Below are 125,000 nucleotides of genomic sequence, written 5' to 3'. Positions count from 1 at the left end.
CCAATTTGAATGTCGTGTTTGGAGAAGTTCGTCAGCCCCGATTAGAAAACGTCAGCCCCGATTAGTGGATGTCAGTTTCAACTGTCACAGCATGACCTTAAGCATGTTCAGGACATATTATCAAAAATGTAAAGTATCATGCCATTGAATGTTAATGTGGATTCTACATTAACATATGACTGCATACTAAATTTGATCATCAGTGGATATTGTTCAGTTTTCTTTTAAAGGACATGTCACACCAAAATCATAACAATTTAGATTTAGGCTGTTAGTGGCCATCCGATGATCCACCGGGATTACTTTGTGCACTTCCGTGACCAGTTTCGCGCGCACACAGACACACACTCCAGCTCCTCAAAGCAAAAAAAAAGAAAAAAAGGGCTTGCAACAAAACACAAAAGGGGTAAAATCCTGAACATACCAGACTCACCGTGTTATATTGTTTTCCAGATGTAAACTCCACACGAACAAAGAAGTGTGTGCGCAAAGCTGGCTCCAGCTTCGCCTGTCTCACGATCATGGCACCTTAAATAACGTCCATTAAATCCTGAAAAAAATGTATTCTGACATTTTCCAATGTAACAAATCCATCTCTGTGTCCAGGCAGTCTGTTAAAAACAGTGACCGATGTCCCCATGTGGGGACATGTGACACCAGCATCCACACAAATAGTGTGTCACCACACTTTAGGCTATACAAAATCCGACACTCTGAAAAAGCTAAGAGTTTCGGGGTGAAACGAGTCATCTCTTGTCTGTAAATCCGAGCCATCACTTTTGAACAGCAGCTCAGAAGATTCATTTTCGGAGGGAACAGGTTCTTTAACCTCTGTCTGTCAGTCATTTGGATGTTTCTGTTTTGATAATAAGGACGTCACACACTGAAAAATGCCAAGAATTGCCGAGTGAGACATTTTACGGAAATGCACCTGCTAATGCTCAGCGTGAAAGGAATAAAATACATCAGAGATCACTAATTATTAGCACGTGTGCAGAGACACTTAGTCATGTACTTTTATGTTGTCTTACTAACTGGGACATTAAAAAAACATGAGACATGTCCTTTAAAGACTTGAACATAAAAATTTGTAAATACACAAGGTACTACACAACTGAACAAACCTGTATGTATAATCATGTTGGTATGTATTTTTGAATCAAACAGCACCCTACAGCATTATTAATAGTTAAAAAGAAGCATAATTTAGCGTTAGGGGCCGATTACAACTCCACTATGCTTGTACCTTTTGGTCCAAATTAATTGTCATCTTTGCCTTTGCAAGAGTTATCTAGAAGTATTCTGATACCAGAAACTATATTTTTGTGTACCATTTCATTAAATTTTTTTAGATGTCTTTTTTCTACATAAATATATTCAAATAAAATATATTTTATTTAATGTATTTATGATTTGCACATACAGCTTTTTTTAAGGTCAAAATTCAAATCTGAGGGGGTGACCTGAGGACCCTAAGGTGAGTTGGCATGTAATGACCCACATATATCTATTTATTATATTTATTTGGATTTAGAGGCCTGCGATGAGAAGCAGTGGGCACAGGAACTAATCAATCAGCTAACAGCTAACCTTTTCTAATCAGCTAACAGCTAATTAGCAAAGCTAACCTTTTCTTTAACAGATTAGCTTTTCAGATAACTTTGAAAACCACTAGTGGACCAATCATAGCTTCTACTAAATCTAGTTCCATTAACTAGTTAGTTAAAAAAAGAAAAAAAAAAAGTTTAACAGCTTAATAGTTTAAAGCATAACTACCGTGTTGCCCATGGGGATCCACTGGCTCTAGATTGGGTAGTGTTAGCTGACATTTTTCAAGGGTGGTAAATTATGCACAATTATTCAACAGTTAACTCATAACTCAACAGTTTTTAGAAAAACTGAACCCTTTTATTTCTTGTTAATTATGTAATTTTGATGTTAAATGAATGTTTTAATGTATTTATAAATTGTTTAGGTTCTTGTTATAATATATACATTATTATCATTATTATTATTTTCAGAATTATTATTTTATTGTTACTTCTATTCTGTTGTTTGATTTTTAAATGGACCCCAATGGAAATAAGTGTTTTCACTTTCTTGTATCATCTATGTATGTTTAATGTATTTACAATTATATTATGTAGTTACACTGAACTTGCTAAATTAAATCACGCATGCTTTTAATATATAGATGATTTACTGCCCCCTGCTAGAATGGCATGTCATTCCATTTTGGCAGCGTTCATTTTTGACTGAAAATACATAAGTATACCAAACGGCAAACAGCAGCTCTCCCCAGTTTGTCCATGATTGAAGTTGTATACAGGCAGACAGGCAGGCAGAGCTTTTAGTCTTTTCTGCATTCTGTTGCAAGCAGGTGGTTTTATTTTTACACACCCACAAACAGACGGTGGTGGAAGTCATCAAACACACTACCCTTTTCACTCATGGTAACGGCAGCATGACACGTAACTAAACTGACTAAACCAATTGAACTACAAAAACACAATAAATCAATAACACTATCAACACTGTAAAACTAACAAGAACCACAATAACAACATTTAAAACCCCAAACTTCCACAGTGCATTGCAGCACAATGCCCATTGTTCACTGTTGTTATATAATATTGCTAATTTCTCAAAAAATAATAGTCCTATCAACTTTCCGTTTTTGCAGCATTCATCCTTGACCCAAAATACATAAGTATACCAAACGGCTGGCTCTCAACAGTTTCTCAATGATTGGAGCCATACACACACACATGCACACAGTGGCCACTTGGCTATTATAATACAGAACAGGCTAATTCAATAAGTGAAACAGACACATCGCGCAAAGGTGATAAGCATCATCGCGAGAAGATGGAGTAGCAGGAGGTTAAGTCTGAGTAAATGCATTAATTAGATTGCTAAAATTACTTTGCATGCGTATTTCTTACTTTTTTTTTATTTGATACTTTCTGTAATGTGAATAAAGTGCGTGCTGAATGGGAACTACTGTTTAATTTTGTTTATTCACTTAATTATTTATCATTATCTGACCATGACATGCTAAAAACCTTTTTGGGAACCTCCGTGTTGTTTCCTCATGTTAAAATTACACTTCTTTAGGCATTCAGGGTTTTAATGCCAAAATACCAGCCCGAGGCTATATTCATGTGACTAAAAATAGCCGAAGTTTCAATTAAATGCTTTAGCGGTTTGTCCATTTAGTGTTATCAACTTATTACTGTTCACATTGTACTTAGCTAATTAGCAGTTATCACAGCTAAATTTTATGTTAGCTGTGCCCCAGCACTGCTTTTGAAAATGTTCAGGCCAAAATTTGTATTAATTCACTAGACACTCATGGAAAAGCCCATTACACATAAATAACTGACTGTAAATAAAGTTTTACTGGGGTAGTGAATGTGACCAACCCCTGAACATGTTCACTTTTAGCATACAGTTTTTGGGGCCTTTTTTAAGGGGTCAAACTGCAAAAAAAGTTTTACATTGTACATTGAAATACATGTTGGTGTATCATATTGTGAAATCCCACAATGGTTGTCTATAAAATATATACCTGTGACAAGCCTGCAGGCCACATTTGGCCCACTTTCTCTTAGTTCTTAGCCGCCATGGCAACTGACAGAGTCTCCGCAAATTAATCAATTACTGTTAAAGCAGATTAAAGAGGGGTGCTTTTATTATTTTGAAATTTCAGTTTAGAGTTAAAATAATAATCTTCTCTAAAATTTAATACCCAAATTGTGTGTAATTCTCTCCACTGCTCCCAAGTGAATCAGGGTCATGACAGCGGCTCCACATATTGACACAAGTTTTATGCTAGCTGTACCGTCGACCCTGACACAACTCCAAACTCCAACCCAATTCAGTGCCATTTATTTCTGCAGTGTCAAATCACAACATAAGCCGCCCCAACCTAGTCTAATCTTACCCACCCACTGAGCACACACATTGGCAACAGTGTTAAGGAAATAAGCCACGTTAGCGCAGATATTTGTTTTTTAAAAATGTTTCAAAAGGACAAACACGGTTGAGTCCACAACAGCTAGCAGCCACCTGTTACTTAACTCTCAGAGTCACCACACTCCTAATTATCCATAATTTCATGGTTTAAAATAGGTTAAACCTGAATTATATAAAAATTGTCCTTTGTACAGTTGCCATGGGCAAGGCAGCTAGTTGTAGATCCCAAAACCATTTTGTAAATACCAGGCTGGTGCCCTCAACTGCTGCTGGGGAAGTATACCAATGGTACACATACATTTCAGCTGAGAGGTGGAGATGGATTGGTTGTCTGTCTGGGTACTTGCGATCCAGGAGTGGTGTAGTGGATGCTCCTAGACCTGACTTGCTTACTGCAAGTCAGGTCTAGGCAAAGTCCCTTCAGCTTCTACCTTTTGTCAGTCAAGGTTGCCACAACAGATCCAAGATGGATCTGCATATTGATTTAGTACATGCTTTACGCCACATACCCTACCTGATGCAAATCCATATTACATAGAGAATGGGCAGGGGTAGCCTTGAAACAGAAACATTCTGTTCTGGAAACAAGTGCACTATTTCTGCTGTAAAGTTAGACATTTTGACATGGGTTTCTATGGGGAATAATTCACTTTTGAAACCAGTCTCAACATTCAAGGAACTGCAGGCACTTCCACATTGGCTTCATTTTTAGCAGTGGAAGTTAAGAGCTTGAAAATTGTTGGTTATATCCATTATTGTGACTGGTCAGAATTGCAAACTTTTGCAACACTTAGTTTGGCTATCCACAGGGAAAGAATTGGCCACTAATAAAGAAGAGAGTGTTGTGTGGGCCGCTGAAGAGGAGGTACTGCTGGCCCACCACCATCAGATGGCGCCCTGCTTGAAGTGCGGGCTTCAAGCACAAGAGGGCGTCATAGCAACCGGGAGTGACAGCTGTCACTCGTCATCAGCACCAGCTGTCACTCATCCACATCACATCACCACCACCATAAAGGCTGGACTGCAACTCCACCTCCCCGCCAAGAAATCAGCTACCTTAGAGGTAATTTCTCTGCTGACTTAAAACTGAATAACAGTCTGAACTCTTTTGCAGCCGTTTTCCTGTGGTGTTGCCTTATCTGTGGGATTGACGTTTGGTGTGATCAGCGACGGCTTCGCTTCACACCCCAACCAGATAAGTGGTTAGACAGGAGCTGCACGAGTGTGTGATTGGAGGTGGAGGTGCTCCCTCCCAAAAGAACACAGACTGTGGGATTACTGAGTGTGCGTACTCACACTCACCTGTGCTGTTTTTGTTCTCTGCCAGCAGTGCCAGGTCTGACAGCTGGAGACGGTGGCCACCTGGGGACTCAGGACTTGGCGGCTCCGGTGTTCTTCAGATCCGTTGGCGGTGAGGGCCGTGTGGGATCCGGCTCGGTTCTGGACGGACGTCTCCTATCCTCGAGCCTGCCCACACGTCACCCAATGTGTAATTGACTGTAGTTCCAAACTTGTTATTGTCTGTATTCCGTTGTGCACAATTTACAACATTAAATTGTTACTGTTTGGCTTATCCATTGCCCGTTCATTTACACCCCCTGTTGTGGGTCCATGTTCCTACACTTTCACAATAGAGAAGGGACATGGTCAGCTCATTTAAAGGTGTACTGCCTCTGGGTGTTTTAAGATTCATGTCATAAAAATAATTTTCTTTGGCAACACTGTTATTTTATTCTTTAGCCGTTAAATGAGGGATTCATACTATGATATTGCCAATATGATCAAAATTCACACTATCTGGAATTTTTATTTTTTAATTTCTTGCCCTGAAGGGGAGACATTTCAGTGATCAGATGCATGGCCATGAAGTACATGTGGTAGCGACTTCCCCCAACTTGCCCAAGGGATGCTGGGAAGCAAACAGTGACAGCCAGTCAAAGTAAAGAAAGGCAGGGTGATGTCACCTGGCTGCTTGCTCAAACAAAAATAAACCAAGATTGTAAAAGGTATCGAGAAATAAACACATCTAAATCTAAAAATGCTGTTTTTGAAACCAGACAACACTTCCAAAGTGATTTACAAGACATCTTCTGGATGTTAGCATTCACAGGGCATGCACGTGCATCACAAATGCACGTCTAGTAAAAAACGTCATCTCAAAACCTCACACAGGCACACACGCTCATCCTCCTGCAGATGCCGTGAGAAGGAAAAGAATAATATTCACTATGGAATTCCCTACTGGTAAATATGTTCAGAAAAAAAGTTGTAATTTTGTAACAGCTTTCCAAAATAAACCTAATTATAATGCTTGGATATCGGTAAAAACTAAATTGTGTCAGTTTTGTGAATTTTGAACAGCTGTACAGTTTTAATTGTCTGTACTGCATTCTCCCTATTGAGATATCCCATAATCCTCTGCGCACCAGAGAGCTGCTGCAGTCCAAACAACATAGGGAAACCACATCACGACAACTGCAAATGAACATTATACTACCAAAATGTACATTTTTATGCCTTTCATAACATTTATAAGAGACTGCTGCATGAGACCCTGAAAACTTGCTAAAACAAATATTCCAAATATCCTGTGTCTGCTACGTTTAACCTCTGTGGAACTTCATCAACAGAAACCGAATTTCAGACATCTTATATATATTATTCTGGAACAAACAGGACAAACAGTGTTGTAAAGGACAATAAGCAGGGCGTTAAAGTGCAAACTTCACTTTCCCCCAGAATGACACGAAGAGGAAGCGATCGCAGCTCACAGCAATTCCCATTGAAAATAACGGAGAAACAACCTAAGCTTCTTGCATGTTTACATAAAACAAACACAATAACAACATCTAAAAACCCTCATTTAAAAACTGATGAGAGTTTTGGGCACAATATACAAAGCATTTTACCTTGCGATGTTAATGTGTTGTCAGTGTGCAGCGGTTAAATTGCAGCCTTATCAGACCGTTTCAATGCATTTCTCAGTGTTAATGACATCTAGCAGATTTGCAAACCCGCTGAAATTTTGCGAGAATTTGCTGGATTTGAAACATCATTAGGGCTAATATAGGTATCTGGAGCATTTGGCATAAACTTCTGACACTCCTTGACTTAACATTATGTTTTGAAAAATGTGTCTAACAAATGTGCTAAGGGCTATCCGGTCCCTGTACGACCGCAGCAGGAGCTTGGTTCGCATTGCCAGTAGTAAGTCAAACCTGTTTCCAGTGCACGTTGGCCTCCAACAGGGCTGCCCTTTGTCACTGGTTCTGTTCATTATCTTTATGGACAGAATTTCTAGGCGCAGTCAGGGTGTAGAGGGGGTTCGGTTTGGGAACCACAGAATCTCGTTTCTGCTATTTGCGGACGATATGGTTCTGTTGGCTTCATCAAATCAGGACCTTCAGCGTGCACTGGAGCGGTTTGCAGCCGAGTGTGAAGCATCCGGGATGAAAATCAGCACCTCCAAATCCGAGGCCATGGTTCTCGACTAAAAAAAGGTACTTTGCCCTCTTCAGGTCGGTGGAGTGTCCTTGCCTCAAGTGGAGGAGTTTAAGTATCTCGGGGTCTTGTTCACGAACAAGGGACGGATGGAGCGTGAAATCGACAGACGGATCGGTGCAGCATCTGCAGTGATGCGGTCGCTGTATCGGACCATCGTGATGAAGATAGAGCTGAACAGCGGGGCAAAGCTCTCGATTTACCGATCGATTCCAACCCTCACCTATGGTCATGAGATTTGGCTCATGACTGAAAGAACGAGATCGCGAGTACAAGCGGCCGAGATGAGTTTCCTCCGCAGGGTGGCTGGGCTCGGTCACTCTGGAGGAGCTCAGAGTCGAGCCACTGCTCCTCCACGTCGAAAGGAGCCAGCTGAGGTGGCTCAGGCATCTTTTCCAGATGCCCCCTGGACGCTTTGCTGGAGAGATGTTCCGGGCACGTCCCATTGGGAGGAGACGTCGGGGAAGACCCAGGGCACGCTGGAGAGGCTACATCTCTTGGTTGGCTTGGGATTGGCCTGGGATTGGGAATGCCTTGGGGTTCCCCCGGAGGAGCTGGGGGAGGTGTGTGTGTGGATTGGGAGGTCTGGGCTTTGCTTGAGCTGCTGCCCCCGTGACCCGACTCCGGATAAAGCGGAAGAAAATGGATGAATGGATGGATGGATGGATGGATGGATGGATGGTGTCTAACATGACCCCTTTAAGGGGAATTCTCAGGACCCTGTGGTGATCGGCACTTTGTGATTCCACTTGGAGAATGCTGACTAACCTGTAATGATAATTGCATTGATCTCTCTCTCTCTCTCTCTCTCTCTCTCTCTCTCTCTCTCTCTCTCTCTCTCTCTCTCTCTCTCTCCTCTGGGAAAGCATACCGCTAATGGCACAGTTACAGTTGCATAATTGAAACTTTGCAGCGGCGCTGTGCAGAGGCGGTGCTTGACAGCAGCAGCGTTCAGTCTGTGCGCTGCACTGCTTCACCGCTGACACTCCGCCGACCTGAAGCTCAAACTTAACGGACACTTTGCGCCCGAAAGTAGGACCTTTTTTTTTGTTTGTTTTTTTTTTGGACGGTTTTCGGCTCGCACCTCAACGAATCCAGTGAAGGAGTGTCGACAGAAAGGTAACGATCGTCAGCGAGAAACGGGCTTGAAGTTTGGACGCAGCTCGGCAGCACATTGTGGGTGTTTTTAGCAGACATCTGTCTCGTCAGTGTCACATTTTATTTCTTTATTTGTATTTTTTTTGTCTTTGGACGAGCGAACGCTTGAAGTGTGATTTCTGCGGGCGGTTGCGTGTTAATAACACGTTCATTCACTCATTTGCATTTTAGTACACAAATGTCCGCCTCTTTAAATCGGTCATAACCCTCTCACGATCAGTTAACTTGCGTGAAATTTGTTTGGTGATTTCAGTCTTCTGTGGTGGAAATGCAATTTTAGTAATTTGACAGTCAGCTTCGGTGTGCTTTACTGAAACTTTCAAAATATGTTGCAATTAAAGGGTATCACCAGTAGGGGAGACCGGGGTGGGTTGTCACAAAATCGATTCGTTTAAAGGAACACTTCACTTTTTTTTGTAACCTGAGTCACATATTAAAATATTGACGGTAATTAAGCCTCTGCATGATAAACTCACATCTCACAGTTGTGAGAGTAATCCCATTTAAGGAAAAAACCTGCTATGAAAGAAATGTGTGGCAATAAAAGGGCTCCTGCGGGGGGCTCTCAATGAACTAAAACAGCATTTTCCAAACCTTAAAATTGCATAGTGTAGTTATTAAGATATTGTTTGTGTGTATTACTATTTATTTCTATAAGGACTTTTTACTGCAATTTATAAAGTAACCAGACCTGAGTTCTAATGAGATATAATTGTGAAAAAAATACTATAATTGGTGAAAATATTTTGCTATGTTGTTATGTTGTTCTAGTGGAGTATGTTCTTCTTTGTACTTCTTTGTACTGGTCTAGTATTGTACTGCTTCAGTGGTTGAGTCAGGTACTACAGCTTGCAGCCTTGTATTTTTCTCCCTAATGGTAGTTTTCAAAATTATTGATGTTGTTTTCAGCCCTGGATTCAGTGTTAAACTATTTGGTTGTTTTTTGTTTTGTTTTGTTTTGTTTTAAATCGACATATATTAAACAAACGAAAAAGTATTTTTTCCACCTTTAATATCTTTTTGTTTTTCACTTTTCTAGTGATGGTGTAGCTTTAAACCTTTATTCATAATGAAAGTGTAAAAGGAGAGCTGGATATGGTAATTTTTTTTATGTTTAACAGTGCGATAGCATGTGGTTGAACCTTGTTTCCTGTACTTGGAAAATGGTTCTTGATTCCAAATATTGAAGGATTATTTCAAAGAGCGGTTGGTATTTTTGACTATATTTCTACTATATTTCTTCCATAAAATATGAAAATTACAAAATTGTTCACTATCTTGTTCTTTGTAATAATTACATTTGTCCAAACTGACCAAACCAGGCCAACCAATCCAACCCAGTCACCTAGTAAACATTGCCAAATCAATTTAACTAGCCAAACCAGGCCATTTAACCCTGTCCAACCACCCAACAACCCTGCAAAACCAATCAAACCAACTAGATTAACCAACCAAACCAGGCCATTCAGTCCAGTTTAACCATCCAACCAATCCTGCAAAACCACCTCAACCAACCCCACAAAAGCCAACAAACCAGGCCATCCAACCCTGTCCAACCACCAAACCAACCGTGGAAAATCAGCTAAACCAACCAAACCAGGCCATCCAACCCAGTCCAACCACCCAACAATCCTGTAAAGCTAATCAAACCAACTACACAAACCAACCAACCAGGCCATTCAAACCTGTCCAACCACCCAACCAATCCTGCAAAGCTAATCAAACCAACTAGACAAACCAACCAACCAGGCCATTCAAACCTGTCCAACCACCCAACCGATCTTGCAAAGCTAATCAAACCAACTAGACAAACCAACCAACCAACCAGGCCATTCAAACCTGTCCAACCACCCAACCAATCCTGCAAAGCTAATCAAACCAACTAGACAAACCAACCAACCAGGCCATTCAAACCTGTCCAACCACCCAACCAATCTTGCAAAGCTAATCAAACCAACTAGACAAACCAACCAAACCAGGCCATCCAACCCAGTCCAACCACCCAACCAACCTTACAAAGCCAATCAAACCAACTAGACCAGTGGTGTCCAAACTATTCCAGAAAGGGCCGAGAGAGTGCAGGTTTTCCTTGCAGCCACTGACTTCAGCAGGTGATTTCACTGATTAACATCCCTTTGAGCAGGCGAGATGAGTTCATCAGAGAAATCACCTGCTGGAGTCAGTGGCTGCAAAGAAAACCTGCACCCTCTTGGCCCTTTCTAAAATAGTTTGGACACCACTGAACTAGACAAACCAACCAAACCAGGTCATCCAACACAGTCTGACCACCCAACCAACCCTGCAAAATCAGTCAAACCAACCCTGTAAAACCCACCAAACCAGGCCATCTGATTCATCCCAGTCAAGCAGCCAGCATCGACCAACCAAAAGAAAAGTGTGAAACATTCTCATCCTTGGCAGTTGTAATTACTTGAATTTCCCCTCTTACATTAGCTCTTGTTTTTCATTTCTTCTTTTATACAATGAGAGAAAAAAATACTGAAAAAACATTAACATATATATAAATATTAACTATATGATTAAGTTAACATAAGTGCACAATCTGGTTTTAGCACATGATTTACTTTTATTAAATTGAGATTAATTAGAGAAAGACAGTGACATCAGTTTTTTATTTATTTTTGTCTTATTTAGCCACATAAAAATTTCAACAATTGTTGAAACTGACTCCGGATAAAGCGGAAGAAAATGGATGGATGGATGGATGGATGGGTTGTTGAACAATTCAAATACTGCAAAACAGGTAACAACTAGCCCCTGGCTTCCCTACATTAAGCCCCACAGGTTTATTATGTTATTGCCCCCATTGAAGTGGAGTTTATCTGAGCAATGCAGAATATATCTGTCACAGGAGCTATCAGAGGACAAAGTGAAATGTCAGTAATAATAATAAAAAGTTCTTTTCACCGTGTTTTTCCTCTGCACAGCGTGAAGCAGATGACGGCGGCCGTTGGCGGATGCTGTCATTGCTGGATCGTTGTTGTTGAGTCAAAACTACTCTTTCATTTGACTGCATATGATGAGTGTGAGTTACAGCCCTCATGTAAACTGGCACAACAAAACTTACAGGGACGCTCTGATACTTTGCCGAGTGTGTGCTTTTTTTTTTTTTTTTTTGCCCTTCATTTGAAATCTCCTTATCAGAACCTCTTTAAGTCCAGGGGAGCAGAAGATAACACATTCCTGTCCAAGATATAAACCAACAAAGCTGAGAAACCTCAGTGAGCTTTTCAGGCACCGTTGATCAACACTGCAGTCAGTCAGGGCGATTAGTTCATCCTTAACGGTACATTTTCTGATCTGTGGCTTAAAGTAAAAAACAAACTGAGCTGTTAGTAAATGCGGAGCTACAACTAATGATTATTTTATTATTATTTAATAATCTTTCTATGATTAATCAATGAATTGCTTAGCCTGTAAGGTGTTTGAAAACAAGTCAAGTCAAGTCAGGGAGCGAGCGTGTGTCGCCGCATCCACCACACAGTGGAACTGTCTTGGATCCTGGATGGTAAACACCCAGACAGATAACAGGTCCAGCCCCACCTCTTAAAAATAACCATCTGTCTGCTGCAGCCTGGTGAAACATGGGCAAACTCTGGGTCTTCTCCAGCCGCTGGGGTCCTCAACGCCAAGGCACCTGGATGCTGGATCACACATGGGTAACATGGTAACATGGAGCGTTTCTGAAACAAACAGGAGCAGCACCATAATTAGCCTCAGCTGCTGCGTCCTCGTTGTGGTGAAGACCCACCAGGCTCATGGAGATACATATGCAGCGAGTTTCAGCTGCAGTGTACATTCCACGCGGGTCAGAACACAACAATAGTTATCCCCCGGTCTTTCAGGGCTGCTCAGAAGGACCTAACCCAGAGTAGGGACTTATCTCAATCCTCCCCAAATAAATGACCTTTCAGGGCTGGTTCTTGTTGGTGCAGACACATGTAAAGGTGTCGGACCCCCTGAAATGCCCCATGAGTTCCTGTGGTTGAAACGTGCTTCAAGTGTCGCAACCATACAGTAAGAGAGGAAACACAAAGGACCCTAAAGACTTGGACCTTCACTCTCCCACAGAGATATTGACATCACCCAAGACTTCTGTCCAGTAAAATGGCTCTTCAAAGGCGTCCCCTCAAACCCAAAGGCCGATGACCCAGAGACATGAATATTACTGCCAAGATACATGAAACGAATGGAATATTGTCTAAAAACAGTACAATGACATTTTTTGTGTGTGTCCCAAAGCCAACAATAGTATCTTAAAATGGCAGGTTTTTATTCTGCCAAAAACTGTGAAACCAAATAATTTGTAGCACTTAAAATTGAATGACGTGAGGAGTATAATATCTAAATATATTATTATTATCAGTTGTTATTTCCTCTTTAAGTTCTGGATGTCATGAGCTATGAATGGCTTTTGTTTGTAGACAGTCAATCAATCAATCAATTTTTTTATATAGCGCCAAATCACAACAAACAGTTGCCCCAAGGCGCTTTATATTGTAAGGCAAGGCCATACAATAATTATGTAAAACCCCAATGGTCAAAACGACCCCCTGTGAGCAAGCACTTGGCTACAGTGGGAAGGAAAAACTCCCTTTTAACAGGAAGAAACCTCCAGCAGAACCAGGCTCAGGGAGGGGCAGTCTTCTGCTGGGACTGGTTGGGGCTGAGGGAGAGAACCAGGAAAAAGACATGCTGTGGAGGGGAGCAGAGATCAATCACTAATGATTAAATGCAGAGTGGTGCATACAGAGCAAAAAGAGAAAGAAACAGTGCATCATGGGAACCCCCCAGCAGTCTAAGTCTATAGCAGCATAACTAAGGGATGGTTCAGGGTCACCTGATCCAGCCCTAACTATAAGCTTTAGCAAAAAGGAAAGTTTTAAGCCTAATCTTAAAAGTAGAGAGGGTGTCTGTCTCCCTGATCTGAATTGGGAGCTGGTTCCACAGGAGAGGAGCCTGAAAGCTGAAGGCTCTGCCTCCCATTCTACTCTTACAAACCCTAGGAACTACAAGTAAGCCTGCAGTCTGAGAGCGAAGCGCTCTATTGGGGTGATATGGTACTACGAGGTCCCTAAGATAAGATGGGACCTGATTATTCAAAACCTTATAAGTAAGAAGAAGAATTTTAAATTCTATTCTAGAATTAACAGGAAGCCAATGAAGAGAGGCCAATATGGGTGAGATATGCTCTCTCCTTCTAGTCCCCGTCAGTACTCTAGCTGCAGCATTTTGAATTAACTGAAGGCTTTTTAGGGAACTTTTAGGACAACCTGATAATAATGAATTACAATAGTCCAGCCTAGAGGAAATAAATGCATGAATTAGTTTTTCAGCATCACTCTAAGACAAGACCTTTCTGATTTTAGAGATATTACGTAAATGCAAAAAAGCAGTCCTACATATTTGTTTAATATGCGCTTTGAATGACATATCCTGATCAAAAATGACTCCAAGATTTCTCACAGTATTACTAGAGGTCAGGGTAATGCCATCCAGAGTAAGGATCTGGTTAGACACCATGTTTCTAAGATTTGTGGGGCCAAGTACAATAACTTCAGTTTTATCTGAGTTTAAAAGCAGGAAATTAGAGGTCATCCATGTCTTTATGTCTGTAAAACAATCCTGCAGTTTAGCTAATTGGTGTGTGTCCTCTGGCTTCATGGATAGATAAAGCTGGGTATCATCTGCGTAACAATGAAAATTTAAGCAATACCGTCTAATAATACTGCCTAAGGGAAGCATGTATAAAGTGAATAAAATTGGTCCTAGCACAGAACCTTGTGGAACTCCATAATTAACTTTAGTCTGTGAAGAAGATTCCCCATTTACATGAACAAATTGTAATCTATTAGACAAATATGATTCAAACCACCGCAGCGCAGTGCCTTTAATACCTATGACATGCTCTAATCTCTGTAATAAAATTTTATGGTCAACAGTATCAAAAGCAGCACTGAGGTCTAACAGAACAAGCACAGAGATGAGTCCACTGTCCGAGGCCATAAGAAGATCATTTGTAACCTTCACTAATGCTGTTTCTGTACTATGATGAATTCTAAAACCTGACTGAAACTCTTCAAATAGATACAATAATTACATTCCTCTGCAGATGATCAGTTAGCTGTTTTACAACTACCCTTTCAAGAATTTTTGAGAGAAAAGGAAGGTTGGAGATTGGCCTATAATTAGCTAAGATAGCTGGGTCAAGTGATGGCTTTTTAAGTAATGGTTTAATTACTGCCACCTTAAAAGCCTGTGGTACATAGCCAACTAACAAAGATAGATTGATCATATTTAAGATCGAAGCATTAAATAATGGTAGGGCTTCCTTGAGCAGCCTGGTAGGAATGGGGTCTAATAAACATGTTGATGGTTTGGATGAAGTAACTAATGAAAATAACTCAGACAGAACAATCGGAGAGAAAGAGTCTAACCAAATACCGGCATCACTGAAAGCAGCCAAAGATAACGATACGTCTTTGGGATGGTTATGAGTAATTTTTTCTCTAATAGTTAAAATTTTGTTAGCAAAGAAAGTCATGAAGTCATTACTAGTTAAAGTTAATGGAATACTCAGCTCAATAGAGCTCTGACTCTTTGTCAGCCTGGCTACAGTGCTGAAAAGAAACCTGGGGTTGTTCTTATTTTCTTCAATTAGTGATGAGTAGAAAGATGTCCTAGCTTTACGGAGGGCTTTTTTATAGAGCAACAGACTCTTTTTCCAGGCTAAGTGAAGATCTTCTAAGTTAGTGAGATGCCATTTCCTCTCCAACTTACGGGTTATCTGCTTTAAGCTACGAGTTTGTGAGTTATACCACGGAGTCAGGCACTTCTGATTTAAAGCTCTCTTTTTTAGAGGAGCTACAGCATCCAAAGTTGTCTTCAATGAGGATGTAAAACTATTGACGAGATACTCTATCTCACTTACAGAGTTTAGGTAGCTACTCTGCACTGTGTTGGTATATGGCATTAGAGAACATAAAGAAGGAATCATATCCTTAAACCTAGTTACAGCGCTTTCTGAAAGACTTCTAGTGTAATGAAACTTATTCCCCACTGCTGGGTAGTCCATCAGAGTAAATGTAAATGTTATTAAGAAATGATCAGACAGAAGGGAGTTTTCAGGGAATACTGTTAAGTCTTCTATTTCCATACCATAAGTCAGAACAAGATCTAAGATATGATTAAAGTGGTGGGTGGACTCATTTACTTTTTGAGCAAAGCCAATAGAGTCAAATAATAGATTAAATGCAGTGTTGAGGCTGTCATTCTCAGCATCTGTGTGGATGTTAAAATCACCCACTATAATTATCTTATCTGAGCTAAGCACTAAGTCAGACAAAAGGTCTGAAAATTCACAGAGAAACTCACAGTAACGACCAGGTGGACGATAGATAATAACAAATAAAACTGGTTTTTGGGACTTCCAATTTGGATGGACAAGACTAAGAGTCAAGCTTTCAAATGAATTAAAGCTCTGTCTGGGTTTTTGATTAATTAATAAGCTGGAATGGAAGATTGCTGCTAATCCTCCGCCTCGGCCCGTGCTACGAGCATTCTGGCAGTTAGTGTGACTCGGGGGTGTTGACTCATTTAAACTAACATATTCATCCTGCTGTAACCAGGTTTCTGTAAGGCAGAATAAATCAATATGTTGATCAATTATTATATCATTTACTAACAGGGACTTAGAAGAGAGAGACCTAATGTTTAATAGACCACATTTAACTGTTTTAGTCTGTGGTGCAGTTGAAGGTGCTATATTATTTTTTCTTTTTGAATTTTTATGCTTAAATAGATTTTTGCTGGTTATTGGCAGTCTGGGAGCAGGCACCGTCTCTACGGGGATGGGGCAATGAGGGGATGGCAGGGGGAGAGAAGCTGCAGAGAGGTGTGTAAGACAGTGACTTCTTTAAAGAAATTCTCTCTTCCATATTTCCTTTACTTCCTTCTTATTATCACCAATAAAATCTCTGGTAATAATGATCTCTTTGATGTCTTTGACTTTTTTTTTCTCTTAATGTGGATAAATTATCTTTATTTACTTGATTCAGTTACATCAACAGATGTAACTTTTGTTTTTGTTCCCCTGCATGCAGCTGAAGTTTCAGATTCATCTACAGACCATTTACCCCTTTTGTCATGTTCTTATTTATTTGCCTGAAGAAATGTCATTATAGTAGATTTAGAAGGCTCCTCCTGGCTGCTTAACAGCCCCAAGATCGTGCTGAATACTGCATGATAGCGGTTATGATCATCATTTCAAATGTGACATTTCGTTTTGGTTCATTTTTCGGTTTGGATCTGTAGGCGAACAAGGTGACACTTCAGGATCTGTGCAGAAAGGTGCAGCATAAAAACAGCAGAATGACAGTGTGCAGGCAGGCTTGTGTCTGACCAGGTTTGAGGGCTTCTTTTTCCATCAAACACAGAATGGTGTTTTTTACAAAGCTGCCTCCACAGAAAACCCATTACACAAGTCACATTGAAGTCTGCACCCTGAGTGATGGCCAGTACTCATTTTCAATCCCAGCAAAGCCTCGCCTACATTTTCCAGCAATCTCTGATTCATACTGTGGTGAATGCCTTTGGGGTTTTTTTTTTTCCAATTGTTTTGCATTTTGTGGATTTAATGAATTCACATTTGTTGTTTTCTCCAGTGTGTTACTGCTAATGGGGGCGGCAGGAGCTTGCATACCACTCAGTTCATTAATTGTAGAAAAGCAGACAAAACCCTCCTGTCTGGGACCATGCTGTTACGTGTGACCCTGATTTTTGCATTATAACACAGCATTATTGCACCCAGGGAGAGAGATTAGCATGATGTGATCATTTCTGCATGTGTCCATTTGTGTGTCAATAGAAAGAGAAAAAAAAACCCCCTCAAAAACCAACACTGTGATTGAGTAGGAATAATTATAATAAGATAAGACATGAGTTGTGGTCTTACTTTGAGTCCAAGAATTTCTAAAGCATTCTTTGTTGTAGAGAGATTGCCATTTTGGACATCTGGTGATATACATAATCAGGAATTAAAACAATGTGCTCTAATTTGCATTCAAATATTCCAGGTCCATGTGGATATGCTGGGGGGAAATATGTTCCCATTTGGGATAATCTCTGAAGAAGGTGGGAAGGCTGTTTATTGACCCAATCCATATTATTCTAACATTATAATCATATTTACAGGATATTGTGGTTTGAGTATGCAGCTCTATCTTGGAGCTGCTGTGGCAACCCCGAATGAAAACAAGGGAGCACCCGAAGAGCCTTATTTTAAACATGGTTTGAGCCTAAGATATACATGTTGCATAGACAGTAGGGCTGCAGTAAACTATGAAACCGAAAACAAATGTTTTACATTTACTGTGGGCTGTGTACAGTTAAAATGGTTGAAGTTGTGTGATATTATTCCATTTTTATGCAAGTCTTTTGTTATTTGCAGAGAAGGTAGGTCACTCTGTGGAATGAGGAGTTGGTCTACCAATAAGTAGGGCTGGGTTCAATTCCCAGTCATGCTACTAAGAATAGTTGTTCCAGCCTTTAGTGGGCAATTAAACTGCGTTGGACTGTTATTCTGTCCAAGGGGAGTTGTAGACTTGCATCCACTTGTTGACATGGAATCCCGAATTGTTATGCGCCGACGCGGGTTGAGGAGCGGACCTGCGTCTGACTGAACCCAGCGCTAAATAACCAGAAAGCGGTTCCAATAACAAAACAATTTATTTCCCCCTTTTGTGCAATACTCGGTGTACAAACATAAAACGCGTCTGTCTGGCAGAGTGAAGGACAGCGCACTCTCCAGCGCCCAAAGGGATCGAAGCCCGGCGCCTCTGGACCCATGTTCACCGCCAAACACCCCCCAGGTGGACACGACAAACCGACTCTGTGAAGGATAGAAAAGGTGAGGTAAGTCAGCAGCTACAACTAATATCCTTCAAAGGCACACACTATCAGCAACACATTCAGGTCTGACTTTAAGCTTTATGTAAATGAGCAGCTTCTCACAACAGGTGGAGGATCATCTGTCCGCACTCCACGGCCGTGAGAAGCAAACTGCACAACTCTCATCAATATTCACATATACTGCGTAACAAAATACCAAATTACTGTTAACAATTATTCAGACAATCAAATCACCTCTGATGTGTGCTGACAGCATGTGTCCCTCACCCGTCCTCCTTCACAGGCACGATGTGTCAAACCCAGGCGCGGTCCTCAGCGTCTCACAAACGAACATCACAAGGTCGAGTTCCCGGCAACTCTGCTTGAATCACACATGGCTTAAATGCAGAACGCCATCTCATTATCTGCTTCAGCTGAAAGTCTTTAAGGTTGCACGTGAGCATCATCCACAGGTGCTGCATATCACGTTGATGAGGGTGAAGGACTCTTCTGCCAGCACCTTCTCCACAGACAATAAATCAGTTTGCATACCACCTGGAGAGCAAAGAAAAGAAAAGAACACCAAAATGTCCAGCCAAACCCCCCCAACACACAACACCGAATGAGCAGTGGCGCCAGTGGGCCTTTGGGTTACTTGTAATAAAATTGTCTACAACTCCCCCTGGGAGGGATGCCAGTCCATCACATGTTATTTCCCCAGCAAACCTGAATGTACTGGGGAATGCAGAGTACATGTCTTGGTTTTAACAAAGAGATAAAATATCACTTTGAGTTCAAATCAACTCTGAAATGTTTGATCATGGAATATTGTACAATTTGGAATTTTCTGTGTGTTACTGACCTTATTTTGTATATATGGGTTACTCACAGTAGGTCGAGTGAGTTGTCCACCAAATAGGTCCAACAAATAGGTCCAACAAAGGGTCAGGGCATTGGATTGTGGTTACTCTTGTCTGGGTTTTTGAGGTATTCTTCAGGAAGATGCTAAACCACCCAATTGCTATTTCCTGGTTTTGATACCAAAACGGGCATCTTCAAGTCAGCCACCAGACTAATGGATACTCTGATTGCAGCACTTGATAAGCTGAGTGAGGAATCAGAGTGTCTGGGTTTGCGATTGTCCTGGATCAAGACTAAAATCCAGACTTTTAATGAGTTCCTGAGCTCAGTCATCAGAGATGTGTCTGGGTTCTTGACCTTTGAGATCAAGAAGCACCTGGTAAGAGCTTCTGGAGTCATGAGGTCACTCGACAGAGATGTTTGGCAATGTTGATATTTTTTTGCAGGAGGATGAAGGTCCAAGGCTTTAGGGTCCTGGTGCTTCCTGTCTTGCTGTATGGTTGTGAGACCAGGACACAAACAAGTGACCTAAGACAATGATTGGATGTTTTTGTAAAATCTTGAGCCATGTTCTGCTTTACATGTTAAAATGTGCTGTACCTCAGTAGTGTTTACCTGTAATACGGAGTTAATGCGAGACTGAACAAGCGGAAAAACGGCAAATATACCGGGAACGTAGAAGCTACAGGCTGTATCTCAAGTGGCACGTAAATGTGTTGTCTGGTATTTCCACTAAGTGAAAGATTACTGCTGCTCTCTATGACCTCTGGCTCTGCCAGAGTAATGACCCCATTAGCAAAGAGTCCTTTTATAGTAAGGGAGTATTCCCTTGTTCCTGAGATGAGTCAGTCGCATCTGCATGTAGAATGCAGTTTTGGCTGTTGGCAAGGCCGAAACAGACTGCTGGTGTGGGAGGAGTTGGCGCTGCAGGGAAAGACTCACGGCCACTAACTGGGCTCCCCCCTTCCCTGAACTGGCTGCCTCCTCCTCCTCCTCTTCCTCCCACTCCTCCTACCTGTTAGTCACCCATGGCAGCACTCTGACGAGAGCAGCTGATGGAGGGAAACACTTTCAATAGCAACCAAACATGCCTGTCCTCCCCGATCTGCTACCCTGATGCAACCTCTCAACACTGTTTAAGGAACAAAACAAATGGCTAACGTCACACATGGGACCGTTAAAAAAAAGAAAAAGAAAGAAATAAAGAAAAAAAAAACAACCCTATGCAGGCAGTGTTTTCCAACCACAGGATGACGGAGTAGACGGCTTGCACCCTGCAAGCGTTTGCAAAACAGCAGTTTCCTTGACACAAGGCGTGGGTGATGTGACAGCTTGCGCAAACATTAGGCAGCGTGGAAAAAGGTCATCCCCAAGTACACCTTGTAATAATTCTTGTAGAGAGAGTGTTTTATGGCTGTTGACAGTTTTACACAGCGGCGTTAAGGGGACGCTGTTAAAATGTGGCCTGCTGTGGTACCGAGTGAACCGGACGCCTTCATCCTCAAATCATTCAACGTGTGAGATTTTAGAAGCACTTTGTTTTTTTTTTTGTTTTGTTTTTTTCAGTTGAGCGATCAGAAGTGAAAGTGCCATCAAGGTTTTTAAAAAAAAACAAGTGGTTTCCAGTTTTACAGAGCAGTTGTTGCTGTTTTTGACAAGCGGTTGATGCGTTATTTATTTATTTTTTTAATTTTAATAGGGTTTGAGCATTTTATGATACGATTTTATAAATGAAAATTTTTAAAGATATGATCAGATTCATAAGTATTTGGAAATTTTGCTTCTGTACACCAACACAACAGAGTTGAATTTAAACAGTCAAGATATAACTGTTGTGTGAATGTTAAGCGTTTTTATACACAGTCCCTCCATTGTCAGAGTCCATAATTACATGGACATACTAAATACATACAAAACAGCACTTTTACAGCCAGTTTTCTTGAGACCAGTGAGACCAAATCACTGAATATGACTTGGACTTCATTTAAGAAATATAACCCTGATGGTACTACATGGTAAATCTGTCTGGATTAGGTAGTTCTCAGACTGAGTGACTGTGTAGGAAGGAGACAAGCGAGGGAAGCCACCAAGACACCCGTGACAACCCTGAAGGAGTTATGGGCTGCTGTGGCTGTGATTGGAAAAACTATGCAGAGTGCAACTTTTGTCTTAAAAATAAGCCATGAAATTTCAACTACCACCTAGATTTGATCTGTTTTTGTTGTAGGGAAATCCTTCTCTTTCTATTCCACCATGAGGTTGGAATTGGTGGTGCAGAAGGCAAAAGTAAATCTATGCTGGTGTTCAACGTGCGACACAAGCTGAGTTATTGTTGTCCTAAGCCCTGAGCTTCAACAGCTCATTTATCCGAAGCTGCTTACTTAAAATGAGCAATCTGAAAAGCATTGTTTTTTCTGCTGTTACACAGTAAAACTAACACTAACGATGTTAAATTAACACTGCCAGTGTACATATGGCCCTACTGTGGCCAGAGTGGGACCATATGTTCACTGTCAGTGTTAATTTAACACTGGTGATTGTAATGTGTATCTGTGACTTATGAGCAAGCAAAAGAAAAAATCCAAGTCAAATGGAGCAGGACCTTTCATATATATATATATATATATATATATATATATATATGAAAGGATTAAACAGCGAGAAGCTGTGCATTATACGGTTTGAATGCACAACGCGGAGTCTAAAGCACTGTGTTACTCCGCGAAGTGCATTCAAACCGTATAATCCAACCCCCCGTGACCCTCAATTGGACGAAGCGGTTGAAGGTGTGTGTGTGTGTGCTCATAGCTGAAGTTTTTATGCTTTTGTTTGCATATTATGATGTTTATTATGCTAAATATTTGAGATAATATTTTGTTCAGAAATAATTTTACCTCCAACAGTCTGACAGGTTGCTGTAACGTGAAAATTCCACTGAAATGTGGTTACATGACTTTCAAAGGCAGGATGAATTTGTACCATGTAAATGTTTCTGTTCAGCAGAATAAACAGCTGGCTTTTAAAGCGTGCACGTCTGACTAACATCACCTTCCTGACAGCTCGGCCAGAAGCCGCCGGTCACATGGTCCATATGAGACTAAACAAGCCTATTCGCCCTATTGAGATATCCCATAATCCCTTGCATGCCAGAAAGGCGCTGCAATCAAAACAACATGGAGAAACCACATGACAACAATTGCAAATTAACTTTATACTACCAAAATGTCAATTTTTATGCCTTTCATCACATTTATAAGAGAATGCATGCATGAGACCCCTGAACACTTGCTAAAACAAATACCGTAATTTCCAGACTATAAGCCGCTAGTTTTTTCACATGCTTTGAACACTGCGGCTTTTACAATGATGTGGCTAATTTATGGATTTTACAGGCTTTTTAATCAGTCAAAATATGTCAACTGATGCTGTCAATTGATTTCCTGAAAGCTGCGCTTGTCGTGCGCTGTAAATTCACACACAGTGGGCCTCATGTATCAACGTTGCGTACGGCAATATTTGAGCGTATATGGGGTGTACGCCAAAATGGCTGCACTACTTTGCATTTATCAATGTGGTCGTTGGCGTACGGTGTGCTGAAAATATACACCAAGTCGAGAGGTGGTGTAAATTATACACCAAAATGAACCAGCGCTGGAATCCACATAAAAATGAAAATGATCAACATGATAAACAGTGCCATTATACAAATCAATGCATATGTTACATAAATAACACTTTCTTGATTATACTACATAATAATTAATACAAATCCCGCTTTTGCGGGATTGTTGGTCTGTGGAGCACGATCTGTGGCCATAGCGCTGACCGCAAAGAAAGCGCTGCTTGACTTTTTTTCCAGACTTCGAGCCTGGAGCCAGAGCAGCGCTGAGTTTAACTTTATGTGGTGTGATCGTTTTAGACAATGAAATTGATAATTACAACTGTAGTGTTGTCATTCCCTTCACCCGTGCTGCAATCAGGTTTTGTTTTCTCCATTCGTTTGTTAACATAAAATAAATAAAGAAATAAATGTAAAAAATAAAGAAATCTGAAAAATAAGGCGTGTCTTATTAATTGAGCTAGCAAATATCCACATGTCAAGAATTATTGACATGTGAAAAGAGAATAACACTTTTTTGATTATACTACAAATCAATTAATACGACGGCCACTTTTGACGCACTATTGGCACGCGTCGTGATTGGTGAAGTTCGTTTTCTTTGCCGTCTTCCTGGCTTCCATGTCATGAAATGAGGGTGTGTCTGAAGCGGAGTCTGAATATTTATGGGCGTGTTCATTATAATTACGATTGTTTTCACCCGCCGCATTTATCAGTGTCACGTCAGGCGTACGCCGGAAATGGACGGGTGCGCACTGCTTGATACATGTCACGGCAACTTTGGTGCACTTCAAATTTACACCAGAAATTTATGCCACAAGCGCGCAACGTTGATACATGAGGCCCAGTGTGAATATAAGGTCTTACCTGTTCATTTTAGTGAAGAAAAGTCTCTCTCCGGCACATTGCACCAGATTTGCACCGTCAGATCAGCGGAGCGTTCTTCCCCCATTCTTCCACACTGGTTCTCTGTCCTTATGCAAGAAGTCGAAAAAGTCACAGCGCCTCATTAACGTCTCATTTACCACAGACTCCATCCGATCCTGACTGCACGCGATGAAAGTTAGAAAAAGAAAAGTTAAAATTACTCAGTTCTCCATGTTGAGCAGAGACACTGTGCGTGCGTTGGGTGACGTGCGCATCAATATTTGCATGTAACGCTTCAGAGGAAAAAAGCATTTATGGTACGTATTTAATTAAAAGTTAAAAAATCTTTCTGTCTAACATGTTTCTGTTTAAATATCTCATGCTACAGCATGGACACCCGCAGGTTATAGACAAGTGCAGCCTATTTATGCACAATTTCTTTTTTCTTTTTAAAATTGGTGGGTGCGGCTAATATTCAGATGCCCTCTATAGTCCGGAAATTATGGTATTCCAAATAATCCTTGTCTGCTACCTTCAACCTGCGTGGAACTTCGTAACGCAAACCGAATTTCACACACACACACACACACACACACACACACACACACACACACACACACACACACACACACACACACACACACACACACACACACACACACATATATATATATATATATATATATATATATTACTCTGGAACAAACAGCACAAATAGTGTTGTAAAGGACAAGAATCAGGGAGTTAAGAGAAAATACTTCACTTTCCCCCAAAATGACATGAACAGGATGAGATTGTGGCTCACGGCAATTTCCACCGTAAATAACAGTGAAATCACTTGAGATTTTCACGTTTACATAATACAAACATAATAACAATGTCTAAAAGACTAGATAATATATTCATGAGAGTTCTATGTTTGGAAGGTGTCGTTCTCCAACAACCGCTGTAGGACCTGATGTACATGCTGGACATGGGTCTCAGGGTCCGGGGAAAAGATGAGTATATCGTCCAGATATACGAAGACGAACCGATGCAGGAAGTCCCGCAAGACGTCATTTACCAAAGCTTGGAACATCGCGGGGGCGTTGGTGAGGCCGAACGGCATGACCAGGTACTCAAAGTGACCTAACGGGTGTTAAATGCCGTCTTCCATTCGTCTCCCTTCCGGATCCGAACCAGGTGGTACGCGTTTCTAAGATCCAATTTTGTGAAAATTTGGGCTCCATGCAGGGGCGTGAACACTGAATCCAACAGGGGTAACGGGTATCGGTTGCGAACCGTGATCTCGTTCAGCCCTCTGTAATCAATGCATGGACGGAGTCCGCCGTCCTTTTTGCCCACAAAAAAGAAACCTGCACCCATCGGGGAGGTGGAGTTCCGGATCAGCCCGGCAGCTAAAGAGTCCCGGATGTAGGTCTCCATTGATTCGCGTTCCGGACGTGAGAGGTTGTACAACCTACTGGAGGGGTACTCAGCGCCCGGGACCAAATCGATGGCACAATCGTACGGTCGGTGTGGGGGAAGAGTGAGCGCCAGATCTTTGCTGAAGACGTCAGCAAGATCGTGGTACTCCTTTGGCACCACCGATAGATTGGGGGGGACTTTAACCTCCTCATTAGCCGTCACGCTGGGAGGAACCGAGGATCCTAAACACTCCTGGTGGCAGGTTTTGCTCCACTGCGTCACAACCCCGGACGGCCAATCTATCCGGGGATTGTGCTTCACCATCAATGGAAATCCCAAAATCACTCGGGAGGTAGAAGGTGTTACATGGAACACTATCTCCTCCCTGTGATTTCCAGACACAACCAAGGTCACTGGCTGTGTCTGATGTGTGATTAATGGAAGCAGGGTGCCATCTAGTGCTCGCACCTGCAATGGTGCCGGCAGAGCCACCAGGGGGAGCCCTACTTCCTTTGCCCATCTGCTATCCAGCAGATTCCCTTCCGACCCCGTGTCTACCAGCGCTGGGGCGTGAAGGGTTAGATCCCCACAAAGGATTGCCACTGGGATTCGTGCAGATTTGCGGGATTTCCCCGCGTGCGTGTTATGGCCCACCCTTAGCCCAGTTTCTAAGGACGGGCGTTGTAGTTTGACCGTTTTGGGGCAGTCCTTCTGCATATGCTCACAAGAGCCACAGACAAAACACTCCCCGCGGGCCAGCCTCCTTTGTCTGACGTTTGTTTTTACTTTGGCCCTGCTCGTGTCCATAGCCTCCTCAGCAGGGGGAGCTGTAGCCACACGGAGCTCTCTGGCAGTGAAGCGTGGGGACGACGTCACCCTTTCAGAACCGGAAGGGGGAGGGATGGCTTGTGCCCGGTCACGCCCCCGGCCTGCTCCCGACGATGCTCATTCAAACGGTTGTCTAAGCGTATAACCAAATCGACAAGCCCGTCAAAATCCCGCGGTTCCTCCTTAGCCAGCAGGTGCTCCTTCAGGACCGGAGACAGTCCATTTACGAAGGTGGCGCGGAGCGCAACGTTATTCCAGCCGGACCTCGCTGCCGCGATGCGGAAGTCGACTGCATACTCGGCTGCGCTGCGACGCCCCTGTCTCATTGACAGCAGCACGCTCAAAGCGGTCTCGCCTCTGTTGGGATGGTCAAAAACTTGTTTGAACTCCCGTACAAACCCAGCATAAGACGTTAGGAGCCGTGAATTCTGCTCCCAAAGCGCCGTAGCCCAGGCGTGTGCCTCTCCTCGAAGCAGATTAATAACATAAGCCACCCGGCTGGCGTCTGACTCGTACATGACAGGACGCTGTGAAAAGACGAGCGAACACTGCATGAGGAAGTCTGCGCACGTCTCAACACAGCCTCCGTACGGTTCCGGAGGGCTTATGTATGCTTCAGGGCACGGTGGGGGGGGGTCGTTGAACGACCAGTGGAACGTCTGTTACAGGCCCAGGACCAGCAAGAGGAGTGGCTGCAGCAGCGCTCTGATCGCACGCTTCCACCCTGGCAGTGAGAGCCTCCACCCTCCGGTTAAGGAGAACATTCTGCTCGGTCACTAAATCCAGCCGAGCCGTGAAGGCGGTTAAGATCTGCTGCAGCTCACTCAACACGCCTCCCGCTGACGCCTGCGCTCCTGGCGCTTCCATTGGCCGTTCAAGCTCGGGTTGACACCCCTCGGAATCCATGACGAATGGCCGAGAAATCCTGTTGGGAAGGTGTCGTAGGACGGACCCACAACAGGGGGCGCTAAAGAACGAACAATGAATAAGCCAAAAAGTAACAATTTAATGTTGTGACAACACACAACTAAACACACAAAATCAGTAAAGTCAATTAACACCAGGTGACGTGTGGGCAGGCTCGAAGATAGAAGACCCCCGACGAGAGAGGAGCCGCGTCCCACATGGCTTCCACCACCAACGGTCTGAAGAACACCGGAGCCGCCAAGTCCCGAATCCCCAGGTGGCCTCTGTCTTCGGCTGTCGACCCTGGTACTGCTGGCAGAAAACAAAGACAAGATGAATGAGTGTGAATCCGCACACTCAGTAATCCACAGTCTGCACTCAGTTAGGAGGGAGCACCTCCACCTCCAATCACACACTCGTGCAGCTCCTGTTTAACCACTTATCTTGGTTTGGGGTGTGAGGCGAAACCGTCGGTGATCACACCAAACGCCAGTCCCACAGATAAGGCAGAACACCACAGGATAATGGCTGCAAAAGAAGTTCAGATTATCACTCAACGATTTGAGTCAGCAGAGAATATTACCTCTTCGGTAGTTGATTTCTCGGCGAGGAGGTGGAGTTGCAGTCCGGCCTTTATGGTGATGGTGATGATGAGGAATGAGTGACAGCTGTCACTTCTTCTGGGTCTGGCGCCCTCTCGTGCTTGAAGCCCGCACTCCAAGCAGGGCGCCCTCTGGTGGTGTGGGCCAGCAGTACCTCCTCTTCAGCGGCCCACATAACATTCTAGGCACAATACGAGGTCTGTCAATAAAGTATAGGTCCTTTTTATTTTTTTCAAAAACTATATGGATTTCATTCATATGTTTTTACGTCAGACATGCTTGAACCCTCGTGCGCATGCGTGAGTTTTTCCACGCCTGTCGGTGACGTCATTCGCCTGTGAGCACTCCTTGTGGGAGGAGTCGTCCAGTCCCTCGTCGGAATTCCTTTGTCTGAGAAGTTGCTGAGAGACTTGCGCTTTGTTTGATCAAAATTTTTTCTAAACCTGTGAGACACATCGAAGTGGACACGGTTCGAAAAATTAAGCTGGTTTTCAGTGAAAATTTTAACGGCTGATGAGAGATTTTGAGGTGATACTGTCGCTTTAAGGACTTCCCACGGTGCGAGACGTCGTGCAGCGGTCCCAGGCGCCGTCGTCAGCCTGTTTCAAGCTGAAAACCTCCACATTTCAGGCTTTATTGATCCAGGACGTCGTGAGAGAACAGAGAAGTTTCAGAAGAAGTCGGTTTCAGCATTTTATCCGGATATTCCACTGTTCAAGGAGATTTTTTTAAATGAAAGACGTGCGGGCGGATTGCAGCGTCGGCTCGCAGCCACCGCGACGCTCCGCCACAGGAAAAACACCTCCGTTGGAAGCCTTAAGGACAAGTTGGAACATGTCCAGCTGTTAAACAATTTCTCATATACTCACTCCACTGAAAGCCATCAAAAGCCTCCTGGATTTTACAAATGGTTATCAACACGGAGGTGTTTTTCCTGTGCCGCCGCACCGCGCCGGCTGCGTCCCGACGCGCGGACCTGTTTTCAGCTTGAAACAGGCTAACGACGGCGCCTGAGAGCATTGTGCGACGTCTCGCACCGTGGGAAGTCCTTAAAGTGACAGTATCACCTCAAAAATCTCTCATCAGCCGTTAAAATTTTCACTGAAAACCATCTTAATTTTTCGAACCGTGTCCACTTCGATGTGTCTCACAAGTTTAGAAAAAATTTTGATCAAACAAAGCGCCAGTCTCTCAGTAACTTCTCAGACAAAGGAATTCCGACGAGGGGCTGGACGACTCCTCCCACAAGGAGTGCTCACAGGCGAATGACGTCACCGACAGGCGTGGAAAACCTCACGCATGCGCACGAGGGTTCAAGCATGTCTGACGTAAAAACATATGAATGAAATCCATATAGTTTTGAAAAAATAAAAAGGACCTATACTTTATTGACAGCCCTCGTATATAGAGTTTTACCTTGCGATGTTGATGCTATTGTCTGTGTGCAGCGGATAAATTTCAGCATTATCAGAGTGTCCTGTAGCAGTTCTCCATGTTGTTGACATCTCGCAGTGATGTCACCTCTCTGAGATTTTGCGAGATTTGCACGAGAATTGGAACCTCAATAGGACAAATGCCATTTCTGAACTTTCATGAAATATTTGCTTTTCTAGGTTGATTTTGTTGGAGCCAGTGGCTATAAACCATTTTGTAGCTCTTCAAGTGTTTTTGTAACATTGGATTAATTTCTGAAACATTTCATATTTTTTGCATGCCATGTTTTCTTTTGGGTTTTGAGCGTTTATGAACGGTCAATAATTTTCTGAAACAGTTGCTTCATTTCATGTTTCATATGTATTGAAAAAGTGAATCATTATCTGTGGTTGTTTTTATGTAGTGCTTTTAATTTTTTTTAGTGCATGTGTTTTATGTAGTGTGTTTAATGTTTAAAGAATGTCTCTCTGAACTAATTGTTTAAGTTTCTGTTTTGAGCATTTGTAAGATGGAATAATTACACAAAACTATTGGTTCATTTAGTTTCAAGCACTTAAAAACAGTCATGATCTCACTCTTTTGGATCATATAGAGCTTTGAGCATTTCAAAGTAGTGATTTACTTTGTGAAGCAGTTGTATTCCAACCAATACATATGAATGTGGAAACGTCTGGAAATGGACTTGGACTATGTTGAAATGATGCTCCTGCACTAGATCTCCAAGAGTGTGCAAAGCCATTCCACAATTTCAAAAGAACTGCAGAAGCTGCCAGACCTGAGTCCTAAACCATTTATTTAAAACCTCTTACTACCCAGTATATCACATTGATGGGATATTTCACTTTTTCTCTGTGAGATACTGACAAGCCAAAATGAGGCGGGTGGTAAGGTTAAGAGAAAGTGATTTGCAAGGTTGGGAGGCAGCTGAGGTATCAGCTTAGAGCCTTGATGCTCATCTTTTGGAAGCTGCAGCCAATGTCAGCTGTACAAAAACTTGTGATTTCATCCACTTTTGCATATTGCGTGGGACAGATTTTTTTCCCTTGTATTTTGTATTGTATATTTCCAAACAGTGATTCGAGTGAGTCACACCTTAGTGGTAGAAAATGTGAATCATCCTTTGAAACAGTTGTTCATTCGGTGTTACATTTTGACCACTATCTTCCACCCAGTGCAGAGCAGTGTGAGTGTCATTGGTAGTGTCCAACTTAGGGAGGTGTTATTTTTCACACACAGCAGCACTGACCCTGTTTAAATTGCAGGACCTGTATCCACGAAGCACCTCAACGCTAAAAGTAGCTCATAGTGATGTTATTCTAAGAAAAATCTTACAATTCCTCAAATTCTTAGACATTTCTTAAAATTTTCCCTTGGTAAGATAAATGTTGTTCACAAAGCACCTTAGGCCTTAAGAGAGCTCCTAAGGTGCCAAACTGTTAAGAGTAGGGAGGAGGACTTTTAAGAAGGCTAAGGCTGGGCAGACACTGTACGATATTTTCATTTGTTGTACTCGGCTCCAGCTCAAACTGTACGACAAAACTGCAGGGTGTAAAAGTTCAGAGCGCACGATTTATGTTCTCACACTATACGGCCCGATGCGCTGATGCGATATGACTGCTCACATTGTGCGTTCAAAAACCACACGTCGGACCCGTGTTTCCAGAAGCAAAATGTAAACAGAAGCTTTTTTTTTCTTTTTTTTCAAACTTTATTTACATTTCTTATTTTTACAAAAACGCTTGATGGGAGACATCAAAGTTTAAAAAAACAATACAAGACTTTACATGAGTTGAAGAATGAGGGGGAATCAAGAAACAGAAGTTGCTCTCCCAAAGAGATGATCACTGTTTATGCTCTTTCCAATTCCGCATCGGTGTTTGCACATGCACAGTGCGAGAGGTTGGATGCTTGTAGCGCTTCAGCAGCGTGATGGGAGGTGGTCATGAGAGGTTAAATGCAGCTCGTTACTCCATCTATACTTCACGATGCAGGACGCATGATTAAGCTGAAACTCGGCACGATCCAAAAAATTCTAACACGAGTGAAAAATTGTCTCAAAAAGGGCCAAAACTCGCACAGTGTAAGCCCAGCTTAAGAGTGTCTTAAGCAGAGAAGATGGTGGAAAAAAACAGAGAGGAAGGAGGGATATTGCCCTATGTTGAATGGCAGTGACTCAGTAACAAGCTACCGGCTTGATTGCGCAGGGTTTAATGTTTGTGCTTGACCTCATCAGGAATGAGTTTACTTTCCCATCCAGCGCGTAGTAACGCAATAAGACCTGCGCTGAAGGTCATCAGACATTGCGATACCTGGCTACAGGAAAAATATAAACCACATGTAAAAACATATATATATATATATATATATTTGTACATGGAGATATTCATTGCACTGTCATGTAGGATTTTATTCTTCTATTTATACCTTTTGTTTTTTTTACTTTATCTGTTTGCACTGACAAAGGAGAAGCTCCTTCCAATGTCATTGTACAGTTCTGTAATGACAGCACAGGGCATTCTGTTCTATTCTAAACTCTATAACATTCATACAATTATTAATATCAAAGTAAGCGATGTCAGCAGCCATAGCCTAAACACCTGTGTGAGAAGAACGTCATGTGTGCAGCACGTACCAGCGCGTCTCACACTCACCGCTTGTGCTTGAACCAGGCTCAGGGAGGGGCAGTCTTCTGCTGGGACTGGTTGGGGCTGAGGGGAGAGAATCAGGAAAAAGACATGCTGTGGAGGGGAGCAGAGATCAATCACTAATGATTAAATGCAGAGTGGTGCATACAGAGCAAAAAGAGAAAGAAACACTCAGTGCATCATGGGAACCCCCCAGCAGTCTAAGTCTATAGCAGCATAACTAAGGGATGGTTCAAGGTCACCTGATCCAGCCCTAACTATAAGCTTTAGCAAAAAGGAAAGTTTTAAGCCTAATCTTAAAAGTAGAGAGGGTGTCTGTCTCCCTGATCTGAATTGGGAGCTGGTTCCAGAGGAGAGGAGCCTGAAAGCTGAAGGCTCTGCCTCCCATTCTACTCTTACAAACCCTAGGACCAGGCTTGTCCGGGTGACGGCGGTAGAAATCGGCCAGGAGGGCCGGGTCCAGGATGAAGCTCCTCTTTACCCAGGAGCGTTCTTCGGGTCCATACCCCTCCCAGTCCACCAAATACTGAAACCCCCAGCCCATTCGACGGACATCCAGGAGCCGGCGCACTGTCCAAGCCAGCTCCCCGTCGATGATCCGGGCAGGAGGCAGTGCCGGACCGGGAGCACAGAGGGGTGAGGTGTGGTCTAATCCGGGAGACATGAAAAACAGGGTGGATCCGCAGCGAAGCTGGGAGTTGGAGCTTCACTGCGGCCGGACTGAGGACTTTGATGATCTTGAAGGGTCCAATGAATCTGTCCATAAGTTTGGGTGAGTCCACCTGCAGGGGAATGTCCTTAGTAGATAACCACACCTCCTGCCCGGGCTGGTATGCAGGGGTCAGGGACCGCCGGCGGTCTGCATGGGTCTTAGCCCTTGTCCGGGCCTTTAACAAGGCAGAACGGGCGTCGGGTGCGCTGATGTCATACAGCGGAGGGTCTGTTCCAACACTTGGTTGGACCGTTCTGCCTGTCCGTTCGTCTGTGGGTGGTACCCGGACGAGAGGCTCACGGTGGCCCCCAGTTCCCTGCAGAAACTCCTCCAGACTTGAGAGGAAAACTGGGGACCACGATCCGAGACTATCTCAGCTGGTATCCCATGCAGATGAACGACATGGTGGACCAGGAGGTCAGCAGTCTCCTGGGCCGTTGGGAGCTTCGGGAGGGCCACGAAGTGGGCCACCTTGAAGAACCGGTCCACTATCGTCAGGATGGTAGTCATGCCCTGGGACGACGGGAGGCCCGTGACGAAATCCAGGCAGATATGGGACCAGGGGCGATGAGGCACCGGGAGCGGCTGGAGAAGTCCTTGGGTCCTCTTATGGTCTGCCTTACCCTGGCACAGGTGGTGCAGGCCTGGATATACTCCTGGACGTCGGCTTCCATAGACGCCCACCAGAAGCGCTGCCGGACAACTGCCACGGTCCTTCGCACCCCTGGATGACAGGAGAGCTTGGATCCATGACAGAAATCCTAGACTGCAGCTCTGGCCTCTGGTGGGACGTACAGACGATTTTTTGGTCCAGTTCCGGGGTCCGAGTTCCGTGCCAGGGCCTCCCGGACGGTCTTCTCCACGTCCCAGGTGAGGGGTGGCCACGATAGTGGACTCCGGAATGATGGGCTCCGGTGGATCCGACAGCTCAGTTTTGACTTCGTCTTCGTGTACCCGGGACAAGGCATCTGATCTTTGGTTCTTGGTCCCAGGGTGATAGGTGATCCAGAAGTCAAAACGCCCGAAGAACAGTGACCAGCGGGCTTGCCTGGGGTTCAGCCGCTTGGCGGTCCTGATATACTCCAGGTTCCGATGGTCAGTGAAAACCGGTGAACGGCACAGACGCTCCCTCCAACAGGTGTCTCCACTCCTCAAGAGCCTCTTTCCACCGCAAGGAGTTCTCGGTTGCCGGCGTCATAGTTCCGTTCAGCCGGGGTCAACCTGCGAGAAAAGTAGGCACACGGGTGAAGAACCTTATCGGTCTCTCCGCTCTGGGATAGCACGGCTCCTATCCCTGAGTCAGAGGCATCCAGTTCAACCACAAACTGGCGGCCAGGGTCGGGCTGCACCAGAACTGGTGCAGTCGAGAACCGTCATTTCAACTCCCTGAACGCTGCTTCGCACCGATCCGACCAGGTGAAGGGGACTTTTGGAGAGGTCAGGGCTGTCAGGGGGCTAACTACCTGACTGTAGCCCTTAATGAACCTCCTGTAGAAATTTGCAAAACCGAGGAACTGTTGCAGCTTCCTACGGCTTGTTGGTTGGGGTCAATCTCTCACCGCCGCAACCTTGGCCGGATCAGGGGCGACGGAGTTGGAGGAGATGATAAACCCCAGGAAGGACAAAGAGGTGCGGTGAAACTCACACTTCTCGCCCTTCACAAACAGCCGGTTCTCCAACAACCGCTGCAGGACCTGACGTACATGCTGGACATGAGTCTCAGGATCCGGAGAAAAGATGAGTATATCGTCCAGATATACGAAGACGAATCGGTGCAGGAAGTCCCGCAAGACGTCATTAACCAAAGCTTGGAACGTCGCGGGGGCGTTAGTGAGGCCGAACAGCATGACCAGGTACTCAAAATGACCTAACGGGGTGTTAAATGCCATCTTCCACTCGTCTCCCTTCCGGATCCGAACCAGGTGGTACGCATTTCTAAGATCCAACTTGGTGAAGATTTTGGCTCCATGCAGGGGCGTGAACACTGAATCTAACAGGGGCAACGGATATCGATTGCGAACCGTAATCTCATTCAGCCCCCTGTAATCAATGCATGGACGGAGTCCGCCGTCTTTCTTGCCCACAAAAAAGAAACCTGCACCCATCGGGGAGGTGGAGTTCCGGATCAGCCCGGCAGCTAATGAGTCCCGGATGTAGGTCTCCATTGATTCGCGCTCAGGACGTGAGAGGTTGTACAGCCTGCTGGACGGAAACTCAACGCCCGGAATCAAATCAATGGCACAATCGTACGGATGGTGCGGGGGAAGGGTGAGCGCCAGATCCTTGCTGAAGACGTCAGCAAGGTCGTGGTACTCAACCGGCACTGCCGTCAGATTGGGAGGGACTTTGACCTCCTCCTTAGCCTGTAAACCGGGAGTATCCGAGGATCCTAAACACACCCGATGGCAGGTTTCACTCCACTGAACCACCACCCCAGACGGCCAATCAATCCGGGGATTGTGTTTCAACATCCAAGGGAAGCCCAAAATCACGGGGGAGGTAGAAGGCGTCACATAAAACTCGATCTCCTCCTGATGATTTCCAGACACCACCAGAGTTACAGGTTGTGTCTTGTGCGTGATTAAAGGGAGAAGGGTGCCATCTAGTGCCCGCACCTGTAATGGCGAAGGGAGCGCCACCAGAGGGAGCCCTATCTCCCTAGCCCATCTGCTGTCTAGCAGATTCCCACCTGACCCCGTGTCCACCGGTGCTGGGGCTTGAAGGGTTAAATCTCCGCTCAGGATTGTAACTGGGAGTCGTGTGGAAATATGTGTATGTCCCACGTGAATGTCTTGGCCCACCCTAAGCCCAGTTTCTAGGGGCGGGCGTTGGTGTTTAACCGCTTGGGGCAGTCTCTCTGCAGATGCTCACTCGAGCCGCAGACAAAGCACTCCCCGCGGGCCAGCCTCCTCTGTCTGTTAGGTGGTCTAAATGTGGCCCTGCTCGTGTCCATAGCTTCGTCAGCAGGGGGAGCTGTAGCCACACGGAGCGTTGAGGCTGTGGAGCGTGGGGAGGGCGGAACCTTTTCGGACCCGGAAGGGAGAGGGACGGCGCGTGCCCGGCCACGTCCTTCGTCTCGCTCCCGACGGCGTTCCTCTAAGCGATTGTCTAACCGTATAACGAGATCAATAAGCCCATCTAAATCCCGCGGTTCTTCCTTGGCTACCAGGTGCTCCTTCAGGACCGACGACAGTCCGTTTATGAAGGCGGCGCCGAGCGCAACGTTATTCCAGCCGGACCTCGCAGCCGCGATGCGGAAGTCGACTGCATATTCGGCTGTGCTCTGGCGCCCCTGTCTCATTGACAGCAGCACAGTTGAAGCAGTCTCTCCTCTATTAGGGTGATCAAAAACCGTTTTGCTCCCAAAGCGCGTGACTCACCACAAAGCAAGTTAATGACATAAGCCACCTTACTGGCACCCTGCTCTTCCATTGGTTGTCCAACAGATGGTTGACGCCCCTCGGGATCCATGACGTGGCCGAGATATCCTGTTGGGAAAGTGTACTGACACCGACCCACAACAGGGGGCGTAAATGATCGGACAATGAAAGAGTCGAATATGAACACTTTACTGTTGTGAAAGAGCACAACAAAAACACAGAGGATTACAGAATTTGAGCAAACAGTCAATCCACAAAGGTGACGTGTGGGCAGGCTCGAGGATAGAAGACGTCTGTCCCGAGAAGAACCGGAACCACACGATTTCCTCCGCCACCGAACCTGGAGAATACTGGAGCCGCCAAGTTCCGAGTCCCCAGGTGGCCACCGTCTCCGAGTGTCAGATCTGTTACTGCTGGCGAGGAGCAAAAACAGTCAGATGTGGGTGCATGCACACCCAGTAACAACAATGGTGGGAATTCCACCTCCACCTCTAACACACACTCGTGCAGCTCCTGTCTAACCACTTATCTGGTTGGGGTGTGAAGCGAAGCCGTCGCTGATCACACCAAACGCCAATCTCTCAGATAAGGAACACCACAGGAAAGCGGCTGCAAAAAGAGTTCAGACTAAGACACAGTTTAGTGTTACGGCTGAGAATATTACCTTCACAGGTAGATGATATCTCGGCAACGAGGTGGAGATGACGTCCGGTTTTTATGGAGTGGAATGATGAAGTGTAGATGGATGACAGCTGTCATGAGATAATGAGTGACAGCTGTCACCCCCGGCTGTGTCCGTGGCGGCAGCGCCCTCTTGTGCCTGAAGCCCGCACTTCAGGCAGGGCGCCCTCTGGTGGTGGGCCAGCAGTACCTCCTCTTCTGGCGGCCCACACAACACTTAGTCTGTGAAGAAGATTCCGCATTTACATGAACAAATTGTAATCTATTAGATAAATATGATTCAAACCACTGCAGCGCAGTGCCTTTAATACCTATGGCATGCTCTAATCTCTGTAATAAAATTTTATGGTCAACAGTATCAAAAGCAGCACTGAGGTCCAACAGAACAAGCACAGAGATGAGTCCACTGTCTGAGGCCATAAGAAGATCATTTGTAGCCTTCACTAATGCTGTTTCTGTACTATGATGAATTCTAAAACCTGACTGAACTCTTCAAATAGATACAATAAGCTAATCAATATAACTACCGTGTTGCCTGTGGGGATCCACAGGCTCTAGATTGTGTTTATTGAAATAGGTAGCTGAGATTTTTCAAGGGTGGTAATAAGTTATGCAAAGTTTCTATCATGAGTTGGAATGGAGTGTGAGTCCAGAATGTTTTTAGCACCTTAGACCTCAACAGTTTTTAGAAGAACTCAACCCTTTTTTCCTGTTAATTAGTTATATTTTTATGCTAATTTACTAATTATTTAGGTTCTTGTTATCACTTACACACTATTAATATTATTATTTTTATTATTATTATCGGTATTATTAATATTGTTGTTTTATATTATTATTACATCTATTTTGCCATTTAATTTTAAATGGACCACAATGGAAATAAGTGTTTTTACTTTCTTGTGTCATATTATGTACTTACATTGAACAAAACAGAACCCGTTTGCACCTTGCTCCTTATTTTCCACGTAGATTGCACACTCTGTGGAGTGGAGTTGGACATGCTCTCAATACATTTACACTGTGGACCATCAGTCATCAAGATAGGGCCCTTAGAAACATTTTTTTTTCTCTGTCTTTCAAGCGTTTAAAATGAGTGATCATTTCAAAGATTGAATCATTGTGTTACACAGCTGCTCATTTAGTATGAAAATGAACAAAGCAATGAATCATGACCTCAGGGCCTTGGGGCGTACTGTGTTTCATGCATTTCTAGCATTTGGAAAATGAATCATAAAGTAGAATTTGTTCATTTGATTCGAAGTTTCAAAAAGCTTTTTTTCTGCCACTGTGTGTGGATTAATTTGAGAGGATTTTAAACCCAAAATCCAACCCCGACAGCTACGCCTGTGGTTGGTACCAGTCTGGTTCAAAAGACACACAGCTTTGTTTCTCCATAATCCATCCCAGCAGCTGTGAGTGCAGTCTCCTCCTGTACTCAGTGTTTTGTCTGGTTCTGATTTCCACTCTGCCGTGTGCATGCAAATCATTATCTAATCAGGAAGTGAGGAATCTGATTACTCACATATGCTTGAGATCTCGTTGAAGCAGACAATAATGATGATTGTCGGTTGATGAGGAGACAGAATAGATGTGATGCTCGTGACAGAGTGTAGAAAACAGAAAAACAAAAAAAACACCCCCCTGTGCTTACCTAAAATAGCAGGGTTTTTTTTAATGTGGATAGCTCAGTAGTTTATTTTTAACATTGTTTATAACGCTGTTTGAAGATTTAGTCACAAGTATATTTTTAGAATGAAGACTTTTGGAGTATGACGCGGGGTCAGATGTCTTTTCAATGACTGTGTCGTGTCTGTGGCCGACTGTGAGCGTGATGACAGAACACATCCTGAAGAATCTGATATCCAGAGCAGTAGTATTTCAAAAATAAAACTTGTATGGTCATGTTGAGCTGGAAGACTTCTACTCTATACGAGGTCTGTTAGAAAAGTATCCGACCTTTTTATTTTTTGCAAAAACCATATGGATTTGAATCACTTGTGATTGCATCAGCCAAGCTTGAACCTTCGTGCGCATGCGTGAGTTTTTTCACGCCTGTCGGTTGCGTCATTCGCCTGTGAGCAGGCTTTGTGTGAGCAGTGGTCCACCCCTCTCGTCAGATTTTTATTGCGAATAAAATGTATGAACAATTTGGAGCTTTGCTGCATCAAATTTTTCCAGAAACTGTGAGAGACCTCCAGGTGGACACCATTCGGAAAATTCAGATGGCTTTCAGGGACGATTTTATGGGGATTATACAGATTATATATATTATATTATACAGGAGTGCTCCAGCCGGTTTAAAGACCGCCCACAGCGTCTGAGAGCGCGGCACACTCCGAGCACAGATCAACAGGCTGACACCCCGCTGAAACAACCAGATCATTTCCAAAGTGAAGCTTTCTTGATCCGGGACGTCGTCTGACTTCCACAAAAATGGCAAGGCGTGGACATCAGCACTTTTGTTACAGGAGTTTTTGTCATGGAAAGAGAAGCGGAGGGATGCGCCACGGAGCCGCTCATGGCGCGGGACAAAACCACCTCCGTGTTGGTCTCACAGGACGGCTTTCAGGTGGCTTTCAGACGGCTCTCGGTGGCTTTTCAGTCGTGTGACTATCCGAGAAATTGTGCATGGGCTGGACATGCCACAACATGTCCTGTGAGGCTTCATCACGGCGTTGCTTTACGCCATGCGGCTCCACCGCGACGCGCGGAATTCCTCCGCTTCTCTTTCCATGACAAAAACTCCTGTAACAGTGAAATGTGCCGTTCATTTCCACACTGGACGCTGTGTTGATCCGGGACGTCGTCTGACTTCCACAGGAATTGCAGAAGACGTGGACATCTGCACTGTTTTGGCACATTGAGACAGACGTGCGGAGGAATTCCGCGCATCACGGTGGAGCTGCATAGCACAAAGCAACGCTGTGATGAAGCCTCACAGGACATGTTCTGGCATGTCCAGCTCATGCACAATTTCTCGGATAGTCACACGACTGAAAAGCCACCGAAAGCCGTCTGAAAGCCATCTGAAAGCCGTCCTGTGAGACCAACATGGAGGTGGTTTTGTCCCGCGCCATGAGCGGCACGGTGGCGCATCCCTCCGCTTCTCTTTCCATGAAAAAAACTCCTGTAACAGTGTAATGTGCCGAAAAAGTCTTGATGTCCACGTCTTCTGCCATTTCTGTGGAAGTCAGACGACGTCCAGGACCAACAAAGCCTTCACGTTGGAAATTATCTGGTTGTTTCAGCGGGGCGTCAGCCTGTCGATCGGAGTGCGCCGCACTCTCAGACGCTGTAGGCGGTCTTTAAACCGGCTGGAGCACTCCTTAATCTGTGTAATCCCCATAAAATCATCCCTGAAAGCCATCTGAATTTTCCGAATGGTGTCCACCTGGAGGTCTCTCACAGTTTCTGGAAATATTTGATGCAGCAAAGCTCCAAATCGTTCAGACATTTTATTCGCAATAAAAATCCGACGAGAGGGGTGGACCACTGCTCACACAAAGCCTGCTCACAGGGGAATGATGCAACCGACAGGCGTGAAAAAACTCACGCATGCGCACGAAGGTTCAAGCTTGGCTGATGTAATCACATGTGATTCAAATCCATATGGTTTTAGCAAAAAATAAGAAGGTCGGATAGTTTTCTAGCAGACCACGTATACATAAAGGGCTACGTCTGTCTGTCTTTTCTGTCTGTCCGGGATAAACTCCCAAACTATAATATGTAGCCCTAAAAACTATATATATTATGAATCCCCATGACATGGGGAACAAACTGGTACCATTTTGTAAAAAATTGAACTGAAAATTACCCCAAAATAGCCGGCTGTGGGTATGACCAGGCAGATTCAAATTTCCAGCCCTGTATATGTGTTGGCCATCTCTGTTTATTTAATCCCTTCCTTCAGCTATTTTATGTTCTCAACTGTTAAGCACCTGACTGTCCTGTACAATCCAGTTTGCCTTCCTCTCTGAATACATTCATTTTATGTTTGTAAAATTGCAATGTAAAAACAATGAAATACACCACTACCTCAATTTTGATTCATTGATATTTACATTTACTGTTACCTACCTTTTGTGTGTAATTTTGTTATAAATTTGATTGCAAAACAAAGTCTGCATGAAGGACTTCAAATATGTTTGGCTTTTAACCACGTATTTCCACTTCGTTTGGGGAGTCCACCTCTTATAGTTCTGCTGGACAAACTTTAGCCCATTAACTATTATATTTATCAGACATCAGCATTACAGAAACAAATGTTGGGCAGTTGTTTTGATTAAAATGATTGGCATTTGGCTTATGTCTAAAACAGGTTAACTCAGGCAGCGCCGGGTACCCCAGCTAGTTTTTAAATAACGGATGATCAGTTCATCATGTTGTTCATCAGTATTAGAGGTACTGTACTGTAAGAGGTAGTCATAAACAAATAGAAAGTATTTTTACAAGCATCAAATATCTAAGATGCTGTTCCTTAACTTAGCATTACTACACGTTCTCGCTCCCAGTTCGTCACATTTTTATGCTTGGTCAGTGAACCTTTCCGTGATGATGTGATGAGTTATGGACCCCCCGTTGGGTTATTTAGTGACAGGTGGGGAGGCGTATTTATTGACTGCGTCATTTCTCTCTGACAGCGCATGGAACAATCTGCTTCAATCCGCGTCATCAGGGAACCTTCAACTAAGTTATGGTTATGGTTAAGGTTATGATTAACCATGATCGAATAGATGAATCTGAATTTGATTATGTTAGGGATAGCGATTCCCCATCAGTCGATCAAAATCAGCCATTTGCGTCAAAATGTGGCCACTTGGATGTGAGACTGCTTTGATAATTTAGTATAAAAAAATCTGTCGTCAGTTATTCTGGTTGCTGTTTTTTTCTGAACTCTTTGTGAATGTTTGTTCATTTTAATTTCAAGGACCATGTAAAAAATACATTAACCTCAGTACAGAGAGGAGATGCGTTGTACCAGATTTAGTCACTGTGACATCACAAAGGCCGTGGGGTCAACTTCACAGTAGACACAGAGGATTTTATTGTGTTCTCCAGATAACCTGCAGTTTCTGTGTGTGTGTGTGTGTGTGTGTGTGTGTGTGTGTGTGTGTGTGTGTGTGTGTGTGTGTGTGTGTGTGTGTGTGTGTGTGTGTGTGTGTGTGTGTGTGTGTGTGTGTCTTTTATGGCTCACTGATTAATTTTCTACAGCTTAAAAGCCATAAAAGCCGATCGGGGGAATCCTCACCAGATGCTCCCTGGTTGTAGGTTATGTTTTAAATTTTTTTTAACACTTATGTAAAGAGGTCATATTTTAAACTTGTTTAGCTAATATTCAGTGCATCCAGAAAGTATTTGCAATGCTTCACTTTTTCCACATTTTGTTATGTTACAACCTTATTCCAAAATGGATGAAATTCATTTTTTCCCTCAAACTTCTACACACAATACCCCATAATTACAATGTGATTTTTTATAGATTTTTGTAAGTTTATTAAAGATTTAAAAAACTAAGAAATCACACATACATAAGTATTCACACCCTTTGCCATGAAGCTCAAAATTGAGCCGAGGCATTTCCTGTTTCCACTGATCATACTTGAGATGTTTCTCCAGCTTTGAAGGTCCCAGTGAGCACAGTGGCCTCCATCATCCATAAATGGAAGAAGTTCGGATCCACCAGGACTCTTCCTAGAGTTGGCCGCCTGTCTAAACTGAGCGATCAGGGGAAAAGGCCCTTAGTCAGGGAGGTGACCAAGAGCCTGATGGTCACTCTGTCAGAGCTCCAGCATTCGTCTGTGGAGAGGGGAGAACCTTTCAGAAGGACAAATATTCTCTACAGCAATACACCAATCAGGCCTGTATGGTAGAGTGGCCAGATAGAAGTCACTCCTTAGTAAAAGGTACATGGCAGCCCACCTGGAGTTTGACAAAAGGCACCTGAAGGACTCAGTCCATGAGAAACAAATTTCTCTGGTCTGATGAGACAAAGATTGAACTCTTTGGTGTGAATGCCAGGCATCATGTTTGGAGGAAACCAGGCACCATCCCTACAGTGAAGCATGGTTGTGGCAGCATCATGCTGTGGAGATGTTTTTCAGCAGCAGGAACTGGGAGACTAGTCAGGATTGAGGGAAAGATGAATGCAGCAATGTACAGAGACATCCTGGATGAAAACCTGCTCCAGAGCGCTCTTGACCTCAGACTGGGGTGACGGTTCATCTTTCAGCAGGACAGTGACCCAAAGGACACAGTCAAGATATCAACGAAGTGGCTTCCGAATCCGATTGAACATCTCTGGAGAGATCTGAAAATGTCTGTGCACCGACACTCTCCATCCAACCTGATGAAGCTTGAGAGGTGCTGCAAAGAGGAATGGACAAAACTGCCCAAAGATAGGTGCACCAAGCTTGTGGCATCACATTCAAGAAGTCTTGAGGCTGTAATTGCTGCCAAAGGTGCTTCAGCAAAGTATTAAGTAAAGACAGTGAATACGTGTCTACATGTGATTTCTTTTCTTTTTTTATTGTTAATAAATTTGCAAAAAAAACAAAAAAAAAAACAATGTTTTTTATGTTGTCCTTATGGGGTTTTGTGAGTAAAATTTTGTGGGGAAAAATGAATTTACTCCATTTTAGAATAAGGCTGTAACATAAAATGTGGAAAAAGTGAAGCGCTTTGAATACTTTCCGGATGCACTGTAGATGATAGGGTCCTAACGTTTGTAGCCAGTAATGCAGCATCAACCCTGAAGTGGTACGTCAGACACAAGTACTCTTCATGGATAATGCAAGCTGCAGTGCAGCGCCACTCACACACACAAACACACACACACACACACACACACACACACACACACACACACACACACACACACACACACACACATACACACACACACACACACACACACACACACACACACACACACACACACACACACACACACACACACACACACACACACACACACATTCAGTGCAAGTCTGGTAGCCTACTTGGCTGGGCCTAAACCCAAAACGTCAATAGGTATTTAAATAAGGCATTGTTTCAAAAATGAATTCCAAGTTTAATGATGAACACATCTCAGCCAACTGCACAGACGCTGTGTGCACAGTTACACAGACGCAAAGTGTCAGACACAAGCACCCCATGGACAATGCAAGCAGCAGTGCAACGCTTAGTCATGTAAAGTCCTAATTCTAAATATATCCGCAACATGAAAACAGGTTGGCTCGGCGGCCAAATTATGAATTCATAATTCATTTTATTGTGTAAAATATTTGTATACATGATTGCATATAATGACACATCATAACAAATCATAACATTCAATCAAAACAGCTATTAACAATTAAAATCTGGTGGCATTCATTATACTATAATACAGATCATAATTTGCTTTAAAAATATCTGTACTTGAGGATAAGACCACTTCAGGTGGCAAACTATTCCAGATCTTTACTGCTCGGTTACTAAAGAATTCTTTCCTCGCATTTAATCTAGATCTACGAGCGTATTAACTTCCAAGCACAATTCATGACGTCTAAGGCCAGTATACCTTCTCAATTCAAAAAATACAGTGGGGTCAACATTCTCAAAGCCATGCAAAATTTTGTATATTTCAATCAAATCACCTCGAGTTTGTCTGTCTTCAAGACTTGTGAGACCAAGTTGCAAGAGCCTATCCTCATAAGACAAATTTTTAAATTCTGGAACCAGCTTAGTGGCCCGTCTCTGTACTTTCTCTAAAATATTTTTGTCTTTCTGCAAATATGGTGACCATGCCTGCACACAATATTCAAGGTGAGGACAAACAAACGTTTTGTATAAAAAAAGAAAGGAGTCTTTGTCAATAAACAAAAAACAAAATTGAAATTGATAAACAATGGAAACCATGGCTCTGCGGCCAAATTAAAAAACATCAGAACGGACACCAACATGATTCATAGCAGATGCAATATAATATTAACAATTAGGCCTATTTAGAAGAAAAAAGTAATTAATGGTCTCACACTTACATTTGATGAATCCTTTTAATGCTACAGCAGGAGACGACGGTTTTTTTTTGTTGAACTCTCTTATCACGTCATCATAGTCCAACGATTCAGTCAGTTTTCTTTCAAGGGAGAGTGGATTCAGTCTGTGAGTCAACATGGATGTTCCGGTGGACGTTTTTATCCATTTAACAGTAGAAAACAGCCGTTCGACAGTGCATGTTGTTATTGGCATTGTGATGAGGGCCCGCAGAAGACTATTTATTTGAGGAAAAATGTGGTCCCTCGTTTATCGCGGGAGTTACGTTCTAAAAATAACCCGCAATAAGCGAAATCCGTGAAGTAGTCAGCGCTATTTTTTGCAATTATTATAGATGTTTTAAGGCTGTAAAAACCCCTCACTACACACTTTATACACTTTTCTCAAACAGGCATTAACATTTTCTCACTTTTCTCTCATAAACAGACACACACAGAACACAATGCTCGTGCTCTCCCTTCGCTCACTGCCTCCCGAGGTACGGATGCGGGACCCGCAAAGAATCCAAGTCCTCTCTCGGTGGCCACGGAGCTCTGCGGCCACGGTCAACATCCGCATCAAAACAGTGAGTGTAGTCTCTGGACCTGTTGCCAGATTTGGCGCAATTCCGCACAGCAGACAGGAGGGCGGTGTGATTGGCCCGCTGCGGCGTTTACTGAGCCTGCAGAAAGCGCATCGGAGGCAGTGAGAGCAATCACGGTGATGCCGACCGGTGCCACGACTGGCCCGCCTGATAAGGACGCAGAACACAATGTGCCGTTAAAAAAAAGCATGCAAAATTGCACTAAAACAAATCAGCGAAACTGCAAGGCCGCGAAAGGTGAACCGCGTTATAGCGAGGGACCACTGTACTCTGAAAATGAATGAATAAAAATCACAGAAGATGAACCTGATTTTTTTTGACAAAATTTATTAATTGTCGCTCAGTGTAATGCAATACCATATCATAGGAATACAATGAGGCAACAACAGGTGACTGTCGAGTGTCGACTCAGCCTTCTCATTGGATGGGGCGGGCCTGGCTGACAAGTGGGCGGGCCCAGGCCCATCCAGGCTCACCCCTGGCTACGCGTAAGGCGAGTAGGGTTTGGTGATGCCTACTTAATTGGGGAATTGTAAAATATTGTAAAGGACGGGGACATTGGAGGGGGTTACTTTGTATAAAATTTATTTGACACTCTTGAAAAAGGCTTACTGTTACTACTTTACCAAAAAAGCAAAGTAACTGTGCTCATTTTCCTAAGCAGCTCTCATCTTACCATGTTCAGAGCAGTCAAATCCACCTCACCATTCTGAAAAAGTCAGGAAAAGTGAGTTTTTGTGGAGTCTGATCTCTTGGTGCATTTCCAGCTAACTCCAGGCAGGCAAACTGTTATTGATATCTCTGATTATTTTTTCTGTACTCAATAAAAAATATTTTACTCTCAAGTTGTGTGGTATTGTGGCCACGGGGCCAATCTGAGTTGTGCAACACATCCCCATGGGGCACTATGCCAGAGCGCTGGACTTGTTTCAGCTTGTGCACAGCTGTCATCCACTCAGCACACTCATGGCACATCTCAGCCATTTCACATACAAAACAAGTGAATGTGTGGGTGTGCCGCATAAAAACTGGCCCACGTGTCTCTGAGCAAACAAAGGTTAAGATATGAAATGATGTTACATACGTCACAGAATTCCAAACCAAATGTTTATTGGCATAAATATAGCAGATAGCACAGTAGTTTCTACATGCACAGACATACTGTAGAATTGTGGAACTTTCAATGTATTTAACTGTCAAAGCTGATTAAAAACTGGCTTATCACAATATGAATAATCTTTGAAATGTCAGGAAATAAAAGAATCTTGCTGCAGCATCAGTTAGCCAAAGGCAATATTTTCAAATGTCTTGTTTGGTCTCATCAATCATCCCAAACCTAACGATCTCTGAATCTAAACAATTAAGAAAAGCCCAAAAATCCTCACCTTTGACTCAAGCAATCAAAATACTTTTGGATTAGGTTATGCAAATCAATCTACAACATGAATTGAATGTTTTCCTTCATCCCTCACTTTCCTGATGAGTCTGGTCTGGACCACCTGATCAGCTACATAAACAAGACTGCTAGGCAACGCTGATGCCCTTTGGAGGGAATTAAACAAGGACAGTATGACCCTTTCCGAGACCAATAAGAGCAAACGGTTCCAAGTAATATGTAAAGAGTGTTTTTTTTTTTTTTAAAGATGATTTCATTTCTCTTTCTCAGTACTTTGTCCTTTTAGTGCTCTGATTTTCTGTTTCCTGAAAGCTGCACTGGCTGACCTGTAATGTGTGATAACACCTATGGATGAGTGTGAAAAACACATCTCCAGTCAGCTTCTATTCACTCAATCTGGAGGGAAAGAGTCTGCACAGTTCCTTCACTTTTATATTTGTAGTTCGTCAATCGTGATACAGTGCCTGGGTAAAACGTAACATTTAAAAGGGTCGTGTCAAGTTCAGTACGTGTACATCGCTCATTTTGAAATCTGACTCCTTGCAACAGTTGGTAACAATCACACTGTTATTTGAGTAATTAACTGAGTACTTTTACCAATGAACACTAGACAAGCCTCTTCACTGTCCATTTTTAAAACCATTCTTAAAACCCATTTTTGCTCCCTGGCTTTTAATTCTACATCAGACTCTGTTTTTGTTTTAGTGTTTTATGGTTTGCTTTTGTTTATTTTTTTATTGTTTCTAATTGTTTTTAAAAACAATGAAGAAATTGTTCTTATTTATTTTATTGCTTTTAATTGTTTTTTGTTTTATGTACAGCACTTTGTTTACAACTACGGTTGTTTTAAAGTGCTATATAAATAAAGTTGAGTTGAGTACTAAGGATGTCACAATCCAATCACAGCAATCAGTATTAGGCCCGATCAAGGCATTTGATAGGTATTGGATTACTTCAGTATGAGTCTCACTAAACAGTCTGCATTCTATTTCACTCTGTGCAGACCAAGCTAATGTCCTCCACTCTATCAGTGTTTGTTGTTGTAACCTGGATTGTGCCCCTTACTGGACTCAAACTCACATTACTGGCATGGGAGGCAGGTATTCTACCCATGAGGTTAAAACCCAAAGCCCCTAGTGTGTGTTGATCGAACATCATTTGGCCACCGTTCATCGGCAGTGGTGCAGTGCACGTTTTAAAAGCATATTTACACTCTGGTTCACTTCAAATAGGCATCAAGTATATTTCTGAGGTATATCATGTGGTAGGCTTCTTAAAGGCCAGTGTGTTTTCCTCATGGATACACAAGTTTTCTTCATCATTTTGTATGTGTTTTTCTCAATAACAGGCGCTGCACAGGCCTGCAGCCAGAAGGGCAAGTGTGAGTAAATGTCCCCCCTTTTAAAGACATTTTTTCATATAACAACAACACTAGTAGTAACAATAGTAGTAGTAATAGCAATAGTAACACTAATACATACATGAATTTATTTTTAATAACTAAAGCACGGACACCAGTCTTAATTAATCATTCAGTCCGACCATTCATTCAATATAACTCTATGTTCTAGTTGTCCTGTTACATTGCTATATTAAGTGGAATGGATAAGAGCTACGTAAAAAGTCTATTTGCTGACTTGCTTATTTTTGCAAAAAGAAAAACAAAAAACAAACGAAAAAAAAAACTAAATTTAGGATCAGGACAAAATAAATACAAAAAAATACACTTGATTTATGCTTTATTTACACCGTTTAAATCAACAGTGTTTCCTTTAAAGGTGATAATTTTAAGCTGCATTTAACTTGCAATGCCAACGCTGAATTTCCAATGTCCAAGTAGGACAAATCTAAAGAACACATCCTGAAGTTGGAATTCCGACTGGTAAACTTTGACACAGTTTCTGAGCCCTGAGTTGGACATAATGGCGGTGTCCCAATTCAGGGGCTGCACGCTTCGAAAGCTGTAATCATCGGCCATTTTTGTCATAAGTGACTAGGCTGCACTATTTTAAAGGGTGTTTGTGAAGTGGCCCACGTTTACAGTTTTCTTCCACCCACAAACAAAGCATCAGGTGATTCTTCACAGCAAACAATCTCATGAGTCATTGTGAAGTTTTTGTTTCCCAAGACAAAAGAAATGGCAAATTAAAGAAAAGACAAAATGAGACTTTTGGGCTCCATATTTACAATGGCAAATAAGTAATATTTATAAGTAAAGTACAATTAAATGCTGAAAAATGTTTGCTAAACTACAGGTTACGCACACTATGCTAGCTTGGCGTGTGCAGCTGTGAAGGTTGCCGGGCGAGGAAGCAATTAGCAAAATGCTCCATAGCCTGACCACTGGCTCTGAATTGGGCCAGATACTGGCCTCTCTCTCCTATCTTGAGATTGGTTGGTGGCTGTGATGCTGACGTCAGCCCGTGCATCAGCCTCATGTTGATGTGGCGTGAGCGCTGCTCTCCTATTGGTCATTTAGGAGAGGGAATTCCAGCGCTGCCCGACTATTGGTTGTTAAGGAGTGGGAAATCTCACTCCAAAATGGAGGCCAGTATCCGGCCCAATTCATAGCCGGGCCGGTTGTGGGGCTAAATGCTCTATGGACTCGGCCGTCTCATTTCAGGATGGTTTGTTCCACTGTATTTGAAGGGTTGAGGCCTGAAGAGTTTTATGGGACACAGCACTGAGAAGGCTGCAGACCCTGAGTTGCACCACAGCCATTGTCAATCTCAACATGGCTCTTTACAGTGATAACACAGTAATAAATAAATAAATGTAGATATAGAAGTATTATTGATTAAGTATTATATTATTTATATATTTCACTCACTCATCACTCATCTTCAACCACTTTTCCGGGTTCGGGTCGCGGGGGCAACAGCTCCAGCAGACTTCCCTTTCCCATGCCACATTGACCACCTCTGACTGGGGGATCCCAAGGTGTTCCCAGGCCAGTGTGGAGATATAATCTCTCCACCTAGTCCTGGGTCTTCCCCAGTCTTCTCCTCCCAGATGGACGTGTCTGGAACACCTCCCTTGGGAGGTGCCCTGGAGGCATCCTTACCAGATGCCCGAACCACCTCAGCTGGCTCCTTTCAATGCGAAGGAGCAGCAACTCTACTCCGAGCCTCCCTATCTCACCCTATCTCTAAGGGAGACACCAGCCATCCTCCTGAGGAAGTCCATTTCAGCTGCTTGCATCTGCGATCTAGTTCTTTCTGTCATGACCCAACACTCATGACCATAGGTGAGAGTAGGAACAAAGACTGACCAGTAGATCGAGAGCTTCGCCTATTGGGTCATCTCCCTTTTCGTCACAACAGTACGGTAGAATGATTGCAATACCGCCCCTGCTGCGCCAATTCTCTGGCCAGTCTCATGCTTCATCGTCCCCTCACTCATGAACAAGACCCCGAGGTACTTGAACTCCTTCACGTGGAGCAAGGCCATATTCCCTACCATGGCCTCAGATTTAGAGGTGCTGATCTTCATCCCAGCTGCTTCACACTCCGCTGCGAACCGATCCAGTGAGTGTTGAAGGTCACAGGCAGATGAAGCCAACAGGACCACATCATCTGCAAAAAGCAGTGATGAGACCCTGAGCTCTCCAAACTGGATGTATATATTTCAAGTATTCCCAGTATGGCTAAAAGTATCTAATCTATCTAATGTAAGTAGCTAGCCTACCTAACCACTTATTGAACAAGCTTGGTACTAGCTGCTGTTCTTATAATACTACATGACAGTGACATTTGTGGCATAATATGTTGACACAAATGGAGTTTGATGAAACATTGAATAAAGTTAATGTTTGTAACATTTCAGTACAGCTCAAACAAAACATCAGCTTTTACTGAGGAATCTGTGTTTATGCTAGTTTGAATGAATGATAATGCCGCGTTCACACCGCACGCCACGCGATGCCACAAATCCGCATCCCTCGCCTGGAGATGGATGAGCCACCATCGCCCAGTGTGTCGCTCTGCTTGAGCTGCGTTCACACCGGACAACACGCGATGCCACAAATTCATCATTTGCTGCAGGAGCTGCATCTGTATGACGGCCGCTTTCAGCTGTACTTCTGCCTCTCCAGGACCCAGTTTGAGGACCTCCTGTCCCGTTCGCGCACGCAGATGTGAACAAAGACAAAAAAACTGGCTGCCGCTACAGTTCCTCGCTCTCTCTCCCCTAAAACTCTGTCATCATTGTGTTATAAACCAGTCACCATTTGTTTTATTATACATCTGTGTAGTTAATAAAATTATCTTCACGGGCGATTCGTTCATGTGCGCACATGTAAACAAAGAAAAAAAGACTGGCTGCTGCTGAAGTTCCTCGCTCTCTCTCCCCTCAAACTCTGTCATAATTGTGTTATAAACCAGTCACCATTTGTTTTATTATACATCTGTGTAGCTAATAAATAAAATATTCTTCACAGGCAATTCGTTCGGTGCTGCTGCTTGCTCTCCCCTCAAACTATGTCATAATTGTGAAATAAAGGACAAAAGGGACATAAGTCCTGCTTACAGGCTGGCTGCCAGAGACAGGACATGTCCACATCAAGTATAAACTCCAAACATCTTCACGTCACTACATATTCAGTCCCTGATTGGTCATTGCGACGCGACAAGACAAATTTTTCAAGTTGGGGAGGAGGGCGATGCGCCGCTATATCGCACCACAAACGCGGCAATCGCTTCATTCGTGTCCATCATGTCGCATTGCATGGCTTGAACTATTGTGGCGCCACAACGCATCCTTCCATAGGGATTACATGGCAACCTGTCGCCGCCGTCGCTCGCGTGGCGTGCGGTGTGAACGTGGCATATCCCTTCAATCACAAAGGCAAGCATAGGCATAAAGTAGTGAGAAAAACATCCACCAGTAATGCCATACTCAGAAATTATGGAATTTGTTGGATACATGTGCAGACTAAGATGACTCTCCTACTTTGGGCCATGTTGGTATTTTGACATAATACGTAATTTGCAGCTGTTCTTTTCCATATTAGTTTAAATCTCAATGTTGGCACAGTGGGACATGACTGGGCTTGTTCAGGCAGGCACATGTAAAACAGGCCTTTTGTTTGCATGTGATTTATTAAGCCTTACTGCTAATCACATGGTCCTGGTGGCCACTGCTGCTGCTGCTGTTTTTCACTCTGGTGTACGGTTACATTTTAACCTGCACTCTTCTTGTCAGTCAGTTGTTTGATAACTTAGGTTGCTGGAAACCTAAGGAACCAGTGAAATGAAACTGAAAAACTTTGATGATGGCTTGTAACACATAATATGGTGGGGCAATCTAGATAAAGAGGTGGGACTATGATATTGTGAGTTATCTTATTGGTGATGGTCAGGTGGTTAACACGGTGAGCTTGTGACTAAAGGATCCTTGGTTCAGTTCCCCGTCAGACTGGAAAATCACTCAGGGCACTTGGGCAAGCACTCTGACATCGATGGGTGAATGTGAGGAATCACTGTAAAGTGCTTTGAACATAAAAGCTTTATGTAAATGTGATCCATTACATTTATTATGAAACTGTTTATCTTGGAACCTGGAAAAATATGCACACCAGCGAGTGCATTGTTTTCCTACCTTCCAAGCAGAGGCTGAGGTTTCTATTAGTTTTCCATGCAGTTTGAAAACCCATTATAGCAGTCTCTTGAAATTTGATTCATGTGCTCCAGTACAATGAACATCAAATACATTTCCTGCAGAGTTTGGAGCTCACATTAAGTGCAGATTGATTAAAAAGGTTTGAGCTGCATCGACCCATAAAGTAACAGACAAAAACAATACTGTTTACAAATTACAATTCTTGATTTTCTGCACTGGTACCGGTAACTGCAATTGTAGATGAGTCAGTGAGTCCATCACTCATATAAACAGCAACTCAAAATCAGTAGAATCTTGTGTGTCACCGTATTTGGACACATAATATGGACAAATACTTTCGCATCTATTGACCTTTGATGCAGCAGTCCCATCAAATAACTTTGTTTGCCTATGTCTGTGTCCCATAGATGTGACTGCCAACTGCCGACTGGTTAGTAGATGCTGCATAGATTACAGAAAGTTAAGAACAGCTGTGGCTGAAGTAATTTGTCTGCTACCATCAGCTAACAAGCTAGAAACATGATGCAATGATGAAATATGTAACAAAATTTACAACATAATGGGAACGTAAACTAGATTTCAACAATGGACAGAATGTGAGGTTGTGGAAGAGCAGCTTTTGTCACCATCTAGTGGGCAATGTGAGCATTTTAGGGCTTCTGATACATTTCCTACTTGTAAAGCCTAAAATTCAGCAACAAAGGCATTCATAAAAGTAAAAAATGCATAGTTTTTTTGTTTGTTTGTTTTTTAACATGCTGAGCTTTGACCTTCCAGTATTAATGTATAAAAATTCTGAGAATTTTATGGTTCTTGAGTTTTAAGATAAGAAAATTTGCTGGAAGGACGTACGGAACAATGGAATTTATTCTGACAACCTGCAGTTGTGAATTATCAATAGTTACTTTTTTGACACAATAAAGTACTACCTGTTTTTTTTTTTTTTCTTCACTGTTTCCGCACATTTCCATTAAATTTTGCAGGTGATGTGGATCCGAATCTGGATTCTGGATCAGATTTCACTTTATATACGCTTTGAAGGATTATGTCAAAACTACTTCACAGATTCTCACCAAATTTGCACCACAGATAGATGTTAGGCCATGGAAGACTCCACTGAATTTTGGAGGTGATCCAGATCCGAATCTGGATTCTGGGTCAAGATTCACTGTATATAGGCTTTACAGGGTTACGTCAAAACGACTTCAGAGATTCTCACCAAATTGTTACCATGTATACATATTAGGTCCTGGAAGACGTCATTAAATTTTGGTGGTGATCCAGATCTGAATCCGGATTTTGGATCAAGATTTCTCTTTATATATGTTTTGAAGGATTAAGTCAAAGCTACTTCATGGATTTTGACAAAATTTTCAACACAGATGCATATTAGGCCATGGAAGACTCCATTAAATTTTGGAAGTAATCCGGATCCGAATCCCAATAATGGATCAAGAGTTCACTTTATATACGCTTTGACAGATTACGTCAAAACTACTTCATGGATTCGCACCAAATTTGCACTACAGATAGATGATAGGGCATGGAAGGCTCCACTGAATTTTGGAGGTGATCTGGATCTGGATTGGCGAACTCAGAAATCTGTGATTGCTCTTGTTATTATTATTATTTTATTTTAAATAACATTTTATCAAAAATGCATCTACTAAAGCATGGTCAAACAGGATGTTAGGATAGCAGTTTTCTCTCCTCCAGTAACTAGTTCTCGCTCGCTTCAGTGATTAATGAGCTCTTTTCCTGTTGTTAAAGAGCCTCCTTCCATTACATTTTACTGCATTTGCTTCTAACTCAATGCACTTATGACAATTTCACTAAAACGTGACTTCTGTGTCATGTTATTTTTATACTGGTAGAGCAGTTTTATATTTGCTTTGTGTTTTTGTAGCTCACTTTTAAGTCATCTTTATTTAACCCTCGATAACATTTAACGTTTGTTTTGAGGGGAAACCCCTTTAAAGGTCACAGGATTTTGTTTCATTTTGTTGTAACTTCTGCAGAAAGGTTACCACGGGTGATTGTTTCAATCATCGTCTTCTTCACTGTACTCTTATGCGCTATAATAAGCTCAGCTAGAGTGGCACGCATTAGAGTGCATGTGTGTACACACAGCAGGTAGTTTTCCAGACCGATCTGGGTCCAGACCAGATATGGGATCAGTCATGTTGCTCAGGATCTTGCCTGTTAATACTTTGCTGTGGCTCATATCTGTCAGTTCATGGAGGTCTCTGGGGACTACAGTGTAGGATTTCTTGACCTCTTCTAAATGAGTTGTCACTGTTGTGTGTTGGGGGGTTTGGCTGGACATTTGGGTGCTGTTTTCTTTTCTTTGCTCTCCAGGTGGTATGCAAACTGGTTTTTTCTGTGGAGAAGGTGCTGGCGGAAGAGTCCTTCACCCTCATCAGAACTATTGGCTGCACCTGTGGAGGATGTTCACGTGCAGGCCTAACAACTTGCAGCACCTGTGGATGATGCTCACATGCAGACTTAAAGACTTTCAGCTGAAGCAGATAATGAGATGGCGTTCTGCATTTAAGCCATGAGTGATTTGAGCAGAATTGCCGGGAACTCGACCTTGTGACGTTCGGTTGTGAGACGCTGAGGACCGCGCCAGGTTTTGACACATCGTGCCTGTGAAGGAGGACGGGTGAGGGACACATGCTGTCAGCACACATCAGAAGTGATTATCGTCTGAATAATCGTTAATAGTAATTTGGCGTTTTGTTACGCAGTATATTTGAACATTGATGAGAATTGTGCAGTTTGCTTCTCACTGCCATGGCGTACGGATTGATGATCCTCCACTTGTTGTGAGAAGCTGCTCATTTACATAAGGCTTAAATTCAGACCTGAATGTGTTGCTGATAGTGTGTGCCTCTGAAGGATATTTGTTGTAGCTCTGTTGACTTACCTCACCTTTTCCGTCCTTCACAGAGTCAGTTTGTCGTATCCACCTGGGGGGTGTTCGGCGGTGAATCTGAGTCCAGAAGTGCCGGGCTTTGATCCATTTGGGCGCTGGAGAGCGCGCCGTCCTTCACCTTGCCAAGACAGCTGACTATTTATGTTGTACACGAATTATTGCACATAAGGGGGAATAAATTTGTTTCTTGGAACCGCTTTCTGGTTATTTAGCACTGGGCCATTGTCAGATGCTGGTTCGGTTCTCTGACCCGCGTCAGCACATAACAGTCACTCCTTCAGTAGCTTTGTTTACAGTCTGTTGTACTTGTTGGTGGTTTTGGAGATTGTTTGTGCTTGTCCTTCCCCTTGTCTTGTATTTCACAGGTTGTACTGTGCCATAGGAAGCGATCCCTATATTTCCCAATCACTTGGTACATATTTTCATTGAAACTCTGACAGCTGCAGCGGAACCAGAACTTGTTGCGGTTTTCACTGTTGACCAGTTAATGGCTTGTTTGGGTGCAGTAGTCACAGTTGTTGGGTTTGCCCTCTGACTTGTATGCACCTTTGTTTTCACCGTGGTCAGACTCGGAATCGGATTCATTATCTTCTAAGCTACTGCTGACATGTCCAGTCTGAGAGACGATATCTCGGCCTGTTGAGCATCTGGTGAGGGATTTGTCTGAGTCATTTCCCCGCTGCCGCCATCTTTGTTTACACTGGAAGTGAATGGGTTTCCGCTTGGATGCCGTTGTAATTTCTTCTTCATCACATCTGTTGCCAATGTTAATTTAGTTGTGACAGCAGAGTCTTTCCGGACTTACCTTTGCCTTTAGAATGCTTATAACCATTCTAGTTACTGGCCTAGTAAAACTATAGTTTGGTCGTGTTTTATGAATAGGTTATATGTCGTAAAACGCGGCAGCCACTTGAGGACGCCACTTTTTTCTGAAGACTCAACTCAACTCGGCCTTTATTTCTAAAGCATGTTTAAAACGACAGCAGTCGACCAAAGTGCTGTACATAATTTAAAAAATGGGCACCAAGCTACCCCCAATCGTAACTAAATGAATTAAAAATAACAACGAAATTACAACAGGCAATAAAACAGATAAAAGGCAAAGTAAAATAAAGTGTAAAAAGTAGTAAGAAATAATTTAATTTGATTTAATTTTATTTTATTTACATAGCACCAAATCACAACAAAGCTGCCTCAGGTAGACAGTCTGACCGGCAGCTAATGCTAACTTAGCTTAAAGTCCAGAGTTGAATAAAAGAGTGCAAATAGTGATCAAATAATTACATTGGTGGGCAGACGTCAGAGAAAGATGAAGAACACAAAGAAAGGCGAAGGAGCAAGTGAGAGACTGATGGCTGAAGCACCGTTATCACGGAGAACTTTGTGGTGCCGCTTGCGCCTCCTTTACTGAGTCTGTGAACACAACACAGCTAAAGCTAAACGGCGAAACATTTCAGGCACCAGGAGTGAAACATTTCAGGCACCGGGAATGAAACATTACAGGCACCGGGAGTGAAACATTACAGGCACCGGGAGTGAAACATTTCAGGCACCGGGAGTGAAACATTTCAGGCACCGGGAGTGAAACATTACAGGCACCGGGAGTGAAACATTTCAGGCACCGGGAGTGAACCATTACAGGCACCGGGAGTGAAACATTTCAGGCACCGGGAGTGAACCATTACAGGCACCGGGAGTGAAACATTTCAGGCACCGGGAGTGTAACTTTTCAGGCACCGGGAGTGAAACATTTCAGGCACCGGGAGTGTAACTTTTCAGGCACTGGGAGTGAAACATTTCAGGCACCGGGAGTGAAACATTACAGGCACCGGGGGTGAAACATTACAGGCACCGGGAGTGAAACATTACAGGCACCGGGAGTGAAACATTTCAGGCACCGGGAGTGAAACATTACAGGCACCGGGAGTGAAACATTTCAGGCACCGGGAGTGAACCATTACAGGCACCGGGAGTGAAACATTTCATGCACCGGGAGTGAAACATTACAGGTACCGGGAGTGAAACATTTCAGGCACTGGGAGTGAAACATTACAGGTACCGGGAGTGAAACATTTCAGGCACCGGGAGTGTAACTTTTCAGGCACCGGGAGTGAAACATTTCAGGCACCGGGAGTGTAACTTTTCAGGCACTGGGAGTGAAACATTTCAGGCACCGGGAGTGAAACATTACAGGCACCGGGGGTGAAACATTACAGGCACCGGGAGTGAAACATTACAGGCACCGGGAGTGAAACATTTCAGGCACCGGGAGTGAAACATTACAGGCACCGGGAGTGAAACGTTTCAAGCACCGGGAGTGAAACATTACAGGCACCGGGAGTGAAACATTTCAGGCACCGGGAGTGAACCATTACAGGCACCGGGAGTGAAACATTTCATGCACCGGGAGTGAAACATTACAGGTACCGGGAGTGAAACATTTCAGGCACTGGGAGTGAAACATTACAGGTACCGGGAGTGAAACATTTCAGGCACCGGGAGTGAAACGTTTCAAGCACCGGGAGTGAAACATTACAGGCACCGGGAGTGAAACATTTCAGGCACCGGGAGTGAAACATTACAGGCACCGGGAGTGAAACATTTCAGGCACCGGGAGTGAACCATTACAGGCACCGGGAGTGAAACATTTCATGCACCAGGAGTGAAACATTTCAGGCACCGGGAGTGAAACATTACAGGCACCGGGAGTGAAACATTACAGGCACCGGGAGTGAAACATTTCAGGCACCGGGAGTGAACCATTACAGGTACCGGGAGTGAAACATTTCAGGCACCTGGGGAGTGAAACATTTCAGGCACCAGGAGTGCCCAAACCATTGAGATGGTTTGAAGATGCTGAGGATGGGTTTACCAGGCAGAATTCAGTTCAGAATTCAGAATTCACTTGCCATTTTATCCTGGATATACTACACTCAACAAAAATATGAACGCAACACTTTTGGTTTTGCTCCCATTTTGTATGAGATTAACTCAACGATCTAAAACTTTTTCCACATACACAATATCACCATTTCCCTCAAATACTGTGCACAAACCAGTCTAAATCTGTGATAGTGAGCACTTCTCCTTTGTTGAGATAATCCATCCCACCTCACAGGTGTGCCATACCAAGATGCTGATTAGACACCATGATTAGTGCACAGGTGTGCCTTAGACTGCCCACAATAAAAGGCCACTCTGAAAGGTGCAGTTTTATCACACAGCACAATGCCACAGATGTCGCAAGATTTGAGGGAGCGTGCAATTGGCATGCTGACAGCAGGAATGTCAACCAGAACTGTTGCTCGTGTATTGAATGTTCATTTCTCTACCATAAGCCGTCTCCAAAGGCGTTTCAGAGAATTTGGCAGTACATCCAACCAGCCTCACAACCGCAGACCATGTGTAACCACACCAGCCCAGGATCTCCACATCCAGCATGTTCACCTCCAAGATCATCTGAGACCAGCCACTCGGACAGCTGCTGGAACAATCGGTTTGCATAACCAAAGAATTTCTGCACAAACTGTCAGAAACTGTCTCAGGGAAGCTCATCTGCATGCTCGTCGTCCTCATCGGGGTCTCGACCTGACTCCAGTTCGTCGTCGTAACCAATTTGAGTGGGCAAATGCTCACATTCGCTGCCGTTTGGCACGTTGGAGAGGTGTTCTCTTCACGGATGATGCGAAGGAGATGTGTTGCACTGCATGAGGCAAATGGTGGTCACACCAGATACTGACTGGTATCCCCCCCCAATAAAACAAAACTGCACCTTTCAGAGTGGCCTTTTATTGTGGGCAGTCTAAGGCACACCTGTGCACTAATCATGGTGTCTAATCAGCATCTTGGTATGGCACACCTGTGAGGTGGGATGGATTATCTCAACAAAGGAGAAGTGCTCACTATCACAGATTTAGACTGGTTTGTGCACAGTATTTGAGGGAAATGGTGATATTGTGTATGTGGAAAAAGTTTTAGATCGTTGAGTTAATCTCATACAAAATGGGAGCAAAACCAAAAGTGTTGCGTTTATATTTTTGTTGAGTATAATTAAGGTGTTAATTTGCAAACATTCTAATGTGTCAAAAATTTTGAAATTTTTTTCTTTTAATTTTATATCATGAAAAAAATGAATGACCAAAAATAATCAGTGTCTAGGTGTGCTCAAATTTTTGCATTTGTTTTTGCTTTGATAATCTGTTATCTAATATCATGTCAGTATTCATTCATCCATTTCATTTTCTAAACCTGCTTTTTCCACTTAAGGGTCACAAGGGGGCTGAAGCCTATTCTAGCGGTTACTGCTCAAGAGGCACCCTGACCACAACAGGACCAATGCATAAAGACAAACAAACTTATTCACTCTCTCATGCACACGTAAGATCAATTTAGAGTTAACAATTCACCTGACCTGTATGTCTTTGGAGGTGGGAGGAAGCCAGAACAAACAGAACGTAGTACTACATTCTCTTTGGCTGGAGCACCCAGAGGGAATGTAATCTTACAGACAGGTGCATGAGTCTAATTTGCTTGACAGAAACCAAACCAAAATACATCCTACATTAACTTTTTTGTTTTTTCCAATCCATTCTGTGCCAGTGATGATCTGGAAAAAGATTTTGCATGCAGACAATCCCTGGACTCAGGGTGTCATGTTTACTGTTAACCTGACATTATTTGTTCAGGTTTTGTTTCAAGCCTACAGTGGTCAGAGGTTTACATGTACTCATCATGGGCAAGAATGTCATAGTAATTGTGGGGTTTTAACAATGTCTTGAACTGTTCTTTTAAGGGAGAAATGATTGCGCAGTATGCCTGGTTCTCCCAGCGTCGTTCTCCATCATTTGCATTCTGAGAAACCAACTTTTCTCAACATTGTACCCAGTGATTCAAAACTTCATATATCCGAGGAATGTTGGTTTCTCAGAATGCAAAAGATAGAGAACCCTAACCCTACTTTTTCTGGGTCAGGTTCAAAACTTCTCAATCGTCCCTCATACATCATACATCATTAATGACTTTAAAGAACAAGAATTGAGTGCACAAGTTTTAATTTATTTTGGATGTTCTGTAATCTACACAAGGTCAAAATTATACATATAGCCTCAAATATATACATACACCCTAGTAATATTTGGTGAAATGGGTGTCAAAATCCAACCCCTCATCCGTGTCATGACAACTGGGTAACAGATCAAGTAGGGGATTGCTTGTTGGAGTGAAATATGGTGGACCTTGTGTGCGCCATGGCTGCTACAGTAACCATGAAGGTCCAACAGGAACCCTGGTCAAGAGATGGCTAACGGGACTCTGGTGAAACAAGAAGTTCTGAATGGTTGATCAGACAGAGAAGGAAATGGCTTGTAACCCAAAGGCTGTGAAGTTGGATGAAGGCTGCAGCAGGTCCTCAGACCCCTGGGATTTCTCAGCCATCAGACCAAGCTAAGGAGCTGTCAAGGGCCGTATGTTTGTCAGTGTGCAACGACATTCCCACGTTAAACTGATTTTCTCCACATCCACTATCCTGTCCGGGAATTGATGAAGAGACGATTTTCCTCACCATTTGGGATTGCCACGATTTGGTTTAATGTCAATTTCAGTTTTTCAGTTTCAGTTTCTTTTCAAATATATAGCACCAAATCACAACAAAATTGCTTCAAAGCGCTTCACACAAGTAAGGTCTGACCTTAACAAATGTCCCTTAGCAAGGTGCACCTTGAACAGACAGGTTTGGTAGCTATCAACAACCTTCTGGGATAATTCTTGCTTGATATTTGACCACTTGTCTTTGCAGAATTGGAGAGTTCATTTGAATGGGCTTGCTTTTAAGCATAATACACAAATTTTCAATGGGGTTGACATCAAGGATTTGGGAAGGCCATTCCAGATTCCTGCTTTATCCAACCCAGAACCAGTTTTAGCATGTGTTTGGGATCACTGTCCTGTTGGAACACCCAGTTGTGGCCAAGGTTCAACCATGACATTCATGGCCATGATGAGTGTATGTAAACATCTGACCACAACTGTACATATGCGTAACTGGTTATGTGACTGACATAATGAGAGTGAAATAATGAGGTGAAGCTGCACCTCAGAGTGCTGGATATTCATTTATTTATTTATTTATTTTGCATTCAGCATCCTTTTTATCAACATGAACCGCAGTGAAGCGATGGTTTGCCAAACACGTCTTTATATCACCACATTCACCAAAGGAGAAAATCCATTGTCACGTGTGAAGAGTGTCGACTGTGGCTCTTCTGCAGGTTTTTCGGATTCTCTTGCAATTATTGCCTCGGTTCTGCTGCCTGTTCTCCCCGTCTGTAGCTGTGTGGATGTACCTATGTTCTGCAGTGTGAGATGGAAGATGTTTTTTTTTCCTTGCAGCCACATTTTTTTTCTATTTATTTATTTTTAAATACAACAGAAGGTTAAACTGCAGCCCCACCTTCTCTTTTCTCTTGCACCTACATCTTGCTGTTTGTCTCGTCTGTGCACAGGCAGGCATTTAGCACAGAAGAGCAGAAGCAGGCACCATGTCCACCCCCACAAACCAAGAAGTGAAGGAACTGAACCCTGTTGACTTTATCCAGCTACAGCAGTACATTGAATGTGAGTACGAGCAGCTTTCTCAATGCACCCCCCACCACCACCACCACCACATCCACTTCCACCCACACGCACTCATTTTGATGTGCTGATGGTTTCTTGTGTCTACAACAGGCAGCAGTGTCACGTTTTGTGTTTTGTTTTGTTTTTGCAAATAAAGTCTGCACATAATCAGGTTTCATCTCCGGGATGGGTTCAGTTGATGCATACGAGTGCAACTACAAATAATGTGTGCAAGCTGTGCCCGTGTGCAGCCGCGTACCCCTGTGTGACCCCTGCTCCTTTTGCTTCCAGACTGCAGCCTGAAGGTGAAAGATGTGCTGAGAGAATTTGATGCAGATGGCAGTCTAGCCGAGCACAGGCACGGAGAGGTGAGGGGACGAGGACAGGTCTACTCCTCTCTCACATCCAAGTGGCACGCATCTGAACTGAATTATATCTGAGTACAGCAATTTAATGACAAATGAGTATGTATTCAATAGTTATTCGTTGTCTCAGGCTGAATAATTGCATCCAAACACATGGATCATGCTGACCGAGCTGTCTCTGAGAAATATCGTCAGTGCATCCGACCAAATGTAAATTAGCTCCTTAATTTTCGCTGTCTGTGCTTTTGCACAGTAAGCTGAAAAGAGCTTTCTACAGTGTAGCCAATAAAGGCATCTAATAAGGAAAGTGGGCACCAAACCCACTCATTTTTGAGGAGAAATTTGTGCAGCTGTATGTAATTAGTAAGAAAAATCAGTTCTTATAATCAGAGAAAACTGACAAAAATGATGCCTTCTACCACAAAGTGTCACTTTTTAAAGTTTGATTAATATAAAGGGGAAATTGAGCATATTTCTTTTAATGTCTGTGAGCAGAAAACCGATGCAGTTCCCTTCCTCACATTTGTAGGCTTTTTGGGACCAAGGGGGGAGGGGGGTCTAGCTACCATGTTGTGACATTATTTATTTGTAGGGCAGCTCTATTGGGTATCAACCAAAAAATGGAATAAAGTGAACAAAAAATGGGTTTGTGGTTCACTGTTATCAGGGGACTTCTGCTTGTCAGCCTGCAGCGTCTCATCATGTGCAGAGAGACTGAAATGTCACACGTTTCTTTTTACCACCGCCAAAGAAGTTACATTTCTGTCTGCACCCGTTTGCACCCCTCGTTCACTAAAAAAAAAAAAAAAAAAACCCACCATACAGTCAGATCCAAAAGTATTTGAACAATTCAAGTCTTTGTAGTGTCGACTTTCCGCTTTAATTCACAGGGTGGAACAAAAATGTAACATTAAGCATTTAGGAATTAAAGCCATTTTTCACATATTGCAGCCAGTGAGCTAGGAGTCAGTCAGTCAGTCAGTCATGCAGCATTTAATGAAAGTTACACCAGTTTGATTGTCACCAGCATGACTCCAAGAAACATTTTGGTTTTGGAGTCAAAAGGTCAAGGTCACTGGGGTATACGTACTTTGTAAAACTCTTGTGAGTGTCAATTTATTTCAATTCAATTTATAACACACCAATTCACGACAGCATCGCCTCAAGGCACCACACACAGAATAGTTCAAGGACAATGTAAAATAAAATTAAAAGATCAAAAGGACAAAAGTTCAAGAAAGCACAATAAAATGTAAAAAAAAATTAAAAGAATGAAAAAAGATGCCGACACAACATTCTAACCATAGGACTGAGTCCAAAGATGTGCCTTTAGTCTGTTCTTAAAAGTCTCCACAGAATCGGAATGTCTTATTGAGACCGGGAGACCATTCCACAAAACAGGGGCACAGTATGAGAAGGCTCTCTGACATGCAGACTTTTTCTTCACCCTTGGAATACAGAGCAGTCATGCATCCTGTGAAGGCAAAGCCCGGGCCTGTACATAGGGTTTAATTAAATCAGCCAGATAGGCCGGTGCCAGTCCATGAACAATTTTATAGGCTAAAGCGGAACCTTGAAATCTGATCTCACAGAGACAGGTAGCCAATGAGGAGATACCAGAATAGGTGTAATATGGTCAAACTTTCTGCTTCATGTCAAACGTCAGGTGGCAGCATTCTGAACCATTTGAAGACCCCTAATGCTGGACTGCGGTAACCCTGAAAGTAGGACATTACAATAATCCAATCTGGAAGAAACAAAAGCATGGATCAGGGTCTCAGCATCAGCCATAGACAGGATGGAACAAATCCTCGCTATATTTTGCAGATGGCAAAAGGCACTTCTCATAATATCCCTAATATGGAGGCCAAAGGACAACGCAGGTGTGAAAATCACCCCAAAGTAAATCACACGTGACCTAGATTTTCTCCTTTGGTGAGTATGGTGATAACTTCTTTTTTAACTGCCTGAATGTCACCAAAGGTGGTTGGTGTATTAGTTATACTGACCCCAAGAAGCATATTGATCTTGGGGTCAAAGATCAAGGTTATTGTGCTCATATAAATTTTATGAGCACAATAACTTCTTTCCTCATTGCTGGATTATCATCAAACCTGGTGTGCAGCTGTGTGTGCGTGTTAGGCATGGTGACCCCAAGACACCTATTGATTTTGGGGTCAAAAGGTTAAAGAACTGTTGTTTGGAAAAGCCTTCTGCAGAAGAGCATCATGTCAATGGTGCAATGCCCAGGGCGTTGTGAATTAGTGTACATTATATAACACCTAAATAGATCCTTGTCATTTGATTGGTAGTTTGTATGTCACATTACATGGATCATTTGGACCCATTGTGTTCCATTTTCCGTGCAATTTTGGTGCTATTTAGCATGCATTTTTGGTACTGTACATTTTGTGCTATTGCATGCCGCGACCACGCTCACACTAGCAGCGACGGCGCTGAGCTTTAAAACAAACAGTGGCCCAACACAGTGCCCTGACTGGCTGGGTAATGGATGGGAAGCCTGGATGTGCCAAGGGGGCTCAAGAGCAAGTCAGGGGGGAGGGGGCGGGGTGCTATTGCACACAGAGAATTTTGAAATGTTCAAAAAATCTTGAGGCACAGAAGGCTCTATCAGATGGCACCTGGGTTAGGCAGGGCACCTCGTTCTCGCTACCAAACTTTGTTGGACACTGTAGGACTGGGAAGGGTGTACGTCCCTTTTCTCTTGTTTATACAACCCCTGGCAATAATTATGGAATCACCGGCCTCAGAGGATGTTCATTCAGTTGTTTAATTTTGTAGAAAAAAAGCAGATCACAGACATGACACAAAACTAAAGTCATTTCAAATGGCAACTTTCTGGCTTTAAGAAACACTATAAGAAATCAGGAAAAATAATTGTGGCAGTCAGTAACAGTTACTTTTTTAGACCAAGCAGAGGGAAAAAATATGGACTCACTCAATTCTGAGGAATAAATTATGGAATCACCCTGTAAATTTTCATCCCCAAAACTAACACCTGCTTCAAATCAGATCTGCTCGTTAGTCTGCATCTAAAAAGGAGTGATCACACCTTGGAGAGCTGTTGCACCAAGTGGACTGACATGAATCATGGCTCCAACACGAGAGATGTCAATTGAAACAAAGGAGAGGATTATCAAACTCTTAAAAGAGGGTAAATCATCACGCAATGTTGCAAAAGATGTTGGTTGTTCACAGTCAGCTGTCTCTAAACTCTGGACCAAATACAAGCAACATGAGAAGGTTGTTAAAGGCAAACATATTGGTAGACCAAGGAAGACATCAAAGCATCAAGACAGAAATCTTAAAGCAATTTGTCTCAAAAATCGAAAATACACAACAAAACAAATGAGGAACGAATGGGAGGAAACTGGAGTCAACGTCTGTGACCGAACTGTAAGAAACTACCTAAAGGAAATGGGATTTACATACAGAAAAGCTAAACGAAAGCCATCATAACACCTAAACAGAAAAAAACAAGGTTACAATGGGCTAAGGAAAAGCAATCGTGGACTGTGGATGACTGGATGAAAGTCATATTCAGTGATGAATCTCAAATCTATATTGGGCAAGGTGATGATGCTGGAACTTTTGTTTGGTGCCGTTGCAATGAGATTTATAAAGATGACTACCTGAAGAGAACATGTAAATTTCCACAGTCACTGATGATATGGGGCTGCATGTCAGGTAAAGGCACTGGGGAGATGGCTGTCATTACATCATCAATAAATGCACAAGTTTATGTTAATATTTTGGACACTTTTCTTATCCCATCAATTGAAAGGATGTTTGGGGATGTTGAAATCATTTTTTAAGATGATAATGCATCTTGCCATAGAGCAAAAACTGTGAAAACATTCCTTGCAAAAAGACACATAGGGTCAATGTCATGGCCTGAATATAGTCCGGATCTTAATCCAATTGAAAATCTTTGGTGGAAGTTGAAGAAAATGGTCCATAACAAGGCTCCAACCTGCAAAGCTGATCTGGCAACAGCAATCAGAGAAAGTTGGAGCCAGATTGATGAAGAGTACTGTTTGTCACTCATTAAGTCCATGCCTCAGAGACTGCAAGCTGTTATAAAAGCCAGAGGTGGTGCAACAAAATACTAGTGATGTGTTGGAGCGTTCTTTTGTTTTTCATGATTCCATAATTTTTTCCTCAGAATTGAGTGATTCCATATTTTTTTTCCCTCCGCTTGGTCTAAAAAAGTAACCGTTACTGACTGCCACATTTTTTTTCCTGATTTCTTATAGTGTTTCTTAAAGCCAGAAAGTTGCCATTTGAAATGACTTTAGTTTTGTGTCATGTCTGTGATCTGCTTTTTTCTACAAAATTAAACAACTGAATGAACATCCTCCGAGGCCAGTGATTCCATAATTTTTGCCAGGGGTTGTAGAACAAATAATGAATTTTTATCATTTGTTAAATGAAAAGAAAGATGGAATGTTCCATCTTTCACCTCATAAAATATTGTTACCATTGCACACACAAACATCCATGAGTTGTATACTGCGCTTGTTATGCATACTCCCTCTGTTGGGTGTAGAGAGTCTGACTCTCTTCACCTAAAGCAGTCAAAGGGAATAATGTGATTATTAACAATCAGATGACAAAGTAAAACCTCTTAAATCATTCTAACATCAGTTTTAAGCAGAAACTAGGTGACAATCTGTGAATTGCTACTGACGGTCCAAAATGATGTATGTGCAGCAGCACGTCACACTAAAGGGGCATTTACACGAGCATGCCTTTGCTTCACGACACATCACGACCTGTGTCGTGCTGGAGAGTAAACTCATCTTTAACGAGTGCAGACAGGATGCGAGAGGGGCGCCGGTGTGTGGTATTGCGCACAGAGAATTTTGAAATGTTCAAAAAATCTTTCACGCATAAATGTCGTGCTAAGTGGCGTGATCTAATCTGCAACATGACGTGCAGCTCCTCAAGTGGAGTAAAGAAGAATTGAACAGAGCGAGTGGTGACATCAGCGGATCACATCAGAGCGCAGCTTGTCTGAATGATTATAACAAGAAGTAAAATCTGTTATAAACATAAAAATAAATTCTTTAACAGCTGCACACAAGAAGGAAAAACACACAACTCTTTTATCAAGCCATGACAATGTAAACAAGTCAAATAATTACCTTTTTAGACAGCTCAAAATGCTTTCTGGAGCTTGTTAGCGCATGCACGCACAAACGGCTCTGGCTGCAGCCTCCTCTTTGATTCAGGAAGTGATTAGAGCTGTTTTCAGTGGCCAATTTTTGGAAAAAAAATGATTAATCCCCCATGAAATAATTATTTTATATACGCAGCATCCAGCGCAGAGCGCGTAGCAGCCGATAGAACAAAGAACGGCATCCAGCTGTGAGCACAGCGGATGGGATCGTCACAACGACGTTCATGCTATTGCATGAGTCACAGGCATGCTTGTGTCAGTGCACCTTTAAAGGCCCATTTACATGAGCATGTCTTTGCTTCACGCAACAGCACGAACGTCGTCGTGACGATCCCACCCGCTGTGTTCACAGCTGGATGCCGTTCTTTGTTCCACCAGCTGCCACATGCTCTGTGCTGGATGCTGCGTATAAAAAATAATTATTTCGTGGTGGATTAATCATTTTTTTCTGAAAATTGGCTGTTGAAAACAGTTCTAATGGCATCCTGAATCACAGAGGAGGCTGCAGCCAGAGCCGTTCGTGTGCGTGCACATGCACGCACGCCTACGTGCAGGAATTATTTTGAGCATCTAAACAGGTAATTATTTGTCATGTTTAGATTGTCATGGCTTGATAAAACAGTTGTGTGTTCTTTCCTTTTTGTGTGCAGCTGTTAAAGTATGTTTATAACAGATTTAACTTCTTGTTATAATCGTTCAGTCGAGCTGCGCTCCGATGCGATCCGCTGACGTCACCACTCTCTCTGTTCACTTCTTCTTTACTCCACTTGACGAGCTGCACGTCGTGTTGGAGATTAGATCGCGCCACATAGCACAATATTTGTGCATGAAAGATTTTTTTTGAACATTTCAAAATTCTATGTGCGCAATAGCACACACTGGCGTCCCTCTCGCGTCCTGTCTGCACCCGTTAAAGATGAGTTTACTCTCCAGCACGACACAGGTCGTGCTATTGCATGAATCAAAGGCATGCTCGTGTCAGTGGATCTTAAGAATTGCTGCTGTGGCTCTCGGATTGGTCCAAAAGCTTCAGCTATCTGTCGCTGAGATAGGTGATGACTGGAGTGCAGTGTTAAGCAGAAATGAGGTGATAATCGGTGAATTGCTGCTGACGCTCCGAATTGATGCATGCGCAGTGAAGGCAGGGCGGACGGATTTTTAGGGAGGACCGTTTGGTCGACAACACTGGAATCTGGTCTGTTGGGGTTTTAAAAGACCTGCTGAGTCTCTGTGGAAGTGTGTGCTCTGTTGAATGCATCTCCAGTTAAAGACTGTTAAAGACTGCAAATTAATTTAATAATGAGCAACTTTATTGTGGGAAATGGTCGGATTAGTAGAGAAAGGCAGCATTACACTTTGGGTTGGACACAACTTAAAGGTACAGAGTCAGTATTGAGCTCTGCAGTAATTTTTTTAAACATTGCAAAATGGGGAGATTTGCACATCGTTTTTGCATGTTGTCACCTTCATATTGCTATATTTTGATGGCAGTGGGTTGATTGATGGGTTAAAATCTCCTTTTCAGTCTCAGAAAGCGTTGACCTTTTGAAACCCCTTTAATCCCGGCTGGCTGCACTTGTACAAGTACACGGCTCTCAAGCTAAAAACAGGAGCATGTTTCTCTGTTCCTAAGAAAGCATCTCTTGAGAGACTTTCACACAGTGGCAACAACATCATGTTCCCTTTTTTTCAGAACAGGGACATTTTTAAAAAAATACATTGCACATTCTTAAGTCTCACAACTCCCCTTGTCCAACGGTGACTTTTCTCATTTGTTGTCTCTGCAGTGCATCAATGAAGAAGGCTTTCGTCTGTTTCTGAAGACTTATTTAGAAGTGGAGGACTTCCCTGTGGATCTCTGCCAGCGGCTCTTCCGCTCCTTCCAAAACTCTGAACCTACACAGGAAGGCTGTGCCAGTGAGATTATGTACCATGCATTGAGTTGGTGCTGCTGCACACTTTGCAGCAGGCCCTTATCAGTTTACACTAGGGTCATTAATCATCACATGCCTGTGCAATAGTGGTTGTGCAAATACGATAACTGGAGTGTTCACAGCTCCCTCCTCTTTTGCAGAAGAGGTCTTTCTAAAGGATGTGTCTTGTTACTTCTCTCTGCTGGAGGACGGCCAACCCAGAGACAAGCTGGAGTGTGAGCTCTGTGTCATCATTGTGCAATTTTCTTTTAAATTTAAAGTAATATCAGCAATGACGGTTTAATACTTTCATTTCCCCTCTTTTTAGTTGCGTTCAAGCTCTATGACAGAGATGGTAACGGCGTTCTCGACAGCTCTGTAAGGCTTTTGGGGAATTCTTGAATGGCAAATAGAAAATGATGTCATAGAGCCAAATGATTCCATCCAAGGTTGAATGCTGGCTTGATAAATCTGAAGTAGTGTTTTCGTCCAACAGGAGGTGGATAGGATCATTGCTCAAATGATGCATGCTGCAGAATACCTCGGTTGGGACGTGTCAGAGCTCAGACCAGTAAGTCTCACAATGCTTTGTCAACTTCCTGGAAACATAAGAGAACTTGTTGAGGCAGCTATGATGACATCACAGGTATGCTTTGTGGTCGCACTTATTTCTCATTTGCATCTCTATATCCAAAACCCATTAAATATTCAGGCTTCTTGAAATGAAAGAATAATGTGTGCCGATTGGTAATAACCACAAAATGTTCTTAAGGTTCTGAAGGACATGATGACAGCAATTGATGCCGACAGCAGCGGCACAGTTTCTCTGGATGAGTGGGTGGAAGGAGGCATGAACAACATTCCCCTGTTGGTCTTGCTCGGTCTTAAGGTACATGTTTCTTTAATTGGGCAAAGCCTTGGTTCAGTCCCAGACTCCTGCAGGGTAAATGTGGGTGGTTAAGGTCAAAGAGCAGCAGTTACTCTGCCTGCATTTTATTCTTTGAGGTGCTACAGGTGGATTGTGTAGGTATTGTTGCCAGCGGGATTAGGGTTTGAACCCTGGTATGAGCACCTTGTCTACAAAAAATTATTGTAATGGACTGCTGAAAAAGTTTGAACCTTACTTCCTCTCATCTGCATATCAAAGTGTCCCAATATGTAGGGTGGTACCTTGCATGGAAGCTAGATGAATGTGAAGCATAACTGTACATCTTAGTAGAAACTTGGAGTCTATTTTAATAAAGCTGAGTTCAAGTGGGTTTCATTTTTGTCTGTTGCCCCCGATGGGTTGCCTCATCGAGCAACGCTTCAAGGTATTGCTTTTATATCAGATATATATGCTCTTTAGACCAAAATCTTGAATGAATTTCCACATGCATGCACTGTGACCCTTGTGACCCAGTTAAGAATAGGTCACAGTCAAAACCTTGTCACCACGACTCCATGAGTCGATCAACACTTCAAGGTATCGCTTTCATATTGGATACTCGTGCTTTGTGCATGGAATATTGGATGACTTGGCATGTGAATGCTCAGTCACCATTTGTTGTCCCTGAGGCCCATTGGTGCTGGTGCTTATCTCTGGATTCTGTATCATGAAGCAGATGAGTGTCCCCTGGACTGGACACTAGTAAGACGTAGGTTACTTCCCCAGCAAAGACGTGATATTAACTTTCTCCACCCTAATGTTGGATTTCCCACACAATTTAGCACTCATTATATAGGATCTTAATAAATCAGGCTGTGAGTGTCTTGTCAAGACCAAAGACAGGTAGCAGGATTCAAACCCAGGTGTACATATCATCAGGTTAGCTCCTTACCCACTGAGCTACGTGTTTTAAATGGTTAAAAATTATTCGGGTCCAGCATCTTGAATTGGAGATAATTAGACGTTTTTCTGCTACATCATATTTATTGATTCCATTTTCAGAGTTTTTTTTTTTTTCAGGTTTTTTCTCCTGTGTATTTACTGCCACTGATATGTAATTAAGACACTCAAGGATGAGTTTGGCCAAGTGGAGCTCATTTTGTGAGCTTGATTACATATCTGTACTTAAAGTAGGCCACAGTCAAAACCATAACTCATACTCATGAGACACTTCAATTTTGTGTGCACAGAAGGACGTCATCTGTTTTATTCTGTGTTTCATGGCAAATAACACCAGTTTTACTAACCGTTGTGAGATTGTGGCCTTTTGTAAGCATCTCCTGTCTCCTTTGCATCCTTTTTTGCTGACTCATTCTTCCAGGGCGTGGCCGTGTCTGTCATCTGCGCTCACGCGAGCTCTGCAGAGTGCTCTGCTGTTTTGCATTTTACACTGCACCACCTATGCCCCATATTAACATTTACACAGTCTTCTTATTCACCTTAGGTGAATAAGAAGACTGCGGGTCACAGAGCTTTCTCTCATCGTGCCCCTGTTCTGTGGAATGATCTCTCTGCGTCAATAAAACAGTCAGATTCTGTGGAGATTTTCAAGTCCAGACTTAAGATGCATTTATTTTCCCTTTCATATGGCTAGCATACTGGTACAGTTTTGTTTTACACTTTTTACTCTTTTAATTCATTTATTAGTAATTGGAGCGTGCCGCGGCCTCAACATTACCTAAATTCTGGGTCTTTTAGTGAAGTTTAGGGCTAGTGGCCGGCGATCACCTTAGTATTTCTCTGTTTTTCTTGTTGTTTAATGCTGGTAAATTATACAGTATTTTTTTGTCTTTCTGATGCCTGATTCTGTTTTGTTCTGTCTGTTTAAGGTGCAGCTCCATCCAGAGATGGGAGTTGTATTCGTGTTGGCGATCCTCCTGTCCTGTGCTCCAATAGCATTTCTTGTATATTCGTCCGTGAATTGTTCTGTGAATTGTTTCTGTAATTTACGTCTGTAGCATGGCCCAATTGACCCCTTTGAGTCTGGTCTGCTTGAGGTTTCTTCCTCAGAGGGAGTTTTTCCTTAACACTGTTGCTCTGGGGGTTGGTAAGGTTAGACCTTACCTGTGTGAAGTGCTTTGAGGCAACTCTGTTGTGATTTCGTGCTATATAAATGAAAATAAATTGAAATTGAAATGGAACTTTCTCTCATGTACCAAAATAACAACTTAGAATAGGAATGGGGGGGGTGAATGGTAAAAGAAAAATAATTTTTGGGTAATGGGCATGGTTTCATTTATTGCCAGGAAATGTAAAAGCTGTTTGTCTGTCAGTTCGCAACGGTGGTCCAAAACCATGAACAGAACTGCTTTCAGTAGCCTCGGTAACAATGCGAGGGACTTCCCCCTCGGGCTATTTCCAGCCTCCAATAGACATCTGAAGCCTCGGGTGAAGAAATCAGTCTCACAGTTGCTATGTGCTGCTCTGGGAGTGATCCCACTGTGCCTCGTGCAGTACATGATAGGCTGGTGCATGATGAGAGAGGGGAAAAAAAAAAAGCATTTCAGTCTGTAATCTGGATGAGAGCCTGGGCCAGGCTGGTTTATAAACAGATTGGAAACACTTTATAATCTTGTGATGAGGACTTGAAATTACAGTCAGTGTTGAATTAAATATCCACAGTGTTACAGAGTGTGTCGAAAGACACCAGAATGTCTCATCAGAAATCTCATTAAGGTGAGGTTAGTCATGTATGATCGTGATAACTAACTGTGAAATGTAAGCGGCAGCCCCAAGATGTTTATGAAAGTGATAAAATGCATTTGTGAGGATCTTAACAACCTCCAGCTTTCATTAATGAAGATTGTTCACCATTATCCTTTTTTTTTTTAGTTCTTTAAATCTCCATTTTCTTCATCAACCAGATGACGCAGAAGGATGGGCAGCACCTTTGGAGGATGAAACATTTCAACAAGCCTGTTTACTGCAATGTGTGTCAGAGCATGCTGCTGGGTTTGAGGAAGCAAGGCCTGTGCTGCACCTGTGAGTGTCCGCATGCACCAGTAGACGGCGCTGCTGCAGTGCATTAAAAAGCATTAAAAATTCGACAGGGTTCAGAATGGTAGTTTTTTTGTATAGTTTCTGTATACTTTTACTTATTTGGCTTATGTGTGCTCATGTGCAGGCTGCAAATACACAGTCCATGGACGCTGTGCCAACAGGAACCCCACCCCCTGCACCAAGACTTATGTTAAGTCAAAGAAAGAAACAGGGGTACGCCGGTGACTATGTGACAACTAATACAATGGTGTATATGTTTGCTGTAATTACACTTTAATCTCTGTATGTCCTGTGATGTCTTTCAGGTCCCAGCACATGACTGGGTGAGTGGCAACTGTGACTCTCGGTGTGACAAATGCCAGAAGAAGATCAAGAGCTACCAAGGTTTAAATGGGAAGCACTGTGTTTGGTGCCACACTATGGTACGGCTCCATCTCATTTTGATATCAGAATTTTTTATTGGTTAGGTCAGGTGGATGGCAATCACCCGGACAGACAACCGGTCCATCCTCACCTGTCAAAATTAGTCATCTGTCTGTTGCAGCCAGGTGAAATGTGACCGTCTGTTTGGCCTTCTCCACCCACTGGGGTCCACTGGATTGTCAGCAGAGAAACATGCCACATGACCCATATGCTGTAACGGACATTCTTTTGCCAATGCAAGGGGTACCCTTTGCCTTGGTCTCCCTAACTTTTCATTTGACAAGAAAGTTGTTAACCCCAAAACGTGAATCAGCTGCAAATCGTGAATTGTCCACAAACCGTTAATTGCAAAACGTGAATATTGAAAAAATATCTCACAAAACGTTAACACGGGTCTCACAAAATGTGAACGCAGCTCTCGCAAAACATGAATATAGTGGGTGTGACTACAGCCGGTGAGGTGGGGAGGAGATCCAAGCAGTTCTTGCTTCTGGTGTCAAGCGCCCGGTCCCGCTGAGTGTGTCCCGCTCCGGGGACGGTGTCAGGTGAGGAGTTTGACTGGGACAGTCCACCTGTCAAACTCACAGAGGACAGAAACCTCCCCCTCCAATAAACGGCTCAATAAGTCTTAGAGAAACATTGTAGAAAAACAAATAACACTAGTGTCAAACCTCAGGAACGTAGACAAGGAGCTACAACCTTATTTTTATCCATATGAGCCGTTCTCTGAGCTGGAAAAATAACATAGATCTGAACAAAGAGACGGCAGAGAAATGGAAGTTTAGGGACCGTCTACAAAGTGCAAAACCAAAAAGAGACACCAGAAAAATATTAAATAAATTCAGGTGTGGTGTCACCAAAATCAATGGTCTCCTGCTGGTGATACTACAACACTCAGTCTGGAAAAATGTGCAAAAATTGAATTTTAGTGAATTTTATTGCTCATTTTATTAATTATTTTAATGATAAAAAAAAAAACAAATCACTAAAATAATTTTTTTTCCAAACTGAGTGCTGTAGTATATATATATACAACCCCTGGCAAAAATTATGGAATCACCGGCCTCGGAGGATGTTCTTTCATTTGTTTAATTTTGTAGAAAAAAAGCAGATCAGACATGACACAAACTAAAGTCATTTCAAATGGTAACTTTCTGGCTTTAAGAAACACTATAAGAAATCAGGAAAAAAAATTGTGGCAGTCAGTAACGGTTACTTTTTTAGACCAAGCAGAGGAAAAAAATATGGACTCACTCAATTCTGAGGAATAAATTATGGAATCACCCTGTAAATTTTCATCCCCAAAACTAACACCTGCATCAAATCAGATCTGCTCGTTAGTCTGCATCTAAAAAGGAGTGATCACACCTTGGAGAGCTGTTGCACCAAGTGGACTGACATGAATCATGGCTCCAACACGAGAGATGTCAATTGAAACAAAGGAGAGGATTATCAAACTCTTAAAAGAGGATAAATCATCACACAATGTTGCAAAAGATGTTGGTTGTTCACAGTCAGCTGTGTCTAAACTCTGGACCAAATACAAACAACATGAGAAGGTTGTTAAAGGCAAACATACTGGTAGACCAAGGAAGACATCAAAGCGTCAAGACAGAAAACTTAAAGCAATATGTCTCAGAAATCAAAAATGCACAACAAAACAAATGAGGAACGAATGGGAGGAAACTGGAGTCAACGTCTGTGACCGAACTGTAAGAAACCGCCTAAAGGAAATAGGATTTACATACAGAAAAGCTAAACGAAAGCCATCATTAACACCTAAACAGAAAAAACAAGGTTACAATGGGCTAAGGAAAAGCAATCGTGGACTGTGGATGACTGGCTGAAAGTCATATTCAGTGATGAATCTCGAATCTGCATTGGGCAAGGAGATGATGCTGGAACTTTTGTTTGGTGCCGTTCCAATGAGATTTATAAAGATGACTGCCTGAAGAGAACATGTAAATTTCCACAGTCATTGATGGTATTGGGCTGCATGTCAGGTAAAGGCACTGGGGAGATGGCTGTCATTACATCATCAATAAATGCGCAAGTTTACGTTGATATTTTGGACACTTTTCTTATCCCATCAATTGAAAGGATGTTTGGGGATGATGAAATCATTTTTCAAGATGATAATGCATCTTGCCATAGAGCAAAAACTGTGAAAACATTCCTTGCAAAAAGACACATAGGGTCAATGTCATGGCCTGCAAATAGTCCAGATCTTAATCCAATTGAAAATCTTTGGTGGAAGTTGAAGAAAATGGTCCATGACAAGGCTCCAACCTGCAAAGAGAAAGTTGGAGCCAGATTGATGAAGAGTACTGTTTGTCACTCATTAAGTCCATGCCTCAGAGACTGCAAGCTGTTATAAAAGCCAGAGGTGGTGCAACAAAATACTAGTGATGTGTTGGAGCGTTCTTTTGTTTTTCATGATTCCATAATTTTTTCCTCAGAATTGAGTGATTCCATATTTTCATTCATTCATGCTGAGATTTCGAATTCACACTCACATCTTTTGTTTCTTAGGCCGTATGACAGAAGTGCAAAAAATAAACAACACAGAATATTTTTGGAGTCATCTGTGACCTGAGTTTTATTTCACCTGTCACTGTTTCTGTTTCGAAGCGTCATGATGAGTGTGCAGACCAAGAGCCGATAGAATGTACCTGTGGTCCACTCAGAGACCATATCCTGCCTCCGTGGGCAATATACCCTGTAATAAAGGTACTCAGTGTTCATGTTTCAAACTTTACATTATTCTTAGCCTCAAAAGGTAAGAGAAGCTTTTGTGTTCTCTCAGGTTCACTCATTCTGTGATTCTGTTGTGTCTGCAAAGGAGAGGCCAAACAACATGAAGAACGGCTGCTCAGGCTCAGCAGACAGCGAGCTCAATACTACTCCTGATGGACAAGTACTTCAGGTATTGTTAAACCTTGCACCAGTTTGAATAAGTAGAATTTAGCATATTAATAGTGAAAATATCTGTTACTCTTAGCTTGGCCTCTCAGTTGGCTGAATTTGGTCACATTAAATGCTTATTTTGTTGGTCAACAGATCAGCCCTGTACCAAACACTCATCCTCTTCTAGTCTTTGTCAACCCTAAAAGTGGTGGCAAACAGGGAGAAAGGTGAGTGCAAAGAGAAATGCATCTCATACACACATAGCTGAACAAACACATCCACCGTTTTTATCTTGTTTTTATATGTTTCAGAGTCCTGCGTAAATTTCAGTATTTACTGAATCCACGACAGGTGTACAACCTATCGAATGGTGGACCTGGACCAGGGTGAGTCATTAGTACCACATAGCACATACCACATCCATCTGTATATGCTTCAGAAACTGTCAATCGTTATCTTTTTGTTTTTTCATTTAAAGGAGCGCTGTTGTATAAAACTTATCCATTTGCTAAAGATGTTGAGGTGTCCTGTAAAACATCCCCGAGATCTCACAGAGCCCCTCTAGAAACTCTCCTGCTACTCCTTGGTTTTGACTTTGTTAAACTTTGTAACAGCCTATGCATGTACCCTACCCTCTAAAATCCAGTAAATGAATAGCGAAATCCATGAATGAATGAGTCCACCCCCACTTTGTTAACACAGTAATACAAAACATTAAATGATGTCATCTTGTAGGTCACCATATTAAAAGCGCAAAAAAAGAGGGACAAACCATTATCTGCTGAACTTTGAACAACACCCAGGCCAATCAAAAAACCAGCCTTGTTTGCCTATGTAACATTCCATAGACGTGTCTGCCACCTGCTGGACGGTTAGTGGCTGCGGAACTGATGATGGATTAGTTGCAGCTGTGCTCATCAGTCAGAGACAGACAGACCATTTTCACACAGGAATGTACTAAATTAGAGAAGTTAACTACTATTTTCTGATTGTTTTACAGTTATTATAGTTGAAAACCCAAATAATGCAGTCATACCTCAACACAGCCAGCAGAAAGGATTTTATATGAATTTAGTTGTGCAGTAAAAAGAGACTTCTGTTTATAATACAGGAAAATGGACTATTTTTCAAGTTGCTTGAACAAATTCATGGGCCGCACATCTCTGACGTGTTCCCTTGTTGCTTTGCTTATTTGTCTTGCAAAACCTGGCAACACTGCTGGGCGCTCAGTGTATGGGTTCTGTGAGAGAAAGAGAGAATTTCAGCTCGGAAATTTACCACATTTTTTGATTGTTGTCTAATGGTTGTAACTTTAATGTTTGTTTTAGACACGTGTTGACCCACATAGTTTGCCGTAAAGGTGCATATTATTGTGCACAGACAGAATCAGACTCAGCTCTTTTGGCATTTATGCACCAGCTTGGCTCCCATCTGTCCCACAACAGCACTCTTGATGACTAAATCTTAACAGTTTTTTTTTTTTATTAAATGCAATACATTAGCTACAATCACATCAAACTGAAGTGTGAACATAATCTGATCTTTAATCATGCATTAAATAGAATCAGTGTTTTACCAAATCATTGCTAATAAAGAGGGATATGTTGATAAATGCAGACACTTGAAGATTAATTTAGAGGGCTTTGTCTGAACACGTTGTGTTCAATATCTTTCTTTCAGACTGAGCTTTTTCAGAAACCTGAAGGATTACAGGATCTTGGTCTGCGGGGGAGACGGCACAGTTGGCTGGATTTTAGATGCAATTGGTGAGACTGTTGGATAAAGCACTAAAAAAAAAAAAAAAAAAAAGGAATACATTAACATCTGCACCTTGAACATGATAGAAATAACTGAGGCCAGCATGCATTTTTTTCTTTTTTCTTACCATCAGACAAGGCTAACTTATTGGTGCGTCCGCCCGTTGCCGTCTTGCCTCTGGGCACTGGAAATGACCTTGCCCGATGTCTCAGATGGGGTGGAGGTCAGAAGTGAAGGAATGCTGCAGCTTTTGCTTGTTATGAAAAATACTGAAACAGATTGCTGCATATATGTTGATGCTCTCTGTGCACATGCACATGTGCAGGAAATACAGCCAACACCCGTTTTCCAGTTGGGTTCTGATCTTGTTGCATGTTGCAGGATATGACGGCGAGGATCTGAGCCGTATTCTTAAAGACATTGAAGGCAGCTCCCAGGTGCTGATGGACCGCTGGAGTGTGAAGGTTATCACACATGAGAACGAGGAGAAGGGCGACCCGGTGCCATATGAAATCATCAATAACTACTTCTCCATTGGAGTTGTGAGTTTGTCTTCCATATGTTACGTAAGAAGAAGGTTTTGATGTTTTTATTTATTTCTTTTTTGTGTGTTTGTTGCATTAATAGGATGCATCCATTGCCCACCGGTTTCACACAATGAGGGAGAAACATCCACAGAAATTCAACAGCAGGTAGAACCACAATTTTCTTTTTTTGTAATCAAGGGGGTGTTAAACCTCTCCGGTTCTTACTGTAATGCTGTCCCCCACAAAGTAGGAGAAACCGGGGCACGGTGAATCACGGGGCACAGTGAATCAGTAGCTATATCTGCAAAACTACATATACACGGTGGGCCAATTATCTGCAAAACTACATGTACATGGTGGGCCAATTATCTGCAAAACTACTACATGTACAGGGTGGGCCAGTTATCTGCAAAACTACATATACACGGTGGGCCAATTATCTGCAAAACTACATATACAGGGTGGGCCAATTATCTGCAAAACTACATATACACGGTGGGCCAATTATCTGCAAAACTACATATACACGGTGGGCCAATTATCTGCAAAACTACATATACACGGTGGGCCAATTATCTGCAAAACTACATATACAGGGTGGGCCAATTATCTGCAAAACTACATATACACGGTGGGCCAATTATCTGCAAAACTACATATACACGGTGGGCCAATTATCTGCAAAACCACATATACACGGTGGGCCAATTATCTGCAAAACTACATATACACGGTGGGCCAATTATCTGCAAAACTACATGTACACGGTGGGCCAATTATCTGCAAAACTACATATACATGGTGGGCCATCCATCCATTCATCCATTTTCTTCCGCTTTATCCAAAGTCGGATCGCAGGGGCAGCAGCTCAAGCAAAGCCGCCCAGACCTCCCGATCCACACACACCTCCCCCAGCTCCTCCGGGGGAACCCCAAGGCATTCCCAAGCCAGCCGAGAGATGTAATCCTTCCAGCGTGTCCTGGGTCTTCCCCGGGGCCTCCTCCCAATGGGACGTGCCCGGAACACCTCTCCAGCGAGGTGTCCAGGGGGCATCCGGAAAAGATGCCCGAGCCATCTCAACTGACTCCTTTCGATGTGGAGGAGCAGCGGCTCGACTCCGAGCTCCTCCCAAGTGACCGAGTTCCTCACCCTATCTCTAAGGGAGCGCCTTGCCACCCTGCGGAGGAAACTCATCTCGGCCGCTTGTACCCACGATCTCGTTCTTTCGGTCATGAGCCAAATCTCATGACCATAGGTGAGGATCGGAACGTAGATCGATCGGTAAATCGAGAGCTTTGCCCCCCTACTCAGCTCTCTCTTCACCACGACGGTCCGATACAGCGACCGCATCACTGCAGACGCTGCACCGATCCGTCTATCGATCTCACGCTCCATCCATCCCTCACTCGTGAACCAGACCCATGAGATACTTAAACTCCTCCACTTGAGGCAAGGACACTCCACCGACCTGAAGAGGGCAAAGCACCTTTTTCCGGTCGAGAACCATGGCCTCGGATTTGGAGGTGCTGATTTTCATCCCGGACGCCTCACACTCGGCTGCAAACCGCCCCAGTGCACGCTGAAGGTCCTGATTTGACAAAGCCAACAGAACCACATCGTCCGCAAACAGCAGAGACGAGATTTTGTGGTTCCCAAACCAGACCCCCTCTACACCCTGGCTGCACCTAGAAATTCTGTCCATAAAAATAATGAACAGAACCGGTGAAAAAGGGCAGCCCTGGCGGAGGCCAGCGTGCACTGGAAACAGGTTTGACTTACTACCGGCAATGCGAACCAAGCTCCTGCTGCGGTCGTACAGGGACCGGATAGCCCTTAGCAAAGGACCCCGGACCCCGTACTCCCGGAGCGCTCCCCACAGGGTGCCCCGAGGGACACAGTCGAACGCCTTCTCCAAATCCACAAAACACATGTGGACTGGTTGGGCGAACTCCCATGAACCCTCGAGCACCCGATGGAGCGTGTAGAGCTGGTCCAGTGTGCTGCGACCAGGACGAAAACCTCCTGCTGCTCCTCCTGAATCCGAGGTTTGACCATCGGTCGAATTCTCCTCTCCAGTACTCTGGAATAGACCTTACCGGGGAGGCTGAGGAGTGTGATCCCCCTATAGTTGGAACACACCCTCCGGTCCCCCTTCTTAAACAGAGGGACCACCACCCCGGTCTGCCAATCCAGAGGCACTGTCCCCGATCGCCACGCGATGTTGCAGAGGAGTGTCAGCCAAGACAGTCCCACAACATCCAGAGACTTAAGGTACTCAGGACGGACTTCATCCACCCCAGGAGCCTTGCCACCGAGGAGCTTTCTAACCACCTCTGTGATTTCTGCCTGGGTAATGGTTGAGTCCGCCTCTGGGTCCCCAGTCTCTGCTTCCTCTTCGGAAGACGTGACGATGGGATTGAGGAGATCCTCAAAGTACTCCTTCCACCGCTCAACAACATCCCCAGTCAGGGTCAACAGCTCCCCACCCGCACCATAAACAGTGCCGGTGGAGAGCTGTTTCCGCCTCCTGAGGCGTCGGACGGTTTGCCAGAATCTCTTCGAGGCCGACCGACAGTCCTCCTCCATAGCCTCCCCGAACTCCTCCCAGACCCGAGTTTTTGCCTCTGCGACCGCACAGGCTGTGGCACGCTTGGCCTGCCGGTACCTGTCAGCTGCCTCTGGGGTCCCACCTACCAACAAAGATAAGTAGGACTCCTTCTTCAGCTTGACGGCATCCCTTACTTCCGGTGTCCACCACCGGGTTCGGGGATTGCCGCCGCGACAGGCACCAGAGGGAGGCACACTGTGGGCCAATTATCTGCAAAACTACATGTACACGGTGGGCCAGTTATCTGCAAAACTACATGTACACGGTGGGCCAATTATCTGAAAAACTACATGTACACGGTGGGCCAATTATCTGCAAAACTACATATACACGATGGGCCAATTATCTGAAAAACTACATGTACACGGTGGGCCAATTATCTGCAAAACTACATGTACACGGTGGGCCAATTATCTGAAAAACTACATATACAGGGTGGGCCAGTTATCTGCAAAACTACATGTACACGGTGGGCCAATTATCTGAAAAACTACATGTACACAGTGGGCCAATTATCTGCAAAACTACATATACGCTGTGGGCCAATAAAATGTTACCACTTTTTGATCGTACACAGGTTTTTGAAATGAGAACTTACTCAACAATTTTATTTACAGACTTGTAACAGAAGCATCAAATTAACATTTGATACCAAAGGTTTCCCACATTGTCTCTTGTTTTCTGCACAGTTCAGTAATTGATGACATGTTCAATCCATGCTTCTTCTTCTTCTCTTCTTTGGATTACAGCTGCAACACGCACATTGAAGTTTGTGATGACATTGCCACACATCTCAAGAGGGATGAAAAAGAAATTCGGAGAATCCCTCTTGAGATGTGTGGCAATGTCATCACAAACTTCAATGTGCGTGTTGCAGCTGTAATCCAAAGAAGAGGAGCGTGAATTGAACATGTCATCAATTATTGAACTGTGCAGAAAACAAGAGACAATGTGGGAAACCTTTGGTATCAAATGTTAATTTGATGCTTCTGTTGTGTGTTGGGGGGTTTGGCTGGACATTTTGGTGCTGTTTTCTTTTCTTTGCTCTCCAGGTGGTATGCAAACTGTTTTTTTCTGTGGAGAAGGTGCTGGCAGAAGAGTCCTTCACCCTCATCAGAACTATTGGCTGCACCTGTGGAGGATGTTCACGTGCAGGCCTAACAACTTGCAGCACCTGTGGATGATGCTCACGTGCAGACTTAAAGACTCTCAGCTGAAGCAGATAATGAGATGGCGTTCTGCATTTAAGCCATGAGTGATTTGAGCAGAATTGCCGGGAACTCGACCTTGTGACGTTCGGTTGTGAGACGCTGAGGACCGCGCCAGGGTTTGACACATTGTGCCTGTGAAGGAGGACGGGTGAGGGACACATGCTGTCAGCACACATCAGAGGTGATTATCGTCTGAATAATCGTTAATAGTAATTTGGCGTTTTGTTACGAAGTATATTTGAACATTGATGAGAACTGTGCAGTTTGCTTCTCACTGCCGTGGCATACGGATTGATGATCCTCCACCTGTTGTGAGAAGCTGCTCATGTACATAAAGCTTAAATTCAGACCTGAATGTGTTGCTGATAGTGTGTGCCTCTGAAGGATATTTGTTGTAGCTCTGTTGACTTACCTCACCTTTTCCGTCCTTCACAGAGTCAGTTTGTCGTATCCACCTGGGGGGGTGTTTGGCGGTGAATCTGAGTCCAGAAGTGCCGGGCTTTGATCCATTTGGGCGCTGGAGAGCGCGCCGTCCTTCACCTTGCCAAGACAGCTGAATATTTATGTTATACACGAATTATTGCACATGAGGGGGAATAAATTTGTTTCTTGGAACCGCTTTCTGGTTATTTAGCGCTGGGCCATTGTCAGATGCTGGTTCAGTTCTCTGACCCGCGTCGGCACATAACAGCTTCTGTTACAAGTCTGTAAATAAAATTGTTGAATAAGTTCTCATTTCAAAAACTTGTGTACAATCAAAAGTGGTAACATTTTATTGGCCCACCCTGTATATTTGCAGCAGATATGTCATATTTTTATGCATAAACACATCCCCCTTATAAATTAGTGTTTTATTTTTTGGATACATTAAGGGTAAAACTAAGTATCAAGTGAAGTCAGTTTTTTCCTATCAAAAGTAAATTTTGTGGATGCCAGTGTCTTTGTATTTATTTCTCACAACAGAGGAAAGGTGGCCCAAAAATTGTTATTAGTTAGAAGACTACAACCGTCCAACTGATGAGCATGTGTTATGTCTTCCCCAGACTATCAGCTGTTTGATAACATGACTCGTGTGTCACATGCACAGTGAATCAGTCTAGAAAGTGATTTACTAAGCCCCAGTATCACGTGGATGACAAATATTACTTGTTGAAGCTTATACACTTATGTTTTCATGAATTATTTCTATAATTTGTGTATATATTCATGTTTGAACATAAATTATGACAGTTGTATTTATAGTAGTTTCTAAAGGACTCATATCACTAAATAAGACAATCACACATTACATAGCTGGTTTGCTAGATTATAGTTTGTATATGCATCAGCATATATTTAATAATTTTGAAGAAATCTTTATAAACGTGTTTTTTCATTATATTCTAAGTTGATTCACTGTGCCTTCGACACTGATTCAATGTGCCCCAGACATGGGGCACAGTGAATCAAAACTTTTAAAAATAGATTTTAAACACCTGTAAATTACACTTGGGGAGACATAAATAACACAGTCTTGTAACAGTAACTTGCTGTATTAAATCCACAATAGAATGACCTCAACCTATGCACAATGTGTTTATGCTGCCACAAAACAACATTTCTGATGCACTGTGCCCGGCTTCCCCTACACTAATCCAATTAACTGACACATTCCATGAAGGCAACAAGCGGGAGGGCAAGTCAGAGTGTTAATTATTTGTATTTCTTAATATTTCTCTTCATTTAAAACTTTCTGTACGGTGAAGAAACTGTATGTTGAATGTAAACTACTGTTTTGTTTCATTTGTTCATTGAAATATTTATCATCTGATGTTGGCATGCAAAACGTTTTTGGCAGCGTCTGTGTTTCAGCTCCAACATATTCAAATTTCAACTCTGTAGGTTTGGTTTTCAAGATGTTAGAGCCCAAAACCAAACCCAAAAATAAATTCATATACTAAAAGTTAGCGCTTAGCAATAGCTTTAGCTAGATTTTTTTAGTGGTTTAATAGTCTTGCGTTATCACAGCTAACATTGTGTGTGTGTGTGTGTGTGTATTCTGTGTAAATAATGAAGTGTTAATAATGTTTTGTGTGTCCAGAATGAAGAACAAGCTGTGGTATTTTGAATTTGCCACTTCAGAAACCATCTCTGCTTCCTGCAAGAAACTGAATGAAAGTCTAACAATCGAGGTGAGGCTCGCGTCAGCACTAATTACAAATAAAGTGTTGGAGTGCCCGTTTCCTGTGGTGGCAGAGCTGTTTCCACAGGCGGCAGTACACAAAAGCTGCCACCAACAGTAATTTTCATTATTGATTAATCTGTGGATTATGGTACTTTGATGATTAATCTGTTAATGACAGACTGTCAGAAAACAGGAAGAATACTTGTTGTGTTCCCACAGATCCCAAAATGCAATCACCTGCTTTCTTGTTTTGCCTCAGAACCTACTTTGTTATTGTATATAAACAAACGAAAGTTGGATGTTTTTCCTTGATTAATAATTATAATTATGACTGAATTTTCACAGTAATTGATGGTTATATTGATGTTTATTGCATTATCGATAAACACTGATGTAGTGTTCCACCTCTTGAACTTCCTCCAGTGCTGTGGCACGCCTCTGGATTTAAGCGGACTGTCTCTAGAGGGGATCGCCCTCCTAAACATTCCCAGTATGCACGGTGGCTCCAACCTGTGGGGTGACACCAAAAAAGGGGATGTTCGGGGGCTTGTGGGTCAAGAAGAGCCTGAAGTGATCGTTGACCCAGAAATCCTGAAGGTCACCTCCCAAGGTATTTTGTTCTCGACCTCAGTTACACAGGATTACACAATGGGCCATGATGCCCCCCATCACCAAAAACAAACAAGCAAATAAATAAATAATTATGTGTACATTCTGCCTGATGGTCCCATCTGCTGTGTGTGATTTTTGTGGCCATTCCACCACATCCCAGGAGTCACTGTTTGTACAGTCTTAATATTGTGTCACATGTTTAGCAATATAAAACTTTTCATAGGCATTAATGGAACAATGTCGTAAACTGACATGTTACCATGGTGGGGGGCAAAATAAATTTGCCACAGTATTCAGATGTCAGTAATCACTGACCCCAGAGAGCTTTCATTTGATCAGTTGAACACAAGCAACAGTGGCCACCAGGTACGTGGGATTAACAACAAGGTTTCATGAATCACATGCCTGCTGGAACAAGCCCAGACATGTCCATGTCCCACTGTGCCAGCATTCCTTTATAGACTAATATATAAAAGAATAACTGCAAATTATTACGCCAACTTGGCCCAAAATAGGATGTTCACTGTTCCTCACCTGCATCTATCAGAACCCAAAATTATAAAACTGACTATGGAGTCATTTTTACAGTTACAGAAATTTTGCAAACCCACTGACTGACAGTGACACAATAACAACATTGTTCCATTGCAGAGATGAATTTAGTCGAATTTAAAGCATCATAGTTGAATATCTGCTTGGGCAGCAGCTTGTAACAAAACAGGTCATGCGCAGTTACAAAGATTTGCCTGGTTCAAGAAAATTGTTTGCATTTGTCAAACAGATATAGGTTTGTCCTGATTTTTCTATTTAAAAAATATTAATCATGTTATGATCTGTGATTGATCAGTTCTAATAATTTATAAGAATGTGGGATTAATTCCAAGAATCAGATTAGTAATGGACCTTTAATAATAATAATAATAATAACTTTATTTATATGCTGTATAGTGCCACAATTTGGATTATAATTTTGTTGTGGAACACAAAAATCAATTAAGCAAACAAACCTGCAAAAAGAACAAATTAAAACATTCACCTAAATAACAATGTCAGCATGTATAAAACCTGAAATTAAATTAAATAGAAACAATTATAATTAATTGCATATAACAGGAAAAAAGTGAGTTTTAAGTTTAGACTTAAAATATTCAGTAGAATCAGACAAATGTCAAATGCTTTTATAAACACATCAGACTTAATCAAATGGATTTGAACAAAATGTGGGATGTGATGGTGCAATAAATTTTCAAGTTGATGCACAATGCTGTATATTTCAGCAATTTTAATTCTGTTTAGGGTTAATGTAGAAGTTATGTTTTGGGTTTTTCTCAGTGTGCCACGTGTTTGTGGTTTCCAATCAGATCTCAGTGACCGTCGGATGGAGGTGGTCGGGCTTGAAGGTGCCATAGAGATGGGTCAGATATACACCGGCCTGAAGAGTGCTGTGAGGCTTGCGAAAACATCTCAGATCACCATCAGGTGAGGAACATCTGCACACATGGTCACACTCATCAACCTCTCTGTTGTGGTAATCACAGTGCTCATGTTGCACTGTGATCCCAAGTACTTTCTTTCCATGGTAATTGCACACTGGCTTTACTTTTTCATCGTAGCTCTTCCAGTCGTTACCTGATGCATTTTGTTTCCCACCTTCTCCTTTCTTCCACTGCTCTGCTCAGGACAAGGAAAGCCTTACCAATGCAAATAGACGGCGAGCCGTGGATGCAGCCACCCTGCACGGTAAACACTGCAGACTGCAAATTACACAGTAAACCTTCTTAAACGGCTGCATTTCAGTGTCATTATGATGTTATTTTGCATGTTGTGTTTTTCCTTTCAGATTCACATTACGCACAAGAATCAGGCCAGTATGTTGATGGCACCTCAGGCCAAGTCTTCTGGCTTTTTCAACTACAAATAAAGCAGCTGCTCGTCAGCAGCAGTTACAGGCACTTGTTTAATGTATATATACGATCTAAGACTGACACTTATATATATGATATAAATATAAAATCAGATTGAATGGGTGTTGTAGAATAATCACATCATAACAGATTTAGCAGCAGGTTTGCAACTGTGTAACTGAAGCATGGCAGTGTGTGAACACAAACTGTAAATATATATTAAAGCCTTAAGACAATATGTTTGCATTGTGGCAAAAAGTTACTTTGACCAAATTTAATCAGTGTTTCTGGATGGATGTTTTGGCCTAGGACATTTCAGCGTAGTGCTCATACACGCTCATAAATATTTGTGTTCTATCAGAGTTACACATTAAAATACACTAAAAATCCAAGCAACATTTCTTTTACATTATACATGTAAGTTAAACTACATTTGCATTACTAATAAAACAAAGATTAAGAGTAAAGGCACCCTGACACTTGCACGACTTTGATGCACACACTTGCACGCAGGAGAGTAAACTCGTCATTAACGGGTGTAGACTGAATGTGAGAGGGGCGCCGGCGCGTGCAATTGTGTGAAGAGAATTTTGAAATGTTCAAAAAATCTTTCACGCATAAATGTGCAACAAACATGAAGTGGTAGTGAACGTTGCGCGATCTACTCCCCAACACTACGTGCAGAGAAGTCGAGTAGAGAAGTTAACAGTGTGAGTGGTTGCGTCAGCGCACAGTATCACAGCATCACAGTACAGCTCGTCTGAACGATTATAACGGTTTAAATCTATCACAGACATACTTTTACATCTGCACCAGAAGGAAAGAACATACAACTGTTTTACCAAGCCATGACAATGTAAACATGACAAAGAATTACCTTTTTAGACAGCTCCAAATGCATTCTCCTCCTCGTTCAGCGCGCGGGAAAAGCTGCAGCTGGAGCAGTCCTCTGTGATTCAGGAAGCGATTCGAGCCGTTTCAACAGCCAACTCGAAGAAAAAATGATTAATCTCCTTCTAAATAATTATTTTACAGATGCAGCGTCCAGCGCACAGCGCGTGGCAGCCAGTGAAACAAAGCACAGCCTCCAGCTGGGTGGGATCATCATAATGCAAGTGCATAGATCAAAGTCGTCCAAGTGTCAGGGCACCTTAAGGGTAATTGTTAGGGCAATTGGGTCGGGCAAGGGCTGCGGTTAAGGTGCACTGACACAAGCATGCCTGAGACTCATGCAAAGCACGAACTGTGTCGTAACGATCCCACCCGCTGTGTTCACAGTTGGACACTGTTCTTTGTTCTACCGACTGCCATGTGCTCTGCGCTGGACGCTGCGGATATAAAAGAATTATTTCATGGTGGATTAATCATTTTTTTCTGCAAATTGGCCGTTGAAAATGGCTCTAATCACTTCGTGAATCACAGAGGAGGCTGCAGCCGGAGCTGTTCGCACGCATGCGCGCCCCTAACAAGCTGCAGAAAGCATTTTGAGCCTCTGAAAAGGTAATTATTTGTCTTGTTTACATTGTCATAGCTTGATAAAACAGTTGTGTGTTTTTTCCTTCTTGTGTGCAGCTGTTAAAGTATGTTTATTACAGATTTAACTTCTTGTTATAATCGTTCAGATGAGCTTCGCTCTGATACGATCCGCTGACGTCACCACTCCCTCTGGTCACTTCTTGTTTACTCCACTTGACGAGCTGCACGGCATGTTAGAGATCAGATCGCGCCACATAGCATGACATTTGTGCGTGAAAGATTTTTTGAACATTTCAAAATTCTCTGTGCGCAATAGCATGCACCGGCGCCCCTCTGCCGTCCTGTCTGCATCCGTTAAAGATTAGTTTACTCTCCAGCACGACACATCACGACACATGTCGTGATGTGTCGTGAAGCAAAGGCATGCCTGTATAAATGCCCCTTTAGGATAAGGGTTTGGCTTAAGGTGTGAAACGTCATTTTGAGCTGAAATGTCCACGTTATTGTTTTTTTTTTTTGTTTGTTTGTTTTTGGCTGAAAGGTGCTATGCCGGAACATCCTAGGCTGGAATGTCCTAGTCTGATACTTCAATGGCTGAAATGTCTTACACGTTTCTCTTAAATCTGCACTTCTGGTTGTGTGTCAGTGCTTCATTTGATTTCATGGAATTGCTGCTCTAAATAACAGCGACTATCACGCTAAAAGAAGTATATTCCGTTTTATGTGCCTTTAAAAAGTTCTGTTTGGCCGTGGCTTAGGTAGAAGACGAGCGGAGCACTGTGTAGATACGCACTTTGAATATATAGGCTGTGTACTTTTGCTTGTTTTGTGGCTGTAAAGTTTAAGAAATGCTGTGAAATTTAAAACTGCAGATACACAGTATAGTTTGTTAATTACAGAGATGAGTTTACAGTTCAGTTTGTGGTTGGAATTAATTTACTTTTTTCCATACATTTCAGAGTATACTTGAAAAAGTTTTGGGAACAGTAATACCACAGTCATTGCCAAAAGGGCTGCGTGTTGATCGTCTGCAGCAGTCGGCCTAATTAGCTGTTCCTGTGTGTGAGTGCAGATCTTTTCCTGCGCTCGTTTGCTGTAGAAAGCTCAGATATGTTGTTGACGTCTAACTTAATTGTGATGAGTTGGTTGATATGTTTGGTTTAAATTTTAAGAATATGTAGTTCTTATTTAATTACTTTATCAGCCATATATTTTCAATATAACTGCAGGATGTTGTGCTAATGCTTAAAACAACAGATATTATTGAGATTTTAATAAATTTTCTGGACTTCAGTGTTTATGCTCATTTTTTGTCTTTATATGGAAACAAAATCCAAGTCATGCTTTACTGATTGTGTGCTATCCATCACCAGGGGGCGCTATTCAATTGTTAGTGCACAGATATGACATTAAATTGGTTTTAGACTTCCAAGTTCCAGGTTTTAGACTTCACTATTTTTTTATACGATTGTTGGCCAAGATTTTATCTGTAATTCTGAAAATTAATTATTTGCCCTCATTTGTAAGATCTTACATGTTTGATCTACAATAAATGGAAGACATAGTGTAGATCAGTGGTGGGCAACTTGTTCCATAACGAGCCAAGAGGGTGCAGGTTTTCTTTGCAGCCACTGACTCCACCAGATGATTTCACTGATTAATATCACTTTGAGCAGATGGAATCAGTTAATCAGTGAAATCACCTGGTGGAGTCAGTGGCTGCAAAGAAAACCTGCACCCTCTTGACTCGTTATGGAACAAGTTGCCCACCCCTGATCTAGAGGATAAAGTGTTGGGCTTTAGACCAGAGGATCCTCGGTTCAAATCCCAGCCTGACCTAAAAGTCACTAAGGGCCCTTGGGCAAGGTCCTTAATCCCCTAGTTGCTGCCGGTGTGTAGTGAGTACCTTGTATGGCAGCATCCTCACATCGGGGTGAATGTGAGGCATTATTGTAAAGTGCTTTGAGCGTCTGATGCAGATGGAAAAGTGCCCTATAAATGCAGTCCATTTACTATTTACCAAACATGTCCTAAACTTCAAATTTATAGAATCCATTTAAATCAAGTGTTTATTTAAAAATAACTAATATATGGGCTGATGAACTCATACAGTTACATATCATTACCTCCGCCAAGGAGGTTATGTTTTCGGTCCCGTTTGTTTGTTTGTTTGTCTGTCTGTCTGTCAGCAGGATAACGTTCTGAACGGATTTTGATGACATTTTGTGGAGTGGTTGGAAATGACAAGAGGAACAAGTGATTAAATTTTAGTGGTGATCCGGATCACAATCTGGATCCCAATGCTAACGCGTTAGCATGTCTATGGCATTTTCAGTGTTAAAAGTTAGCATTAAGCAGTTGCAGCTGTCATCACGTTTGGGTGCATTTGTTTTCAAATTGTAATATTTCTTAAATTTATTTTTGTTTATATATTAATAATCTAATGATTATTATATACAATTTTAGAGATCGAGACAAAAAGAAATTTTTTGTCTGTCTGTCTGCAGGATAACTCAAAAAGTTTTGAATGGATTTTGATGAAATTTTGTGGAGTGGTTGGAAATGACAAGAGGAACAAGTGATTAAATTTTCAGGAATTTTTTAAAGGATTCTTCACCATTGCGGGATAGGGGGAATTTTGACATTCTAGTTTCTAACTCCACAAAAACAAGGCAGAAAGGCTTGAAAAAAATTAGGGTGTAACATAGTCAAATGTTCTATCAAACAACAAAGTTTGGTGATGATCGGATCCGGATTCGGATCTGGTGATCCAGAATATGCAAAAATATAGGGAAAATAGAAAATGTGTCAGTGTGAGGTGACAAATGAAGCTAGAGATGCACAACTAACACCAAATTGTAGCTGAATCTGTACTGATTCAGTAAGGTGTCATCAGATTTGATGTAGCTTCAAATGTTATGGAGCTAGATCCAGAAGAAAACCGCCATTACTGAAAAATCGTTTTTATACAATAACTTTTGAACTAATAAAGACATAAAAGTGATTCCAAGTTGTAGTGGCATGTTTTCATGGTCAAGGATGTCAAATATAAAGGAAAGAAAAGTGTATCATAGTTTTGGTTGTAACACTGAATTGTTGAATAGATCACTGTGCCAAAGAGGGAATCTCTTTAGGGTCAGTGACCCTATGGCCTTGTTTAGAGAAGTGTTTCATAAATGTTAAAAAATTCATATATTTGTTTTTTGTCTATAAGCACATGCAATATCAATATCAGTGCTCAGATGACAGTAGCTTCTGGGAAAGGTGCAAGTTGCAATAAACTGTGATGCCAAGCGCTAAGGATACATGCTATCCAGTCACAGCAGATGATACTTTTTTTTACTACTGAGCAAACATCATTGTTAGACTTTTTTAGGTTCAATGATTCCACGGCGTGTAGATGTTATGGCGTCAGTGACCCCATGGCCTTGGCGGAGGTTTGCACTCTCTGAGTGCTTCTAGTTTTATCTATGAATTAATATTGTGCCCCTTGAGTAATTTCCACAACACAGTAGTCAAGGCCAGTTAAGGACCCCTGACACTTGCACGACTTTGATCCGCGTGCTTGCACACACGTCGTCATGACAATCCCACCTGGACACCGTGCTTTGTTCCACTGGCTGCCACGCGCTGTACGCTGTATACTGTACGCTGTTCGCTGTGCACTGCGTATATGAAATAATTATTTTGTAGCAGATTAATCATTTTCACTGTGACTTGGTTCTTGAAAATGGCTCTAATCACTTCCTGAATCACAGAGAAGCGCTCCAGCAGCAGCTGTATTCGCGCACTTGCTGAACGAGCTAGAGAATGTATTTGGAGCCATCTAAAAAGGTAATTATTTGTCATGTTTACATTGTCATGGCTTGGTAAAACAGTTGCATGTTCTTTCCTTCTTGTGAGGAGCTGTAAAAGTACGTTTGTGACAGATTTAATATCTCATTATAATCCTTCAGACAAGCTGCGCTCTGATGCGGTGCACTGACGCAACGACTCGCACTGTTCACTTCTTACTCGACTTGACGAGCTGTACATAGTGTTGGCGAGTCAGTCGCGCAATGTTACAAGACATTTATGCGTGAAAGATGTTTTGAACATTTCAAAATTCTCTTTTTGCAATTGCACGCCCCGGTGCCCCTCTCACGTTCAGTCTGCACCCGTTAATGACTCTCCTGCACGACACAGTGCGTGCAAGTACGTGCATCAAAGTCATGCAAGTGTCAGGGGGCCTTTAGTATTACTCATTTCCATTTTCAGTTAACACATCGGACCCACCCCCCATCATTAGTTAATAATTTATTCTATAAAATAACAGAAAATAAAATGCCTTTCAAAATTCCCATAACTAAGTTTTCTTTTCTCCCAGGACTTGCTTCGAAACAAATACAAAATAAGATCTAAATAATATATAACAATAATAAAATTTTAAAAAAATGATAATCTGTTTTTATACTGCCAAAAAAAATGCACATAACCACAAGCGCAATGGTTTTACCAACTGTGCACAGAAATATTGAATAGTATTAATATGAAGTGATTTACTGCAAATGAAATGTAGATGAAGTTGAAGAGGTCTAGATAGATAGATAGATAGATGGGCAGCACAGTGGATTAGTGGTTTGCACTGTTGCCAAACAGAAAGAAGGTCATGGGATCAGTTCCCACCTTGGTTCTTTCTGTGTGGAGTTTGCACATTCTCCCTGTGTTTGTGTGGGTTTCCTCCAGTTTCCTCCCACACCTAAAGACATGCAGGTTAGGTGGATTGGAAAGTTAGAATTTTCCAGGTCTCCCTTGTGAAAGTGAGTTTGATCTCAATGGGACTAGTGTGGTTAAATTGAAATTAGATAGATATCCTGTTTTCAACGATAGATAAAGCAAAAGATTTTAATTTGTCAGTGTTGCTTGGCTGACAAATGATTAACTGTTAATGTTCGTTGTTCATCAGGCAGTCGGCAAACTTGATATTTAATGCTATAAAATGATGATATATCTTGTGCCATTTCTCTATCTTTCTTCTGTACTACTTAATTTCCTAAAATTAAACCAACTTTTGCTGGAACATCATGACAGACAGACGTAACAAAAAATGAAATGATAAAAGTGCAGACAGAAGTAACAAAAACTGCTGACTGTAAACAATAAATGCTCATTCTTTATTGTGATGAATAGTAGACTGTTTTTATCACTCCACTTTTCATTTCACATCAGTTTTTGCTGTTCCGTTTTTTAAGTTCATATCCATTTTTGTCATTCATCAATTAGTTTTCATTACTTCCACCCTTGACACTTTCTTGAAAAAGAAATAGCAATTTTTAGCTGACTAATCCTGGGGGGGGGGGGGCTTATTATTTTTACTAGCTCACCTGGACCGAAGGTAGCTGTGGTAGCTGCTGAATCAATGAAGCTGAATTTTGGTGTGCTTGTCGTCCCCATGAGGACATCAAAGTTTTGAAAGACAAACGTCCGAGGCGCCACTGAACGCAGCGTCACAGGACGCGTTCACGTGTGCTCCGGGAGTCCCGCCCTCCGACTGTTTTCGAAGTTGGACTTGTGTCCACGCTGCGCAGCGGCTCCACTCAGCATCTGTCTGTCTGCTCCGCTGCTGCCGCGCTCAGGAGGGCTGAAGAGAGTTTAATTTGCTGAAAGGTCTTCAGCATGACGTTCAGGAGGCTGAAGAAGGTGAACTCCAGCGGGCCCGACGGCGGGGCCACACGTCCGCACAACGACATTTACTTCCCTTCGTCCAAGTCAGACAGCTGCGGCTCCGTGGACTTCCCCACGCGCGCCTCGGAGGTTTACAGCTACAGGGCTCTGGCTTATTCCGGAGGAACTCTGCCCAGAAACTTTAAAAAGGTAAATTAAAGCAGCACTCAGACACTCTACAAACCAGCTCTCATTAGAGTTACTATCAGTAGAACCTCTTCAGCCTCTTTGTTTTTAAATGATGCTCAGACAGATTTCTAAGAATTAAATTCAGATCAAAAAAATACTGTAATGCAGCTTTAGAAAACTAACATTTTTTAAATATATGAGACACATTTTTGGTGTCACCTGCTGTTACAGTCTTTGATTTTTAAATTTAAAGTGCATTTTGACTGGATTTTTATACAGTCCTTTATTTAAAAAAAATAAAATAAAAATCAGTAAGTCGAAATTTGAAGTAATGATTAATAAATGATTAATAAATAAATAAAGTATGAATGTATAAATCTAGAACTGGTCTTGAATTTGCCCAATTTCATTAGTTTGAAGGGCCAAGACTGGATGTTGGGCCCCGGGGCAAAACTGACACGTGACTACGTTACATTACAATGAAATTACATTACAATGAAATTACATTACAATGTGGATCCATTTTGTGTGTGTGTGTGGGGGGGGGGGGCTGAAATGTTTTTGATATAATGAGATATATTTTTTATTTTATACAGTGCACACTGGTCCAGTAAATTACAAATGAATCAGCCTGTGTTGTTCTTGTAACAAATAATGAGTCATAATTAAATGATGCACTTCATAGTAGCTACATTTATAAATTATTGAATTAAACATGCAAATTACCAAATGAAAAGGCTTCAGACTGTAACACTCTCGGGGGAGCACCAAACTGAGCAGCCCTGTTCTAGACTCTTGAATCCAGAATCTACCGTAGGGAGCCCTACGGGTGCCATCACGTAGCCACGCTTATGACTCTACAGTGGATTCTTTTTGTTCAAATTCATCTGTAGGTTTTTTCCGTTGTCCACAGGCAGATGAGCCATACATCTACTTGAATTGGATAGTTCAGTAATTTGGATGAATTTTATAATTCAAATGTATGAATCCTCTTCTTTGGTTCTCACAGTGCATTTTAGACAAACTCTGTGGATTCTTGTTCTGAAAAAGTTTAGAGAGTTGTACCTAAGAGGCTTTTCAGCCACGACCACACAGCTGCTAAAGCTGTTTTTTGCACCACTCGCCAGTGCTGAACGTGTCCTGCATTTTGGGTGGTTTTAATCTTTGGAGTTGGGCTGGTCAGAGTTTGGGTCCTCATGCAGAATAGACATGTGTGGGTCTAAAGATTTCTGCAGAGGGTGCCACAGCAGTTTGAGTGAAGGCTACAACAGTGCATTGTGTGCACGGACGGGGGATCCTGCTGCAGCCACCCCCCATTTGGTTTCTCTGGGTATTTGGAAATAAATGCAGTCATTGAGAGGTGTGCGGGATAATTCTCTAAGTGTTAGGACATAAAGAAAGCAACATTTTATGGCCATGAGAGCGTCACACAAAGCCCCCTTTGACTGCAGCGACACCGGCAACAAGTCCAAGCAGAGATTTGTCAATGTGGTTATTGTGGCGCCAACTTGGACTCTTAGTTTACAACAAGGAGGTCTGCATGATCTATAAACTCAGGTGGGTCGATTCATAGTGAAGTCACCCCACTGCGAAATTGCCCCAGGTGAAGTCACCCCACTCCAGGTGAAGTCACCCCATATTATTTCAATTATTCCAATATATTTCAATTCTGATATATTCATGTAATAAATTATTTATACACACCAGTGGCATAATACACTGTTCTCACTCAGGTTTTGCTCGTGAGATGATGTTTTAAGGTTGGGGAATGTAATTGTCAGGTAATAAGCTCATTGATGGGCTAAGCAGGGAGCACTGTCCAGTTCTATACATCACACTGGCAAGTCCCTAATGTTAAACTAGTCATTCTTAATTATTAAAAAAAGCTCATGTTCTGCCCGACACGAGTGTGTTGTGGACATCGCGCCCAAGGATTGACACCGGGTCATGTGGAACAGAGCTCACGTTGGTGGTGTGACAGCCAGATCGCCACTGTGTGTTCTGATCTGACGGTCCATTTCAACCTGGGATCAGCCTGTCAGTGTACGCGCCGTGCACGTGCTCACTCGCTGCAGCCTGTCACCACAGCAATATATGTTTTTATTTATGTCCACATGAGGACAGCAAGCATACACACGTCAGCGCGTCATAGTGGGCAGTTAGTTCATGTCTGTCCAAACACAGTACATGTTGTCCAGCCGTGACGTCCAGATCCACAGATCTCCACGGCTGCTTCTGTCATCGGCCACACCCCCTGTCAGTTCAGCGCACACACCAACGTGTCATTTTGTCAGTGTGTTTGCAAAGCCACAGTCTTGGGGGCACTTAGACAAATTTCACATCCAACTTGAAAGTGATTGTCTGCAGACTGTTTTCATGATGATAGTATGAATGGCCACACATTTTCTAAGTGCCATGCGAGCGGTGTTAAATGTTCGTGTATGTCACTTGGAATTTGGCCAACACCTGCCGCGAGAGAGGGTTCAATGGGCTCGTACAGCGCACACTTTGTCTTTCAACCGCTGGTGTGCGCAAATAGTTATAGTAACAAGTGTACGAGGCGTTGGAAGCAGCTACAATTTTACACATTTTGCATACGATTTCTGCTTCAGGGGCACTTTATGCGCAAATCGACCAAATTCGCACTATGTGTGAAGGGACCCTTAAACTAGTCATTCTTAATTATTTAAAAATAAAGAAATAAATAAGCATGGACAGCTGGAGTGGGGGGACTTCACTGAAAAAAGTGGGGTGACTTCACCTGGGGCGAGTTCGCAGTGGGGTGACTTCACTCACTACTAGTGGGTCAGAGTCCACCGAGCCCTGAGCTGATCTGCAGCAGTGTTGTGTCTGTATGAAGTCATCATTGCAGACAGACACGCATTTCTGGTTCTAACACTTAGGTTGTGTTATGATTTAGCAGTTTAAAAATACAAACACACTGCAGCGCGCACGTGTGCGGCTGACAGACTCGATGGATGGGTTGGTGAGTAAATGTGCAGGAAATGTGGAGGATGGTGGGGAAATCCTCACGAGTACTGTGGTCCTTGTTACACACTCATTGTCGTTTTCATTTTGCAGGGTGTTGGGCTCCAGAAGTGGAAACCTCTAACTCAGTCACCAGAACCACAAAGGTACAATCTAATTATTACTCATTTACCTAATGCTTTTACCGCGACACTTAAGACATTTCGAGGAAACCAAACTAGGGATGACGTTAAACCAGTTCGTCATGCCAGATATGACACAGACACTAAAATCCGCAGTATTTGCTGTTACAGATATAGTTTTTTTCTCCAACTTAAAGCAATGAATCTGCTAATGAACACGTTTTTTCACGATGAATGTTACCTACCCATCAAGAAAACATCACCTCTTCAAGGACAGCATGTTACCAACATCATGGCTGATACCAGACTCATATCAAACCAAATATGGGATCTGCACACCCAACAATCATAAGACCTAATCAGCTCATACATGGGCATTTTTCTGTGCATTCTGACCTTTCATCCATGTGTAAACTGCATTTTACACCACTGAAAACTGAGCTTTTGTAAAACCCCTTTCACTGTGAAAATTTCCAAAATCTCAGTTTCACTGTTTATGCAGACAAAGAAAAATGAGTATTTGGCTTTTTTCCCTCCAGGCGTCTGACTGGCCAACTTGACTATAAGGTTAGGATTATATGCTGTTTCTCATGTCAGTGCTTGTGTGGGCAGGTTTTTTTAAAAGCAGAATATCCCCATTTTCAAAATAGTCATGTATGTGTGGACCTAAGATATATGAATACTCTGTTATCATCAGATATTATTCTGTTGATTAAAAAATGGAATTAATCATTGCTATGGCAACAAATAAAAAAAAAATCCCTTTGCAGTCTCTTGTCACATGACTTAAAAACAGTACTCCAAAAGGTAGATGTTTTTGGCAACAGTCAAATGGAGTTGGTCTGAAACTTACCTGATTTAAATCCAGGTCTGTTTTAAAACAGCTTAAAACACATTTAACACTATCATTAGAATGACAAAGGCAAAATCTCCCAAACCGCCACCTCCTAATTGGTTATCTTTAGATCCGTGCCTGCTTGCTTGTTTGTTTGATTGTCACTAGGATTACTCAAAAACACATGGACCAAATTTTATGAATGTTAGTGATCAGTTGGGCCAAAGACAATTTTTTGTGTGTCTGTGTGTGTGTGTGTTGGCCACCAGCACCCTCTGATTGGTAACGAGGCTTCACAAGCAGCTTGATTGGCCTGTTTGTTTTAATTTATTTTATGTGTTAAAAGATGCCCACATGGACCAAAATAGGAGGTTCACCAGTACTCATCTGTACCTATCAGAACCCAAAATATGAGGGCTGAATATGTGGTACTTCTAAAAGTGTTAAAGTGTTATTCATGGAAACTTTGCAGACTCACTCATTTTCAAATTTTAAGAAATTTTCTGAACCTTTTGTAGGATTTATCACAAGTTTTATGGGCTCTGTTTTTTTTTTGGTGGGGGGGGGGGGGGTTACCTTGTATTCGAAACTGAGGTGAAGAATCTAGAAACACCCCAATTCTGAATCACAAGAGTCTGCAGCCTACAGGTCAACATACGTCATCATCACATCAGACAGCAGGTTAGGAGCTGTCTAAATCACGGCGGTGCTGAAATCAAAAATCATTTTTCTTGCAAAGTCAAGAGTGCACCCCTATGTGATAAACCTTAAGGCAAGAAGAGATGATAATAAAATGAAGCTTATAGCATGACAAGACAGAAGAGAGATATTATTGGGTTTTTTTGTTTGTTAGTTGTTTTTTTTTTGTTTGTTTGTTTTTGACAATTTATTTAAAGACTGTCTGACTGCACCTTGACACTTGCATGAATTTGATCCCCGCACTGGCATGCAACCTGGCGTGCCAGTGAGTAAACCCATCATAAACTGTGGGCGGCTGCGTGACAGGGTGCAAAGAAAATTTTGAAATGTTCAAAACTTCTGGCATGCATTAATTTCTTGTATTAGTCGCGGACATTGCAGAACCTATTCAAAAACACTGCGTTTCATTGCGCGCAGCACATCTGAACTTGAAATTGAGATTATGACAAGATGTTACATCTATAATAAACATAACTTTACAGATACATCATCTAACTCATAAGGAGTGAAAATGTAATTGTTTTACCAGTCCATTACAATATATTATAAAGAGTTACCTTTGAGACATGCGTTCTCCACCGCACAATGCACACGAGACAACCTGCAGCTGTAGATAATTTCTGTGCAATTCTGGGAGCGATTAGAGAATGGTTTCATCAGCCATGTTCTGGGAGCAAACCCGTCATCAGCTATGAAATGATTATTTCATGGCGTCCAGCGGGACAAAGTGTGGTGTCCAGTGGGGAAAAGTCAAATCAAATCAAGTCAAATCAATTTTATTTATATAGCGCCAAATCACAACAAACAGTTGCCCCAAGGCGCTTTATATTGTAAGGCAAAGCCATACAATAATTACGGAAAACCCCAACGGTCAAAACGACCCCCTGTGAGCAAGCACTTGGTGACAGTGGGAAGGAAAAACTCCCTTTTAACAGGAAGAAACCTCGAGCAGAACTAGGCTCAGGGAGGGGCAGTCTTCTGCTGGGACTGGTTGGGGCTGAGGGAGAGAACCAGGAAAAAGACATGCTGTGGAGGGGAGCAGAGATCAATCACTAATGATACAGAGTGGTGCATACAGAGCAAAAAGAGAAAGAAACACTCAGTGCATCATGGGAACCCCCACAGCAGTCTAAGTCTATAGCAGCATAACTAAGGGATGGTTCAGGGTCACCTGATCCAGCCCTAACTATAAGCTTTAGCAAAAAGGAAAGTTTTAAGCCTAATCTTAAAAGTAGAGAGGGTGTCTGTCTCCCTGATCCGAATTGGGTTCCAGAGGAGAGGAGCCTGAAAGCTGAAGGCTCTGCCTCCCATTATACGAGGGCTGTCAATAAAGTAAGGGTCCTTTTTATTTTTTTCAAAAACTATATGGATTTCATTCATATGTTTTTACGTCAGACATGCTTGAACCCTCGTGCGCATGCGTGAGTTTTTCCACGCCTGTCGGTGACGTCATTCGTGGGAGGAGTCGTCCAGCCCCTCGTCGGAATTCCTTTGTCTGAGAAGTTGCTGAGAGACTGGCGCTTTGTTTGATCAAAATTTTTTCTAAACCTGTGAGACACATCGAAGTGGACACGGTTCGAAAAATTAAGCTGGTTTTCAGTGAAAATTTTAACGGCTGATGAGAGATTTTGAGGTGATTCTGTCGCTTTAAGGACTTCCCACGGTGCGAGACGTCGCTCAGCGCTCTCAGCCGCCGTCGTCAGCCTGTTCAAGCTGAAAACCTCCACATTTCAGGCTCTATTGATCCAGGACGTCGTGAGAGAACAGAGAAGTTTCAGAAGAAGTCGGTTTCAGCATTTTATCCGGATATTCCACTGTTAAAGGAGATGTTTTTAATGAAAGACGTGCGGACGGATCCGCGCGTCGGGACGCAGCCGACGCGGTGCGGCGGCACAGGAAAAACACCTTCGTGTTGATAACCATTTGTAAAATCCAGGCGGCTTTTGATGGCTTTCAGTGGAGTGAGTATATGAGAAATTGTTTAACAGGCAGGACATGTTCCAACTTGTCCTTAAGGCTTTCAACAGAGGTGTTTTTCCTGTGGCGGAGCGTCGCGGCGGCTGCCAACTAATAAAGATAGATTGATCATATTTAAGATCGAAGCATTAATTAATGGTAGGGCTTCCTTGAGCAGCCTGGTAGGAATGGGGTCTAATAGACATGTTGATGGTTTGGAGGAAGTAACTAATGAAAATAACTCAGACAGAACAATCGGAGAGAAAGAGTCTAACCAAATACCGGCATCACTGAAAGCAGCCAAAGACAACGGTATGTCTTTGGGATGGTTATGAGTAATTTTTTCTCTAATAGTTAAAATTTTATTAGCAAAGAAAGTCATGAAGTCATTACTAGTTAAAGTTAAAGGAATACTCGGCTCAATAGAGCTCTGACTCTTTGTCAGCCTGGCTACAGTGCTGAAAAGAAACCTGGGGTTGTTCTTATTTTCTTCAATAAGTGATGAGTAGTAAGATGTCCTAGCTTTACGGAGGGCTTTTTTATAGAGCAACAGACTCTTTTTCCAGGCTAAGTGAAGATCTTCTAAATTAGTGAGACGCCATTTCCTCTCCAACTTACGGGTTATCTGCTTTAAGCTGCGAGTTTGTGAGTTATACCACGGAGTCAGGCAGTTCTGATTTAAGGCTCTCTTTTTCAGAGGAGCTACAGCATCCAAAGTTGTCCTCAATGAGGATATAAAACTATTGACGAGATAATCTATCTCACTCACAGAGTTTAGGTAGCTACTCTGCCCTGTGTTGGTATATGGCATTGGAGAACATAAAGAAGGAATCATATCCTTAAACCTAGTTACAGCACTTTCTGAAAGACTTCTACTGTAATGAAACTTATTCCCCACTGCTGGGTAGTCCATCAGAGTAAATGTAAATGTTATTAAGAAATGATCAGACAGAAGGGGTTTTCAGGGAATACTGTTAAGTCTTCAATTTCTATACCATAAGTCAGAACAAGATCTAAGGTATGATTAAAGTGGTGGGTGGACTCATTTACATTTTGAGCAAAGCCAATCGAGTCTAACAGTAGATTAAATGCAGTGTTGAGGCTGTCATTCTCAGCATCTGTGTGGATGTTAAAATCGCCCACTATAAAAGTGGGACGAGTTGTGCAGCAGTGCAGGGATCAGATTTGTGCAAGTGTCCAAAACTGTCCAATTGTTTCTTTTCTGTCCTTTCTGTTATTATAGCCGGATTTATGTTTGTAGAAAGATATTTTTTTTTCTGCATAGTCTTTGGTGTCACAAATCTAGCTATGTCACTGGCTGACATGGAGGCATAAATACCAGTTATGCAGTTATGCAAGTTTTGCTTGTTGCATCATCAGTCTTTGTGATTTAGAAGCTAAAACCAAATAAAGGTATTTCTTTCTTGATAAATAACCTCAAAAAAATAATCTGTTAATAAGATAATTGAGTTACTGTTCTTTGTTGATGGACAGTTGATTAATAAACTAATTTTTTCAACTATAACAATTAGTTTAAGTCACTAAAGTTCAATCACATTCATGTATTGAGGCACAAGTTTATCAGCATGACAAAAATGAATGAACAACTGTCACTAAATGTCATGAATCTCTGTGTACACTGTGCTTAGAAATCCAACAATGTTTTCATTTATTTATGACTTATTAATATGATAAATTTTTACATCGTGCTTTCAGAGTGCTTCAACAAAAGACAGTAAAACACCAACCATATAAAACACAACGATTAAATGATAAAACTGACCCTAAAGCTGAGGCTTGTTTTCATCCCAACGATTGTTTTCTCCAATAAACGATTAGATGTTAGATCCATAAAATGTCAGAAAATGATGAAAATATCTTCAAATGTCTTCTTTTGTTTTGAGATGTTCAGTTTCTTGCCAGAGAGGTGAAAAGAAACTAGTAAAATAAACCAGGAAATACTCACATTTAAGAAGCGGAAATCAGAGAATTTGGATTTTTTTAAAGCAATTTAAAATGACATAAAATTAAATCAGTGACGTCATTTCTCCCAGAAAACACTTGTGCAAAGAGGATTTTGGAGGCAGGCGCTCATTAAAACGGTGAACTTTAATGATGACCACCATCATTATGTTTAATTATTCCAGAATCTTTTTTTTTTCCGTTGCTTTTCATGTCATTTTGCTGACATGCTGCTTTGTACTGTGTGTTTTCTGTGACGTTTCATGTGCTGCTGCACACACAAGAACTCTTGTTGTAATCTCTACAGATATGTTGTTATGCAGTTTTGACGAGGACAAGAATGATTTCAGTGTCACTACAACAAAATCTGCGCTGATGGGTTTTCAGTTTGTTTCCCATCGTCACACTGTGAGGTTTTAAGAGCTGATTTCACATTTAGGGAAAAAATAAAATGTGGATAAAATCCTGAAAGATTTTCTTTTATCAGAGAGCTGTTGGTAAATAGAGATTCCGGAGTGTGGGGTCACTGAAATCACTTTACATTTTAATAAGGTGGTTTGGGTCAATAAAATAATTATTGTTTTTTTAACACCCTTTTAGGAAGGTGGTGTCCCTGGAGAAGAAAGAAGAGGAGACGTTTGGCTTTGAGATCCAGGTAAGAGGATTAACAGGTCGGATTTTCGGATCGTTTCCTAGTGTCATTTAACAGGATTTTCCCTCGCCGGAAACATCGCTGTCTCAGCTGCGATAAACACTGAGCGACTGAAGCCTGCACGTCTTATCCTGCAGACCGTATTAATCTGAAAATTAGCCGGCGGTGGCGAGGTGAAAGGTCACACATCAGTCGGAGCGCACATCGATGTTTGTCCCATGACTGCAGAGTTTTCTTGCCATGTGAATATTTCAAGCTGTGCGGTCTGCTTACACGCTGGCCATGTAATACCTGCTCTTCTCTCAGATGTTCAGCAGGCAGACTCTTCACACATGTGACCTCGTTACTTTCTCTGATCTCTCTTTTTTCCCTCTCGCTCTCTCTCCCTGAAGTGCTGCCGCACAAAGTCGGCTCTGTTGTGCAGCCTTGGTGGAAGTCATTCCTTAAATAGTTTTGGGAAATGCTGAAGATTGATTTGGTGCATATGATCCTCAGCCACAATAGTTATCCAACTGTTTGTTTGTTTTGTGTTAATCAGTGATCTTAGCTGCTTCTTCGTTTGCTTGTAGAACTGACATATGGCATTTTGGAGAAGGTTTATTGTTCTATTTATGGTTTTGATGGAGGTTCACACCCTTCCTTCCCGGCTGTGGCCTTGAGGAAGTGACATCGTGACTGATGCTTTAGAGGCAAGACGAGTGTGTTTACGTAACCTAAAAATCTCTCACACACACAAAGCCTCAGGGAGTATAACGCTGTCAACAGAAACCAATCGAAGAATGGCGGGAATTTTTTTTTTTAGTTTTAGTTGTGGATTTAAATGACAACAGAATCAGATACTGTCCACAGTCAAGTCAAGTCACGTTTGTGAGTATGTACTGGTGCTACATGTCCCCACATCCACCATACCGTGAAGCCAATGTGGGTCCTGGCTCAACAAGGTGAAGCATGGGCATCCCCTTGGCTTTCTTCAGCCACTGAGGTCCTCAACTCTGAGGCATCTGTGTGGTGGATTATGCCAAAAGAAACGTGTCATATGGCCAAAAAGTCATACCTAAGGCTCCCTCACCATGCAAGTAACACTGGTCATTTGAGTCTCCCCAAGTAACCACTCCCTTGACACAATTCATTCCAGTCACCCCAATGATCTTCCGATTGGAGCTGATACCAAAGATATCCAGCTGTCTCACTGGTTAGTGTCCAAGTGTCACAGCCATATAGTTAGACAAGTAGCACCAAGACCATAGCAACTTGGACCTTCATTCTCCTGCAGAGTTTCTGAACATCTCTGCCCAGCAACCTTATGACTCCTTAAGCTCTTCCCAGGCGTCTCTCGATCTCAAAGGCAGAGGACACAGAGACATGTATGTCACTACCAAGATAAATGAATGTCTCTACAAGTTCAACACTTTCACCACAAACAGATACACTTCTGGTGACCGAGTCCAGTATGTCGTTAATCTGGGATAGTTACAAACGTTACAAACCCAGTCTCTCAGATTTCTCCCTCAGTTTGTAAAGTGCTATAATCAGGTTATTCAGTAAAGATCACAGCATTGTCCCCAAACTCAAGGTCAGTAGCGTTTTCCTTGTCAACAAAGAGACATAACTCACACCCCCTCCAGAACAGTGTAGGAGCTAGAACACATCCCTGAGGAATGCCAGTATTTAGAGATTCTATCTCTCAGTCTGTATAGACCTTACAGTACCTGTATATAGGCAGCCTATGTGTGTACACAGTTTGTGCCAAAGGTCATGCAATGCTCTTAGATTCTTGTTGTAGCTTTCTTTTTCTTTACGATCATATTGCAGTCATATAATATGAATTAATCAATCATATTGATAAGATTTGGGCAGGGTAGATTACATGTGGTGTTTCCTACTGGTTAACCAAATGCCTGTTAATACAGATGTGGAGGCAATGTCAGAAACCAGTATGTAAATCTAATACTGTATTTGCATTTTAACAACATTTGCATGCCTGTGTATAAGTCTGAGGAGGAAGTTCACACTGAGCCAGCAGTAAATGTCTGTGAAGATCTGAATGACTGCAAATTTCACACTCATCAAGTTGGATTTATGTTTTAAACACCCCCAAACCGTCATTTAACTTGTGCTGTTTGATGACTTTTGGGCTCCTTTACCTGCAGCAGCAGCAGCAGTGGGCTGACTGACTGTTTGTCATGTGAGAGGAGGAAGTCTGTTTGTGGCCCGCAGCAGAGAAACTGGTGACAGAAAAAAAGGAAGAGCGTGCCAGTCCATGGGGAACTAACACATGCAGTTTCCAAGACAATTCATGAAAAACAAATCATTTTCACAGGTACAGATGAGGCTGAAATGAACCAAACAGCAGTCAGACATCAATTTGCGCCTTTTTTCTTACTATGTCAGCAGTAACATTCTGGTTTATTGAGGTAACCTGCTGTTTCTTTCTGAGTTTTAAAGGCCAAGATGACTTTGTTAAAATGCCAGTCATATTAACACCATCGAAGCTCTTTGTGATGAACTTTGATGATTGTATCAAATGAGGGGAAATCCCATAATAATAATAAATAAATAAAATGCTATGAAGGAAACTCATCGTGACAGTAGGGCACCTTCAGTAGTGTTTTAATGAACTCAAACTATGTTTTTTTTTCCAAACCTTAAAATGACAATGTGCTGTTATAAACCTGTTCTTACATTTTGTGATGATTTCCAGCATATCAGTGATCTGATTAAACTCTTATAGGGACTGTTTACGATGAACTATATACAAAGAAAACAGACTGATCCAAGCTAAATTCTAAGCCTGGTGTGGGATTGATATAAACTGGTATATTAGGATGCTAGGGGGCGCGGATACAAGTGGCAGAGATGAGGTTGTTCCCTTGGGTATTTTGGCTTACACTCAGGGGCCAATGTGAGAAACTCTAATGTCCAGGAGGGACTCGTACAGCCCCTGCTTCTTCACCTGGAATGTAGGCAGCTGAGGCACTTTGGGTATCTGGTGAGGATGCCCCCTGGTCCTCTCCCTTGGGAGGTCTTCCAGGCGCGGCCAACTGGGAGGATGCCAAGGGGAAGATCCAGGACTTACTGGAGGGATTCTGTTTCCCAGGTGGCTAAGGAACACCTGGAAGAGTTTGGGCAAAGAGGTAGGGAAGGATAGGGAAGTGTGGACTGAGCTGCTGGGGGGGTGGTGGTGGTATGTTGGCTGACAGCAATGATGATGGATGTTCACTGTTGTTCTCGCGGGTTTCCCCAGCTATGGTGCCTACTAAGACCTGCATAAATTCAGGGGAATCCCCCGCAGTTCACCTCAGCTGGCACCTGGCAGCAGATGTAGAACGAGTGCGGATTAAGTTGGATCCTGAAAAAGTCTGTCGGGTTTTTTGGTTTCATCTGAGAGAAGAAACCATCACACTGCGCACATTTGCTCTCCATCTCTCCATTGTTAGAGATATAATTTGTTACTTCCTTCTCTTCCAGACGTATGGGTTGCACCATCAGGACCAGAACTCTGTGGAAATGTGCACGTTTGTGTGCAAGGTGCACGATGACAGCCCTGCCCAGCTCGCAGGACTTAAAGTTGGTAAGTGTTTAAAAAAATAACTCCTGACACCTTTGTTCTCTACATTATAGTTAATTACTGTTATCACACAGGATAGCTACAGATACATCTTCATACAGTTGTTAGTAAAGATAAGCTTTAATATTATAACAGGTGATTAGATGCAGATATTTACATTTATTTCTTTATTTAATTGTTGTGGGAGTGTTGAGCTCTTGGCCTGAAGGTCTTCTTCTCAGAGGCTGCATTTAAAAATTTCATAAGTATCCCTTTTCCCCCCCTTGGCCAGTTTAAATGCAAAGTTTTGTCATCACCCCCCCAAAGAAAAAAATAGGAAAAAGTCCAACACCTTCAAGTTCATGATAATGTTTACTCCTTCCTAATGTAGGATTTTTACTCTGAGTCATGTTGACCAAACTGCAGGAAATGGTCCAATTTGTGAGCGTTTGATAAGAATGAATGGCCCCCGTCCGACTGTAACAGTAATAACGGGAGCTGATGGATGGAAAGTTGCTGTTACGTAAAGTGGATGTCTTCGTGATAAAATCTGTGCAACCTTACAAACAGACGTCAGTTGACGTAAGAGTGTTTAATGCTGCACATCCTCTTTTTTTTGTTTTTTCTGTTTTTTTTTTTTGTTTTTTTTTCCTGCTCTCACAGGCTCCGTTTGGTAAATATGCATCTCTTCATTTAGGGAAGTACAAATATGAGCGGGTGCAGTCAGCAAACACTCGCTGAGCCTCTGTTTGTCAGTTCCCCTCACTAATGTACCAGACAACAGAGTCCAAGACAAATAACACTTTTAATGGCAGTTATTTTTATTTGTTTCCTTTTTGTTTGTTTGTATGTTACTCTTCAAGTCTTTAAAAATACTACATGCAAGTGTTTTTTTGACACACCTGCGTGTGCAGTAACGTGTGTCCACATGATGTGATGACTGCAAAATAAATGTATCTGAACAGATTCATCGACAATGAAAGAATCATTAAATTATTGTCTGGCTGCTCCTGCTCCCTTCTTTTGACCTGTGCGTGTCACTTCACTTTCACTTCCTACATTCCTCACATGCTCGTTCTATTGTTCTCCATTGCGGTGACTTCATCGCACGAAGCTGATTAGGCCGTGGTTTCTGAAAATAGGCTTTGTGATGAAGCTTCATAAAAGTCTGAAACCAAACATGGACTCTGATAGAACAGATGGTAACTTGTGACGTGCTGAAATAACTGCTCTCTCTCTCTCTCTCTCTCTCTCTCTCTCTCTCTCTCTCTCTCTCTCTCTCTCTCTCTCTCTCTCTCTATCTATCTCTCTCTCTCTCTCTCTCTTTATGTATGTTCAGTTCAGCTGTCTGCCACGAATGCACATAGTGTCCAACATTTGTCCTGCACATGGTTTCGTTTAGAATCAAAACAAAGCTTCAGTTGGCTGCAGCTTCACTGAAGCTGCTGTGGATTGAAGTGTTGTAGGTTAATGCTGTTTGTTTGTTTGTTTTGTGCACAGGTGACACAATCACAAGTGTGAATGAGGAGAGTGTGGAGGGATTTCGCCACAAGGACATCGTCCAACTCATCAGGGCCTGTGGCAACGCACTCAGGTGCACACATTCACCTCAACAAATCACCAGACACTATATATATATATATATATATATATATATTCAATCAATTTTTTTATATAGCGCCAAATCACAACAAACAGTTGCCCCAAGGCGCTTTATATTGTAAGGCAAGGCCATACAATAATTATGTAAAACCCCAACGGTCAAACCGACCCCCTGTGAGCAAGCACTTGGCTACAGTGGGAAGGAAAAACTCCCTTTTAACAGGAAGAAACCTCCAGCAGAACCAGGCTCAGGGAGGGGCAGTCTTCTGCTGGGACTGGTTGGGGCTGAGGGAGAGAACCAGGAAAAAGACATGCTGTGGAGGGGAGCAGAGATCGATCACTAATGATTAAATGCAGAGTGGTGCATACAGAGCAAAAAGAGAAAGAAACAGTGCATCATGGGAACCCCCCAGCAGTCTACGTCTATAGCAGCATAACTAAGGGATGGTTCAGGGTCACCTGATCCAGCCCTAACTATAAGCTTTAGCAAAAAGGAAAGTTTTAAGCCTAATCTTAAAAGTAGAGAGGGTGTCTGTCTCCCTGATCTGAATTGGGAGCTGGTTCCACAGGAGAGGAGCCTGAAAGCTGAAGGCTCTGCCTCCCATTCTACTCTTACAAACCCTAGGAACTACAAGTAAGCCTGCAGTCTGAGAGCGAAGCGCTCTATTGGGGTGATATGGTACTACGAGGTCCCTAAGATAAGATGGGACCTGATTATTCAAAACCTTATAAGTAAGAAGAAGAATTTTAAATTCTATTCTAGAATTAACAGGAAGCCAATGAAGAGAGGCCAATATGGGTGAGATATGCTCTCTCCTTCTAGTCCCCGTCAGTACTCTAGCTGCATTTTGAATTAACTGAAGGCTTTTTAGGGAACTTTTAGGACAACCTGATAATAATGAATTACAATAGTCCAGCCTAGAGGAAATAAATGCATGAATTAGTTTTTCAGCATCACTCTGAGACAAGACCTTTCTGATTTTAGAGATATTGCGTAAATGCAAAAAAGCAGTCCTACATATTTATGTGAGTTTACAGTTTTATGTGAGTTTAAAAGCAGGAAATTAGAGGTCATCCATGTCTTTATGTCTGTAAGACAATCCTGCAGTTTATCTAATTGGTGTGTGTCCTCTGGCTTCATGGATAGATAAAGCTGGGTATCATCTGCGTAACAATGAAAATTTAAGCAATACCGTCTAATAATACTGCCTAAGGGAAGCATGTATAAAGTGAATAAAATTGGTCCTATCACAGAACCTTGTGGAACTCCATAATTAACTTTAGTCTGTGAAGAAGATTCCCCATTTACATGAACAAATTGTAATCTATTAGACAAATATGATTCAAACCACCGCAGCGCAGTGCCTTTAATACCTATGGCATGCTCTAATCTCTGTAATAAAATTTTATGGTCAACAGTATCAAAAGCAGCACTGAGGTCTAACAGAACAAGCACAGAGATGAGTCCACTGTCCGAGGCCATAAGAAGATCATTTGTAACCTTCACTAATGCTGTTTCTGTACTATGATGAATTCTAAAACCTGACTGAAACTCTTCAAATAGACCATTCCTCTGCAGATGATCAGTTAGCTGTTTTACAACTACCCTTTCAAGAATTTTTGAGAGAAAAGGAAGGTTGGAGATTGGCCTATAATTAGCTAAGATAGCTGGGTCAAGTGATGGCTTTTTAAGTAATGGTTTAATTACTGCCACCTTAAAGCCTGTGGTACATAGCCAACTAACAAAGATAGATTGATCATATTTAAGATCGAAGCATTAAATAATGGTAGGGCTTCCTTGAGCAGCCTGGTAGGAATGGGGTCTAATAAACATGTTGATGGTTTGGATGAAGTAACTAATGAAAATAACTCAGACAGAACAATCGGAGAGAAAGAGTCTAACCAAATACCGGCATCACTGAAAGCAGCCAAAGATAACGATACGTCTTGGGATGGTTATGAGTAATTTTTTCTCTAATAGTTAAAATTTTGTTAGCAAAGAAAGTCATGAAGTCATTACTAGTTAAAGTTAATGGAATACTCAGCTCAATAGAGCTCTGACTCTTTGTCAGCCTGGCTACAGTGCTGAAAAGAAACCTGGGGTTGTTCTTATTTTCTTCAATTAGTGATGAGTAGAAAGATGTCCTAGCTTTACGGAGGGCTTTTTTATAGAGCAACAGACTCTTTTTCCAGGCTAAGTGAAGATCTTCTAAATTAGTGAGACGCCATTTTCCTCTCCAACTTACGGGTTATCTGCTTTAAGCTACGAGTTTGTGAGTTATACCACGGAGTCAGGCACTTCTGATTTAAAGCTCTCTTTTTTAGAGGAGCTACAGCATCCAAAGTTGTCTTCAATGAGGATGTAAAACTATTGACGAGATACTCTATCTCACTTACAGAGTTTAGGTAGCTACTCTGCACTGTGTTGGTATATGGCATTAGAGAACATAAAGAAGGAATCATATCCTTAAACCTAGTTACAGCGCTTTCTGAAAGACTTCTAGTGTAATGAAACTTATTCCCCACTGCTGGGTAGTCCATCAGAGTAAATGTAAATGTTATTAAGAAATGATCAGACAGAAGGGAGTTTTCAGGGAATACTGTTAAGTCTTCTATTTCCATACCATAAGTCAGAACAAGATCTAAGATATGATTAAAGTGGTGGGTGGACTCATTTACTTTTTGAGCAAAGCCAATAGAGTCTAATAATAGATTAAATGCAGTGTTGAGGCTGTCATTCTCAGCATCTGTGTGGATGTTAAAATCGCCCACTATAATTATCTTATCTGAGCTAAGCACTAAGTCAGACAAAAGGTCTGAAAATTCACAGAGAAACTCACAGTAACGACCAGGTGGACGATAGATAATAACAAATAAAACTGGTTTTTGGGACTTCCAATTTGGATGGACAAGACTAAGAGTCAAGCTTTCAAATGAATTAAAGCTCTGTCTGGGTTTTTGATTAATTAATAAGCTGGAATGGAAGATTGCTGCTAATCCTCCGCCCCGGCCCGTGCTACGAGCATTCTGACAGTTAGTGTGACTCGGGGGTGTTGACTCATTTAAACTAACATATTCATCCTGCTGTAACCAGGTTTCTGTAAGGCAGAATAAATCAATATGTTGATCAATTATTATATCATTTACCAACAGGGACTTAGAAGAGAGAGACCTAATGTTTAATAGACCACATTTAACTGTTTTAGTCTGTGCTGCAGTTGAAGGTGCTATATTATTTTTTCTTTTTGAATTTTTATGCTTAAATAGATTTTTGCTGGTTATTGGTAATCTGGGAGCAGGCACCGTCTCTACGGGGATGGGGTAATGAGGGGATGGCAGGGGGAGAGAAGCTGCAGAGAGGTGTGTAAGACTACAACTCTGCTTCCTGGTCCCAACCCTGGATAGTCACGGTTTGGAGGATTTAAGAAAATTGGCCAGATTTCTAGAAATGAGAGCTGCTCCATCCAAAGTGGGATGGATGCCGTCTCTCCTAACAAGACCAGGTTTTCCCCAGAAGCTTTGCCAATTATCTATGAAGCCCACCTCATTTTTTGGACACCACTCAGACAGCCAGCAATTCAAGGAGAACATGCGGCTAAACATGTCACTCCCGGTCTGATTGGGGAGGGGCCCAGAGAAAACTACAGAGTCCGACATTGTTTTTGCAAAGTTACACACCGATTTAATGTTAATTTTAGTGACCTCCGATTGGCGTAACCGGGTGTCATTACTGCCGACGTGAATTACAATCTTACCAAATTTACGCTTAGCCTTAGCCAGCAGTTTCAAATTTCCTTCAGTGTCGCCTGCTCTGGCCCCCGGAAGACAATTGACTATGGTTGCTGGTGTCGCTAACTTCACATTTCGCAAAACAGAGTCGCCAATAACCAGAGTTTGATCCTCGGCAGGTGTGTCGTCGAGTGGGGAAAAACGGTTAGAGATGTGAACGGGTTGGCGGTGTACACGGGGCTTCTGTTTAGGGCTACGCTTCCTCCTCACAGTCACCCAGTCAGCCTGCTTTCCCGGCTGCTCGGGATCTGCCAGGGGGTAACTAACGGCGGCTAAGCTACCTTGGTCCGCACCGACTACAGGGGCCTGGCTAGCTGTAGAATTTTCCACGGTGCGGAGCCGAGTCTCCAATTCGCCCAGCCTGGCCTCCAAAGCTACGAATAAGCTACACTTATTACAAGTACCGTTACTGCTAAAGGAGGCCGAGGAATAACTAAACATTTCACACCCAGAGCAGAAAAGTGCGGGAGAGACAGGAGAAGCCGCCATGCTAAATTGGCTAAGAGCTAGTAGCTACGCTAAGCTAGCGGATTCCTAAAAACACGCAAAGTGAATAATGTGTAAATAATTTAGAGGTGATTCAGCAGAAGGGGTGCTTTAGTTAAGGCACGTAAAGATTACACTGGGAAACAAATCGTAATCTAGATAACTAGATCAATCTAACTGCGCAGATTAAATAGCTAACAGATACAGAAAAACACCGCTGTGCTCCGGAACAGGAAGTGATACAATACCGCAGTGAGAGCCAACCACCAGTAGAGGCAAGCAAGAGGGGATGTATATAGGTCTGTTAGAAAAGTATCCGACCTTTTTATTTTTTTCAAAAACCATATGGATTTGAATCACGTGTGATTGCATCAGCCAAGCTTGAAGCTTCGTGCGCATGCGTGAGTTTTTTCACGCCTGTCGATTGCGTCATTCGCCTGTGAGCAGGCTTTGTGTGAGCAGTGGTCCACCCCTCTCGTCTGATTTTTATTGCGAATAAATGTTTGAACGATTTGGAGCTTTGCTGCATCAAATTTTTCCAGAAACTGTGAGAGACCTCCAGGTGGACACCATTCGGAAAATTCAGATGGCTTTCAGGGACGATTTTATTGGGATCACACAGATTAAGGAGTGCTCCAGCCGGTTTAAAGACCGCCCACAGCTGCTGAGAGCGCGCCACGCTCCGAGCGCCGATCGACAGGCTGAATCAACCAGATCATTTCCAACGTGAAGGCTTTGTTGATCCGGGAGGTCGTCTGACTTTCACAAAAAGGCAGAAGGCGTGGATATCAGCACTTTTTCGGCACATTCTACTGTTACAGGAGTTTTTTCATGGAAAGAAAAGCGGAGGGACGCACCACGGAGCCGTTCATTATGCGGCACAAAACCATCTCCGTGTTGGTCTCTCAGGACGGCTTTCAGGTGGCTCAGACGGTTGTCGGTTGCTTTTCAGTTGTGTGATTATCCGAGAAATTGAGCATGAGCTGGACATGCCCCAACATGTCCTGTGAGGCTTCATCACGGTGTTGCTTTGCGCCATGCGGCTCCACCGCGACACGCGGAATTCTGGTCCTCTTTCCATGACAAAAACTCCTGTAACAGTGGAATGTGCCATTCATTTCTAAACTGGATGCTGTCTTGATCCGGTATGTTGTCTGACTAGCACAGGAATTGTGAAAAGACGTGGACTTTTTCAGCACATTGAGACAGACGTGTGGAGGAGTTCTGCGCGTCGCGGCGGAGCCGCATGTCGCAAAGCAACGCCATGATGAAGCCTCACAGGACATGTTGGGGCATGTCCAGCTCATGCTCAATTTCTCAGATATTCACACGACTGAAAAGCAACCGACAGCCGTCTGAAATCCATCTGAAAGCCGTCCTGAGAGACCAACACGGAGGTGGTTTTGTGCCGCATAATGAACGGCTCCGTGGCGCGTCCCTCCGCTTTTCTTTCCATGAAAAAAACTCCTGTAACAGTGGAATGTGCCGAAAAAGTGCTGATATGCACACCTTCTGCCTTTTTGTGAAAGTCAGACGACGTCCCGGATCAACAAAGCCTTCACATTGGAAATGATCTGGTTGTTTCAGCGGGGTTTGAGCCTGTCGATCGGCGCTCGGAGCGCGGTGCGCTCTCAGCAGCTGTGGGCGGTCTTTAAACCGTCTGGATCACTCCTTAATCTGTGTAATCGCCATAAAATCGTCCCTGAAAGCCATATTAATTTTCCGAACGGTGTCCACCTGGAGGTCTCTCACAGTTTCTGGAAAAAAATTGATGCAGCAAAGCTCCAAATCGTTCAGACATTTATTCGCAATAAAAAAAACGACGAGAGGGGGAGACCACTGCTCACACAAAGCCTGCTCACAGTGCGCATGCGTGAGTTTTTTCACGCCTGTCGATTGCGTCATTCGCCTGTGAGCAGGCTTTGTGTGAGCAGTGGTCCACCCCTCTCGTCTGATTTTTATTGCGAATAAATGTTTGAACGATTTGGAGCTTTGCTGCATCAAATTTTTCCAGAAACTGTGAGAGACCTCCAGGTGGACACCATTCGGAAAATTCAGATGGCTTTCAGGGACGATTTTATTGGGATCACACAGATTAAGGAGTGCTCCAGCCGGTTTAAAGACCGCCCACAGCTGCTGAGAGCGCGCCACGCTCCGAGCGCCGATCGACAGGCTGAATCAACCAGATCATTTCCAACGTGAAGGCTTTGTTGATCCGGGAGGTCGTCTGACTTTCACAAAAAGGCAGAAGGCGTGGATATCAGCACTTTTTCGGCACATTCTACTGTTACAGGAGTTTTTTCATGGAAAGAAAAGCGGAGGGACGCACCACGGAGCCGTTCATTATGCGGCACAAAACCATCTCCGTGTTGGTCTCTCAGGACGGCTTTCAGGTGGCTCAGACGGTTGTCGGTTGCTTTTCAGTTGTGTGATTATCCGAGAAATTGAGCATGAGCTGGACATGCCCCAACATGTCCTGTGAGGCTTCATCACGGTGTTGCTTTGCGCCATGCGGCTCCACCGCGACACGCGGAATTCTGGTCCTCTTTCCATGACAAAAACTCCTGTAACAGTGGAATGTGCCATTCATTTCTAAACTGGATGCTGTCTTGATCCGGTATGTTGTCTGACTAGCACAGGAATTGTGAAAAGACGTGGACTTTTTCAGCACATTGAGACAGACGTGTGGAGGAGTTCTGCGCGTCGCGGCGGAGCCGCATGTCGCAAAGCAACGCCATGATGAAGCCTCACAGGACATGTTGGGGCATGTCCAGCTCATGCTCAATTTCTCAGATATTCACACGACTGAAAAGCAACCGACAGCCGTCTGAAATCCATCTGAAAGCCGTCCTGAGAGACCAACACGGAGGTGGTTTTGTGCCGCATAATGAACGGCTCCGTGGCGCGTCCCTCCGCTTTTCTTTCCATGAAAAAAACTCCTGTAACAGTGGAATGTGCCGAAAAAGTGCTGATATGCACACCTTCTGCCTTTTTGTGAAAGTCAGACGACGTCCCGGATCAACAAAGCCTTCACATTGGAAATGATCTGGTTGTTTCAGCGGGGTTTGAGCCTGTCGATCGGCGCTCGGAGCGCGGTGCGCTCTCAGCAGCTGTGGGCGGTCTTTAAACCGTCTGGATCACTCCTTAATCTGTGTAATCGCCATAAAATCGTCCCTGAAAGCCATATTAATTTTCCGAACGGTGTCCACCTGGAGGTCTCTCACAGTTTCTGGAAAAAAATTGATGCAGCAAAGCTCCAAATCGTTCAGACATTTATTCGCAATAAAAAAAAACGACGAGAGGGGGAGACCACTGCTCACACAAAGCCTGCTCACAGGCGAATGACGCAACCGAGAGGCGTGAAAAAAACTCACGCATGCGCACGAAGGTTCGAGCTTGGCTGATGCAATCACACGTGATTCAAATCCATATGGTTTTTGAAAAAAATAAGAAGGTCGGATACTTTTCTAACAGACCTTGTATATGATTTCTGTGGCTGATGCGGGATGGACTCTGCTGTAGGAACAGATCCAACAAGTGGCTCGATGACACCCTAACCCTCACGGTGGACTGGACGTCTGTATGGTTTCTCGTCCATTTTTGTTGTGTGGTGTTCTGTATTATAAACTTTTTTGGTAGTATGGCCCAAGCAGTGGGTCACCCCTCTGAGTCTGGTCTGCTTGAGGTTTCTTCGTCAAATCATCAGAGGGAGTTTTTCTTTACCACTGTCACCTGTGTGCTTGCTCCAGGGGTAGCCAAGTTCGGTCCTCGAGAGCCACATTCCTGACACTCTTAGTTGTCTCCCTGCTCCAACACACTTGAATCCAATGAAAGGCTCATTAAAAGTCTGCTAACGAGTCTTTCATTGGATTCAGGTGTGTTGGAGCAGGGAGACAACTAAGAGTGTCAGGAATGTGGCTCTCGAGGACCGAACTTGGCCACCCCTGCTCGAGGGGTTGGAAAGGTTAGACCTTACTTGTCTGAAGCGCCTTGAGGCAGCTTTGTTGTGATTTGGTGTTATAATCTAAATAAATTGAATTGAGATAAACTGTGTGACTCCTGTGTGACTTCTGGTTATTGAGATACACAAAATAAAGGTGCTTTGGACCATTTACCTTGACCTTTGACCTTTCACCAGACTACTCCAAAATGCGCACACACAGACACAGTTCACTCAAAAAATTTGAAAAGGACCCAGAGTCGTACGATAATTTGAGCAGTGTCTGTCTGTGTGTTTGTTCTTCTCTTCTTGTGTCTTGTGGCCGATTTCCACCAAACCTGGTGTCATTGATGCCAATAAAGATTTCTTTTAGCAAAGATCAATGTCATTGAAGTCAAAGGGAAACATTTTTGGTTCTCTGATGGCCACCAAACTTGGCAGGCATGTGGAGCTCAAATTTACTGAAGGATAATAATTCAAGTTAAAGGTCAAAATTAAAGTTTTTCACTCTGATTTGAACTAAATGTGACACATGTGGACACAAGTTCCACAATAGCCTATAAAGGTCAGATTCCCCAAAGGTCGATCACTGCAGCCAAGGTCACATCTAACTCTGTTTGTTGGCCAACTCCTGCAATTTTTTATTTATTTATTTTTCTCAGATTTGTACCAAATTTGGTACATCAGTGAAAGTTAGTTGACCCTGAAAGAATTGATTCTGGCAAATGTCAATCTCAAGGAATTTGATTTTCAAGCCAATTTGGACTCCAGAATTGCATTAAGCAGAGGTCAGTCATTTGGGTGAGGATGAAGCTTACTTGGGTCAAAGGTCAGTTTGCTGTAGCCATGCTGTCTTCATACCCACGTGCACTATTACAAAGCCATCAAAATGTAATGTGTTCTTCCTGTACATAATAAGGATCACTTCTCAGAGTTTTGTGGAGATCTTCTGAAATCAAACCGACTGTTGAGGGTGAAAACAAACTTTCCTTGCCTGTCCAAATGATTCTGTTTATTGTGTTTCTGCATTGCACACTACTCACCGGATGACACACTTGGCGGTTTGCTGAGTAGGTTTGTTTTTAAATTCAAACCATGTTTCTCTTCCTCACCCGAGTATTAAAAAAACAATTAGTGAAGGCTCAACTCTGAACGTGGAACTCTGCTGTAAAAAGGACGAAGTGGACCACATCAGAGGGCCAGTGTAGACGCAGATTTTATAGACTGACGACAGCAAATTATCTTTACAACTGAAGAATAAAGCACCGCAGTGAAAACGAGCTCTGAGTCCCCACTCCAGAAGTGAGTCAAAGGTTTTGCAGCCCTGAAGCGTCGGGGTGGAAATTGCATTTGTTCTTCATCCTTCCCCCTCCACTCATAAACAGTGAAGTGTTGCTGCTGCCGTCTTATGAAAAGACTTTTTCAGATGGCGGACTTATGCTCCTGCGCTTTTATGAACTGCACTCTTCTGCTCATAATAAAGTCCTGCTCTTTAATGCTCCTGGTTTGTGGTTTGCAGGCTTGAGACGGTTTACAGCGACTCCATCCGGAAAGCGGAGCTGGAAGCCCGGCTGCAGTATCTGAAGGTGAGTCTCTCTCTCTCTCTCTCTCTCTCTCTATCTGTGTGTTTGTATGTGTGTGTGGGGCTGCAGCCGTTTCCACAGTGACTGTGTGTCAGCAGCCTCGCATGCTCAAAATAGACGCCACCAGCCTCTCCTCCTCCTCCTCCTCCCCACCTGTTTTTACACCTGTCGCCTCAGCAGAAAGCTCACTGACTGCTGAGGACGAGGGGGCAGCATTCACACACACACACATGGCTGTTAAAAAGTGCTGCCTGTGAAGAGGCTCAGCTGAGGCGGTGTTCCTCAAGATCACAGCAGCTGTCCTCGTGCTCTAATCCATCGCAGTCTGTATCATATCAGCCTTCTGGAAACATCGAGAACGTACGAACAGATGTGCAACAGAAGAGCGGTGGCTGTTAAGTAGTATGCCACTTTGTACGCTCGGTGCGTTTCCTCGTCTAGATTGAACAGTCCTAGACACGTTAAAATGCTATGTTCTTATAGTATATTCAGGTATTCAGCTTGTAGAAGGCAAAACATCTAGGCTATATAACTTTCCTCAGCTTCTTCCTTGACCTCTCTGTGGACATCTGCATGCCTCCATAGATTTTTTTTTTTTTTTTTGGTAGTTGCAAAGAAAACTGGACTGTCCTTGTATAAACACTCAAACATGTTCCAGCTCTTGGATGGAAATCAATGAGAGAATGGAAAGAGACAGACAAAAGTGGAAGTGTCTGTGAGACAGATTTATGGTCTGGAGGAAGACGGAGGGCAAACGTGTGCTGTTCTGTGTCAAGCTGCTCTCTGCCTCCAAGAACGGCTCTTTAAATCGAAGCAGCTCGGCTGCCACGTGTTGAATGCGTCGCTGCAGCGGGAGCAAAAGGAGCAGATCCTCCACATTGCAGTTTTTTCAAGACCCAGATCCAGGAGATTGTATTAAGGTTTTGAACACGAGGTTACTGCGTCATTGCTTCAAAGCGTCCACTGGCTGTGATCCCGCTAATAAAGTGCCGCTTTAGCTGTTAATTGTGAATTTTATCAGCTTTGAGCAACAGTTTAACTGCATCCTGTTAGTTTCATGTTTCCTGCCACAATTATTTAAACACTCTGTCTTGTGCAGCAAACTATGCATGAGAAATGGGATGAATATCGGTCACTGATGGTGCAGGAGCAGCGGCTTGTTCACGGTATGTCCTGAATGCCCTTTAACACCATGTACAGTCATTCACACAGTATTTGTAATATTGCCTCTGTACACCACCATGATGAAGCTGAAATGAAAAGGTCAAGATGCACTTGTAGTGTTGACTTTCAGGTTTAATTCAAAGGATTCAGCAGAAATATGTAATTAACCATTGAGGAATTACAGCCATTTCTATATACAGTACCTCCATTTTCAGAGTACAGAAGACATCAGCACACACTTCAGCCAAGGCTACATATTCCATACGGCAAAAAAACCCACCTGCACTCATTTAGCATCAAGCCTTCTTTCCTAAAAATGTATCAATCTGCTCATCAAGATCCATTCATTTTTTTAGTTCATTGTTGCTGTATCTCAAACATTCTTCTGCATCCCACATCCAGAATACATTCTCGGTCAACTCAAAAATTATGTGAGTTATTTCATTAAACATTATTTATCTGTTCAGAAAATGTTATTGTCATCGACGGGGGGGGGGGGGGGGGGGGGGGGGGGGGGGGGGGGGGGGTCGCTCGTGTCCGAGCAGTGGGTTCTATGACACGATCCCTTGGGGCTCAGTTCTTGCAGTTCGGGGTGTTGGCGTTGTCTGATATGGCTGTTGAACCCCAGAAATGTTATCAAAGTTCATTATTTATCTTTTTTTTTATTATTATTATTAAATTATACCGAATCCAAAATATGTTTTGGATCAAATTCATAATAAACTCTTACCATTTTCTAGGGCATTATCCATCTGATCACTAAATCTCATCAACATCCTCTTACAAACTTTTGAGTTAAATGTTGCTATATGCCAAACATTCTTCTGGATCTCCGTTAACAAAATATATTCCACATCACCCGCAATATTGAATCAATTATTTCCCGGAGCTTAATACATCTGCTTGCCAAATTTCATCAAAGTCCGTCCATTAATTCTTGAGTTATCATGTTAAATGTCAAACAAACAGACACATTTTGGTGAAAACATTACCTCCTTAGCAGAGGTAATCGGGATTACTGTGAATATAAATCATCATTTTACAGTCAGTTTTCTGTATGTAAGTCAGGGGATGGATATACAAACATTTCCAATTGACTGAATATGTATTTGACTTTATTTTTTAAGATTAGGCTTAAAACTTTCCTTTTTGCTAAAGCTTATAGTTAGGGCTGGATCAGGTGACCCTGAACCATCCCTTAGTTATGCTGCTATAGACTTAGACTGCTGGGGGGTTCCCATGATGCACTGAGTGTTTCTTTCTCTTTTTGCTCTGTATGCACCACTCTGCATTTAATCATTAGTGATTGATCTCTGCTCCCCTCCACAGCATGTCTTTTTCCTGGTTCTCTCCCTCAGCCCCAACCAGTCCCAGCAGAAGACTGCCCCTCCCTGAGCCTGGTTCTGCTGGAGGTTTCTTCCTGTTAAAAGGGAGTTTTTCCTTCCCACTGTCACCAAGTGCTTGCTCACAGGGGGTCGTTTTGACCGTTGGGGTTTTTCCGTAATTATTGTATGGCTTTGCCTTGCAATATAAAGCGCCTTGGGGCAACTGTTTGTTGTGATTTGGCGCTATATAAATAAAATTGATTTGATTTGATTTATTTTCATTATTCTGAAACACAAACATTATGCTACATCTGTCTGGAGCAGGCACTTGTCAAAACCTGAGACTGTGCAAGAAGGAGACTCATGAGGGAAATCACCAAGACTTGCAGACAACTGTGAAGGAGTTATATGTTTCTATGGCTGTGTTACATCCGGCTTGAAGACATAACAAATAAATGAACACCAGCTGGAGCATTTAAATAAACAATAAAAGACAACATGAGCTGAAAGGAGAGTTTGACTCAGGCACAGCTGGTTCTTTTCTGCAGAAGTAGAAGCTGTGACCCCGGGTGCCTCCACTCAGCCGATCTTTCCTCCCAACACCCCGATTCAAAGAATTATGACAGATGCAGGCCACCGAGCCGTGACAGGGAGAAACTGCACAGTGCAAATATTGTCTGTGAGTCTCCCATGTGCCTTCTGGCAAAGTGTAACTGAAATTTCACATTTTCTTTTGAAGAAAATCCTTCTGTGTTCTTCTCCATCTTGAAGCTGTGATGGGTAAAGCAACAGACAGAAGTTGCACTTTGTGGTTTTTCCAGTCACAGAAGCCTATGACTCCTTCCAAGTATTTTGGGTGTGTTGGTGGCTTCCCTCACTCATCTCCTTCTTGGCCAGTCACTCAGCTTTGGAGAACAGCCTACTGTAGACAGATTTACCACCCAGTATCATACTGTTTGTACTTTGTAATGCTTGATGTGAATGTAAAAGTTGTCAGGTATTTTGACATTTTGCTGAAGACTTCTGAAATGGTCCACCACCTTCATCATTCTTTCCACTGCACCAGTTTTACTCCCCGAGCTGTCACCACCATGTGTAACTGCTGATACAGTATTCTTGGTACTAAATCTTTTCTCCTCCAAACACACCAGATCATTGTGGCTGAACACTTTAACCCCAGTCTCATCTAGACATAAAATGTTCTTAGCAGTTTGTTGGTTATTGTCCATGTGGTCAGCTACAAACTTTGGCTACGTTTGAAGGTGTTGATTTTGGAGCAGGTGCTTCTTTCCTGATGGCGACCTGCTCTTCTGTATACAGTGATAGGTGTTTTAACAGCTTCCAGATCATTGCAGGCCTGGGTCTTGGCAGTTTGTGGGTTATTCCTGACCAACTGAACCAGTTTGCTCTGAGCTCCTCCAGACCTTGGAGAAGTGACTACACTTTCCCATAATTTGTAGTTATGTAGGTTATTTGAACTTATAACATTGAAGTGTGCAGTTGCCAAAAGCCCAACTGCTTCATCAATGTTATGGGGGCCTTGGTGGCTTCCCTCACTAGTCTCATTCATACACAGTCACTTAGTTTTTGAGAACTACCTACATCAGACATATTTAACACACAATACCATGCTGTTTGTATGGAAGTCCAAATCAAATTCAGTGACTTGCAAGTGTTCATGTATTGATCGTCTGGCTGGTCTAAAGCCAGCCTGACTGTGGTTTGTACCACTATTTATGGGCTCTGAAAATCCATGAACTATGTAGACAAATGGCTGTAGCTCTTAAATGGTTAAGTGATATTTTTGTTAAACTCCTTGAAAGTCTGCACTGTCGCTGTCCAACTCCTTATGAACCAACCGTGTCGTCCGTTTTCAGCCATGTCCTGTACGTCTGTGAGATTTGTGCAGTTAGTAACACTGCAGGCTGTTCTCTCCTGCAGGCATAGTAATGAGTGACGCTGCCATCTACGAGTCACTGGAGTCAGCAGGTGTGTACGGCAGCCTGGGCACGCCCAGCCCCGCTGTTCGTAGAGCGCTCCGCAGCACCGGCAGCAGCACAAGCTTCCCGAGCACAGCCACTGAAGACGACCCGCTCTACCAGACCTGTTTGTACCAGGCGGATGGCAGCATGGACTCGGACCTCACGGGCGACGACGAGAGCAAAGAGCAGCAGCCAACACAGAAGCAGCAGCGCCTGCGACCTGCCAGCGAACACTTCACTACGGCCAAGACGCAGCTGACACGCAGCGCCAGCACACGCAGCTACGTTAGGGGGCCAACATTGCCGCCTGCCTCGGGGGAGAAGCACGGAGGAGTCGGCTCACTGCAGAGAAAGCCCAAACCGAAAAGCTTCCGTAGGCGCCTCCTGAAATTCATCCCCGGCTTGAACCGACCGCTGGAGGAGGAGGAGAGTAAGCTGTGACCTTTTGCACCGAAACGCCAAACAGAACAAAGACTGTAAATACCTGTGACTGTGAAAATAACATCCAAAGAGTACAAGCAGCCCCAAAGAGTGAAGACATTGAGACCAAAGTGTAAAAGCTTTACAGTTCCACATCTCCAACTTCTGGCTGCATCAGAAGCTTTCAGTGTTTCAGAACCGTTAACATTTGTCTGTGTTGTGTTCTTTAAGTTATTTATTTATTTTAGCATCTCTGAAGGACTTTTTAGAGGATTGCCAGTTGTTTTTTTCTTTTGACACCTCGATTAAAGACCTGCTATAGGATTGTTCCACAAAACACTTTGTTAAAGATAGATGTGATATCTCCTTTTGATAAGCCGTTCTATTTCATCTCGATCATTGTCCTTGAAAATAAAACGTCGTTTTGAGATTATCTGCTTGTTATTTTGCACAAGAGCAGCAATTTTATTCAGTAAACCTCGTCTGTTTTCACCGGTGGACACTCTGTGTGTCCTTTTCCATGTGACGCTCCAAGACAGCCGCTTTCATCATTCCATAGCACGTCAGTACATCCATAGCGTGCCTCTGTGGGAGATTTTAGGCCATTCTAGTTGAAAGAGTCCAGAATGGAAGCTGTTGTCTTGGCTGTGACACAGTTTATTGTTGGGAGAAAACTGAGGAATGTGCGCAGAAAGCCATGACCCAAAATTCCAAACACAACCACTTTCTTTCAGCTCCTGTCCACCAACGCTGATGCTTCTTCTTCCACGCTGTCGTATTCCCATGGCAGTTTCGGTTGTCCTGGAGGTTGTTGAGTGTGCGAGCGTATGTTGGGCAGGGGGGTGTCGCTGAGTCTTTTCATGCTTGGGTTGTAGCTGACCCATGAGGTCACAGTGGTCACTTTCACCATCCACTCTGCGCTGTTGATCCCTTTTGTCCTCTGGAGGTCATTCACAGACGCCGTCAGGAGTGATGAGGATGATGATGAGCGATGCTATGTGGTCATGTGTTAAGAGCCGAGCCCAAGTCGGGGGTTGGATTGGACCCAGAATCCGGGATTTAATGCAAATGGAGGGTTTTACAAAATTAGCTAAGACAGTCCTACGAAAAACAATCAGTGAAAGGGCCATTTAAGAGCCAACCAAACAATGACCACACAGTTGGTGCTTAACTTTTAACACAGTGGGGGGTGACTGGGGGGTACAGTGATGTAAATGTTTGGATGTGGCCCCACTAGAAAACATGCAGAGTCAACTGATTGCTTTAAAAGTGAGTCACTTTTTCAAAACTATGGCCACATAATTACTTAAAACTGTTTCAAACTCCATTTAGAGATGTGTAAACGTCAATGTGTGTGTGTGTGTGTGTGTGTGTGTGTGTGTGGTGTGTGTGTGTGTGTGTGTGTGTGTGTGTATGTGTGTGTGTGTGTGTGTGTGTGTGT

The 125,000-nt window shown here is 42.8% G+C and overlaps 2 protein-coding genes across 2 annotated transcripts; both read left to right on the top strand.

Moving 5' to 3' along the window:
* The first annotated feature begins 8,355 nt into the window (after positions 1 to 8,355).
* On the top strand, positions 8,356 to 87,388 carry dgkaa (diacylglycerol kinase, alpha a). Its single transcript, XM_034173073.1, has 24 exons — positions 8,356 to 8,598; positions 61,565 to 61,676; positions 61,968 to 62,044; positions 69,032 to 69,161; positions 69,319 to 69,393; positions 69,486 to 69,535; positions 69,654 to 69,728; positions 69,930 to 70,046; positions 72,950 to 73,067; positions 73,210 to 73,298; positions 73,391 to 73,507; positions 76,140 to 76,238; positions 76,351 to 76,434; positions 76,569 to 76,642; positions 76,727 to 76,801; positions 78,096 to 78,181; positions 78,307 to 78,396; positions 78,555 to 78,715; positions 78,801 to 78,865; positions 84,600 to 84,690; positions 85,107 to 85,293; positions 86,657 to 86,774; positions 86,975 to 87,035; positions 87,136 to 87,388. Exons 2-24 carry the CDS (start codon positions 61,601 to 61,603, stop codon positions 87,214 to 87,216), a joined length of 2,196 nt encoding a protein of 731 aa, XP_034028964.1. The 5' UTR covers positions 8,356 to 8,598; positions 61,565 to 61,600; the 3' UTR covers positions 87,217 to 87,388.
* A 6,826-nt stretch (positions 87,389 to 94,214) lies between these two features.
* On the top strand, positions 94,215 to 123,992 carry tamalin (trafficking regulator and scaffold protein tamalin). The gene is made up of 8 exons (XM_034173072.1): positions 94,215 to 94,528; positions 97,589 to 97,641; positions 103,670 to 103,724; positions 107,190 to 107,292; positions 108,769 to 108,862; positions 118,605 to 118,671; positions 119,768 to 119,834; positions 123,099 to 123,992. Exons 1-8 carry the CDS (start codon positions 94,331 to 94,333, stop codon positions 123,578 to 123,580), a joined length of 1,119 nt encoding a protein of 372 aa, XP_034028963.1. The 5' UTR covers positions 94,215 to 94,330; the 3' UTR covers positions 123,581 to 123,992.
* Positions 123,993 to 125,000: the final 1,008 nt, after the last annotated feature.

This window comes from Thalassophryne amazonica, chromosome 6 (genome assembly GCF_902500255.1).
Source record: "Thalassophryne amazonica chromosome 6, fThaAma1.1, whole genome shotgun sequence".
In the NCBI taxonomy this organism is placed as follows: domain Eukaryota; kingdom Metazoa; phylum Chordata; class Actinopteri; order Batrachoidiformes; family Batrachoididae; genus Thalassophryne; species Thalassophryne amazonica.
The sequence above is the reverse complement of the archived record's forward strand: the minus strand, read 5'-3'. Positions and strand labels throughout refer to the sequence as shown.

Bases quoted from the DNA above. Each gene is read 5' to 3' on its own strand.
- tamalin (XM_034173072.1), top strand. From the start codon at position 94,331: ATGACGTTCAGGAGGCTGAAGAAGGTGAACTCCAGCGGGCCCGACGGC. The intron at 94,529-97,588 runs GTAAATTAAAGC...TTCATTTTGCAG, and splicing joins TGCCCAGAAACTTTAAAAAG to GGTGTTGGGCTCCAGAAGTG. The intron at 97,642-103,669 runs GTACAATCTAAT...ACACCCTTTTAG, and splicing joins CAGTCACCAGAACCACAAAG to GAAGGTGGTGTCCCTGGAGA.
- dgkaa (XM_034173073.1), top strand. From the start codon at position 61,601: ATGTCCACCCCCACAAACCAAGAAGTGAAGGAACTGAACCCTGTTGAC. The intron at 76,643-76,726 runs GTGAGTGCAAAG...TATATGTTTCAG, and splicing joins GGTGGCAAACAGGGAGAAAG to AGTCCTGCGTAAATTTCAGT. The intron at 85,294-86,656 runs GTATTTTGTTCT...GTTTCCAATCAG, and splicing joins CCTGAAGGTCACCTCCCAAG to ATCTCAGTGACCGTCGGATG.